This window comes from Anser brachyrhynchus (genome assembly GCF_964034855.1).
Source record: "Anser brachyrhynchus genome assembly, chromosome: 2".
Classification (NCBI taxonomy): Eukaryota; Metazoa; Chordata; class Aves; order Anseriformes; family Anatidae; genus Anser; species Anser brachyrhynchus.
In genome coordinates, this window is record NC_137695.1 from 45,114,293 (window position 1) to 45,258,471 (window position 144,179).

Sequence of the window (144,179 nt, forward strand, 5' to 3'; positions counted from 1 at the left end):
CTCAACAGGCTGCAGAGACAACCTGCTGGGTGTTTGGTGAGACAGAAGTCTCAGCTGGAGAAGGACACCAATGCAAACTGGTCCTCTGAAGGGATAGCCACGTCTGCGGTGGGAGATGCCCAGCACCACAGAAATGTCATGCTAACAAAATCCTCCCTGATGCAGCAAAACCACAGGACTTCAGTAAGAAGGGAAACTATCTTGACAAAATCTCCTGCAATCATTTGCTTTGTCTCACAAGAGAATTGTTTTCATTCAAAGCAGCTTTACAATGAGAGAAGTAAAACAATCGGTAACAGGAGAAAAGCCAGATTTTGAATTTATTTGCCCAAAGATGAGCAGAAATTCAACTTCAGGCGGTTCCCACTGTACACTTGTATACAAGGGATAAAAATTAGGCTCCAGGTACAGCCTGCACAGTAAAACCCAGCATTTTTCCTTTGAAATCTGACGTAATGTTTGGCAAGATTTTCAAACTGGTTGCTGAAGTCACACCTGCAAGTGCCTGCAGTACTGTGAGCGGAGCAGATGCACTCACAAGCCAAACCGACTACAGCCAGCTGCATGCCGTGACTGTGCCCACTGGCATCTGTTTGCAAAAGCTCTCTCCCCCTTTTCACATCTCCAGATTTCATGCATGTCAAATTGTTAGCATTTTTATTTTTAAATAGATCCCATATGTTTTGCCCCTACAAGAGTTAGATGGGACTCGAGAAGCTCATCACGGTCCGTCTGCACAAACCTGGGTCCCAGGAGGTCCACGCGAAAGCCAAGGCAGAGATTCACATCCTCCTCTTCCCAGTGTATGATCAGGAGGGGGGAGCTGCACGGCTTTCCTTTCCCTGTACACCTTCCTCCACCCCAAATGGCACAGACCAAATGGCAGAGACATCGCAGGACTACACTGAGGGTGAAGCAGCCAGGGAGAGCTCCAGGCTGCCTCAGGAAGGGCCCCAAACTCACTTTGGCACTGGCCCGAGCTCAAAAACAAGGCAGGTGGATACATGCACAGACACGGGCACTTTAACAGCTCATCGCTCCTAAATGACTGCACGTGCTATTTGCAGAAACATGTGAAAACAGAACTGCAAAATGAATGATGGATATTCCCCTGGTCAGAACGCTGTGGGCCAGTGGCTGTTCTGTCGGAGAGGGCAGGGTGGGAGGCCAGGTTTGCACAGGATTTCATGGCCCCTGCTTTGTAGGGAAAGAAGAAGCGCAGCAACACCACAGCACATTGTAAAAGTGTTTGCATTCATTTGCATGAACGTGAAATCTCTGCGGACCCCCCCCCGGACCTTGCACACTGCATCAAGAAGCTACCATCAGCTGCAACTCTCTCGGTACCATTTCCACAAAATACTAATTGCAGAGCGCATCCTGCTAGGGCTCCGTGGGGAGGAGGAGAGAAAAGCCGTGGGGAGGACTGCACAAGTGGCTCATTTGCATCGGTTGCCCTTATTATTCCTCCAAGTTCTTTCTTTTTCTTGGGTATTAATTAAAGCTCATGCAGTGACAGGGAGGGAGGCACACTGAATGACTGCCACATGCTTCGGCAGGTTTAACTCATCCCACTACAAAACCTTTTTTCCAGATCCCTAAATCCTATGTAGGATATGAGAATGCTGAGGAATAAACTGTGTCTAGGGATAAAAACATGATGGGAGAAAAAACACGTTTTCGTTGTACAAATAACCCCGCTGATCTCCCCCTGGGACAATGCACAAACCGCAGCGTGCATCCAGAGCTTTCCCCTGCACCCAGCCCTTGGGAGCCTCCCAAATACGAGGCGTGCTGCTGACTGCCTACTGTGCGCAGGTTTTGTGTCTGCAGCAAAGGGAAACAATGGCTCCCAATTGTTTGGGGCTTCTGACAGGTTAACACGGGGCTCGCATCAGCTGCTCTCACAGCCCTGGCACTGGTTTACCCTCAAAAAGCAGGGTTTTTTTTAACACCCTGCTCTCTGTGAGGTCTTGAACCAGCAGAAGTGTAAAATGTAGCACAACCATCAGAGCCCTGAAGGCTTCTCTCAAATTCTGACAGGAAAAGTCCTTCTACCCACCTCCATTTTTTGTGTTTTTTATTTTTTGTCAGTTGGGAACATGGTTTCAAGCCAAGGTCTGCTTCAGTGCCCAAGCATTCTATGTATGCACTGCCATGTATGTACCTCATGGATGTACCTCAGTGGGAAAGGTGCAGTTATGAGGCCGCACCTCGAGCACTGTGTTCAGCTTTGGGCCCCTCACTACAGGAAGGACATTGAGGCCCTGGAGCATGTCCAGAGAAGGGCTACGAAGCTGGTGAAGGGCCTGGAACACAAGTCCTGTGAGGAGCGGCTGAGGGAACTGGGGTTGTTTAGTCTGGAGAGGAGGAGGCTCAGGGGAGACCTTATTGCTCTCTGCAACTGCCTGAAAGGAAGGTGTGGGGAACTGGGGGTCAGCCTCTTCTTGCAGATAACCAGTGATAGGACTAGAGTGGATGGCCTCAAGTTGCATAAGAGGAGGTTCAAGTTGGAAGTCAGGTGACATTTCTTCTCAGAAAGAGCAGTAGGGCATTGGGACGGGTTGCCCAGGGAGGTGGTGGAGTCACCGTCTCTGGGGGTGTTGTTGGAAAGGTTAGACCTGGTGTTTAGGGACATGGTTTAGTGTGCGGCATTGGTAGAATGATGGTTGGACCAGATGATCTTTCTTTTTCAACCTTCATGATTCTATGATAGGCTTGCAAAGCTTTCCCTCCAGGCCTAGCTCCCTTTTCTCCTGTACTGCCTCGCCATCAGCGCAGCCACACTGCTAATGAGTTGCACCCAGTCACAACCTACACTGCACCACCTCCTGGTGCTGTGGTGAGAAGATACAGAAAATTCAGAGGCTAATTCCTAGTGAGCATGAGCTCTGTATTTATATGCTTGGATCAGCCAGGAAAACTTAGTTGTTGTGATGGTAGGCTTCAGAGTTAACATTCCCTCTTTAAAGTGTTTTGCATGCTAGGGAGGCCTAATTTCTATGAGCTGCTCAGTGCTCTGCATTAGATGTTGATGATCTCAGAGCAGACAATGCACATTTGGGTGCTCTATCAATAATAATTTTAAGAAAGCTTTTAAGAAAAAGAAAGTTTTAATAAAAATTATTAAAAGCTTAAATTCGTTTAAACGTTTGGGGTGTCTTTAACGCTCTGTTGGGAGATGAGGTTTATATTTTCCAGCTAGTTTAAAACTAAAGCTTACTGTTACTCTCATGGGGAAAAAACATTGTCCCACACCCTCAGTGTTGGCCCTTCCAGTTCAGCTCTGCCATCCGTCACCCTTATGAATAGCTGACAGGCTAAACATGATGTTTCCAAGCTGCCGTGGGCTGTGCTGGGGAAGAAATGGGTTTCAGAAGTGCAAATTGATCGACTCATTCAATTAATTAAAAATTAAACACTATAAATCTGGGGTTTACTTCAATAGCATTAGAATTAGCAGTATGTTATATCTGGAATAGGCAAGATCAACTTATACCATGCACAACAAAAATCTACTCCTGCCACTGCTCCTTCACTCTAGAGCAGGCTCAATATTCATTACATACTATAAAAAATGGAAACCTCAATAGGCCTCATTTGAAAATGCATTCTTGAGTGATTAAATCCTTAGAATTGCAAGTGGCAGTGTTTTAAATTGATTTTCCCTCTGTATGTTTGACTGTAATTTTGCTAACTGTGCATAAATCCAGCCATAAGCTCAGGGACAGCCTCCTCATTTGTCAGTCATCTCACTTTGTAACATTTGCGCTTAGATTTGAATAGCATTAAAAAGCATGCAAGATTTAGGATAAAACAGTTTCTCCTCGTTCAAAATATATATGCTACTTGAATAAAAAAAATCATAGAAATTGTTGTTGAAACTAGGTGTTGGGAAAATAGAATTTTTGTACAGAATTTCAGAAGTTTCAATAACTTTAAAAGTGTTATGAAAGGCTGGTGGTTTGTTGTGTTGTTTTTTTTTTTTTTTAATTTTTTTGGAAGATCATTTTGAGATTAAAAAGTGTAAATTGCTACATGCATCACTACAATTCCTACGCCAGATTTTCAGTTTAGAAAATGATGCCAATGCTGGCTCACAAGCAACAGCTCAGAGCAAAACCGAAGGGGTTGTTCAGCGAGCACTGGCGTGTGGGGAACCTGCCATCCTCCAGGGGCATTCCCCGAGGCAGAAGGACCATGGGATGGATGAAGCCAGGAGGCTCACAGCAAGCTCCTCCAGCGGGACGCATGCTGTCCCACCGCTGCACTCACATGGCAGCCTTTTCTGAAGGATGGGCATCACAGCCATCTCTGCCTATTTTCTTGAATCTAGTAGAAAATTAGTAACTTTGAAACCCCTTTGCATTCTGTCATCTCTGGTTGAAATCAGCATTCCTGATGCTACTGGCAGAAAAGAGGCAGGCTTCTCCATGCAGAGTTCAGAGTTGTGTAAGCATTTCCCTGGGGATAGCGGACTAAAAGCAGACTCCAAAACGTATTTTCAAAAGACACGTTCAGCTACCAGCTGTCCTAAGGAGCGAGACTGAAGAAGCCTTGCTTTGCCATCCTACAACCTAGGTCACAAATGAACACTATGGCTCTCTCTGGCCCTAAAATACTTCACAGAATCATAATCACAGTATGGTTTGGGTTGGAAGGGACCTTGAAGATCACCCAGTTCCAAACCCCTGCCATGGGCAGGGACACTTCTCACCAGACCAGGTTGCCCAAAGCCCCATCCAGCCTGGCCTTGCACACCTTCAGGGACGGGGCATCCACAGCTTCTCTGGGCAGCCTGTGCCAGTGCCTCACCACCCTCTGAGTGAAGATATTTTTTTTCTTTCTGATATCTAATCTAAATCTACCCTCTTTTAGTTCATTATTCCTTGTCTCATCACTACACTCCCTGGGATAAGTCCCTCCTCAGCTGTCCTGTAGCCCCCTTTAGGTACTGGAAGACCACTATAAGATCTCCCTGGAGCCTCCTCTTCTCCTGGCTGAACAACCCCAACCCCCTCAGCCTGCCCATATAGGAGAGAAGCTCCAGCTCTCATCATCCTTGTGCCCTCCTCTGGACTTGTTCTATCAAGTCCGTGTCCTTCTTGTGCTGGGGCCCCAGAGCTGAACGCAGGGCTCCAAGTGTACTTATCCCTATTTAATCCTACTTAGGGGAAAAAAAATAAATGGAAAACTGACGGACAGGAAGGATCAGAACCTCACTTTTAATTCAACGCATTTAATGACGAATTATAATTTCCCGACACCTCCCACAAGCTACTCCTGCAGCGCACCCCCCCCCCCCCCCAACAAGCACCGCCCCAAGATGGCGGCGCCCCCTCCCCTGCCAGCCCACCGTCGACGTCACCCCCGCGCCACCCCTCCCCGCCGGCCGACGGCCGCCGTGACGCCAGCACGGCGCGCGGGCGGGCAGCCAATAGCGGGGCCGGGCTGCCCTGAAGTGGGCGTGGCTACCGCGAAAAGTAGGCGTGGTTAAGGGAAAGTGGGCGTGGCTACGGCGGAAACGGGCGTGGTCGAGGCGCGGGGGGCGCGTCCCGCGGCGCGATGGAGGCGCTGTACTTCGCGTACGGCAGCAACCTGCTGCGGGAGCGCCTGCTGCTCGGCACCGCCGCCGCGCCCTGCGGCACCGCGCGGCTGCAGGTGCGGGAGGGGACCCGGAGCCGGACCCCGGGCCTCGGAACGGCGCGGGGGAGGAGGAGAAGGGCCCGTCCGGGTGCCCGGGGAGGGGTGGGTGGGGTCGTCATGGGGTTTTGGGGTTGTTTCGGGGGTTTTAGTTGGAGCCGGAGCCTTCCTGCGCCCTGGCTGTGCCGCTTCCCTCCTGCCAGCTATCTAACGTCAGTATGTCAGCCTGGCTTTGACGGGCAGCAGTACCTGCCCGTGGTCTGGGTTTGATAAGGGCCCGGAACCCCGAGCGTGTGGCCGTCAGGGTGTTGGTGAACGGCTGGAACGGCCCCTGGGGGAGCGTCACCCTTAGGATGCCCCTCGAGGGCTTCTTGGGGGTTGTGGGAGGGAGCTGGGGTTGTTCAGCCTGGAGAAGAGGAGGCTCAGGGGAGACCTCATCGCACTCTACAGGTACCTTAAAGGAGGCTGTAAAGAGGTGGGGGTTGGTCTATTCTCCCACGTGCCTGGTGACAGGACGAGGGGGAATGGGCTAAAGTTGTGCCAGGGGTGGTTTAGGCTGGATGTTAGGAAGAACTTCTTTACTGAAAGGGTTGTTAGGCATTGGAATGGGCTGCCCAGGGAAGTGGTTGAGTCACCATCCCTGGAGGTCTTTAAAAGACGTTTAGATGTAGAGCTTAGTGATATGGTTTGTGGAGGTCTTGTTAGTGTTAGGTCAGAGGTTGGACTCGGTGATCTTGGAGGTCTCTTCCAACCTAGGTGATTCTGTGATTCTCCTGGCAAGAAATGATCTGTGTTAGACAGCATATGAACAAGTTCCAAAAACATGTAATGAATAAGCTCCTTACCATCTCCCAGACGGATCAGTAAGCCCCCTAGAGCCAGCTATTCTCTGTCCTGGCTGGCAGCTGAGGCCTGATCCTGTCAAGCCCAAGGCACTTTCAGACACTGCTGGCACATCAAATGCACCGCGTGCCCAGCAGGATCGGACACAAAAGATGTGGAAAGCGCTTGGCCTCAAATGGAGGAAAAAACCCAACCCAGTGCTTCAGCTTTCTTGCTGGGTTTCACGTGACTTTTGGGGTTCTCACAAGGAAGCTGCTGGAGAGCTCTCGGTCAGCCGCTGGCTTTTCTGTCAGACGTCTGGCGGTTTGCGACGTGCCTGCTGATGCCAGGGGGCTCCGGTCGGCTGCTTCAAGCTGGAAAATTGCTGGTAGTTGGCACTGAGGATGTGTGCAAAGGGTCAGATTGATTTCTAAGCTGCTCTAGGAGCATGTTGTCTTAATAACATGAAAAGAGGCTGCAAAGCCTCCGTTTTTTGTAAGCCTCCAGTTGCTCAATTTCTGCAGCCTTTTCCCATATGTGTTAGGGCACGTTACAAGAAGGTAACATCTCCGAAAGCAAATATATTAATATATACAGGCATGTATTTCAAATCAAAGTTTTCTTACAGCTTAAAAAGGGGGTGAACAGAAGTAAGCAAAGCCGTGAGCTTGTCTAGTTGTTTTTGTTGGGTTTTTTTGTTTGTTTTTGTTTTTTATAATAACTTCTGCCTTTGCCAGTTTTTTGGTTTGTTGTTGTTATCGATCAGGTAGTCTTCCTTAAGGCTTTTTTCTTCCCCTTCTCTATGGCTAGTGAAAGGTGTACAAATTGGAAGGGAAACTGGGCCTCTCTGAAGTCGGATATGAAATTATACTGGAAAAAATGCAAGAACGAGTTATTGTATTTTGCCTATATGATAATATTTGGTATTGCTTACAGGAAAAAGAAATACTTGATTTTTAAAGCAATGTTTTGACTTGCAGCACTTGAATAAGCTTACTCAAAGAGGCATATACCCTGACTTAAAAATACCCAAAAGTGTTCTGGTTGAGTGTTGAGATGCCATGTAACACTGGAAAATACACAGGATGGTATCATATGCCTGGGCACTTCTGTTAGCACGTGAGGAAAAAAATTACTGTTTTGGAGGCTTATCATTACTATTTTCCTGGACCCAGCACGGTAGCATTTATGTCTTATAACAGCACCAAAAGTTGTGAAGGAATGGGCACCAGGTAGGCATGTCTTTTGAGGAACGAGAAGAAGGCAGTAGTCAGTCCCCTCCTTCATGGCACACCTCAGACGGTGTTAGCTAACCTTTAGGTGGATGCAGGCCTCTGCAGACCAAGACTTCTACCAACACAGCTCTGCCAGACCTCTCTTCCCTTTGTCCCAAGGCTACAGTTTCTCTTGGGGGGGCGGAAGAGGCTGACATCAGCCCCGCATGAGCTGAAGCTGGATCAGATCCAGCCTATGTGAGTGTGAGTTCTTCCTTCCATGGCTCCAGCTGACTTCTTGTAGGCTCTGCTTTAGGTGCCCCCTTCTTGTCAAGAATAGCCAACAGCCCTTATCGTAAGTGGAAATTGATTTTTCTGCATTGGTTTCATTTGCAGGATTTTAAGCTCGATTTTGGCCATCATCAAGGCAGGACAAGTCCCGTCTGGCATGGAGGTACAGCTACCATTGTTCAGAGCCCTGGAGACGAAGTATGGGGACTAGTGTGGAAAATGAACACTAGCAATTTAAGTTCACTGGATAAGTAGGTGACTTAACTTTGCTGTCTTCTGTTACTTTAGAGAGCAATTCAAAAGTAGTAGTGTTGTTTGTTTGTTTGCTTTTTGTAAAAGGCAGTGTGGAAGCTTTTGCTGGGATCAAGACGACACTTTGGATTTTAATATGTGAATTCCCCTCTATAGTACATTTATTGGCTTCTAAAATATTTGAGTTTAAAATTGCCTTGTTTTCAAGCAAAAGCTAATTTAGTGGTTTCTTTTTTTGCCTTTTGTAATGACAGCAGAATCATAGGCTATCCCAAGTTGGAAGGAATCCACAAGGATCATCGAGTCCAACTCCTGGCTCCACACAGGACTACTTATTAATTCTGATAATCTAGGTTGGGTTTCTCTTGTAGATTACAAGACTTGCACAGTACCTAATTCTCAAGCAATACTCTCTAGTCTTGCAAGCTAGCTGCCCTTTCTTAGTCATCTTTCTTCCATTGCTGAATCGATGAATAAGGAGTAGCACTTGCTTTTAGAAACTTATTTTTGGGTATGAAAGCAGTTAGCACAAAAAGTACTGGAATATGTTTTGCTTTAATTATTTTTCTGTAAGTCATTTAACCATGAAGATCAGTGTTGTGTCCTGAATTCTGTCATGTTAAATGTATAGGTTTAATTGCACAGTTTGCTTGAAAGATGTAAGATGCCTGTTACCCATGCATCAGTTACTGGCCATGAAAGGAATCTATGTCCTTTGTAGGCAAGAGGGAGTTGAAGATGGAATTTATGTCCCAATAGAAGTTAACGTCCACACTCAAGCAGGAAAGGTTCTGACCTGTCGAAGCTACCAGATGAAGGACTATGTCCGTGGTCCCCCTTCTCCTCAGTATAAAAAGGTAGGCGTTGCTTCTGGAGAGAAAGAACAGAAATACATAATGCAGTACTTCTGTCCTGTTTAATAAGTACCTTATTTACAGTAGATAAAAGGCATGAGTAATTCTAATGTCAAGGTGTAACATAATCCTTGTGCAATCTTCTAGTGTGACGATGCTTACTGAGGACTGCTAGCTCTTAAAGAACGACTAAATCAGTTTTATTTTCTGCTTTAGTTCTGCTTTACATGAAGCCTCTATTTAACTCATGAATTAGTTATGACTGACACCAGAATTTCTGAAGGATGTCAGCTCCTTTCCATATATGCAGCAACTCTCTGTTTGGGAATGAAAAATTAATGCACTCCACACAAAGTACAGAGGGAAGCTTCTGTGGGGAGAATACAGCACCTGGCTTGTAGTCCCAAGGACGCAGGTTATTCCTATTGCCTTATAAGTTATCTTACTATCTTCTAATGCACGAGTCCATCTGCCTCTTTTCACCAGATGCATCATCAGTAGATCACAGGATTTCTAGCACCACTGTAGGGCACTGCAGGGTCCTCACTTCATGGCTGGTGAGGCAGAAGTGTTTCAACACTGCAACTCACTGACTCTGCAGAGACACAGTACCCAGTCACAGAGCAGGCCTGACCTGCTTAGCCTGTGAGATCTGATGCGGGACTAGCCTCAGGTGGCATGACTGCATGTCTGGAATTGTGAATTGTCTGCAGTTGCTAGCAACTGCAGACAGACATCGCTGTAACACGTAGACTTTTCCTACCAAAAGCAAAGAAACAGGGCTTGAGCCTATGAAATCCCATGTTCCTCTCTCAGCTCCCACAAATCAGCTTCCAGGAGCACAGCGAAGGCCTGCTGCTGCAGGATTTCTTAAGAGAAAGCTTGATTAGAAAGCAGGTGTTGCTGCTTTACAAGCCTCCCCCTTCCTTTCCTGCTTCCTGTCAAAACAGATCTTTAGGGCTTTTCAAGGAATTAATATGTGGAATCTGCTGCTGCATGTGAGCTCTCACTAGTATGCTGTGAGAGCAGACTTCCAATATTGGCAACTTTATCTAGTTAAACATTCTCTCCTGCTGTTGCCAGGGTTGGTTTGTAGTTCTCTTTTTCTCCCCCCACCCTGCCCTGGCTTATTTGTTTAACCGAAGTTAACCAGACAAGAGGTCTAAAAATTTAGTACAGGTGACTGCATCTGCACACAGCGAGCTACATCCATCTACTGCAAGGTACTTTTTGTGGCAAAGTTTATCCCTTCCAGACACCACATCCTTGGATTTCCTGGTTGTTGAATGTGTGAAAGAATACTTAACACTGGTGTCAGCTTTTAAAGTCTCTGTATTTATCTTTCTTCATTTCTATTTGGCAACTTGCTAGTGCCTCTTTCAAGCCTTGGCTCCTACAGCCTCCTCTTTTCCTCCCCCTGTCACTTAGGTTCTCTTGCACTAAAACTTGAGGGTTTTTGGTATGTAGAAGGAAAGCTGCAGTAACAAACTCCAAGGAATCTGTTTTCCCTAAGCTAAGTATCTGTTTCTATTACTCCTATAACCTCTTTAGGTATTCACTGTTGTGCTTTGGATTTGATCTGAATGACTGAATTAACAGGTTAATCATGTCTTGGGCACTTTGGTAGCATTTCAAAATCTTAGGGGTCTCCCTTGGTGGTACCTGTTTTTCTCTTGGTCCTTTCTGTATGACTAAATGTTTGGAGGGATCTCTCCCTCCTAACATTATTGACTTTTTTTTCCCCTTTTGACTATAGGTTATCTGCATGGGTGCCAAACAGAACGGCTTGCCAACTGAGTATCAAAAGAAATTAGAAGCTATTGAAACTAATAACTATGCAGGACCAGTGCCAATCTTTGAAGAAATTGAAGCTGCTGTTAAAGCAAGTAAAACAAATTTTGCATAGAATACCTCTGCACTTGCTTGGCCATTCACCTTGATTTAGATCCTTCTCTTCACTGTGCTGATCAGCGGTTTCTTTATTTTTCAAGAAAAGATGAGTTTGCTGTGCATCTACAGTAAGCTGTTAGACATAATTTGCCATCTGAAGACAAACTGACATTGATAACATCTTCACTTTGTATTAGTATAGCTTAATTTACAAATATGCAAAAGCTTCAGCATGTACTTATCTTTCTGTACTTATCTTTCTGTAACTCTCATGGAGCTCCGCACAAAAACTTATGCTACGTGTCCTGTTTACAGACTTTTTTAAAAGAAAAAGGCCATCTTCATAGGTTTTGGCATCTGTTATCTTCTAAGGAATAAGGGCTGCAGGATCAGGCCCTTTGTTCTTAAGTTACCAAGAATTTCAAAGACTTACTAGAGTGTAAGGTAGACTCAACTCTAAAGCAATACTAAACTTTTTTCTTTGATGCTGCTTGTAATGGTCTTAAAGCCCAACCTGTCCGAAGCTGTGGGGTTCACATTTACATGGTTAAAAATATTCCTCTTCTATTAACTATCTCCATGTTTTGAAGCGTTAGCCTGAAAGGCAGCTCACGCCTGAAGATTGCATTCAGTAAAGAATTTTATTCAAAGTGGAACAGCCTCCCTCTTTCTATGTCTAATAATCAACATAGGTGAACTAGTTAAGTACAACCAACAGATTTTAAATAAATCATTTTAGATATTTGAGGTTTTAAAAATTACTTTAACTGTCTTGTTACTTATCTAGGACTTTTTCTAAAGTCCAGAGAAATCAGCAAGACTTATGTGAATCCATCTTAGCACGTGTCATGGTTTTGTCTGTTAAATCACAGATTAACAGACTTTGCCTTTTTTTCCACAGCTGTGACAATTTCCTACAAAACTGGAAACACTTGTAAGGTTTACAGTACTTAACCAATCTTTACGGTACTTGGCAACCCCTATAGTTAGTCTTAGGGGACAGGGAAAAACACAACCTGGAAGATGTGAAACAACTGAACCTTGTCGTATTTTCTGTACTGTAAGATATACTCAGTGTCACTGTGTGACTGCTTAGATGGAGAAATGAAAAAATAGTAAACTTACCATGTCTTCTCTGCTTATTTTGTTTTCTGTAAACTTCTGCCAGGGGTGTATAGTTGCTGTCCTGATGTCGTATGACTGTTGCTGGAGTTGAGCACCACAACTCCAGAGAAAAACATGATACTTTCTGTATTAACACTGTCTGGTCTGAGATTGGGGTAAATAAAATTGCAATTACCAAACCTCTCCCGTGCCTACTCAATGCATGATTCAATAATACGTGTCACTTATATAAGCTGGAGCTGACGATGTGGAACTGTAACTTACAATTTCATTCTCTTTGCACTTTTAATGAGTGAAATTGCAGTATACAGGTTAAAAGTGTGTGAACACAAGCGGCTCAGCTCCTCGATGCCACAACTGCTTATTTTGCTTTGTCCTCACCAGGCTCCTTGGGCGCTTTTGAGGGGGTATTTTACTGTTGCAAGAAGCAAAGGGAAAGTAAACACCTGGAGGGAGCTGATGAGGGATACTTTATGCCTGATGCTGAGGAAAAGAGGGGAAGCCCGGGGGGCGGTGAAGGCCTCCTCCCTCTCTGAGGTGCCGGCAGGAGGCACGGCGGTGGCTGTGAGGGAGAAGCAGCCTCCGGCCATGGCTGTGCGGGGAGGAGCCGCTTCTGGCCGGGGAGGGGGCACCGTGTGCGGGGCGGGAGCGGGCCGGGGGCGGGGGAAGCACCGCTCCTCCCTGCCTGCCCTCCGTCCCGTCTCGCCGCGGTGAGTGCAGGGGACGGGGCGGCCGGGACGGATCGCGAAGGGGGCGCCGCGCCGCCGGCGGCATCGCTCCCTCCCCGCGCCCCCTGTGGGGGCGGCCGCCATGTCGCGGCGGGAGGGGTGGGCGGCGGGGCAGGGGTCGCAGCCGGGAGGGGGTTTAAGGGCAGAAATCGGAGTTACTGCTGCAAGACTGTGAGGCGTCCCAGGGCCGTGTTGTGGCTTGCCTGGGGGGAGCGGGCTGCGAGCCCTCGTCCTGAGGGCAGCGCGGCGGGAGGATGCCTTCACGGCGTCGCTCGCCTCGGCGGGGCACGGCCCCGCCTCGCCTGGTCCTTGAGCGAGGGGGGAAATAAGTAGAAAAACGTTTACTTGTCGCAAAGCTGCCCGAAGAGCCGTTTGTGTGCGCTGACTCACGCAGGAGTCATTTAGGCCTCGGTGCCTAATTTTGCCAATTGACGCAAAAATTAGCCAAAAACGAGCGGGAGAGGTGGGAGCTGTTCACCGCAGCACGCGGGGCTGGCGCTTCGTGGCTGTGGCGAGGGCATGGCGGGAGGGTGGTGGTGGTCTTCCACGCCCGCACCTTGCTGTCGGAGCACTGAACAGTGCCTGACCACGACCTCTGAGCAGCCCACACACAAGATCCCGTCCTGCCGGAGTGATGGATGCACAGGCACGACGGAGCAGAGATCTTCAGTGGGTGCAGTGCCCGTAACCAGCCCGGCTTGCTGCTGACAACTGCAACAAGTCTTGGGGAGTAGAAGTAGGAGAGTCGTGAGGTTCAGCCAGTTACACCTTCTGTTACAGACCTCACTGCAAGTTGAACGCGAAAACAGCAAATAATAGTAGAAAAGCAGTTCAAGTTTTTAAATATATTAGTAAATTGTTCCCCTTCTCCTCCACTGAAAAAAAAATATATATATATCTCCAAGATTTCTCTGACTGAAGGCTATTCCTTTGCTTTTTAATCGTGGCTCCTTCTTATTTATTAAATGTTTTCCTGAAGCCTACCATAAAGCAGTTATCAGGGAGCCACATAAAATCTTTTTGACAAGGACTTGGTAACAGGGACTCCAAGCCTGGTAGGTAAAGCTCCATTTGTTTAAAAGTGTGCTATTGGGAAATACAGCAGCAAAACCTGTGAAGGATATGAATATTTCTTTAAAAGCTTCTGCCTTTTAAGCAAAAGCTTGTCAGGTTACCAGATGGAGGTAGAAATTATTTCTTACGTGTTCTTTATTACCTGTTGCTCTTCAAACAGCTGGAGATGGCAACAAAAGCTTCCACTAATAGTCAAAGGGTAAAGAGGGGGGGAAAATCACTGAAAGGTGCTGATCTCAGTGACCCCAGAGCAGTGCAAAACCACAAGAATTATAATGGATTTACACCACTGTGATGTTGATGTATGGCTCCCAGGACATTTATTGATATTCTGTAGCATTGGTTATGATAGTTACAAAGAGATTATAAATGGGAGTATGATTAATGTGTTTTAATTCATAGATACAGAATATCATTTTAAGATCAGTACAGGGACTCTGCAACCTCTGGAAATGCACCATTTGTGCTATAAAAATAAAGGGTAGTTTTTCTTACCTCTGGGAAATAAATAAATTGCATCGCTTCTAATCAAAACATGCAGACTTTTCATGTAGTGTATGTGCCCATTTGCTTCTAACATCTGCACGTTTTTACTGTTCTTGTACTGCGTAAAATTGTTAAAGTTCTTTTAAAGGTGAGGTGACAATCAGAAACAACTCTGAAATTAATGCTGTGTGGAAATAAGTTCTTGGTTATTTGCTGTGTTCGAAAAAGTTGTAGCACACATGAAATAAGATGTGGATAAGCAGTCTGTTTTCTGTTTCTCCCAGTGGTAGCAAATACTTGAGTTTGGACTGGCCTGACTGAGCCAAGATTACTGTTATTAATGAAAAAGCATGTCAGGATCTCCAGTTCTCCCTTTGCTTTAATGACCCTGCAGTGGGATGGTGAGCACTGTAAGATAGCTTTTCTCAGGAGGCAAATCTGACCTGAAGACACAAAGGGCTCAGATTTTCTTGTGAAAGGGGGCACTATTTTCATAGAGACACCTGCTAAGAGTAATTGCGCTTTGAATACTACAAAATAGTCATTTGATAACTACAGAAGAAACTTGCTATCGACTGAGTTTTCAGCTCTTCAGAAATATACTTGTCTGGTCTTAAATTTGCTGCCTCGAAGGACAGCTTTTAATTAATTTGTTTCTTGTGTTGGCTTTGCTGCTTCTTCCTACACAATCTCATTGGGAGCAATGAGCTCAATGAAGAGTTAATCCTTTAGTTTACCCAAATGTGGAATTCTTTTTCGCTATTCTTTAAGACCCTTCAGCCCCTTTATCTACAGCGTTTACATTTAGTAAGACCTTTTTGTGATAAATGTTGGTGCTACCAGTAAAACAGAATACTCTTCGCTGCCAGAGGACTTGCGGCATTGGAAATTGAACAGGCACAGCAGTTTTGTTAGAAGGAAAGCAGGCAATCTTAGTGAAAAGAGGATATGAGAAGGGCAGGGCCAGGAAATATAACTATATATGCTTGTGCAATGCCGAGAGTTTAAATAGAGGGAAGTCAGAAGAGCCAGTAAATAAAGTGCCAATACCTTCTCTCGGAAGCTATCAGCACTGCTGCAGGTTATTGACATAGATTACATAAAACTTTGCTGTAAGCACTGGTACTTTTGCTGTACCTCTTACTATGACGAATTTCATTTCCCTTTTTCATTTCCTTCTTTATTCCTGGCCTGATCCCCATCTTGCTTCCTCTTTGTTACTCTCAGTTTTGCAGGCTTGTGATAAGGATCCCTTGCTAGTGTTGCTATTGCTTCTAACATCCCTTCAGTCCCCACTGATGCTTCATTTGGCCAAGACTGTCTTCTGTCTCATTTGCCTTTGCAGTTGATGGGTTGATCACTCTGCTCTCTGGCTCCTTTTAATTCCTGATAGTCTGTTTTCTGTCCTCTTCGCTTGGCTGAAGCTGTTCTCCTCAAAGAGACTAACTTAATTTCCACTATGGCATCATTGGCAGCCTCTTGAGTAAACCTTTATTTTTTCTTTTTCCCATCAGGAACAAGAAGGCCATTCTGTTCCCAGATACGAAGCTTTGCCCCATGTGTGTCTGTCTCCTTGTCTCCCCATACCAGGCTCCTGCTTTGCCCTGGTATCACTGTCCTTGCCTCTCTCCCATCCTCCTTAGGTGGTCTGCTGATTCAGGTACTTGTTAGAGCTGGCAAATCTTTCAATTTCTCCCCACGTATATGCCCTTTGTACAAACCTCAGTGCTCATGTTCAGCTGTTGCTGTTAGAATCTGTGTTAGATCTCTCTTTATTGTAACTTAGTGATACCCTAACAAGGATTGTAAGAAGCTCAGGGTGGCTTTTAGGAATGATTTTATTCATTAGGCCTTTCAGAAATGGAATGGCTGTTAAATGAGGCAGTGGTTCTCAACCGAGGATGTTTTCAGACGTTGGTCGGTGCACGGAGGTGTCCCCATATTAATGTACGCCTCAGCCTTTTCTTCCAGCATCCCTATGACTGATGCACAGGAATTGGACCCAGCAGCTGGAGTGCCTGAGATAAGAAAGAAAACACTATACACGCTCCATGGACTAGCAAGTGATTGCTTTCAACATACATTTCTAAGCCACATAAGCGTTTCCCTTTAAACATGCTAGCTGTGTAAGCTAGCATTATAAAACTAACAGAACCTTGTAAGAGGAGACTCAGTATGTTGTAACCCTGTGATCCATCACTCAAAGAGGCCATTGTAAAGCACCGTGGAAGCTGGGACTCTTTCCAGAAAGAGATGACAGACTTGCAGATAAGTCTGATACCTCATAATGTCAACACGTTGGTCTCCTGCTTCAAAAAACCTGAAGCTAGCAAAGCAGAATTGTGTATGTCCGAATCCTATGGACAGTTTTTCTGAAAGAATAAGCACATTCCCACACTGGCAAGGACTTGTAGGTGCTGCTGCACCTAAAAGTGCTACTGTAAAACATTTTTGTGTTTGCTTTAGTCTGGGTAGGACCTGAAGTTTCCTCATGTAGCACTTTGTTACAAACATGCAGGTACGTGCCTTGCTGTTAACTGCATGTGCCAGGAGATAGGTCTGTTCCAACACCACTTCAGGCACTCAGCTCTTCATCTGGCGTGACATTTTCTTTGTCTGGGGATGGTGGAAATTTTCCATTTTCTTTATTGAAAGATACTGGTGAAAGTTACTGTTTTCTCCAATACTGTCTTTTTTTTTTTTTTTTAATCTTGAACTTAATATTCCTACAGAAAATATCAGTGAGTACGTCATCATGCGCGGATTTAATATTGCCAGCTCTAGCTTCCCTGTTCTGCCTTTGTGCTTTTTCTCCCTTTCTCCCCTGATGCTTGCCTTCACCGTAAATACTTTTCTGATTCCTCTCCACTGTCTTGCAATTCACTCTATGTGAAAGGGAATGTGCTCTCTCATGCAGCATACCAATGCCAACCTCTTCTAATAGCAACCATGTTCTTTACTGACGTAGACTCACTCAAATGAGGGGCAGGCATATTTGAGACCGTCTGATCTTTCCATATTTTCCATGTTCTTGTCTTTTTGCTGGTTTTTTTTTTTTTTCCTTACTTTCTTTGTAGATGGGACTGAAAGAGTAAAGAAAATATTTCTATTTATTTTGTACCCGTGGCAGCACTTGGTTCAGTGTTACAGGTTCCTGGATGTTTGCCTCAGTCCTCACAAACTAGGAAGAAAACGTGCATTAGGATAACGTGGTCCTAGAGCAACCAAAGCCAGCAGGAAATGTTGGGTAGGTGCAGTGTCCTGAGAGAAAAGTGTTAGTGTTTCTGTTGCCTGTGTTTTAAAGGTGACTCTATCTCTTTAACTGAAAGCTTGCAAAAGCTTTAGAGGAAATGATGTTTTCAACATTGTTTGGTCTTCATGATAGAGTTCATTTCTGAAATGTGTTTTCTTAAACAAAGGGATGTGCCAGCATGGCTTCTAGGAAGCTGAGTGACTCAGAAGTCAGCCACTCGATCTGGTGGGTCATGTGCATGGTGCAATGAAAGGCTGATTTGTCTGAATAGATGCAGTCACTCACTCGTGGTAAGAAAGCCAGCTCACTTGGTCACATCGCGTTTGGTTGAAAGAGTTCTGCAGTTTTGGAGTTGGCTGCGATCCCGAACGGTTGTGCCGGGGATTTGCCTGCTCTCAGCCTCTGGGGGGCTCATCTGTGCAGGTCAGCAACCACGCGTTACAACCTCTTGAAATCGGAGGAGCTAGGCTGTTTGGTGCTGAAACGTGGTGTTTTACACCGCATCTTTCCCCAGCACCAAGGAGGAGAAGCTACGCTGATGCAGACTGCAGCTTCTGGTATGGAACCCCACAGAAGTGAGGTCGTGCCAGTAGCAGCTCACCTGGACGGATCTGGGACCTGGAAGAAGGCCTCGGCTGTTCCTTGTCAGGGGGGTGCTGGGGACCATTCGGAAAGTTTGCCAGCGCCATCCTGGGAAATCATGGGAATTCTGAAACCGCGAAGCTGGCACCTTTACAGAGTCGTCGAGGAAGGACTTTGTGCTTTGTTTTTGTCGATATGTCTATAATCAGCATCTAAGAACGTTCTTCCAAATATCCCTTGACCTGCTGAAGCAGCAGTACTTTTTCCTCTGTTACTGAAATTCCTAGAAATTCCTGTCAATCGTGCAAATTCTCATTGTCTGCGTGGAGATCGTTTGGTCGTGATCTTGCAAAGTATCTCCTTTTTGCAAGGGAAATTGTGTGTACAAGGTCCATGGCTAAACAGTAGCTAAATGGACTGCCTCTCAAACCTGCCCTGAAGCTGAACGCTTCTCCTTCCTTTAGCTAGGACTGTCAGAGAGTTCACAAGGCCTCACTTAGGAGGACAGTTCCCCTACTAGCAAAATTTTACACAGAGACTTTTGTTGTAACCGAAAACAAAGGGAGTTGCTACTATAAATTAATTCTTCCTACAGAATTAATTGCTATGAAATATAATTTTATTCCCTTTATTTCCTTGTCGAGCTGTGTTTGGACAGATGCCCTGCTTTGTCTATTGAAACACGAAAAGCTAATAAAAATATTCAATTATGCACGAAGAACAGGCAGTTAACAAAGCAGATGCAAGTGTTGTTGTTTGAGGCAAGCTGCAGTGAAGTATTTATATTACAGGGGAGATTGCCTGCAGTAGTTAATTTTTTTTTTCCAAAAACTGAACAAATGATTGGAAGTACGTGAGGAAGATATTAGGTTGGGTTTTTTGGATAAAATTGTCAGTGGTGTTTTGCAGAAGATGTAGTTATTCTTTGATGGCTACTTGAGGGATGTATCTGCCCAGGATAACGTTTAAATTGAGGCTCTTTGCAATTACTTTTACAGGCTCAGTAACGTGAAGGAGAGATCGCCTGTTTCCTTGAAGCTAACCCCAAGCTGACACTTCACTACAGACAAACAGTTTGTCAAAGATGAGGCTAGACGGAGCAGCTTCTTGCTGTCTCAACTATGGAAGGCCAACTCTGTGCTAACTTGGAGATTTCTGTGGAAAAACCTCCAGGAACAAGCCCTCCGTCCTTCATTGCTTTGCTGAAGATATACCGAGAGCTTCTGGTCAGTAAAATCCGAAACACGCAGTGTTTGATTGACAACTTGATTAACAATGAGTACTTCTCTACCGAGGACGCCGAGATTGTTGTTCAATTTCCAACTCAAGCAGATAAGGTATTATTTTTATTTCACTAGCCAACTTGAACGTTCTGTTACTTTCAACTTTACTGTTGGGTTTTATGGGCTTGATGTCTTTCCCAGTCTTTGTTATTTTGGAGACTCCCCACCCCATTCCTTCTGGACAAGCATATCTACCACATCTCTTTCCAGCACTGCTGGCACTGCTTGTAAGCCTGATGGCAGCTGCAAAAGCGAGCAGGTTGATAATTGCTGCTCTGTGTCCCCAGCTGCAGCTTTGTCCTCAGATACGGAGGTGACCACAGTGGCCGTCAGAGTGTAGCTTGCTGCACACAAGCCTTCATTATAATGTAGAGTATTGCAAGAAAAATCTACTTCAGGACGCCATGGGACAGATCAGCCTGCTCTACAGGAGGAGATGGAAATTAAATATTATTTTAGAAGCTCATCATTGCGTGTTGTCCACGTGCATACCCTCCCTTCTCTTTAAAGACTTATGGACATTGTAAACGTTTGTCTGTAAAATTGATACATCCTGGCACGTTGGGGTTTGGAATTCATCTGTGGGCATCAGTAGCAAAAATTAATTTCTGTTCTTTTGATAGGAGAAGATCATCAGATGTGCACAGTTGCTCTTTGCATCGTGACCCAAAACAAGCTCTTCATTCCCTGACCAGTCATGCAGCTTCAGAATAGTATCACAACTAGGGGCAGGCAAACCATAAAGAATTCAGAGACCTTGGACTTAACTAACAGTGCAGATTTTCATAAAATAATCATTCTTGCTGGCGAGCTGAAACGCTAACACAGTGCTCACTGTGTGTAAGGTCAAAGCTGAATAAATGCACACTGTACGATCATCTCCATTTCTTTTTGTTCAGCATAATATACATGATTGTTGTAACAAAGCTGAGGGGGAGGCCGTGCATCAGGACTCTAAGCAGAGACAGGGAGCAGGCCACAATAGTAAGTGAACTGGACTCTGTGGGAGCCTGTCTGGAAGGGTTAAAATTGTTTTTCAGAGCATACAAATTGTCAAAAAAATGCCGTGCTTTTGCTGTGTCCCTGTAACTCACCCTGCTTTATGCTCACAGGAGGCCATAGGCTCTAGAAACCCTTTGCTTTAGAACTGAATTCTTGATTCATTCTCAGCAAGAAGAGGATCCAGACATTCAAATTGGGCCCCGAAATGATTGCTCTGTCCTGAGGAGGATTCGGTACTGGGGTTGCCTTGTACTGGTTGCACAGAGATCAGGCTCTGGTTTGCCTTTGGAAGGATTCGCCTTGAGCTGCTCCAGACACTGTTTGGTAGCCATTAGTTTCAATAATAGTTGCAGGCAATAAGTAAATTGTACAGAGATAGCTTGCTGTATTGGCTTGCTGTGTTAAAAGAAAGAATTGTAGGTTTTTTGGATCTGCATTAAGATCCAGAGAGAGTTTCTGCCTGCCCTACTGTGGATCTAGCAGGATCCAGAGGTAAATCTAGATGTGAGTGGAATATATACCAATCAGAGGAATGAATTTAGGTCACTGAGAAAACCCCTCCATCTTTTTTGTTTTAACCAGCCTGGGATTTAAAATATACTCAGCCAGGCTGAGCTAATCCTTCAGATTCCCTATTGAGGAGAAGTATTTATCCACGTTGGTTTTTTTAGCATATGATTTAGCTACAAGTCAGGACCTTAATCTGCAGAGCTGACTTTCTTGCAACATCCAAATACAAGCAGTAAGTGAGGTTTTTGATGGTTGAAATTCAGAGCTAGATTTTGAATTCAAGTTCTTTAAGCACCAGTTTTGATTTTAGTATCCTGTTCCAGTCCAAAAGGGATCCTAAAACAGTCCAGCAATGTAACAGTTATCACTATGCATCAATGATATTTCACGTGTTGTTTCTTCAGGTTCGCAAAATCCTAGACTTGGTTCAAAGCAAGGGAGAAGAAGTTTCAGAATATTTCATCCGTGTCCTACAGAAAGTCACTGATGCTTACTATGAACTTCAGCCTTGGCTGGATGAAATAGGTTACGAGCCTTCAGAGAATATTTGTAGCAGACCTGTGGTAAACACAGATCCAGGTAAGGCCATGCATCTATATCCCTTTCGTTAAACCTGCCCCACTGTGTAGGAAGCTCTAACCAGGTGATGGGAGAATAAGAGAGTCTAGGAAGGCATAGCCAGAGAAAATACATGTGAACGTGCTGTGTTTGCTACTAGTGGTAGCCAAAGAATTAAAAGGCACACCATATAATGCAACAGTCATGTTGATTTAATGCCATGTTTTGGTAAAGTCAAGCTCTTTCTCTATTTGTTTGTGGATATATAGCATGATGGCATATCCACCTTGTGCCACCTACGGTTTATTAGCACCACTGTCTTGTTTTGGCAATGGAATAGCCAGTGTGCCATGGTGAGGGCAGTCAGCAATGAGGCAGGCTGCCCAGAGAGGCTGTGGAGTGTCTGTCCTTGGGGTTTTCAAGATCCCATTAGATAAAGCCATGAATAACCTTATCTCATCTCCTAGAAGGTCCTCTTCTGAGCAGGAGGTTGGACTTAAGACATCCCAGAGTCCCTTCCAACCTGAATTATTCTATGATCCTAAATGATGCCTTAGACTTAAAGTCAGACTTAAAGTATAGCAGGAATACCTGTTTTGCTCTTGAGAGGTTTTTTCGTACTATATAAATATACAAGCATTACTTTGCCTCCATCAGAAGTAAAGCTTCTGTTGCAATAAAAACCCAATGCAACATTGCACAATAACTAGGACTTTCATTTTCTGTGTCAGCCTAAAAAAGATCTTTTGAGATGCCTGCTTCTAAAGGACATGCTTTCTATTTGCAATAATAAAAATTACCAAACAAGTTAGGAAAGAATGACCACCTGCCTGATAGAAGTAACAGGTAGAATATAAATAGAGTAAAAAGGCAGATGCCAAAACTAATCTGTGACCAAAACCCCCTGTCTTCGCAGAGACAAATCTTTAACAAAGGTTCAAGGGCTTGACTTAGAGTCTCAGCTAAAGTTGGAAGCCTCCTAATGCATTGCAGTGTCTTGGAGCCAGTACTGGTTTTCAGGAGACGGTGACTTACACGTTACCTCTTTCATCAGCAATTTCATTAGCAAATCTCTGATTTTTCCAAGAGACTAATGATGGCGGCCCAAAGCCATAGAAGTAATCTGCCAAAGAACTGATTTTACAGAAGAATTATTTTAACTTATTGCCCCTCACAGTTCCCACGGAGGTGAGCCATCATATGCAACAGGCTTTTTAATAACACTTCACTGTCTTTTTAGTTAGCAGGTATTGCCAGAAACTCAGACATGAGCTGGGACGAGACTCCAAGTTTGTTATGTCGTATGCTCAGAGGGAAGAGATGCTGCTTGAAGAAACTTACTCTAACAGTATTATGGAGATGGTCAGTTTCACCAATGAGAGCCTAGGTGAAGTGTGTCAATTAGAAGCCCTTTTTGATGATGCAGTTGGGCTAATTAATGAGGATGGAGAGACTATTTATGTCTTCGGCGATGCGGGAATTGGAAAATCTATCTTGCTGCAGAAGATACAAAGCCTGTGGGCCAGAAAACAGTTGGATATAGGGGCCAAATTTTTCTTCCGTTTCCGATGTAGAATGTTTAGTTGCTTTAAGGAAGATGAAGCCGTATGTTTGAAAGACTTGCTCTTCAAATATAATTGCTACCCAGACCAGGACCCCGCAGAGGTGTTCCATCACATCTTGCAATTCCCTCATACGGTTCTTTTCACGTTTGATGGCTTTGATGAGATCTATTCCAACTTTGATCTCAGTAGTGTTCCTGAGATGTGTTCACCCGATGAACCCATCCACCCCCTGGTGCTGCTGGTAAGCCTACTCAGAGGAAAGCTTCTTAAGGGATCCAAGAAAATTCTTACAGCACGGACAGGAACTGAGATCCAAAGAAACATCATTAGAAAGAAGGTGTTGCTCCGTGGTTTCTCCAGCAGTAACCTGAAGGAATACACTGCCATGTTTTTCAAAGATGAGGGGCAACGAACACTGGTATTGAACCAGCTGGAAGCTAACCCCAATCTCTGCAGTTTGTGCTCAGTGCCTTTATTTTGTTGGATTATCTTTAAATGCTACGAACACTTCCATTCCATGTATGACAGCCACGAACTTCCAGACTGTTCTGTTACGTTGACAGATGTGTTTCTGCTAATGGTTGAAGTCCATCTGAACCGGTCTCTGAAAACAAGTTTGCTGAAGAACAACACCAGGAGTCAAGCAGAGATGTTCAAAGCAAGAAAGGAAACCCTTCTAGCCTTGGGTAAAATTGCATACAGAGGGATGGGGAACTCCTTCTTTATCTTCGAGCAGGAGGAGGTCACAGCAGCAAACATCTCTGAAGAAGATTTGCAATTGGGTTTTCTCAGGACAGTTAAAGGTTATACTGGCTTTGACAGTCAGTCCACTTATGAGTTCTTGCACTTAACCCTTCAGTCTTTTTTCACAGCTTTGTTCGTGGTTATTGAAGAGAGAGTAGGCACCAAGGAGTTACTTCAGTTTTTCAATGAATGCTCTTCCACTGAGACTGCCCAGCCTACTTGCCTTCACATCCCTTGGTTGAAGAAACACCTGGCAGGGGAGGATCCTTTCCGAAACAACGAACACTTCCATTTTACCAACCTTTTCCTTTGTGGCCTGCTTTCCAGATCCAAGCAGAAGCTCTTCAGGCACTTAGTTTTGCCTGCAGTCATTAAGAGGAAGAGAAAGACACTCATCACATACCTTGGGGAGAGCATGAAATCCCACCTGAAGGGCCTCACTCGGTCCAGGCTCCTCAACTACAATCAGATTCAGGTGCAGCCAAATTTTGTTTGGATGCTGAGGTGCCTTTATGAGACTCAAAGCGAGAAAGTGGGGAAGCTGGCTGCCAAACGCATGCACGCCAATTACATCAAGCTGACATACTGCAATGCCTACTCTGCTGACTGCAGTGCCATTTCCTTTGTCGTGCACCACTTCCAGAAGCGCCTGGCTCTGGATTTGGACAACAACAACATCAATGACTATGGAATAAAACAGCTGCTGCCCTGTTTCAGCAAGCTTGCCGTGATCAGGTAGGAGTTTGTATGAGCTGGTTCCTGCTTAGGCTTGGTTTATTCCACTAACAGCGGGGCTAGAGGAGGTGATCTTGAAAGCGGAGAAACATGAAAATTCTCACTGCTGCTGGAAATTAAAGTGCAGTTGGCCTTGAAAGCAGAAATCAAACCCTGGAAATAGCCTCATGCAGCATGATTTGGATTGGAGGTTTGACTACCCCCAACTCTGCCACTTTCAGGTCTTATGAAATATTTGTTCAGTCAGCCACAGGAGCAGGGGCAAGTGAATTTGGAAACTCGAACAGAAAAGGTGGTAAGAAGGCCTTAGAAGCCAGGACTGTTTAAGCCTGTTAGTTAGCTCTATCACAAACTTTTTTTCTCAAAAGCGGATTTTTATGGGAGAAAGTGCTTAGGGGAGAAGAAAGGAAACAGAAATTCTTCCTCCTATATCTGAAGATTGTCTGAGCCTGTCTCTGCCCTTGGACATACAGGGTGAGAGAGAATCTGCCATTCACAGTAACCCATGATCAAATGCTGTGAATGTCTTGCTTTTACGTCCTGCCAAGATGTCTGGCTTTCACAGAATAAAAGCTGACATGTAGTACTTTATGAAAGGATGTAGCTCAAGTGTTAGTTGTGGTATTTCCCTGAGGTGATGTGGAGGGAGGACATGAGCTGGTGTGATCGGGGCAAACTAATTCCACCTCTAACATCACAGGCCACATTGTTCCACCTGCTGAGGTTGTGTAATGTAGCCATGCCTTATTTGGCCAAATATTCAGGTGCAGAAAAACAGGAACTTCAAGTATTTATTTTTTGAAGTTCCTTCAGCCTCATGAGATTTTTATATTTTTTTAATGAATGGATCTATTACTCTTGATTGGCTTTGCTCTGCCTTTTTTTTTTCCCCTTCTATAAGTCTTCTAGAACTAGATCAAAGCAATTGATGCTCGGTGTCTCCAGTAGGCTGCGAATCAGCTGACCTCCCAAAAGAAAGCAATAGGGAAACTTAGGGAAAAAAGCGTAAGTCTGCAAAACAAAACAAAGAAGAAAAGGACAGTCTTATGTTCTTTGTCCGTGTCACACAATCATGCCCTGCACAGTGGGAGCTTAACGCTGTCTGCAGCACCTCAGCAGACTGTTAGGCACCCACCTTGTCTTTGTGGATTTTTCTCATGTTAGGACTTTTCCTGTCCTACAGAACTTGGTCATTAGAAGTGAAAGGTTTCCAAGAGCTTAATGATCCCTTTCAAAGAATCAGTCTGCTCTGATGTGGGGAAATGCCATCCTGATTTCTCCTTTGTGCGAGTGTGTTTCAAAGTGACCACGTTACCAACCAGCAAGAGCCCAGGAGGCTGCTGGCGATAGGAGCTCTCAGCTTCAGAGTTTGTGTAGAAACTAAAGCTGGTCAAAATGTTTTCACTGGGACAGTTCTCCTTAGAAAATGTGATTTGTCAGAATTGGAATGTTTCACAGGAACCTGTCCAGTTAGCCACAGTGAAAAAGCTTCAGTTGTTTTTGTTTTGTTTTGTTTTGTTTAAAAAAAAAAAAAAGTATTTTCATTCCGTGAGTGACTGACATTGATTTGTTTTGAGTGTAATTGGGACAATAAATTGGAAACATCTAGCATACCTACGGGACTGCAGTTCCATTTCCTGGCCAGAGCTTTTCACAACCTTTATTCAGTGGAGCCTCAAAGTGTTGTGCCTTTCAAGACGTCTGGCTTTAACTAGGTACCCAGAGAGAAGGTTGCAAGAGTGCTCTGGAAAGCTTGTTTTTGCTAGCATCAAGTGGAATTTCTGCAATCACTAAGCACGGGAAGAAGATGAGGTGTTTGTCTCTGGTTTCTGACTTACCACATTTTATGGTTTTCAGGCCTATGGACAGCTTCCAGAACACTGCCTTGGTGTTTGGGGGCTTTTTGTTTTCTTTTGTTTTTGAAGTGAACCATATAAAAATGAGCTCACATTTCCCTTAATTGCTTTTAATACGTGGTATAAGAACCTATTGAAATGTCAGAGGGAACTGCACAGACCTCCAGTCATTCCTTAACTCATGGGGGATGAACACTTGTAATCTCTATTGATTCTAACTCTCTTTTCTTTCCTTTCATCCCAGGCTCAGTGTAAATCAAATCACAGATCATGGAGTAAGGATATTATATGAAGAACTCTCCAAGTACAAAATTGTGACTTTCTTGGGGTACGTACCAACTGGGAGCAAAGCACTAGGTATTGATACTGGAAAATAAAACTGCAGTGCTGATAGTGCTGACACAGCATAGGTGGGGGGGAACCAAAGACACCTCCTTTTTTAACATATAAAGTAACATTTTTTAAAAACTTTAATTCTTAATCAAGTTAAAGCTGGTAGGCATGTTAGCTCTGGCTTCCCACTCTTGGTTAAGAGGCTACATAAAAATGACTTTTAGAGAAGTGAGCGTGAATACCAAGAATGACCTCCTTCTTCCAGTGCCTTACTGTAAGTACATCTGCTCAGGTATCTGATCTTCACTAATATTTGCAAGGGGATTTTATGACATTTTAAAAAATGAAAATACATTCTTCTGGTGTTTTCTTTTTCTTCAGACTTATGCGGTGTTATTTCTGTACTGACACAGGAATAAAGGGAAGATTTGTTTGCTTGAGGAGACCATGCATTAAAAAAATTGTACAAATATTTTCCCATGATTTACAGCCTGGTCTCTTGTATTTTATATCTAGACCTTCACAATATTAACGGCATATCAAAATAGAAATACAAGCAATTGTGCATGTGTACAGAGCCGTACAAAAAAGATAGATGCTCTGTGTGCTTTATAAAACATCCAGGTTGTAAATATTAAAGTAACAGCAGGAATAACCTATTTTTGCCAATGTGATTTTTCTTTAAGCTTATACAACAATCAAATCACTGATGTTGGAGCCAAATATGTTGCGAAACTCATTGAAGAATGCTCAAGCCTTGAATATGTTAAGTAAGTTGGGCTTTTTTTTTCCTTTATACTTATACAGTATCATAATTAAGGTAAAGCAACTTGAAAAGGGAGGTAGAGTGAAAAAAGGCAAAAATTTTGTTTCAACTAACATATAACTTCGATTGCATTTATGTATTTTTTACAGTAGTCTAGCAGTGAATGGCAGCAGGTGAAACTCTTGAATCCACAGTCTTTAGTAAAGATTGCATTGCATTATCAGTGGAATATGGTAGTAGGCAAAAGGGGAGAGCACGAGACCTACTCTTTACTTAAATCCAGTTTGAACACTCGAGTGAGGCTTAAGTGGTGCACGAACCTTGCTGGCCCTTGCAGTGGGTGAATTCACTTGCATTTAGCACCAGGCTTCTTTATATCCAGCCTTTTATGGGCCGTTGGGGTCATGCTGTGCTAGTGTCATACCTCAACACTGGAATTACCCAAATTCACTCGGTAAGTTGTTTCCTTTAATTCCTGGAACTTCTCCACATAACTGTCTGGCCATGCACAACACTGATTTGACATAAAGGTAAATCATTAACCAATGGTTTAATTATGACCACAGCAGAAAATGAAGGTAACTACAGCAATGCCAGCTGCTGGTATGAAGGTAGCAACCCACAGCCAGGGATTGTTGGGTTCTAGGCGTTGTTCTGCCACTAACTGGCTATGAAACCCCACACAGGCCACATACTTCCCACTCAAAATATTTGCAGAATTTTGAAGCCCAAGAGCTCTCCAGTTCTCTCACTGCTTTAACAGAGTGATTTGTTTACTTAATCGTCTAACTTCCACCAAAAAACCTGTTGGAAGACAGTTTCTGTCAGGCTACCTCGTAAGCCCAGAGATTGTTTTGGGATAGAATACATATTCGTGTGCCTGAAGTCAGTCAAACAAACCAGTTTTAATTTATGTAAATTCAGTGGCTTGAGGGGTTTGGAGGGTTGGTTTGTTCTTTACAGTAATGTATATGCAATCGAGACTTGCCTCTTTCTTGGACTGCAGCCATGTGATACTCCCACACAGGCCAAGAAAAGGAAAGGTGTTCCAATAGCACCAGCCACTGACCAGTGCTGCATTGGCCTGTGCCACCACCCGTAGCCTGTGCTCGGAACAGAAAGACCTGAAATTATTAGTCTGTGCTTATCTGCTGCAGTCTCCTCTCGAGCTACACTACCAAGAAATGCTCTGCTCCCTCTGGCATCATGCTGCATGTAATTCATGTACTCTGCAGCAACAACTGATATTATGAGTTAGATTAAAAACCAGGCAGGGAGCCTTGTCTTGGGGATCAGTTCCTAAGCCTCATTTCTGACACACGGAGCACCAAAATCAAGACTCTACCCAGTAATGCATCTTACTAGGAGGGCCAACACACAAAATATGTCTTCATTTAATCGAAGGTCAAATGCCTGCAGTATTTTTTACTCCAGGTTAATCTTTGATAACTGTAACTAGCCTCCAGAGTTAATTAGCCTTAAATGCTTGTATTGCTTCATGAGCTGGTGTTCTAATAGCTGTACTGTTGTAAGCGATGTACCTCATCAATTCATGTGTTTTGTGCAGAATAGGAGCAAACAAAATAACTAGCGAAGGAGGGAAGTGCCTCGCCCAGGCCATCCAGAAGAGCAAGACAATGTTTGAAATTGGGTAAGTTCAGTGCTTAGGAGGAATGCTCAGGGCTTGGTCTTGGCAAGGCATTTGTAAATCCCTTAGGATTTCTTCTTTCATTCTTACCTTCCCTCCTTCTCCCATTTCCTCTCCCCCTCCAGCTGTAGACCAAACTGGTGAAGAAGCACAGCCACATTTTCTACTCGGGGCAAACAGGGGCTGCTTTATTGTTCTCCAGTTCACACAATGATTTTCTTCCTGTTCTGTTGAAACCTTAAAGGAGAGACAAACTAAGAAGACAGAATGTAATGATAGCTATTTCCTTTGCAGCACTGTAGCTGTTGTAGAAATATTTAGTCATTAAAAAACAAAACAAAAGAAAGAATGGTTTTATGACTATTGGCGATGTACCTAGTTATTGAGTGTCAAGGTTAAGATTGTCAAACATTCTGTGTCAAGTCCTGATAAATTTGTGAGCTCTGAGAATAAAAAGGAACTCCTCATCATCCTTATGTCCTGGACTTGAGAGCCTCCTGTTATTGGAAGGAGATCTCAATGTACTCCAAAGCTTTGATCCCTGTCCTCTTTCTTAGAAGAGATGCTAGACTTGACGGGTTGATTTTTTCCCTCTGGCAAATCCCAGTTTTTCTTTTCACTCTGCAGGAAAATGTTCTTCTTAGAGTCTAATACTCAAATACATGGAATTAAAACTTTTGTTTGGCCATCATGAATACCACAGTAACGAATATGAAAATCAGGTTTGAACAATCAGATTTTGGCCTTTATTTTTGTTGTTCTACAACGTTTCACAAGTATAGTTAACAGCAAGCACACTGCTGTTGTCATGCAGATGGGTCTGCTGTGCCTTTGTGCTTGCTGTAATTTCAATGAAAGACTTCTGTTTTCTCCTTTGGAGGAAATAGTCACTCCACAAGGATTTATGATAGCTTGGATAGCCATGTTTAAGCAGGTATATTCAGCATTTATGTGACAAACTGCATTGGGTCTGAAGGACAAGGAAATTCTAGGGAACTTACTGGAAGTGGCTGTGTTTAGATACCACAAAACTCAATTGATTTTAAGAGCTGCCAACCAATTACCCATCAAGCTGAGTGTAGCTCTGAGTCATCAAGGCATGAGCTCTGTAGAAAAAATTGTAACTCAGCAGAGACTCTTTCAAGCCTTAGAATACGTGGTGAATTGTCAAAGCCGTTGGTCTGCGTGGAAAGGATTTGACCAGATGTTGCTACTTAATGTTGATCAGATCTGTGCAGCTTGTACCACATCACCTCTTCTTGGCGCTTTGTGTTATCAAGGGTTGCTTTTCCATCAGAAATACCGTTCCTTAGAAGTATGTGGGAGAGTCCCAGGGTCATACAGTGCCTGTGAGATTTTGATCCCTCTCTTGGCAGCTGATGAGAGAGGAGATACCACTTGGGTATAACACTGAAGGAACTGTAACCATTTTACCATATTGCTCTGAAGGAAAGGGGGAGCTTATCGAGCAGTTCACTTCAGAAAGTCACCCCTTTGGGTACGGGTCACTGTGCAGCTGTGCGTGCAGGGAATCCTTCCCAAGGCCCGTACTTTGAGCTGTGTAACAACCAGTCCATGCCCAACAGGTAACAGGAAAACTGCAGCAGGGGTACCTACAGCAAATGCTGAGCAGGGAAATGAAGGGATTTAGGACTTTGTGTATTTGTCACAGCAGCTCACTGTACAGATCGCAAGACTCCTTCACCCCACAAGGGTACAGGGCTGCAGAGGGTTTGCCCAGCACAGCAAGACGATCCCAAAAGCATTCGCACTGCAGCAGGCTGTCTCCTAGAGCTGCTTCTGTGCTGTGGCCTTAGGGTACTGGTGAGTCAGAGAGGCTGATGGCGTGGTGTGCAGGGAGTGGAACATGCCTGGCTCGGTGGGGATGGTTCGTGCCAGGTTTCTTGCAAGCCTCAAAGCCTGGGAAGTATTGGTGGGGGGAGGGAAAGGGAGAGAAAAAGAGAGAATGCGATGCTGAGGGGCAGCAGGGCAACACACCTGATATCTCCTGCTTTCCTGTCTTCACTAGGATGTGGGGTAATCAAGTTGGAGACGAAGGCGCAAAGGCGTTCGCAGAGGCCCTGAGGAACCACCCCACGTTAACGAACGTGAGGTAAAACCCCAGCTGAGCCTGGCAGCTCGACATAGCGCTGACTTTCCCACCGCGCTTCGAAGCAGTGACTCTTTCCACCACTCGTTAGCTTGGGACGCCATCTGGTATCGTGGTCTTCACTTCGTACCTAACAGGTGCCGGGTGCAAGCAAGAGGCCAGGTTGTTTGAATCGAAAAGCCCCGTGCAGCCATAAAGCAAGTTAAAAATGTTGCAGGGCTGGCATCCTTTCCTCTCTCTGCACCTCCTCTCCTCATGCCGCAGAGTTACTGGCATTTGTGAAGGCACATGGTCAGTGGGTGCCATTTTGATCTGGGAGCGTTAGCAGAAGGATACACAAGCTGTTGCAGAACCAGGCTCCAAGGGAGCTCGGTGTTAACAGTTGCTGTGGTGAAGATACAGCAGTTCTTACCAAAGTAAGTCTTAGACAATCCACTGTTTGGGTAGGGACTGCGGTGTTTTTAATTCAGGTTCAGCCTGTAATCCAGTGGAGCTGCAACACCACAAAGTCAGTGGCAATGAGATGTGGATCTCACTGGAGTTCAGTAATTAATCTCAAACTAGCCTTCTGGAAGCCCTAGTGTGGGTGAAGTTGGCAGCACAGCAGGGAGAAGCCAGCAGTGTACAGACAGCCCCTCCCCTGCCTGTCTTTCAGATCCCAGCTGGGGATTTCAAGGTGCGTATTGTGGCTGCTGCTGCTGTTTTGGAGTCCCTCCACACAGCTGGAGCACTGGGATCGTGGTGATCCTTTCAATTTGTCTCCCAGTTCCACTGGCCTCTCTGGTGAGGGAACAGATGAGGTTTCTTGGTTTCCCCACAAGGTGGCACATGGCACCGTTTTCTTCACAAATACAGCGCTCGGGGAGTTTGGGGATCTCTTGGGAGCTTATTGCTGCCACTTCAGATCCAGGGATTTCAGAGCTGGTGGCTTGTCCTCCTTTCTGTCAGCTTATAGCTGGGCTTAAAAAATTAAAAGCTGAGCAGGTGCAGTGACCTAGATATATTTAAACTTAAAAGCTATCTGAAATAGCCATCTCCCCCTAATTGCAGAATCCATCTAGATGCATCAGACTTGAAAGCAAACAGTTTGAACCTGAATCAGAGCTGGCTTACACCTGGGATTCTCAGACGGGAACAAATATGCTGATGAATGTGCTTGCAAAAATAAGGAGGGGTAACTGCAAGCTACAGCCACGTTTTGCTGGCACCTGTGCAGGGTGAATCTTCAGCTCTGCAGTGTACTTGCACTGGGGCTCACTTCTTATATTCCACCGGTTAATCTTGGTTCATGATTTAAATGCACAGCTAGCACCAGCTCAATATGGTAGCTTTATGCAAAGGTTAAGAGAAGATAGTTCCTGCTACATCAGCTTACTTCAGCATATTTGCCATTTTTAGGCTCAGTCATGAGGGACTGACAGTATACAGTCCCAGCGGAAGTTATCAGGGGCTCATGCTAGCACATATTCGTGCCATTGCCCCGCTTCATCCCCTTTCTGCCTTTTTTTTTTTCGAGGCCTTGCACTGTTTTCAAGCTCTGGCCTAGCTTCTGAGGATGGAAATGCTTTTTGAACTCGCAAAGCCTGAAGCATAAGTTTTAACTGGATGATTTTGCCAATGTCTATTCAAAGAACGAAGGGCAGACTAAGAAATGTTTGTGGTTTGTAATGGAAAGCATGCATTTACAAGCTCATCTCTCCCTGCACAACAGAAGGTATTGTGTTTAAGAGTCAAAACACACCACTTAAAGGAAAAAGTGCCCAGTTTGTACAGGGGGTTGGGATGACAAATGCATGTACAAACCTGTGTGCTGCTGAGCACAACTCTCTCCTTGCTAAAAGCCACAGCTCTCAAAATCATCGGCTGCATCTCTGCTGTCAGTCCCTAGAGTGAGTTTGCAGTCACCGACAGCAAACCTTGTGGCCTGTATGACAGACCTGCGATCAGGCAGCAGCCTGTGATCTGTTCTCCCGTGTAAAATTGACAAAGACCTGCTGGTTTGCAAAGTGTGTGAGCTTTGGAGCAGCCAAATACTGAACTGGACCACTGAGACACAGATCGTCCAGGATACTCATTAGTGTTTGCCAGTGGCAGGGTCAAGTAATGCTGGCTGTCTCTTAAGCCTTTGTGTCTGTTTACTTCACAGTCTCGCATTCAATGGCATCACGTCAGAGGGAGGCAAAAGTATTGCTGAAGCCATGCAGCAAAACAACTCCGTGAAAATATTCTGGTAATCAGTGGTGTGCTCTGCTTCTCCTCTTCCTTCTCCAGAGAAAGCTGCAGCCTAGTTTTACTTCCTCTGATCCCATCTGCTCCTCCTCCTCTCCCTTCTCCCATCCCCTGTATCTCACTACCCTTTGGAAGAACGTGGATATGAGTAGCAGATCAGCTTTCCCGCCTGGAGGAGCATTGCTACACATAGAGTGTTTCTGTGGGAAGCTCGGTGTGTGATGTGGACTCCTTACATTCCCGTCGGTCTTGGTGTAGTGGTTTGGGATACCCCACTATTTGCATCGAATGTGCTCAGGTGAAGCCAGTCGTAGCTTTGCTGCAGTCCTGTGTTGACAGGGGAGCAGACCATACGTTTCACACAGTGGCTTAGGAACTTTTTACAGCTGCAGACCTCAAGCCCATGTCCAGTGAGAGTGCAGAGGGCTATGGGGAGGTTTGAGTTTCCTGACAATCGCTTGCATTACTCAATGCTGTTCACAGACCCTTTGACAGAGTCTTGTCCAGCCAACTTCCTCTGGCAACTGAAACTGTGCATGCTGGGTTCTGTGTGTCACTGGGTAACTTCAGAAAGATTGGTTGGGTTTTGAGTTATGGGAGCAGAAGCCTCTTGTTAGTGTCTCTGCAGACTGCTGCCTGAAAGCAGTGATTTAACCCATCTGCCTCTGGTTTTGTCATGTCCAGTATTGAGTTTGGGCTTCTCAGTTCCCCTTGTGGCTACCTGCAGTTCTGGTCTGTGCTTATTTCTACTCTCTCCACCTTCCTTTCACCATCTTCTCTCAATTCTTCATCCTCACAGGTTTTGTATCTCTTCAGTGCTGTCACTGCCTCTCCACCTTTTTCCACCACAGCTCACGTACTTTTTATTCACCTTAACATCATGAGAAAATATCATTAGATAGATCGTTGCTCCAAGAAATGATGTGATATTCTTGTCCCTTTTACCCCAGGGCTTCTCTTTAGCATGTCTGTGTGTCCAGACTTCAGAAATTGCTCGGGGCAGGAACAGCACACACCCCTTTGGCTGTCTAAAGCTAAGTCTCAGACGAGCTGGAAAAGAAGGGGGATGAAAAATAACGATAACATCTTAAGTCAACGTTTTCTCTCCCACTTAGGTTGACAAAAAATGAGCTGGATGATGAGGCAGCAATGAGTTTTGCAGAGATGCTGAAGGTCAACAAGAAACTGGTGCACTTATGGTGAGTTACATTCCACAGAGGCACAGGCTCTTTGGCAGTCACTGCATTAAAGCTTCACCTTCCAAGTCTATGTAGGTCACAGTAAGCTTTCTGTGCATGGTCTGGATGCAGCTGACTGGTTGTAGACAGTTTTAATAGAAAGTTAATAAAGCTGTGTCTAGCATCTAGAAACTGCTTTCCTACAGGGAAAAGTTTAAGCTATTTGTGTGTCCTGGTAAGTTTCGAACTACCAGCTGATTTCATTTATCTTTAGCAGAACATTACTGGCCTCCAACATAAGTTTCAGAAATCTACAAGCAGATAACTAGAATAAAATAACATTATTGTAACTCTTGCTATTTTGTCATCACTGTCAAAGTAGCCAGCTCAACTCTTACTCCTCCACCAAGAAGCTACATGACAGACACTTACACCTCCCATTTGCCTGATGTTTTCTTGTAGACGCTTTCACTGAGGGAAGACACTCAACCATGAGACACAAACTTCCAGGAAAGCAGAGGTTATGGTTTCTAGCAATCGCAAAGAGACTTGTTAAACTTCTAAAAAAACACAGCATTGGCTGTCCTAATCCAGAGGTTCACAGGAATTTGTCCATGAATGGGGTTGGGCAGATGTGGGCTGTGAAACAAACAGCCATCTATTCATCCCAAGTGGCCAAGAAAATGTAATAAACAGAGTCCCTTTACAGCTTATATAAAATCTTTGCTAGCCACCCTTTAGCATTCCTTATATTAATCATAGTTCATGCCCCTTAGGAAGCGTGCTGATTGTCAGAGGGGCTGAGTGCTTGAAGTCTGTTGTGAAAGCAGTAGAAGTCCTGCTGCCCATCACCCTGAAAATAAAAGGGGGGGGCGGGAAGGGCTGGATTTCTTTGCGCACAGCTGCAGATACGCTTCACTGGACGGTTCGGTTTGAGTCATGATAAAATTTTCCAAAGCAGACACAGTAGTGTAGTACAGTGGCTCAGTGTTGTCAAAGGGTTTCTGCTTGTAGGCAAATTTATCTCCTACCTTATTGGTTATATCAATGAATACCTCCAAAAGGTGGTGACCTATATAGATGGTTGCACTTGAGGCAGGATTAAGTGTTTTTCCAGCAGCTGAAAGAACCTAGTGGATCCCTTTGTGTTTTGATTCATTTACAAAGTGCAGGAAGCCCTTTAATGGGAACATCTCCCTGCTTCCGTCCTTCCCTCCATCCCTAAGAGATCATTCAGTTCCTTCTGATTTTCAGCCTCATGAATCTGGGGGATTCATTCAGGTAGCCACATGAAGTAGTACAGCTATGGGGCACACCACGATAGACTGAAAGGCGAGTAGTGAATTAGGACAGGATGATGAGTAGTTTTATACTCGTGTAGGTGAGGGGGCTTTGTTCATTTTTAGTTAGGGTTATGACCTGTTGGTAGTTAGTAAGGATTACCTACTGCTTCTTCATCTGTGCTGCTCGAAGATCTTTTGTACTTTTTCCCTTAATTTCAGATTTAGCATACTTCATATCTGCTAAGAAGACTTCACCTGTTCATACCAGAGCATAATGCAATGCGTAAGGATCTTGCTGGTCTGATAAACAAGACAGGAGGATTAGGCAAGCTCTGGATCATAGCTGCTAAAACACTGGGCCTACACAGATTTTGTACTCAGAATCTTCTGTACATAACTTAAAAATGCTGCTCACAGTGTTCTTAATAAGAACACAGAGCTAAGTAAGAAGTTAGAGTCCAAATCTCACAATCCTTTACCAGTGCCAGAATTCTCAGCAGCAGTCAGCTCTGTCAGCTCAGTACCTACAGAGTGCAGCCACATGCAGGCTTAAAAGGAAGTGATTGATGCTCCGGGCTCTGGTTCTGAAAGTGCATCTGTGGGGCATTTGACCAATGCTGGGTACCATCCTCCTGGATGGAAATCACAACTGCCTTCCTGTGGCAAAACTGACAGCTTTGCTCCGTGATGTCAAGCTGAGCTTAGGTTGTGCAGGTGGTGTGAAATAGTTTGCATGCAAGTTTGATATGAAGTGCTTTCTTTTCAGGCTTATCCAGAATCAAATTACAGCCAAAGGGGTGAAGTACCTCAGCGAAGCTCTCAAGGAGAACACGGCTATTAAAGAAGTCTGGTAAAGATCCTCTCCTCAAAGGCTCACTTTGTAAACTTTCTTTCCCTTCAAAAACACATCTGGCATTAACTTTCCAGCCTTAAAAAAATTAAAAAATCAGGCAAGTTTATGTGAGGCAGGGGCTGTAGATCCAGCGGCAGGTTTCAAAGAGGTAAAAAGCCTCTGTCATTGAAACACTTCCCTGCATGTTATGAATGTCAAAAAGTTTTGTGAGTTCCCATCTGTCTGTATCACCGACTCACTGAATGCATGTGTTTGCAGAATTAGGGGCTAAATTTCTAGACAAGTTTGCTTTTCATGATTTTTTTTTCAAACTTCTTAATGTGTTCATGCTTCTCAGGAGTTAAATCCCAACAAGCAGGAGATGGTTACATTTAATTAGCATTACTAATTTGGTTCATATAATTTGTGCTAGGATTCTTCTTCGGGCAGTGCTCCAGACACCTGAAAAGTGCTAAGCTACAAGGAGATTAACTTTTTTGTAAGATTTGCTTGTTTTGGATTAGGTAGGCATCACCCAGTCACGCGTGCGCATTATAAGGCATAAAGCCAAATACCACATTCCTTCCCTCACCTCAGGGAGCTCGGGAGTCAATAGAGTGGTGCTGGTTTTAGCACTGCTGCTCCTGTATTATTGAACCTGAAATTTATTTTTAAAAATACGTATTTGTTTTAGTGAAAGGACACTGGATTCTTGCTTGGAAAGACAATGACTCACTATCTGACTAGTGGCTTCCCTGGAGATGTGGAAAAGATGCTTTTTTTTCAAAGGCCAGCGTCAGCTGTCATCTACAAAGGAGGCCTCAATTCCCACTTGAGTCATTCTGAATTTTCAAACCGAAGTCTGTCTTTTGATTCTTGCCTGGATTTTGAGAGGTGTTTGTTAACCCTAATATTTTCATAGATCTCGGTGGTTTAATGGTATTCATCATTTCTGAACGCTGCACTTAGCAGGCTGCTTATTTTCAGGGGCATAAATATCAGCGTAGCTAGATTCAAAAATGTTGCCCTAAGTCATTTCAGATTAATAATGTCTGAGTACTTACAGGTTTTCTTCCTTTGTTGTCATGGAAGACACAAAAGGCTGTGAAGACAATATAAATTTCTTTTCTGAATGTTAAGAACCTTTGTCAGCTCTGTGCTGCTTTTCATAACAGTCCTGTCAACCTGACATTCTGCTCCGAGCAGCGTAGGGTTCTTGTACCCTGATGCTTATGGCCAAGACTTCTCAAAATGAACACACAGAAATCGACCCCCAGTTCTGTCAGCCTTCAGAAGCAATGCAGAAATGCAAGCAGATGGGTATCCAGCATGCGGGCGCAATCAATTTAATGAAATTTAGGTGTTCTGTTTTTCTTTCTGAAGAAGTAGCCTTGCTCCCTGTGTGTGCAGTGGGAGCAGCAGTGCTGCAGCCTGCCCGTTTGAGGCTGTTCCCAAGCGCGCACCCTTGGGAAGCTCACAGCTCACACAGCATCGCCGAGTTTTGATTTCTGCTCCAAAACCTTGGAAAAACAGAAGATGGGCACAATCACTGCCTCTCTTTCACATCCCTTTTATTTTCCCTCTCCAACAGTTTGAACGGGAACCTGATAAGCCAAGAAGAAGCCAAAGCTTTTGAAAATGAAGAGCGGATCATTTGCTTCTGAGTGAGGACTTTGCCATTTTGACAAGGTTCGTGTTACAAAGACTGCTCCTAAACTCAGACTACAGAGTTTATAAAGGCATAAACCAGCAGTACTTGTGGCAGGAGAGAGAGACGTGATTAGCTGTGTTTTTATGAGCAAGCTGCCCTCCCTCGGCTCCATCCCTTACCCTGCTCGCTATTCTTAATCCTTTCGGTGAGTGGGAAGTTGCCTTGGTAAATAATTCATGTCTGTATGGTGCTTTGAAGATGAAACGCAAAGTGCTAACAGACCAAATCCAGGAGCAGGTATATGGATTTGGGTAACTGAGTTTAGATTTATTCTGTACACTGATGTAAATAATCTCTAACTTATTTATACACACGCGTACACGAGAAGGGGTGCAAGATGCCCGGACTCCACAAGCTCACAGTATTATCTGCTTCATAACTGAAAACGATGGTCTTACTGGAAACAGAAACTGGCTGTAACAGTTGCATGGAACCGATGCTATCAGCGTGAATCCTTTTCTCCTGCCTAGAAATGAGGCCTTCATTTTCCCACTGGAAAACAGTAGTTGTAGGCACCATATTTTCTTTTTTTTTTTTTGATAAATGGATACGTGAGATTCAGATTACCTTCAATAATCTTTTTTTTTTCCCTATTGAAACCAATACATGTTCTTTTACACAAGCAGAAAACCTTACTACCATCACTGTAGAATCATAACACTGGCAGTGAAACACTTTTGCTTAAAATTTCCTGAGGGCTGCATAGAAACTGCCGCCTCCTGCTTTCACAGTATTTGTTCTGGGGAGAGGGTCTGGAGATAAATGTGAAAAATTAATTAGCAGGCTGTTCATTGCCTTGGCTCTTGGCCTAGACACTGTGCTGGTGGCAATACACCAATATGAAGTTGCCTAGCTTCAGGGGGGGAGAAAGGACAATTGAAAATCAATTGCGTCAAGTGGAAATCCCTTCTCCCAGCAACATGTAAGCACAAAAAAGCACTGAGATTTGCTTGGAAACCTTTTATCCTATGCGTCAACTAGTGCTAAGCACAAGGCAAGGTGCACATAGCAATGATAAGGACCAGCAAGAAAACACTATCCCCTTCCAAAGTAATTATCATTTAGAGAATGTTACTTTAGAAAGCCTTAAAAGAAACCAGTTTACAGAGAAGCAGGGTGCTTGATATTTATTTTTTGGTGCATATTAGGCATTCTTCATAAGGGGAAATCTCAAATTCTACCTTACACTGCTTACAAAGAGCCGAAAATGGAAAAGCACGATCCAGCTTCCTTCCTTCTGCCATGCTGTTGTCCCCCTAAAACTTTGAGAAATGATTCTGCAGTTGCTGACTAAGCCACAAAACTTCTTGACTAACCAAAAATAGGCTTTCTCTGTAGGTTTTCTCCTTTTCCTGCTTGGTAGCAGACCTTTACCAGTTCTCAGTTCTGTCTGCTCTTTCCAGCTCCCTAACATTTTACAATACTCATAAAGCTTTTCACAAAATAAGCAGTTTAAAGAAAAAAAAAAGATTAAAAACAACCTAGTAATTATTTTTCAGTGACTTTTCCTCCCTGCCCATGCTATCAGCACTGATTTTTTTTAGAGGGAGGCAGGCAGATGAAGCTTTCAGACTCTGCCAGAGGAAAGTCAGTGAATGATTTCCGCACCTGAGCCATTTGTTTACTGAAGCAAAAGGGCACAGTTACATATGAGCTGGATTTCAGTTGCAAAAACATCTGCCAAAACAAGGCCTTTAAAGCCTTCTCAGTCACTTCAACAAATCAGACACCTGTGCGCCTCGTCAAAATCTTGTTCATGGTTTATCTTACGAAGGGAGGAGACACCGGGGCGAGAAGGGCCTTCCCCAGAGCTGTCACTTGCCTGTGTTGGCAGAGTGCTCCCAGTTTGCTCTAATCATTGAATTATTTGCTTGTTTCCCGTGCCAGTCACACCCCCTTGGTTTCAGGGAAGATTTCAGGTTGCGAGAGTTCTGGGCTGGCCCGAAGGTCTGGGTCCAGCTGAGTCTGGCTCTGACAACCAAGAGGTTTCCCAGCACTCTGCTCCCAAGTTGCATCACAGCTCTGGGATGCTGGGGCTGGCGAAACTGCTCGGGGGCTGCTTGAGTGTCCTCCTTCGTTGGCACAGCACTTTGGGCTGCATTTCTTTCTTTGTAGTCTTACCAGACTACTTGCAGGGAGCTTCTGATCAACACCTTTGCGGTTTGCAGCGAGAGCCATGTTTACTGGAACACAGACACAACTGTAACTTTTTTAAGACCTGCTTGTAATTTGTGAAGACGTTCTCTGTATGCAGCATTATGTTTTTTCTACTTGTCTGCTGTGATAATAAACAGCTTTTTAAAGAACTCCAACAGGCTGCCTGCAAGTTCTTTGGCTTTGCTGAAGCAGTGTCAAGCAGACGCTTGGCTAGCTCAAGACAGAAACGTGACAGCCTAGTTCTGGCTGCCGAAGCCAGCGAAGAGCTGTCACAGCTGGAGAAGGGTGCTCACAAGGGACCGCTGAGGCAGCGAGTGCAGCCCGGTCACAGCACTGAAGGAAACCTCAAGCGACTCGGGTACGTACAGCAGCTCTGCTGCCAGGCCTGCTGCAGGAGCCCGCTGTGCTCCACGCACTGCTGGGGTGAACTCCTGCTGGTGGGAGCGTGCACCACGCGTGTTTGGCCGGTGCGAGCGGCGTGCCAGCACTGGCAGCGATGGGATAATACAGCAGCCCTTGAGAGATCCGTTGCAACGCCGTGGTTTCACACTCTGGTCACACACCGCCAGCGCTTTGGGAAAGGATGAGTCGCTGAGTTTCGTGTGCTAGCTGGGTGCTAGAACTGTGTCTCCAGCCATCAGAAGCCATGCTGAGATGGCTCCCATCGCCCTGGCACCGTGCTTGCACGCCAGGTGTTCTGGTGGCTGGTCCCTGAGCACACGCGAGGGTTTGCTGTGCGCTGGCAGCACAGGGCTGCAGAGCGTGTGGGGGGGGCCCTGGCAGCCCAGCAGAGCTGCTCGCTTGCTCGGCCATGCGTGGAGCCACGGACTTCTCAACTGATAAAAACAGTTCTTAGAAGCAAAAAGCGGCAGCTGCGCATGAAAGAGTTGAGTCTTGCTTCAGAAGGTAGAAACAGAATACCAGGACCGAGCTGGAAGAAAACGGAGGCCAGGCTGGGAGCTGCCTTGTGCACTCCAGGACTCAGATGTGCCACGCAGCAGAGCCCTCACACACAGCCCTTCCTGCCAGCCCCTAGGGGCCTGAAGGCGAACAGAGGGATGGTTTTTGTGCGAGCTGAGCACCACCGGCCAGCTGTGTGCAGTGCAGATGAGCCTGGAGTCAGGCATCTTCATGGAGAACGGTGCCCACAATGTGGCCACTTCCATCAGCGCAGAGGAGTGACCGCAGCCAGGACCAAACCAGCCCTTGCACAGAGCCTGTCCCTCTCTGCGGGCTGGCTCTTGTGCAGAAGAGCACCAGAGCTCAAGCCCTAGCAAACCCTTTGCAAACAACTAAATTACGCCCCGCCGCTTGCGTCCTGGGCTTCAGCCTGCACACAGGAGGCAGCAACTTAATCAGCTGCGAAAGCCTCGTGAGCCGCAGACTTGGAGCTCGTGGACTGGCGCAAATGAAGCTGTCAAGTGTTCATGCCCCCGCTACCTGCCAGCCTCTTTAATCCTGAATTTAGCAGATGTGAATCCTGGCACGGGTAACTTGAAGAGGTTTCCTCCTAACAAGCCACCGGTCCGCTGGGGCAGAGGAGGAGACCCCACTGCAGCATGGCCCCGTGGTGGGACTTTCTGGTCGGCGACGGAGCCAGTCCGGGGCAGACAGAGACTTTGTTCCTTTCCTTTTCCTAGCATTTGAAGCCTGCTTAAAGAATCAGCGAGGAAGGGAGGGGAGGAGACAAATGTCTTGGTTAAAATTTAAACGCATGTTCAGACAAAGAAATCTGTAGCCAGGGTGAAAAGGAAAAGCAGGGCAGGAGCCTGACACAGAGCGTGACTCAAAATGCAGGGGGCTGAGCCCGGAGAGGCACCAAGCACCTGCAGCTCCCACCGCGCTCAGCTGAGGGCCCTTCCCCGGGCTTTTAACGTCTGCCTCCCCTATTCTCTCGCCTTTACGAGGAGTGAGTCATCTTGCGTCAACCGACGATGGGCTTCATACAATTATTTATTTATGTCAAACCCTCCTCCCTGCCCCCACGCGTCCCTGATCTCATCCCCCTCAGAAAACAGACGCTTTATTAAGTGAGGCCTGGAAAACCCTGTCCCGCTCAGCTTCTGCGAGGGCTGCCCGTTGTCCGGGCGTGAGCAGGGTCCTGCTGCGGACGTGGGCACCTTTCTGGACGTGGGCACCTCTCCCGCCAGGGGGCACAGGGCCAGGTCCGTGACCGAGCTGCTGGAGGAGCACGCGGGGCTCCAGCCTGCACCCGCTTGGGCACGGACATGGCTCCTCACAGGTAGTGCTGGAAGGAGCACGAGGCCCTTCAGCTCAGGGCACTGAGAAGCCCAGGGGAGAGAAAACATCCCTGTTTAGCTCCAGCTGCTGAAGGAGACCCTCCCTGCTCCCTCCTTGCTCCTTGGCCACGAGTTTTGCTCCCCTTGCTGCTTCAAGGGACACCACATCCAGAAGCAAATGCTGGCCATGCCCGTGTCAGGCCCCGCACACACACAGTGGCTCACAGCAGAGCCGTGAGGTGAATGCGATACCAACTGGCTCCACAGATCTATGTTTCACACCCCAAATCCCGCACCTACTGAAACGGACTCATTTCCAGCGGATTTTCCTGACGCGAGGCCAAGCCCGGCGCTAACTAATTAGCGACTGCTCCCATAATACAGCTCCCATTTCACATGCCCAAGACAGAGGAGGAAAACGTATGAATTACTGGCAGTGAAGGAGAATTCAGGCTTCCCAGAAGGCAATCAGGAGAAAAAAAAAAAAAAGAAAGTTACACTAGGAAGAGATAGGAACATGTTCCTTAGTAACTACATCCAACTGTCTTGCTGCGGACTCAATTCACGCATTAAACCCCTCATCTCCCAAGGAGAGAGCTGCAAGCGTTGTAAACTCTTGCCAGGCTTTAACAAGGGGCTGAGCGACCCCAGCCGCTCCAGAAGGATGCTCTCACAGGCAGAGCAAAGCAAGGAAGGACAGCCAGCCTCGGAAACATCTTGCCACCATGCTGATGGCCCGGCTGGGAGCAGCACCCGCTGGGTTGAGCTGACACGCGGCCATATGAAGGTGCTTCCTGCCTGCGGAGCAAACTCCTTTCGTTTTCACCACCCACACATGTAACGCGCTCCGGTTCTGCTCAGAGCACCCACAGCTCGTTCCCTGACTGGGACTGAGGGAGAATCCAACGCCTCCCCCAGCAGCTCCTCTGCCTCGGGCTCGCTGCTTTCCAGCGGGGGCCACAGGTCCCCGGAGACGTGGAGTAATGACGGGGTCGGGCCTTCAGCGCCCGCAGCTGCCCACCCACCGCACGCGGCGCCGGAGGCAACGCCGACGAGTTGGGTAGCTGCGGTCCCCTTTGGAGGCAATGAGAAAAAAGAGGGGGAGCAGTTTCATGTGTGCTTTGTGTTGGTTTTGAGTTGTGTTGTTTTTTAAGCTGCCCACATGAATTTTCCATCTCCAGACCTGGCTGGTCTTGAAGGCCTCCATGTCTGCGAAGAATTGCCGCAGGAGACATCAGCCGGCAGGCCGCCAGCTCTGAGCTAGCAGGATGAGGGCCTGCCCTGCAGCAGGCCCCACGAGGGGCAGAGGGGCTCTGACAGCCTTAAGGCTGGCCCCGGGGGTCGAGATCCCCACCTGCAGGGCCTCAGACAGACAGGAGAGCCCGCTGCCCTTCGAGCTGGGTCTACACGTTTCTCTTCCTCCATTTTCGGTTTGGCCTGTAGCACAGACCCATGGCAGCTCTGCCCCGCCACGGCACTGCCTCATCCAATACTTTACAACCAAAATCACCTGGAAGTGTGAAGAAAACTGTGCTTCAAAAGATTTATTACATATATTTGTACATATTTTACATGAATGGAATGTTAACATACAACCTAAAAATCAATAAAAAAATATTTTCATTCATGATTATGTACTGGCAGACCATTGAAAAGAGTACCTCAGAACAACTTAAGTCAACTTGCAATCATACTGCTCAATTAAAAAAAAAATAATACAAACACGTTTTACATTAGACATTGCAAATTACATTCCGATTTCTGCTCAGGGTAATGAAGGAAGACATCTTGTCCATTACCACTGCACGTACGTGTGGCATCCCAGGAGCTAGCACCGCGCTCTGTGGGCAGGGTTAGCTCTGTGGGGAGAGGCGCAGGGAAGGGGGAACACAGACTGCACTCTCTAGCAGCAGGTACGCCTGCCAAATGGTAAGGGAGAGCTAGAATGAGACTCTCAGTCAAGTAAGAAGGTGAATGCTGGATCACCGCAGCTTTTAAAATTAAGCAGTTCCTTAAAGCAACCCCCCGGCAGCTGAGCCACCTCCTTTCTTCCTTGAAAGTTGGAGTACTTTGGCAATATCAGCTGGAAGAGAAATTCTGACTGTGCAGCAATGAATACTTCAGCTTCATCTTAATACATACAGGAAGATCACAGAATCTCTAGGTCTCTTCCTGTTAGCATTTCACACCTTGGGAGCTCGTGACCAGTTATGTGGAGAAGTGTTTACTATTACGTGTAACAAATTAGCAAAGAAAAGGGCAGACTTGAGGGAAAAACAAGAGGAACAGGATTCAGCAACAGATTATGTACTTGCAACATTGGGTTACTTACATTTGAAACTCTGCCAGTATCGAGCAAATCCTACTTATCATTGCAAAATCTTTGCCAAAGCACACTCAAGGGCAAAAGTCTCTCAAACAAACATAAATAGATTAAAAGCTGCCAGAAGGATCGGCAGCTAGCTGGCTTGCTGCCTTCCAGTTATTGTACTCTGGCAACCTATTAGATCAATGCCAGAGCCACGTCCAACCTTTTCCAGGTGCAGGATATTCCCGCAACGCTTTATCTGAGCAAGTCTTCAGCAACTGGTAACGCTGTACAACGAGGTCATTTTATGGTTTGCCCCATCATCAGCTCTGACGCATTTAAGTAAGAAATTACGTTCCAGAACACTATACAGTGGGCTGGGCAGCCAAGCAGACTGGGTAGGGCAGCACTCAGAAGATAACCAAATGCAACTTGAGAGAGTCAAGACTGTTTTTTTGTTTTTTGTTCCCACCCAGTAGGCTAAAAGATCTTCAGTTTGATTTTAGAAACAAGTTAATTAATATTGGAGAAACATCGCATTAGTTTTACATTTAGGAAACAAACACTGGACACAGTTCTGTTTCTCTCACAGATTATTTTGAGTGACACAAGGTTAAGTGGTACAAGCTGATGATGCTGCTAAAGGAAAAAAAAATGTTTGGCTGGTTTGTAGCAAAACTCATAACAAGCCCTCCTCTTTCAACCACAGTCTCTTACTTTAATTTTGCTGGTGCCAATTGAAAGGATTTCCAATGGGGATATGGCCGTAAAATGTAGCACGCCTTCAGCTACAAACAAGGGAAGAAATTTATACTAAAATGGCTTTTAAGCTTGGCGGGGTGGAAAGTGAATTAGAAAATGCAACGCTCATCAAGAACTAAGACAGTCCTCCACTGGCAAAGTGAGCTGGAAGATCCCATGGTGGCATTTCTGCATTCCCCGGTGTATGGGAGTCTCTCAGCAGGAAACTCCCAACCGTACATACAGAATTAGCAGATACAAAACTACAATACCAAACTTGTGCACAAGTGTTCTCTTTCAATGTGACAAAGCAGCTAAAATTCACAAACTCGGAGATGTCATGGCCTGCATCAAAACCAACATACGCTTTGTTGCTGTCTCCTTAGAGATGTTAGTAGCATTCGAGTGCCACGTTCCCTTGTTTTGGTGGAACACAGAAGACACGCAGTAAGTTTCTGAAGCCCTCGAATGGAAAAGGTGGTGCACCAAAAGCAGCCATAAACACATCTCATGTATTAGGCATTACACGTCTATAAGCACCAGCACAAAGATCCACATTTCTGAATAAAAATGATCTTTCTCGCTTTTGCTGGGAGTCAGTTTTACCAGCTCTCCAGTCTTTCAGCAAAGACTTAATTAAAAAGCCAGTGCTCCTAGCATTAGGAACTAGGACAGATATATAAACCTGGAGATTGTTTAAGTCATAAAAACCCCTTTACATCATAAAGGGGGGGAGCAGGGAGAGAAAATAAAGGTCACAAGTACCCACCCACATCTTTGTACATTACTTACACATTTTCCATTTCAATATACTGCAGTACACTTACCCTGGAATATGAAAATTAAATTGATTACAAATAAGACCATCTGTTTTACGCTTTATTCTTCCCAAAAATAAAATACCACAAATTTGCAGTGTGCTTCATATTTTTTCCTTTTCCCACTGAACTCACCACCTAACAAACATGTCGAAAGAAAACTAGCTAACTACTTCCAAAGGAAAACGATATTAGAGACAGCGATTTATAAGAGACAGGGCAATCAGTGCCCTGCGCTGACAGTAGCACGGCTCTCTTGGCATTGTATGGAGGGCAGTTATGTACAAACCAAATCACAGCCACCTCCACTACGAACTTCCGAACACAAGTTGCCACTCAAGATACACGGGTATGTGACGAGCTCAGAAAAACCTCACATTTCAAGACAGTGTTGAGTCTACTCTTCCCCTTCCGGCAAGCAGCATGTTTATGGCAGACCTGAGTATGGGAATCGTTTCACACCCTTACGTACTTGGGGAAGATATAGGCCAGATGACAGAAAATACTCCGAAACAGCACAGAATTGGCAATCTCAATATATTTACAGGCAAAGAAGCATATCGCACCGTAATTTTAGTTATTGCTTCTCGTGGACAAGTGTGGGATTCCTTGACTGAGACACAGGACTTGTTTGGTGTTTATTTCCCCCTTCTGAAGCACAATGACTCAGGACCACTGCGAGGATGTTTTTAAAACGAAGGTGTTGCCTGTTATTTCAGCTACATCTACAGCATGGTTGTCTCCAGCTGGCCAACGCAGCTGGTGACAAAGCTTACGAAGGCGAATATCCACAGGCATTTTCAAACCCAAGCATCAGTCTCATGCTTCCAGGGTCATTCCTGGCTTGGTCTATATTACAAGTTTTGATAGAAGAAAACCTACCTTAGCCTTTCAGAAGAAATTTATAAATACCAAGAATGCAAAACCAGCATCTAGGGCCGGCCTCGTATCAGTTCCTCAAACAAACCAAAGTAGTGCAGCTCTGATGGAAGCAGGAGCAGACTGCTGCCTGCAAAACCACGCATCGACGCGACAGCTACTGGCATGCTGTTCAAACACCGGCCCGACGTGCAGGACAGCAGTGAGAGCTGCTGGATCTTTACACCACCTACTTGCATCTGAACACAGGAAACCCAGGTGCCCAAAACAGCAGTAAATGAACTAGAAATATGAACTACCAAAACCAAGCTTAAGTTGTAAACAGATTTATAATATTTATCTACTTAATCCCCCAGCCAAAGACTATCTATGACCTTGGAGCACAGGACACCAACACGCTAACCTACCCGCTTTACATATTACAGGTGAGTTTCTGTAGGCGTGAAGCCAACAGCAAACATCGAATCAACGTGAATGCGAAAGCCTTCCTTTCAGAAGACAGCGGGAATTTAAAACATTGGAAAAGTGGGCCTGCAGGCAACACCACTGCTCGAGTACTACAGGTGCTGTAATCCCTCCTACCCCCCAGCCCCTATGACAATACAAGGCAACACAAATGGTTCTCGGCTAAAAAGGAATCTGTACAGGGAACTACTGTACACGTGATGTGACTACAGAATTGAAAGTGTGACAAAATGGTTCTGCTCCCACTGAAAAAGAGAATACAGCAGGGCCCCACAGCTACAGGTTCAGCTGAAACCAGTGATGCAAGCCCAAAAATGTAGAAACTGCACCGTCAATTACGAAAATTATCTAGTTTGGACTCCTTTAGATTTGCAGCATAACAATGGCATTTTACAGTGCAACATTTGGGGAAAACTGTTACCCAGGAAAGAACTGCTCTGCAAGCAAGACAGGAGAGTCTAGTAACATGCACTGCACTTGTTCTCCTGGATAGCAGCAGTTGCTCCTGCTCTTTGCCCCTTTTGATATGAATCACAGTAGCAACAGAGAGAAATATGTATTTAAACAAAAGAAGAACAGCAGAATTATGTATGTACAAGAAAAATGTTTGAAGTGTGCAAATTTATTTTCGCTACTGAAACCCACTAAAACTGCTGTCAGGAATAAATATTCATAAACTCTTCCCTGTACTGTGAAATTCAGATACTACTAGGATTAATTCTTGATATAAAAAGTACTCTTCTAAGCCCTGATATCTGTTCCAGTTTTTTGTCTTCTTTTTTTTTTCTTTTTTTGAACTGTAATACCTTATGGGAACTAATACTTAACCACAGTTTTACTTGGTGTACCCCCCAGAGACAACCGGTGTTTCATGGAGCCCTGGTTATACTAATATAATACAGTAAAATAATAATAAATTAAACAAATGCAGGTGCCTTTAAAAAAAGAACGAAAAACCACACTGTCAAATGCTAGCCTCCACATGAAGAGACCAATGATTTAGATGCAAAGTACTACAAATCCTGCCATCAGATAAAACATTCAAACAAGGAAACAAAGAAAAACTTGCACATACGTGTTTTAAAAATTAAACACAATTCCCACCTTGATGTTATCTCACCCATGCCTATTAAAAAAAAAAAAAAACACTCTTGCTGTGCCCACATTTGTAGTTATTCATTTCCACCTCAGGAGGCAGCCTGGAGATGAGAGTAGTACAATAAAATAATTACCTGAAACATTTTTAAAAAAATACCCGTTAAACAAATTACCTTAACTGGCAGCACTTAAAATTGGTAATTCTTCTTTTTTCCTATTTAAAAAAAAAGTTGCATAGCTGTAAGATTTTGCTTTGCTGCATTTTTTTTTGTTTTGTTTTTACTCACAAGCAGTAAAAGAGAAGTTTTAGTTACTTAAATAGCAATACAATGTGCAGATTTCAACAATCCCTATAGCTTGATCAATATAAATTAGTTACCTGTCCCAGTTTTACTCTTTGGACTGCATTGTGACAAAGGTTTAGTTACAAAATTTTGAAATATAGTATTCCTATGCAGAGAAGTTTGTTTTCTGTTCTTGTAAAAGTGAAGAACATAAAACAGGGTGTGAATTCAGTAAATAAGGTCACACTGTTAGATTACATTTAATTTGCCATTTACTCTTCTTCAGCCAACGAGAAGGTGAAAACGTCCCCATTTAAAAATGGGGCCACCCTCCTGCAAGGGTCTCAGATAGCACGTATCGAACGTCTCGGCTTCCACTTGAGGCAGCAGGAAACGTGTCCAATAACCCGCTTCTTCACAGAACCAGAAGTTAGGCTGAAATTAGGAACTTTGGCCTTCGATACAAAAGAGTGTCAATAATGTCTGTGGGGAGTAGATTGTTACAGAATGTGCAGCATTTTCAAAATCCCTGTGTGTCCTTTGCATGAGTGTTTGGTATACTGAGCACTACTGGTGTCCGCAATGCTTTTTCCATGTCACTGTCCATCTTTGCCTTTTTCAGCCACAAAGAACAGTTAAGTCTCAAGCCAGGCACGCTGTGTTCAGCAAGGGAACCGCAGATCTCCTATGTTTTCTGATCAGTGGAAGCAGCTGTTGAAAAAGCAGAAGACAAAGTGTCAGCATTTCAGCTACTTCAATATATAATACACAGAAACAGCATGAACACAAACACTGCGTTTTCCTTCCCCTTTTTCCTAAAACCCCCAATTATCACCATCTCTGCTGTGAAAAAACAAGGGTTTAACAAGAGACTACACATCCATGAACATTTGAAGAGACAAACGTGCTCATAAGCGGCATGTGGGCTTCTTTCACCATTCATTTGTTGGGTGCAGCGCAGGAAATGTGTTTATCAATTTCAGCTAACATAGGCCCTGAGGTTAAAGTAATCATCCCTGTAGCAGGATATCTTCCCTCATGTTTTCTCTGCTACCCCTTCAACAATCATACCACTGCAATGTGACCTGCAACACAGACTCGTGAAGCAAGGTGAAACAAGTGAACAGATAAATGCCAGCAATGAGGTCTTCAGACTTTTTTTTCCCCTAAATCTCTAGCAGAACAACAAAAACAAACCTTAACTTGCCGACCAGAATTTCAGATATCCATTCCTTTAAGAATTGTGATGTGTGTCGGTGTTTTGCAATGCTTGGGGGCAATAGTTTAATGCAAGATAAAGATTTAGAACTAGTCAACTGAAAGAATAAACCTATCCTTTAAACCTTTGACACTGATTACAGATCTGAAATGATTAACACCAAACATAAGCTGGAAAAATGTGAACCTCTGTGGGATGGGATAGATGGGAACATGTTAACTTTAAAAAAACAACAAAAAAAAACATTCTGGAATGCATTAAAATGAAAGTGGTTTTGAAAATACCTAATTTCAACTTTTTTTTTCTTTTATGATTCCAAAAGCTTTCTGTCAGAAATAAATGCCAGTACTTGTGGAACAATCCAAAATTAAACGATTGTATTATTTTGATCTTGTTTCATTTCCACAGAAAAAGTACTCTTTAAAAGTTAATGCTAAAACTTCACTGGCACTGACTTGCCACTTTCCAGTACTAAAAACGAAATACACCATTTCAGACCACACCATACAAGGATGCAGAAACCTTTTACATATTGTAATATACGTCATTACTTACTGATTAACGTTGCTGTTCTGAGACACAGTAGCAAATTCACAAATTAAGAAAATAGCATCGAGAGTTATTTCAGATAATCAAAATATTTGTTGTTGAAATGTACATGTCTGAAAAGAAATATTACCTAAAAACATGAATCTTCTCTTAATCTGATGGATGCTCAGGGCAAGATCTATTTACTTCAAACCATTCATCTATGCAGCTGTTGGATGCAAGACAAAAATGAAAACGATTGACATGAAAATCCCAGTAACAGCAGTAAGAAATGCATATAAATAGGTATTTCATAATTTCCACAAATAGTTGGATTTTATATTAACAAAGAATTACATGTATCTACACACATCCACGTACACACTCAACATCTTCATATATTCACAAACAAAGAATATATTTCAACATTCCTTGAAAACATAATAACCCGAAACCACAGTTGTATTTGGATATTAAACACTGTTGAACAGCTAAATATCTTAAGTGTTAAAATCTGCTAGGGAAGTATTTTACCAATTACTTAGCCAGCTGTCCAAAACTTTATTTTTCAATTCTCCAAATTTCCCAAACATTTTGGATTTGGCAACTTAAATAAGAAACTCTTTAGATTTAACTGGAAACCCAACTTTCTTTTATCTAGCTAATTATTTATTTTTGGGGAAACGTACATTTCCTTTTGAAATTATGAATTTGATGTGCAGAATTGCATTGACAAAACATTTGAGCAAGCACTTGTGACTTATCCTGCAGAGGATGCCTATGGCTAGAAGGTCTCTGGCAAGGTGCCCACCTCATGGCAGGACTCCTCTGTGCCCAGAATGGGTCCCACTGTCCACGCTCAGCCCAGGCTAACGGTGCCACGGGTGGCTGGTTCTCTTCTCCCCAGAACAGACAGGGCAATGCTGCTGGGCTGTTTGTGTTGGCCCAGCAGCCAAACCACCCTGTGTGCAGTAGGGAGTTCGTGTGTTCCCATGGCAAGTGGGTGAAGGTCAGCAGGGCAGGCGGTGTCAGACCTCCTGCTGCACCTTCCCTGGGGTCACTGCCAGCTTTGTGCGTCAGGTGGTGCACGCAGAGATGAGGGGAAGCCCAAAGTGAATGTCGCATGCCACAACTGGTAAAGGTGTGACCAGGCTGCTTTCTGAGGCCAACTTCAGGAGCTGGCAGATGGTCAGGGATCCAGCTGGACAGACCACTGCAGGTACTTCCTTGCCTGAAACCCACAGAAAACCATGGGGAGCAGAAGAGTGTCTGGGATCACAGTGAGTCACTGATGTGTCCCGTGGGACTATCTGGAATGGATATCCAGCCTCAACCTCTTGCTTCTTTCTGAAACGCATACATGGCTCAGATGATGGCTTGTGGGCTTCCATCAGTCAGACATTGGGATGAGTTGCCCAGGGAGGTGGTGGAGACACCATCCCTGGGGGTGTTAAAGGAAAGGCTGGACATGGTGCTTAGGGACATCGTTTAGTGGGTGACATTGGTGGTAGGGGGATGGTTGGACCAGGTGATCTTGCAGGTCTTTTCCAACCTTAATGATTCTAAGGCTATTGTCTTACATCATTCATTGACATCTTACTTGCTGTAGTTACAGACATTTGTGAAAATAAGTACGAAACAGGCTTAAAATGTGCTCCCTCTCCCGCCTTCTAGCATTTGACAAAACTGTTATAACATAAACACACACAACCTAAGCTAAACAGCTACGATGTGCACTCCTTCCCCACACAGGTGATTTCACCTTATTTCTTTTTTCCTGTGGACTTTTCATGAAAGTGACAGAAGACTACAGTAGGAGAAGATGACTTCAAATACACTGGTGGAAATTACACTAGGGGAAATGCAGAAAGATGGTATTTAAAATTCTTCTTTAGGGTTGTTACTGTTCATTTTTTGTTTGTTTGAAGTGTAAAAGGCAATTAGGTTTTAGTGAAGTTACCCCATAAATGCAACCTTCTGGAATTCTGTCTACATCGTGAGGAATACTTGCCCTTTATGATATATGCAGAGGCAAGGCAGCCGTGCTATAGTATCTCCTTGCTGCAGCTCTTCCAGGCATATTGCACACTCCCCAGTATCTTTACTCAGCACATCCTCTGAAAAAAGAGCACAAGATTGAACAGTTAAAAAGCAGACTACAACAAGGAAAGTGTTCTCTATTCATAATATCAAGGACAGCTACAGAAGATACTTCTTAACCTGCAGAAAGCCCTCTCAAGGTGAGGTTCATTCACACATGCCAGGTGACAGAAGATTCCTAACGGGAGACATCTTAACAGCTCAAATTAAAGTATAGTTATGATTCAGTTTCTTGCCTAAACACTGCTGTAGCTCAAAATGAAGTCCTGTAGGAAGACAACCACATGGAGAAGAGGGGTAGCTATCATCAACAGCCAGTAATTCTTTGGTGTTTATACTCTCTCAGCAGATGCACAACCCACCACACAGATTGCTCTGATCTGAACTGGGAAACCTGAGCTCCGAACCACACAGCTGCTGCATACACAAGCTGTGCTGCTGACCCCAAGAGCCAAGCCCTGGAAGAAGTTGGTGCCATCATCCAGATGGCACCTAGTGCCTCCAGGGCTCTGAGGATTCATTCTGGGTGGGTTTTGCTCAGCTGTCCCCTCCTCTCCATGTTCAGTTGTCACTACAGAAGTTAAGTCCAAGCTCAAAAATAACGTTTCTCTGGGCGAGACACTGACGTTAATTTACTGGGTACAGATTTTATTAATTTCCTCCCTCTAAACACAGCCTGTCATTTGCTTTCTTCTACTATCCTACTCTTCTCTCTTCCATATATCTGGCTTTCTCTAACTTTTACCAGCCTCTCCAGTACTCTTATTTCACGTCTTCCGCCTCCCCTTCTCACATCGCATCAGCATGTTCTACTACATCCCATCTACCTTTTCCTCAATGTAATTATCTGACTGTTGGCAATAGGAATGAAAGTTTTCCATCAGGGAAAGATCAGTGCTGAAAACCCTAAATTCCAGGCGATATTCATTTCTTGCAGCATTACCAAGTCCCAAAAGAAATGAGGAAAAAGTAAGTTACTAGGAATGCACAAGAGTTGGCTTTCAAACAGAAGTTTCTGGGAAAATATTTTTAATAAAAACCTTCTCTCTTGGACACTGCTCTCAGCCAGAAGGCGGGATGCACAATTCAGCCTTAGCACAACACAAACCAGGAGGTCACATAAGGCCCAGTTTGCCAGAAGCAGGTTAAGAGCATTGGTTAGAAGCGACCTCACGCAGCGCACTGTTACCAAAAGGGGACCACGCAGCAACCAAGCAATCTCTGGCAGATCAGAACAGTGCACACTTGGCAAAGTAAGGACCGTGTGTTTGAATTCCTGCAGCTTCTGGGGAAAAGTTTCCCCTTTGTAACCAAAAGGAGTCTAAAGGGACTGTTTGTGGAGACTGTGATTCCCTGGTACAACCAAGAAACCATCATCTTTAAGGTATGCTCTCTAGTGTCTCCAATACTTGTCACTGTGACTTTCCAAGCAGACAGAAAATGACGAACATACAGCTAAAGAGCCATCGCTGCCAGAACAAGTGAAATGAAGATGCATGAAATCGTGTCTACCTTGTTTCTCCAGGAACTGTAGCGCACTGTCTTGCAGGTGCTTGGGTTTCTAAAAGGGTACTTGTTTCAGTCTCTGCTATATTCATTGGTTATGCTAAAAATGCAGTATAATGCCACGTGTGTGGCATCTTCATGGGGATATGTGAAGAATATCTAACGTGAGACGAAATGTTATAAAGAAAAAATACCCCCTCAAAACATAATACACACACCACAGTGAAGAAAATTTAAAAATGTATTTTACACATGGTAATATTATTTGTAGGCATTGTTTTAAGAAATTGCTTCTTTTTTTCTATCAGAAGTTGTAAGCATCCATGAACCAAAGAAGAAAAGCAATTTAAAACAATGCAAAAGCTCTTAAAAACTCATCTGTTCTTACAAAATCCTGACACTAAGAACCTGCCCTGAAGAAGGTGCTATGGATAAATACTTTCTTGTCTATTTTTTTTTTTTGTATGAAAAGATATGAAAACATCTGACACCAGGAGACAAAGACTGTACAGACAGTATTGTCCTGGTACAGAGATATTAATCTTTGCCCGAGGCTCTCAGACACTACCCTCTTAGACTGCCTGTTTGTTCAAATACTTTGCCAAAAGTCCTATAAGCACATCTACTCTTCCTACAGCTGGGTTACAGGAAGAAGTGCCATAAATAATTCAAGCACTTACCATATACGCAGAGCTCACTTAATAAAAATCATTTTTTCCAGAGTTACTTTATCAGCAATTGGTGCCCAAAACAAAATGGCACTAAGACACCTCCAGTGAATTAAACCTCAGGCTCCTTTCCTCAGCGCTCTCAAGAGGGAGGCATTTAGACAAGCTTTGATGACAAAAATTAAAATGCTGTCCAGTAATAATAAAATTTATAACAGAAAACATTCCTGTGAACTGCTTTTACACCACTCTCTATTGTATGTGTCTGGCTTAACATGTGCTCCCCAGACTTCACAATGTTTGGGTCAGACCTCCTGCCGAGCATTTTGAGAAGATTCTGCACCTTTTGGCTAGCACCAGGACGAGATGCCAATTTAAACATTTTTATCTCCCACCATCCCTGGCCTAAGTGTCTGAGAGTCCTTTTCTTTCCTCCAGTCCTCCCATACTCTCCCCAGATGCCATTAGTCTCCCTCTTGCCAGTACTGGCCCTACTGAGCAAGCCCCAGGCAAACACCTTGACCCCCTCCCTGGCTTCAGCCCTGACTTTCCCGCTGGGATGCTGCTGTTGGGTGCACACCACGCTTGACGCAGTCATGCCAGGAGGAGCTGGTGTAAACGTTGAATGTGGCTTTGGAAACCCAGCATGGTTCTGTCACAGCTGGAGTAGGTGGGAAAGGTTTTGTTAATAGGTTTCAATGGCCTTCTTCCTCTTAAACACCACCGAGTTAGCACTGTGCACTTCTTGTGTCACCTTGTAGATCCTGTCAGGCTCTCACACAAGAGGAAAAGTAAGTACTGAAGAAATAGGCACAAAATACCCAACTGTTATGAATGCCCGAGTGCAACTTGGCACTGCCCGCCAACAGAGTCCAACCGATGCAACTACTCTACAACTGGCCACACATGGAGAGTGGCAACACCAATACCGAATTGTTCAAGGACATGCCACACTTTTAGACTGACTCCATTTTCACAATTTGATGTGATTCAGATCACCAGTCCCAGATAAACAGGAGGGGAAAAATAAACTGTTTGACCTGGACCCAGTCAGGCTTTCTTCTGTACTTGTTTCATACAGCCCTGTCCTGTACAAACACTGGCTTACACCAGATTGAAGTCACTTTGGGGGCCATTTACCACTGACTTTTAAATGCATCTGTTATGGAAAAATGTGTAAATGATTTCACATAGACCCACTGCAGTCTGAACAACTTTTTTGTTTTCATAATTTCTTGTAGTGCAGTGATTCATCAGATGCATATTATTCATTTTACCTTTTTTTTTTTTTTAGGAGAAAAAAAGAGAAAGGAGAAAAAAGAGAAAGGAGAAAAAAAGAGAAAGGAGAAAAAAAGAGAAAGGCGAAAAAAAGAACAGTTTGAGATCTCACCAATGTTATGGTTAAAACGTTCATATCAGTGTATTACCTAAATGGAAGTGGGAAGAGGAAATGAGCAGAAGCCACATTTTTCCATTTCGCCCACACATGCATACATACACAAACACTCACCACACCCCCACATCCATCTGCCTCACACCAAACAGGAGGTAAACACTCCTCCACCTTCCCAGCTATTGCAACAAGCACTCACTAGCCCAAGACCGGTGTCAAAGATGAAATCTGGCAAAAGAGCAGAGTATTTCCCTCCTGTGTCTGCTCAAATACTTCTTTCTCCACTATCCCTGCTTAATAGGACTAGTATTTTAACTTTCGGTTGTCAGTAATTTTTCCTTCCAGAATCCTACTTTTATCTTTACTGACAGATAATTTTTATTCCACTTGAGCATTTGTAGCTAGATACGCAGTAATCTAAAATACAATCATCCTGGCAACTTTGTACATAAATTTGATTAAAAACATTTTCTAGAACTTTTGAAAAATATATCTAAAAATTAAAATCTAAAAAGCCACCAGCTCAGCCATGGTTAAAATTATAGGCAATGCCCATGATGAAATAGTCTGTCTTTAAACTGGGGACTGCAAAAGCACATGCAATACATACCCCATGCATGAAATCATTTAAATGTGTGCTACCGCTTTCTGTTTCTCTTTTTAAAATGCAGATAGAAGTAGCCCTAGACTCAGGAAACCCTGAGTCAAATCATGAAGGCTGTGCTTGGGGAGATATAACCTTGCAGCTGCAGTATTTTGTTTTTCTCTAGACATTCAGTGGAACACAAATTAGAAAGACCTTCAATCTAAGTGTGATTTTATTTTTTATTTTTTAAATATCAACAGTTTTTTCCAAACACTTATAAGCTTAAATTTCTGTGGAAGTTGCCACCACAGGTAGCTTAACAGTGAAGAGAACACTAAAGCACACCCTATCATGAATATGACTGAAACTGTTTGGAATACACCTTCTGAACAGTATCTTAGCAGCATTAAAACTGGCAAAATAAGAGCCTTAAGGGGTTTAAAAACCTTGGTGAAACTTCATTAAACTGCATATTACCATATATGTTACACATTCATTCATTTTTTGTTACTGATCACTAAAACTCTTTCAGTTAAGTATTAGAGACTTGTTTTGTGGTTTTTTTTTTAAAGGTAAACAATACATCAAGCTCTAGACATCTAGAATCCAACATTTATTTGCACAAATTTCATTAATTCTTTCACATTGCAGAATTTATTCTACACTTTTACTAACGTTGCCTTCTGGGAAGATCCAAAGTATTTCCTTATACAGTTACAAAACCAAGCAGACCAACTGAACCTACGCTTTCCACAGGTAACTATTTGGTAGCCAGCAAGTAGGTGTATGGGATTAACACACTGTTAGATCACGTTATTGACTTCATTTTTATTTTTATTTATTTTATTGACTCCCACCTGCATCTATTTCCCCCCCACACACACACTCTTTCCAGCTGCACTGGCAGCCAAGAGGGCCCGCCATGTCCTGGGGTGTGTCAGGCACGGCACTGTGTGCAGTGTGGGGCACCACGATATAAGAAGGACATCAAACTATTAGAGAGTGTCCAAAGGAGGGCTATAAAGATGGTGGAAGGTCTAGAGGACAAGATGTATGAGGAGTGGCTGAGGCCCCTTGGTTTGTTCAGCCCAGAGCAGAGCAGGCTGAGGGGAGGCCTCATGGCGGCCTGCAGCTCCCTCACGAGGGGAGCGGAGGGGCAGGCGCTGAGCTCTGCTCTCTGGGGACAGCGACAGGACCCGAGGGGACGGCATGGGGCTGGGACAGGGGAGGGTCAGGCTGGGTGTGAGGGAAAGGTTCTGCACCCGAAGGGTGGTCAGGCACTGCAACAGGCTCCTCATGGCACTGGTCACAGTACCGAGCCTGTCAGAGTTCAAGAAGTTCAAGAAGGACAACGCTCTGAGACCTAGGGTTTGGTTTTTAGGTGGTCCCGTGTGGAGCCAGGAGTTGGACTTGACGATCCTTGTGGGTCCCTTCCAACTCAGGATATTCTGTGATTCTATTTACTACTACGTTTTTCTCCTCTGCACACCCATTTCCCCCAAAACATCATTCTTTCTAGGCCTACTTTTTCTACTTTCCTGCCTTATCACCCCACATCATCTCATCTCATTTATAGTTACAATGCAGACACTGGAGAAAGGAGATGAAGATTAACATAATTAGCCACCATCAGGTACAAACACAATGGACAGCCTTCTTATTCAGGGTTAATATCCTTGTGAGAAGTGAGCACAGGAATGGAAGGGAAAGGGGCCATTGTGCAGGGCACGCTTCTCTCAGGGAGCTCAGGAACTATCCTTACAACATCATACTGACTGCAGGCAAAAGCCTTCTCTCCTGGTCCATCCTCAGCACTAGGAAAGAAAGCAGCTTCTTTGAAATGCTGCCCTTGCTTCGGTACTGGGGCTGGACAAGAGGAACATCTTTGGTTCAGCATTCTCCAGCTGGGGATCATTCTTGAATGACCAGGTCAGCCCTCTGCTGCAGAGCTCAAAAACGGAGGCAGAAAGACTCTGAAGGACAGCTGATTCTTTACTGCTCAGTGGGCCCTAAGTAGCAGGGGGAAGATCATTCAGTTGTCACTGCAAAAGATGCTGATTTTCTCCCTCCAAGCTTCCCAAGCTATAGGTTCTGAGAGCAGACTTAGCGAGGCATAGCTGAATATGTTGGCTTGGCTCACCGATGAAGCTGTACTCTGCAGCTAGAAATTACGCTTTGCCCTGCCCTCAGCAAGGAACGAACCTTCTGAAGAAACAGTGGGTTCTTGACCAGAAACAATTCTTATTTGTCTCTGTAGCTCAAATAATAAAAGGTATGATTTTTGAAGTCTAGTGCTTTTACTAGAGCCTCAGCTAAGTGATTTTCAACATTTACAACAGCAGAAAGCTGAGTGCAGGGTAGTTCAGAATTCAGCTTTATTGAGTAACTTTAATTCAAGTTCCTTCTTATTCTGCTGAAAGAAAAACCCACTAATATCCAAGTGCTACTCAACCATGTACACATTGCCACTTTCCATGCATTTCCAACAAACACAGCTTCAAACACAATTGCACAACTTGCACTGTAATACTCTGAACTTAACCAATCTGAAAACACCTTCCCCACGACAATGTACAAAAACAAAACCTCTCCTAAAACCAACCAGCTACAGAAAATGTGACACTTCCTCAAATACCAACAAAGCATTTGGTGAATTGTGTGTGTGTGTTGGGGGGAGATGATTGGCATCTTCCTCTTCTTTGCTTGCAACGTGGCAGCCTGTTATAATTTCCTATTCAAAGTCCAAATATTATCCTTGTTCTCTCTTTCCCTCTCATGTTCTCAGTGCTGGTCCAAGACTGAGATATCTGTACACGAATAGATACCCGTCATGAAAGGCTTCCTGCACAAATACTGCCTACAGTCTTTGGCTCTCCTCTCTCCTTAAACACAAGCACAGCACCAAGGGAGCAGACAAAACGAAGAAAGTGAAAGTCATAAGAAAAATATTTGCAATGGAATATGGCCTAATTTGCAATACCTGCATCACAAACACCTAGAGAGAAGTGGCTGTAGAAGTTTCATTGCTTCTCAGCTAAAGCCCAAATTTTAAGAACTGAATTTAGATTTTTGTGCAACAGTCTCAACCTTCAGAAGCCAGTTCTCAGAAATAACTAGATGTTTCCTGTTCAGTCAGATAAGGATCGGGTGTGTCTGGTAGTGAAAAAATATTCACTTTGTATCGAATAAAGATGAAAACAGGAATAGTAGTGATAGACATCCTTTCTATTCAACTCACTCCCCAGAAAAGTCTATAGTTCTGGCTACCTTGATACAATTCTAAGCAGGTAAACTAAAGAAAAAAAAAGAGGAGAGGTATTTGTGCACTGAGAAAAGCAGTTCTTTGGTGAAGTAGTTTACCTCAGTGGCCACAATGGAAATCTATCTACAACTTCAAGAGATGTGGTCTCAATACAAACTACCGTACCGCACAAAAACCCTTCAAGTCACAAGTAATATGGCTTTCATACAACATCGAATTAACATATGTTTGCATCCCAGGACTCATGATGCAGAGCTAGGCTTTGAAAAAAGGCCAAGCAGTCTGGGAAATAAAGCTCCTCAACTCCAAACAACTACATCATAGCCACTCACTCCTAAGCTATGATGATCAGTGTACCAACTTTCTCAAACCACATTCATGCTTTTGGTAGAGAGTATTGGGGTGAAATAGATAATCACACAAGTTAAATTTTATTAGCCTGATTGGACATGAAATGCCTTGTGCTCCTGTCTTGAGATTTATTGCCAGAGTGACTCTGCGTTTCCACAGTGATTCAAGATTTGCTCTGGAGACAGTGGAGACAATTATCTGATTGACTCTGAAAGATCTGCTTAATCTATAGTCTTTCCAACTTCTATTTAATCAGTCTGCTTGCAGTTTGACGTCCTTGAACATTAAATCATCTCAGGATAGCTAAACAACCTTCTCCTCTTGTGCAGATTTCTAATGACAAGTTCTGTTCACCACATTTGTAAGTACTGTGTCTTTACGCTTTCAAATTTTTGTCTAGATACAGGTACCTATTCACAGTAGAACCACAAACAGTGTTGTCTTCCAGAGTGTGATGTGAAGAGACTTTGTGCCAAACTTACCCATCCTATACCATCTCCATTACAAATGAACTGGTGCATACTTATGTTTTGAGTGACTGAAGGGGTAACTTCTTGAACAGTGTTCCTTGGGGTGCTGTGTCTGTCCCAGGGCTTCCCCCTCCTTTCAGAAACACTATTCTTGAGAGATAAAAATAATTCTAAATATTTCTCACCAGTAGGGGATTGAGTAAAAAAGTCTTGAACATAGCAGTAACAAACTAGTGCCCCACAGTACAACTACATCATGAATGCTGTACCCAAGCACTCACCGGTTTGAAACAAAAACTTCTTTATGGCAGCTCATGGAACAAAGAAGCTGCCTTTAGGCTGTTTTCTTTTTTTTTTTTTCTTTTTTTTTTTTTTTTTAATTTTAAACCACATGACCTCTCCAGCTAGAAGTTATTAATCTTGTATAGGTCTTGTCAGGAGTTAAATCAAAAGTAGCATGTAAAGGGGCAAACCCACAAGAAATGAAAAAGAAGCAGAATAGGACTCCTCAGGAAACAGCGTGAAGAACTATCACTGGAGTATACCCCCTCCTTCGCTCCACTGCATAAGAATGATTTACACTTCTCAAGGCTGAGTTTACCATCAAAGAGGATCATATACCACAAACAAGCTACAAAAAGGAGTGGTTGAGTAAGTGGCCAGAGGCAACCAGCACGTACTGCTGACAGACAAAGAGTCTGCAGCAGTTAGAAAGGATTCTTATATAGCTGGGAGTTACTTGGGATGAATTAAACTTACAGATGTGGGCAAGAAAGAGCATCACCGCGAAATCCACACATGCAGATCTTTTATCATTTTTATTCTTTGGTACACAATGCTTCTTATCTTTGAGGAATAAATCAAAGAAAAATATTTAAGGGCTACTTATACATCCTTGACTATTTTGTACCAGCACTAAGTAACTGCTGACAGGGGCAAAATGAATTTAGGTCTGTTGAGAACTAGGGATTGCAATCCAGAGGTCAAGTCCAAAAAGGCCTGAACCGTATGGTTCCAGCTAGAGCAAGAGGCAAGAAATGCGAGAAAATTCGGTAGTGTAGTTTGCTTTGTGCAAAGATAACTTATTTAGCAAAGTTAATAAAAAACAAACAAAAAACCACCACAACCAACCAGGCATAAAACCCAGAGCAGTAGGGAAGCATCTACAGAAGCATCTTCTTGTAGAAAGTCATGTGGAAATTAGATACAATGAGGAAAAGATACCACTGTGGTCAGGAGGAGGGGGAATAATTCCTTTCATGCAGAGACAGTTCCCTGCAAATAGTTTTATGGTCAGAAGGAAGACTTAACTATGATGCTGGAGTCTGTTAAAGCAAACAACTTTGCCAAATCAAGAATGGACATTATTGCCAAGAAGGCTCACAAAGACCGGGAGAGGGAAACAGAGCGTGGATATAGCAAAATAGGTACTACAGAAGTTGACTGTCTCTCATCAAACTGAAGGAAAGGTCTGAAATGGCAAAGATCTGGCAAATGCAAGATGTTGATGTGACTGTACAAAAGGATCCCCACCAAGGCTAGGAAATCCCTCTTGCTTTGGCAGCTTTTAAAAGTGACTTTAAAAAGACCTTTGGCAGCTTTTAAAAGTGACTTTAAAAAGACTTTAAGCTTATTTTTCCCCAGCATAAAGGAGACTAAAATGACTACAGAAGTGAGTTTTTCCAAACAGTGAGGTTCCAACCATTCATTGTCACTGAAACTATGGTCAGAAGCCAGATAAAAAAAAAAAAAAAAAGAAAGAAAAAAGAAAATCATTACAAAGCAATTTGGAAGTTTCATTCTAGTAATGATCTGCAAGAAAATGAGAGCGTTGATGGGGACCTGCTGGCTTAATGAAAGGTATCTATGAGAATTCTCATTTACCACAACATAGGTAAAGCAGGCAGATTAGAAACCTTTATAGAAGGAAAGGGTATGAGAATAGTTTCTCTGAAGAGCAGAGAGAATGGAGCCCAGTTGTAGTTAGCTGTCCTTTTACTCTGGGCAACATGGGCTACTTTAATGGTGACTTGTTTTGAAGTTGACTGTAGGATTTGATTCAGTGTTTTGTTCACTTTGTTCTTTTTCGGGTTCTTATTCCAGTCTTCCTACAGATGCCCTGATCACACTGAATTTTCTCAGCTCTTTTCTCCAGTCCTTTAACAGTGGCCAAATAACTGACTCATTTCTTTGCAAGCTTGGAATGGCGTTTGGTTTGATCTGATGCAAAATGAATGCACAGGGAGCACTAAGGAAGATGGCATGAAGGATGAAACCGTAAGCCAAAGATCAAAACAAGAAGAGGGGAGAAAAAACAGGCATGTCTGACTAAGATGCTATTCTTAGGGAGGATACGATGCGTTACTGAGCACCACACGATGAAAATGCTGGTGCCAAAACTCAGCATGCATAAATTCTGGTTTATTAACCCTAGTGCCAGGTGCTACATCAACAGGGTGCTGTGCCCAGCAGGACCTAGATCAGTCTCCTCCAAGCAAAAATTGCATGTCTGGTGTCAGTGCGCACACAGGACAGGGATGTAATCACTGCATAATTTTCACTTGTTTTCCTTCCCTGTTCACAGCAGACAGACTGCTTTTTACGAGCTATTCCTATTTTAAATGTAATTAGCTTTGCTACAAAGATGGATCCCAGAACACATCTGAATGCAAGAAGTTCTGATAACATCAAATATTGAGTCAGTTTTCAAAGTTATCTCAATTTTTCTGCTCTACACTAACCCATAATCCAGTATAACAATTTATTCCAGCAAGCATAGAGAATATGGTGTTTCTGGTGCTAACAAATACCCACGGGATTTTACTATCCCAGTAAGTTACAGAGTATGTGGGCGTTTAGTTCCAACAACCTTCCTTTACTTTTCTAAAGCGAACAGCATCAACTTCTAGATCCTAGTAATTAAGTCAAATAAAAGAAACAATTTCAGTGTTCATCAATCATGATCATTCCTAATAATAACACAAGACGATTAACCCAGGAGATGGATTTAAAAAAAGAAGTCCCCAAAGACAATTCTCCAACATTTGTTCAGCTTTACACACACAATCTGGCAGTGTACTTCTACAACCGTATTAAAGTTTTATTTCTCTCCTCCTTTTTAAATCTACAGGCTATCAAAGCTATTGGACACCGTTATGACAACACGGTGTTTCAGCTAATAAAGCCATAGATCAAAACAGACTTGCTTAGAACAGGAGGGAAAAAGATAAAAACGTTAATCAAACGATTCCTTCCCCCCCATCTCCCCTCCCCCAAACAAATGAGCATTGTTTATGGTCTAAAAATTATCACTGAATCCTACATTATTGCTTAGTCACATGAAGGTTATCCATTACCTAACACTATACACAAAGGCTACCTAGACTTTGCACAAGAAAACAGGGGATGAGGAAAGTGGTAGAATTGATTGAAGTTTGATATGGCTTTGAATTTCAGATAGTCATTGGGGTAGGGTTAAAATGGAAGCCGTCTAAGGTGTTTATGAGGCAACTTTAACAAGGTTTCATAACTGTTAATGTAGCTCACCACTAAACCTAAGTGAAGTTTTTCCTGTGCGGTAGAATTCAGGGTTACTTTGCAGCTGCAAAAATCTGTGGCCACAGAAGAGACGGTTACACAGACTTCAGAGAGCAAGGAGGTTCCTCCAGGGAGGACGTGCTGTAGCCTACCATGTGCTAGCCTTTGCAGCTTGGTAGCTCTGTCAGTATACAACCAATCAGTCACTGTCAATAGACAATTTACAAGCTGGTCTAGAATCACTGGATTTTGCTACAAATACCTAACTCTGGTAAATTTTTCTCTGTTAAGTTAAGCAGTGACAATCATCCCCAACTTAGACGTGAGAGTACTCTACCACACTGTGTTTTCATTCAGCTTATTTTGAAAGAGCTAGGCTTGCTCTACCACTGAACTCCCCTGCAAAAATTGTACGAACTTCCTTTATTATTAAGGTCTTGAGTCTGCAAGTCAGAAGTGCAACACTATTTAAATAATTAAAGGGTAGCAAGTTTTAAAGCAAGATTTTAATCTGAAGGAAAAACAAAAATAACAATAACAACGACAAACCAAACCAAACCAACCAAACAAACAAACCCAAAACCAAAGAAACCTTACAAGTGGTATTTCAGGCTATATTTTCAATTGATCTGCCCTTGGGGCAGTTTCTGAGCAAGAGGGAATGCTGCTTATTGCTTTGTATTTCCTTAGGAAAAAAAAATCCTGATCTGCAAGTCATCTGTCCTAGTTCCCGCAAAACAGAATGGAATTTTGGGAAGGAAACACCATGAAATTCCAGCAAAGATCACTCAGTGAGATGCTGTTTGGCATTTATTTTTTAAAAAACTAAGATTTCAAGTCAAGTACATTTTATTTCAAATTTCAGCCAATGAAACATACTCTCTAAGGTTAGGAAAAGATGTGTGTTTTCAAGTGTATGGTTTCTGCAGAGCAGCTACAGAAAATATGTCAGTTTGCTACTAACAAACAAGTAAAATCTCAAGGTTTTAGAGGCATCAGACTTAAAGGCTGCAGAATTACTATTCAAAACTAGGAACATTATTTTCCCTGAAGCTAAATTCCCAGCAGTCACAAGACTGCAGCAGTTGCAGACACGATTTATGACATCCTCCGAATGACCTCTCAAAGCTAAAGACTGATTAAGTGTAAGACACGGAAGGTAGCTCCTATCTGCCCGGATCACATGATGCAGAGTCACAGCACCGTGAGCATTTGCTATTGAGCTAACAAAACTGCTCCTCGGCTTTCTGCTGCATGCAGCACCGCACTGCCATTATGTAACAGAAGCACAATGACATACAGAACATAGCGAGTCCTAACCTGATCTGAATCGCTCCTTTCTTCACCTGCACCTGTTCTTTGCAGCACCAGTTCACAGGTGTATCTGTAATTTTCTAGGACAAGAACTGTCATTTGACTTCAGCAGCACTGTCAGTACCAAAGCAAGACAACAGCAGCATCTGAGATTAGAAGTAGCTTGTAAGGAAAAGAAACAACTTGAGCTATTCAGCACATGAATGATTCTATTTTCTCTACTTCTTTCAGAAACAATCAGGCTTGTTCGACAGTTGTCAAAAGCTTTACTGTATTTATCCAGTGCTGCACAGAAAATATTCCCATGGCACATGTATGCATTTATGTAAGGGCGATTCCAACGTACTGAGAAAAAAAGTGTTGTCTCACCCTCAGGAGCTGAAGTAAGCATGAGGTGACATTATAGCTGGGTTGGCCAAGAGTGATTTATGATGGCTGTCGCAGGAAGTACTGTCTGGTGGCTTTAGGCCTGGCTCAAGGGCAAGTATGCAGAGAATCAGCCACCAAAGCACCCTTCTCTCCAAAGGTTCATTAAAAAGAGCCAGTCCTATTCACAACAAATCAGGGAAAAGTTTAAAAGATGAATGGATGTGATGTCCGATGTCCCAAAGTTTTATACTCCTAGGTAGGATGCAAACACGTTAACTCGAATTCCATCACAGCAAGAAAATTTAGCATAATCTGTTGAGCATCCCCAAACCGCACCATGAAAATTAGCTGTCATAGCTGCTTTACAAACCTATGCTTCCCTTTCTCTTACATGAAGAGTAAGGTAATGAGCAACGTTGGTATCTTAAGCCGCCGACACCACTAAGCCTCCAAGATTGTATCTTACCAAGATAAATGGGGCCAGTTTGCAGCTCTGAGAAGTGTTCCAGACATTTGGGGCCCTTTTCTCTCAGTTACACTATGTTCCCATTTCACAAGCTTTCTTCACAGCCACACCATTAGAGATATACAACTTACTTTTTTTCCTGGTAGCAAAGGGTTGACAGTTTGTGGGTGTGGAGGAAAGATTAGAGACTGCAGCCTCTGAAAATGCTCCAACTCCACACTATCATGGACTGACCCAATTCATCCACTGACTGAGGCTCAAATGGGGTCACAGAAGCAAGTCCCACCTCCTTTAGGAGGTAGGCCCACATTGCAGCTTGAGTGTGGCTTTACTTAGTGACATTTCTCACCACTACTCTTCAAAACGAACAACCTTCTCCCCAACAAAACTTAGCTGTAACAGGCTGGTTTTGCAGTGCCGGTTTTCCATGAGACACCAAAAACTGCTGAAAGAGATTTGGTGTGGTTGGAAGGAAATACAGCTTTCCTGAATACAAGGGAGGAAGAGCTAGAGTTGCCTATTCTTCTTGTCAGTCTGGTTTGAATGAGTAGCTACCCACGGCCTACACTGGTGAAAATCAGTGGAAGTTCTCTCCTTGCAGAAACGTTAAAGAATTCCTAAAGGGAGGAAGAGCGAACTAGTCAATATACTTTAATCAAGTTCTTCAAACGCAGTTTCCCTCCCTGAAACTGTGACAATGATTTGCAAGACAGACCATGAAAAGTCTGAGTTGACGTCGTACCAATTCACAGAATAACAGCTGTGCAAATGTCTGAGATTAAACTTTTATTTACAGTAGCAATGTTCCTCTACTGGCACATTAAACAAAATCTCCAAGTTCAACAGATGTTCATCAGTTCAAGTTATTTTTAAGAAATACATTAGAAAACAGTTTTAAAGCATTAAGGAAACTGAATGAACCTCCTACATAATCTGGAGGGTTTTCATGGGTACACAAGATCAAAATAGGAGGAAATGTCACCATTTTAGCTGCAGGCCCATGCTAAGTGTCTGTTTACATGTTAAATTATCCTGCAGAGTATGCTCTTCCCCTGTCACACAGCACCCCTGAGGACAGACTGCAGAACCACCTAGGGCAGAGCAAGAAGCTAGAATCTCTTGGTCGAGAATCTTGTTAGACTCCAAAATGGGAGAACTGAAAATTTCTAAGAAGAATTCTGTATCTCATATGAAGTGGAATGAAAGAACTGCTTTGCCTTGGTATTATTTTGTACTGCTTTGCTGAAAGTCTAGTCCTATTAAAGGATGAGGACAAGGAGGAAGGCTTAAGCTTTTCCTGGCAGACTGGCAAGATGCCCTTTTGCAAGGTCTTTTAGGGTATGGTCTCAGGAATCCTGGCAGAGACGTGAACTTGAAATTAATAATTCTCTTCATTTTCTTCAGACTGAAGTTTTGAGTCAAGACAGGTGACGGCATCGGCCCTGCTGAGTAAAACACCACCCTCCCCTTTTTCATGCACAGAAGTGACCACGGAAATTAAGTCACTGCAGTGGGGAGAACTACCAGCATCACAGATCTCAGTGGTCCAGATGCCAGGCTGTGGTGCGCTTCCCCTCCACTGAGCAATATAAACTAAGTTCTGACAAAAGTAACTTGACCCAAAGATTTCAAAACAGCCACAAATCAACTAAGCTTACAACTTATGCTGGAAAAAGAACAGGTCAGTCCCATTCACAAAGAACGTTTCAAAAATATTTTTGTTTAGTCCTTTAGGTCCTTTATGCATCAAAATGCATATGCTATAGTTGTCATTTAGATTTTGAGAACTTCTACAGCAGGATTATTGCTCAGACAGATGCCATTTCATGATTCTGAAACTCGCACACAGGCCTCAGTTTCACCAAACACGCAGTACGACCACTTCTCTTTTTGAACTGATTTAGAATTAACAGAGTATTTATACCCTCGTGACAAAACCCTGCTTTGCTTCCTTGCTAATCTAAATCAGAGCACTGCTGGAGCTTGAGCACTGCTGCGGTTCAAGTCACCTTGAGTTCGGTTAGACGGCACCAAAATATTTGGCTGGCTGTGCCTGGTACTGGATTCAAACACCCTTAAAGACAAAGTATGTTGTTGAACAAGAAAAGCACGTCGAGTTTCACTCTTGTCTTCCTTCCAGTACACCTACCTTCATTTTCAATGTTTTCTGTAACAGTTTTGCCACGTACTAATCTTCCACTCAAAACAGAGCTGAATAAACTTTAAAAGTAAAACCGTACATGTAATCAGTGCTGTATATGATGCCTGACCCCCTGCTCTTTTTTGGTGTGAGGGCTCAAAATTTCACTTATGGTAATTAAAAAAAATTTGCGAAGTGGTTACCTTGAGGAAGGAAAAATCCTCTAACAGTTCACACGCTGGCTGCAAGATATATTATTCTCTCTCTGAAATTAGACTAGCAAAAGTTTTTCTCCAGGAAACGAACCTCGGTAAATATGTTGGCCGCTAACCAGACCCACTGCTGTATTTGAATTAGAGGCAGGGCGGCCTGAGCGAGAGCAGCCCTGATGTCAAAGCAGCGCTACCCCTGAGCGCGCAGCTTCCAGGAGGCCCGTTCAGAAAGTTTCCAGCAGGACGACGCTCCGACGCGAAGTGCTGACTTGCTGAAACCCAAAATATTCCGCAGGAATGTGCTACTTCAATCAAAACTTTTGAGAGAGGAGAGGCCGGCTCGCGGAGCCAGCCAAGCAGTGCAGTGAGCCGACTGGCTCTCCCCGGCTCCACGGGGTCACTGGCTTCCCCAGCTGGCTGGCCGCCAGGCTGCTGGGCCCTGCTGTCAGAGAGGCCCTTCAATAATAATAATAAAGTCTTACAAAGTGTTCCGAGAGGCAAACAAAGGCATTTCGAGAAGACAAACAGAATTACTTCAGACACAACCAGCTGCAAGGTTTCTTCAAAAGGAACTGGTGGCATTAGTTGCAAGCCCTCTAAAACTAGTTTGCCTTAAGTCCCAAGCAGCCCTCTCACCCGTGTCTTCTCAGGTCTTTTTAAACATCTTCCAATGAAAAAAATGCATCAATACTGTAAAAACACAAACTGAACAATAATTGCATTCAAAGCCTAAATTTCGCCAGGTAAGCCTGATCACCTGCTGTTCAGCAGTTGGTATTTATGTAGACCAACCCAACAGCAAGGAGGCCAAGGCAAGTTGCTTCCAAAGCACCGAGCCTTGCTTGAGAGAAGGGCTCTGCCTGGCCAAAACACACCGCGGCTCTGTGAGCAGCATCACTGGGGGAGTCAGCTCCCAGTGGGCCCTGTGTGCAGCTCGCCACTGCAAATTGGAAAGACCTGGTGCCAGGGGCCTCACCGAACACGCTGAAGATAATGAATGGGATTGGCATGGCTATAGAATATTTTATAAGTGGTTTTCAAAAAACAACCGAAAACCCGGTCAACTACCAAGAAACACGCTTTCTCCACAAAACTGGCTTTCAGCAACCTGTGGCTAGCAAGTGCACAGGACCTATTTGGGCTTCTTGGCAACTCAGCAAGTAACAGTATGAAGGGTGTCCTTAATGGCTAAAAAAAGCAAGACTATGTAAGACAGTAACAGTAAACACCACGATGTTTTTGCGCAATTCAGTTCATTTAAACAGCTATTGTATCAAAATGACTATATACTGGTTCATGGCTGAGCACCACAAGTAGTTCAAGAGATACTTGGAACAAAGTTCCACAGAAAAAAGAAAGAGCTCTTTTTACAGGCCCAACTGAGTAAGCAATGAGATCTCTGTTGGAGGCAAGTCACATGATTTTATAAAGAATAAGGCTAATAAAACGTACTGATTTATTTCTATGAAAATCAGCACAACTTGCAGCATAGAACTGGGACAAATTGGTGACCAGTCCCTTTCAGAAAACACGTGTAAATCAGACAGCTGCCACAGACTGCAGTTCACTGGTCCTTCCTTCTGCCCAAACACAGTTCAGAAAGCAATTAGACATTGCCTGTGAGGACTTCTGTAAACAAACAAACAAAACTTTCTAATCACAACTCAGTCTTACACCATTTTTCTGGGGAAGTCTGTATGCCTTAGACTCGCATTGAAAAGAAAGAATGCTTGTCTTCTCAGAATCACACAATATGTACAGTTTGCTCCCTGACATTTCCTAGAAAGATCTAATCTTCAAACATTTACAGTATCACAAGGAAACATATCCAAAACAGAATTAGATATATACACAGTTCAGTCCAACCACCTAACTTTTAAACATCTCACCGCTTGCAAGTCGAAAGTTCCCTTCAACTACTTGCAACATAAATATATATAGAGAAAAAGCAGGTAAAAGAATATCAGGAGTTCAAGAGGTATCAAGAGTTGACAGCAGCATCTTTTTTTTCTCTAAAGCAAAACTTGAGATGCCCTTATAGCTTACTGATCTTCTCGTCATTTTGCAAACAGCAAAAATACAGGAAAAATGTATGCATCTAGACATCTGTGTGCAATTCTGGGCCTGTAATTACAGCAGCATTTAGTCAAGTTATCGATCTGCTAGTTAATCCTTGTTCATTAGCCTCATTAAATGTATCACAATCATACTACAAAGTAACTATTAAGTGGTACACAACGCTGAAGCCATATCCTCAATTTCTTCGTGCTGCAGTAACTTAAGTAACCAACTATATTCTCTAATTTAAGATTTAGTCCACAACTCCAGGAGCTAACCAACTGCAGTCAGAAGGATTAATGCACACTTCTATTAAGGTTTTATGAGAATGAGACCATAATTCCAGGTAAGTGTGTCTCTCAAACCAATTTCTGCAATTTAGTAGTTTTCTCCTTTCAAGCTTATATAACCACTTCCTAGAACAAGCATCCGAGGCTCTGTATGCTGTAGACACGCTCCTAATTTGACAAATTACATGATTCAGGTAATACCTTATATTGCATTGTCCACAACTGCTTTTGTCGTGCTGCAAATTATCAAGAGAGTGGCTTCATGGGCCACACAGAGGTTTTTATTTGTGCTCATTTACAGGGAAGTTTTGTGTTGTTTTTTTTTTGCTTAAGGGACTGTGCAAAACTAATGAGATGGCCCAAAAGAGCTCCAATTAACAACGTACCAGCTGGGAGAGACAATGCAGGGAAAAAAAGTTTGAATATGGCACCACTGTGATACAAATGAACATCACAAACACCACCGAGAGGTTATGTGATTGCTTTTTCCTTGAAAAAAAGTAAGTCAGCTGAATGTGCTCGTACATACATATAGGAAGCAGCAGGAGCAAAGGATCTCAGTCTGTCAGCTTGTAATTTGTGCACATCCCATCAGCTGGATTACAGCCAGAGCTTGCTCTCTGCCAGCTTGCCACCTTCTGCTCCACCCAAACTGATCCCAAGTGCTTCACTTCTCCCTGACTCGGCTGACTAGCCCGCTTCTCTCTTATGCTCAACAGCTCACAGTACACAGAACCCTAAAAACCTACCTTGGAAACTGCTCAGTCCTAATTTAAAAGACAAAAATAAAACAAAATTACCAGAATAAAAAGAAACAAAACCCCTCTGCTAGATAAAGTCAACTTTCTCAAATATACGGTGCAACACCAGGAGAAAAAAAAATATTTATTTTACCTGAGTACTGTGCTTTGAAATGGATTTCACAACTGCAAGTATATGATTTCAAATTATTTTCGCAATTAATGCTGTTCCTGTAACCCTGATGCCTTATTGCTATCCAGACAAAGAATAAGATGGGCCCTATCATCCTTCAAGACCTCTCCCAAGACAAAATCCAGCATAGAATACCATAACAGAAGGGAGACGGAGGTCAAAGACTCCATAACACTATCAGTTATTTAGACATTAAATTAAGTTGGAAGGGACCTCTGGAGGTCTTCTGGTCCAGCCCCTCATTCAAAGCTGGACCAACTTAGACTAAGTTGCTCAGGGCCTTGCCTAGTCAGTTTCTGATGAGATTGCACAGCCTCTCTGGGCACTTGCTACTGTGTTGGACCATCCTCATTATGAGGACTTTCTACCTTACATTGAATCTGAATTATCCTTGCTGCAACTTGTGACCATTGCGTCTCAGCTTTTTGCTGTGCACCTCCAAAATGAGTATGGCTCCCTCTCAATTTCCTTCTAACCATGTTCTGCTCTCACATAGAGCTGAGTGTTAGCCTAAGCCACAGTGCTAGAAAGGTTTGATCCCCAAAGTGGCAAAAGTTCTGTTTGTCTTGCATCATAGGCTGCTTACAAGGAGAGCTTAGTGGCATGGGAACACAAAGCTACCACAGGTCCCATTTGACATTGGGAAAAGTATAAGTAAACCCACAAAAACTGAAGGTTTGAAGACCTATATATCTACCAGTCCTTATGCATATCACGTAAGCAATAGGCAGTTCCTCAGCTCCTTCAAGAAAGGGCCACTTTTTTGACTAAGTTATAAGTACATGGTGCAGCAATAACAGTTCTTAAAATGTTCCCAGAAGGAGACTTGAATGATCTTTCTGATCACTCAGTGCCATAGATAAGAGGTTGTTTAAGCTACACATATCTCAAGTGGACACTAACTGGACAAGGACTAGCATATGACCTTGTGATCAGAAACAGAATAAAGCATACTCAGATAAGGATAATTTTACACTTGCGGTATAAGTCAACAGCATAAATTATACTGGCATACGGTGTTAAAAAAAAAAAAAAAGACCAAGTTCTTAAAAATTATTTTGAAAAAATTTACTACAAGCCAAAAAAACCCACGCCACTTCTGAGTCCACTGGATTAGTTACCTGAATAGCTTACTAAATAAATAATTATTATCACTCTAATGTTTAAAATGAAGAAATTATCAGCTTACTTCTTTCTTACCATTGTAGGTTATCCTTGGTTTCGTCAAACACATCACAAGATGTAAATCCATTTCATCAGAAGATACAAATTTTGAACATACAGGGCACTTGAATCCTATGAAAAACAAAAACATGTAAGCGTGAGTACACTTGACCATGTAGCAAATATTCACATTTAAGCCAAAACACTATTCTCCACACATTCAAAGCAAAAAAAAATAAAAAAAAAATCTGGCAGCTTTTCAGTTTTGACCTGACTTTTCTTACATGAATATAATTCTCTTGATTTCAAAAGACCTCAGAATGAACCATTGTTTCTGCAGATGGATCTGTTGCCAAGTGTAAACGTGTCACCACCTCTGGAATGTAAAGTTTCACAACAACTTCAAGAGCAGTTTAAGACAGGAGAAAGAGGATAACATGACTCTACCAAAACAGAAATTAGAAATGTAGGGAGCATGTAATCATTAAAATCTGAACCTGGGCAGGAACTCTGAATTAACAGCATCACTTTTACCAGGAATAGCGTTGAAAATTTAACAAAGGATCTCAGTTTTACACCTCATCAGGCAAGCTGCAGCATCCTTCACCAGTCTGGGGCACCGGGACAACATTAACTCAAGGGTGTCACCTCACCTACTGAATCACTAATATTTCCTGTAGCACCGAATTTGTTTGACTTTTCTCATCCTAGCCAAGCATGACCTTGTTTAGCTAGTGAGGTCACAGCCTGAGGCAACGCGGGATAAGGAATAATTAAGACAGTCTGGATTGTGATGCAACTGCATAATAGTCCATGACAAAACTACTTAATACTTTAATTTATGTCATTACCATGTCTTCCAGTTAAGAAGACAAGATTGGCCGGACAAGTTTTAAGATCCACAGAAAAGTCTGAGTGGTAGACTGATTTTGATCTGCTGAGTAATTAACGTGCAAGTGAGAGACAAAAAGCCACCCAACAGGGATCTTGATGTAGAAGAGCTGTTAAGAAGTATGCCTACAGGACAACACAGAGCAAAAATATCTACATAAAAATATTCAAAATCTGTGCTCAATGCCAACTCCTTAGTTGGCACTGCAGGAAAGTAATGACACAGGCGTGTATAAGTGGACATTGCATCTCTAGTATGAACATCCCAGCCTGCTCCCATAGTCTTTACTTTGTTGCCCCTTGCTTTTGTACCTCCAGCCTCAGGAGCCCACGATGAACTGAGTCAGCCAAGGATATCGAGTGATTCGATGTTGCACTTTCAAGTTACTGATGCCTGAGAATTTTGATCTTTTCTGGTAATTATTATCCAGATGTAGATCAAGCAACCAACCCGAAGCATTAGCACTTGAAGAAATGCACTGAATTTATCAAGGCAAGAGTTGTTGTTTTTTTTTGGTGCAGCTAATAGGAAGCAAGTCAAACCAGGCAACTGGTAGCACACATGGGGAACTCGGAGCAGCAACCGAACATGTACGCTGGAAACCACTTCCTGAGATAAAGTACAGCTCTGATTCTTCCCGTTTTAGCTACAAGTGCTTCATATCTGCTTGTTCTTGTTTCAGTGTTGCACTTTATTTTAAATATTGCTCCTCTCTCTTTTTTTGCTATCCCTCCCCAAACCCACATATTTACAAGTAACAGTTACACCCACAGGTTAATGAGCACAAAACAACCAAACATGTATTTTGAAAAACAGGTTGGGAGGATTAATTTACTTGGAGAAGGCTCTGTCAGTGACCCTTCAGCCACTGCTCTCTTTCCCCCAGGCTGCATCTCAACATGACTAAAATCTAAAATCTAAATTAGTATCTTAGTCCTCCAAACACCCCAAACCACCCGAAGCTGTTTCGTTATGGTTTTCTTCAAAAACTGACCTAAGGGTAAGTTCTCTCTCAGCCATTATCAGCCAAATGCAGCTGATTACTCTTAAGTCTAATCACAGTCAAAAAGCCTACTAATACCCATGCCTTATTCTCATTTATATGCTCCTGCTAGGCACAACTGACAACATATTCTGATGTAAAAAGGCACGTAACTTCCTTATATGCTGCAGACCAGTCCTGCCATGCCAGAAGGGAGTGTTTGCATTACAGCAAGTTAGCAATTATGTTCATGGCTAGTTAAGCACTGGGACAGTCATTAACAAGTTGCCTCTGCTTTCTGGACAGAACTCTTCAAGCTATTCCGCAGGGTCACCAACGCATCTAATTGGCAGTGACAGGGGGCAGGGAATAAAACACCACTAGTTTTTAGAACCACTTCTAAAGTTAACAGTGGTATTAAAAGGGGACCTATCCCAGGAATGCGGGGAGGGAAGACTTGAATCCAAATGAAACAGTAGGGAGAAATTCTGTATATAGTAATAATAATAGCAGCAGCCCTCATCAGTGCAAGCAACAAAAGGCTTTTCCTTAAAACCATGCCCAAGGATAGACAGCTATGAAAAATCTTTATTGGTTATCCCACCAGAGTACTCAGCTGAATGTGCTTATATTACCATGTGCCTGTCCTTAAGTCTTATAAACTGCCCAGATTTTGACAATATAGTACCTTGTGACTTATCCAATGTCAAGGAGGAGCTGAAGGTAACAGGTAAGCAAATACAAATATCCTCCTGACACAGCAAGTCTGGAAGATGACTGCTATAGCTGTATTCAACATGCAGAACAATACCTCACTTACACCTAACACTTAACTAAGACTTATGGACCAATTTAGCAGCCAGTGGTAAAGGTTTCTTTGTGGAAAAAGATGTTTTTCCACTGACCAGCATCAGCTGAGTGTCAGAGACTAGCATTACAGCAGAAAAAGTGCCTTGAACTCTCTACACCTGAAACATTTTTCAAAGGCAAGTGAAATCCCACTTCTCATTTCTTCCCAGTGTTGTGCTGCAATAACCAGCTCCTGGATTTACCCATCTTCCTCAACAGATGCACCGTGCATGTTTTGTGTGAAGGATGTTAACATTTCCAACTCCTTTAGCAACCCCAAGGAACAAATTATTTTGAATGTAGACGCTATTTTCAGGTGTATTTTAAAAGATAAGTGAAATTCCAACACTGTCAACAATTTGGTGTTTTCCTTACCTCAAATCAGAAGGCAATAGTTTCATGACCCAGTTTACAATTAAGCGCTCTGCAAGAACAAAGACTCTATTGTACCACTGTCCAGTAGGCTAACAACGTCTATAGCCCATGTTTGTTTTTACCACCAGTTTCAAGGAACAATTCTGATAAACTTTAAGAAAGTTTCACATGACTTCAACAATCAGCAACAGGTCAAAAATAACTTGTTCTCTACTTGACTTGTTTCACTGGGTTTCGTGGATAAACACTGTATTCACAGTCATCCGGATGACAAAATAGAAGTAGTCATCGGATGAGGTGGCATCAGGTTAAGTGTCCTGTAAAAACTTCCAAATGCTATCTACAAAAAGATAGCACAACAGATGACCTACAGTTCTAGACAAAAATGCAACTCTTATGAAGTTGCTGATTTCTCAGCATCCCTTATCCTCATCCAAGATAAGCAACTATCACTTCTGTATTAGGGTCACCACACAGTTGCAAAGCTGTCCTTCCTTCTCACATTGCAGAGAGGACATTGCCTGTGATAAAAAAGCATGAGCCACCTCTCATCCCAACCTCAATCACCTCTCAATCCCAATCTGTAGAGCAGGAAGGAATTGAGCACCAGATCTGAGCAAGCACAGACATCTAGCTGACTTCTGCAAGTGCAGGCTTAAGAGAAACCAGAGACAAATTCTTACAGACTCCCATCATCTAGTTTCACAATCCTGAGTACAATACCGAAAGTAACGTATTACTTAAACCAAACCCACAATCCTGGAAAGAAGTGCAGTTACAAGAAAAGAGACAGAACAGAAAGAAACAGAAAGTTACAGTGAAGCAACTTAAAAATTCCAAGATGGCAGAGAAAGTTTGAAATAACGAAACCTGTAAAAGTAGCAGGAATTCACTATTCAGAAGTGAATTCTCTCTCTCATTCTCTCTTGAATGTATCACTTTGTTCAGACTGCCATCTTTTGCAAACAAACCTACAGTTATCCAAGAAATCCTATTGTTTCCCATATCCACGTACAGAATTTGCAACTTCAATCTCTGGCAGGCTTGGAAACCATCCACAGGGACAGGTTGGTGAGTGGCCACTCACATTATCCATACCAGCTTCAACCTTTTATTGGTATTTTATTGTGGTTGCCTTCCTTTGCAAACAGACTACTTAGCAAAGCAAACAAAATCTCAAATCCATCCAATAAATAACACAAACTCCTGGACCGCTACAATTTTTTGCAAAAACATTTTGGTATTATTCTGGAATACCTTTGGGGTGGTCCTTTTGGTCAATGTTAATGTCAGTAGTACTAATGACAAGAACATCACCAAAATCAAACTAAAAGTATAATGAAACTAACTGTCCTTTAAAAAGAAATATTGAATGCAGTCAAGTTTTTGTATGCTTGTGTTTTCAATTAAGACAGATAAATCCATCTCCGTTTACGTTTAAGCAAGTTGTAAGCAAAGAGAAAGCTTTACATACACACAATTTTGCAAAATGTATTTGGCAATTAAGAAGCCTGACAAATGTTACTTACATACTTGCACTTGTTCTTCAGCATTCAGAGAAATAAGTATAGACAATCTGGAAGCACAGCATCCAGTAAATATGACGGTATGCAGGGTGGAATGCAAGAGTATTGTCACAAATAATGCCTGCGTAATGATGCTAAAACAGACCTATCAAACAAAATGCCCTTCCCCAATAAACAGGAAAGACTTTGCTGAGAAACATGGTTAGAAAGGATGTCAAGAGGTAACTGAGTTCATCCCACACAGGGCAACTGGGTAAATGTACTTAGAGGATTTAATCTGCCCTTAAAAATCAACTAGTGAAACACTTTACAACTATCCTAGCCAACCTGCAATGCTGATCAGCCAGTCCTAGAGAGAAAATCTTCCCTTCTCTCTAATTTGGCAGCTTTCACTTACCAAAAAAGGTTTATTACTTCTTATGTGTTCAGTGGACATTGAAAACAGTTGGTAACTGTCGTTTGCGTAAAAAAAAAAAAAAGCATGCTCACACTAGAAAATGCACCCTTCGTCTTTTTCCACTAGACTGCACAAAACCAGTTACTCTAATCTTTCCTTACAGGCTCTGGTATCTAAAACTTTTATTCCTATAGCTGTCTTCTGGACTCTGTCCAACATTTAAGTATTGGATTGACAAAAATTGGGCAGAGCTTTCAGGCCAAACCTTCAGAAGTCCTAAGCAGAAATGCATGGTTACCTATCATATTGTTCTGTTACATCAGGCGTTGAGAGGAGGATATATCCTTTACAGGCGTACACACACTCACCCTGTAAACAAACCACCAGACTGCTGTCCCATTCCACTCACAACAACCCCTACACCCTCAGCAGAACCGTTACTAGCCACGTCCCATTTTGCAGTGGTGCGTTTCATTTCCCCTCACGTTTAGTACCTCTCATTTGTCCTTTTTAACCCATTTTGAACATTTTTCTAATATGTCAAAACTAATGATGAATGCCAGTTTTGCTTCCAGATCTTACAAGTCTGGCACTAGATTCCATTTTTAAAGTGTCTCCCAAGAGGATTAAAAATGAACCCAACGTAGACCACTGCGATACTCCACTTGAATTGCTCTCTTAGAACAGGAACGGGATTTTTCTAAACTATTTCTGCATTCACCTACTTTTTTTTTTAATCTAGACTATATTCTCTAAGTCTGCTGATGCAAATATCAAACAAATAGCATCAATGTTTTATGTTTATGTACAATGCATCGGCTTCTTCAACTTCTTCCTTTTATATTTAACTCTGTAAAGGACTATGAAGCAAGATTGTAAGAACAGCAGAAAAATAGATGGAAAGAATTCAGATTCTTGCTGAAGTAACAGTCCTGGTCAAGTTAAATTTTTGTCACACTCTTCTTCTGTAATCTAATTTGTAACGCTTAAAGAAAAAAAAAAAAAAGAGCTCCAGTCAAGACCACATGTCAGAGTTATTTGGCCACAGAATTCCCTCTTCTCTTCTCCTCAGCCAGCTGAAATGGAAAGACAGAATGAGTAATTCCTTAAACAAAAACCATGAAGCTTTGTACATGAAAGCACATTGCTTTACCAAAGCTAACATCTTACCTGGCAACTTTACCCTTACCATCAAAGGGAATAAGATTAATTCATACTAATTTAAGAACAGAGAATTGGCATTTTTTAACTGTCTTCAAGAAGTAGAATGTTTATAAAATAAAGAGAAGAAGAAAGAAAAAGTATTACCAGTTCCCAAGGAACCCTCTAAATGAAAATTTCTAAATGCTGTAGCTCCCAATACAAGTGGCTACTTGGAGACAGTTTTTCGTTTTATGTAGAGACTTGTTTTTATTATGGGAGAAAAGATACATCTAGTTGTTTGGCTTTCATCCTTCCTTACACTGTCAGTGGCCTGAGCTGAGAAAACCCAGCACCATCTGGAAAGACCTCTGGAGATGAAAATAAAGAAAGATGTACCTCCTTCAATTTGAGAGGGAATAGGAAATCATATACTAACAAAGACAACAACATAAAAATACCAAACTCTGTCATTTTACAAAACTTGACCAGATTAAGCATAAATAGTTTCTTCTTCTCAGTACTTGATTTTGCGCTCCTAAACTATAGTGGTTTCTTCACCCCTTTTGTGCCATAAAACTGAAATAAATACACTTGTGAATTCCTTGATGAGAACAAGGGATCTTCTCTTATATATATATATATATATATATATATATTATTTTTTTTATTTAAAGCTCACACAGCACTCACAGGAAAGAGAAGAATAAATGAAATGGAGAAAAAAAAATAAGACTGAAATTTATTTCAGTTAAGGATAAACTCACAGGAGACCGTAGAATAATTTGAGAAGATGTGTTTGGATAATACTTCCTTCAGCTCCTAAGCAAAAGCTGAAGAAAGACAATCTCACTACGTAACTTCTTTAACTCCCTTCATCTTGTTAACTGGGTGAGATCTTCAACAGCAATCACTGAAAAATAACGCAGTACAGAACGAAGAGCAGGAATTGAACAAGATATTTTCTTATTCACGAGTAAAGCCTTTATCAACTGCACAACTTCAGGTGTCTAATACCAATGTAAAACACATGATAATGACTATAATCGACAGCTGTGCACTTTTAGAAACTGAAGAGCAATAAATACAGCCACGAAAGTAGAGGTGGGGGGAAAGCCCCATGCTAAAATACCTTGAAAACCAGAAGATAAGATTGTAGGTGGGAGAGACTTGTAGAAAGGGTGATTTTCTCTCTTAATACAAAAATAAGAACAGCTGTTACTAGAGTAACAGCTTTTCAGGAGCGATATTTTAGATCAAAGCTAGCACGAAGCACAAGTAGAAAAGACCTTCTTAGCTCCACTTGTGTGTAGGGGGTGTGTGGTCGGGTGTTATCCTCCCAGCCCACCATCTGTAGGGATCTGTAGTCAATATAGACGACAGACTGCTCAAACCTCCTTCATCTGAACTCCTCCTGAGTCTATGCATTTTCAAATTTACAAGCACAGTGACATGACCAATTTTTAAAGTGACTTTTACAGTATCAGTTGTCTATTTAACTTATTATTAATTGCTTTTCAGACCTGTCAATTTCCCTACCACAGATCCATACCACAAGTTTCTCAGTGGAAGAGAAGCAGCTTAAGAAATACAAGCATGAACATAAACTTGTGTTGGAAGTTGCTTTCAGTAGATCTAAAGGTAAGAGCAAGCCTCAGCTGTCTTGGGGAAAAAAAAAAAAAAAGAAAAAAGGCTCCACATGGACTCTAGATCCAAATGATTTCAAAAAATTTAGCCTTCTGTGTATGATGAATGCTAGAAATCACAGAAATCATGCCAGAAAGCATGGTCAATGATTTTGGGCACAAATGTATTTAATTTGCACATTGTAGGCAGGATTAACTTGGCAAAAAAGCTTAGTTTTTCCATTACCAAATGATGCCAAATAACTCACTGCAAGTCAGCTTGGAGGTCTGAAAACTTCATGCAAATGAAATAACTTCAAACGCTTACTTGGTAGATATTAACATATTCCTATAATTTTTTCCTACCTCACCTACCACAGTTTAAGTGCAGAGTATTCTTTTTTTCTCATTCCTATTCTCTCCTAAACCTAGGTCTTGGGGTTTTTGTTTGTTTTCTTCCTTCATTTTCCTACACCCTCACTTTTCTCTCGTTCTGTGGAGCCATATTTTTCTCAAACACCCAAAAAAGGTCTCTTCCCATTCATCACTTCACAATGGGAGGTGGAGAAGACAGGCAGGATAACAGTGTCCCACTGTTCTACTGAAGTAGGCTCTTCTGGAGTGACTGAGTAATTTGGCAAGACAGCTACTTATTCTTATGTAGAAGGAACCAGTTTGTTTACACCACCACCACCCTTCTCCAGTGTCCATAAAGTCAGTACTTTGACAAATCCAGCAGAATTAAAGAAAATGCTTTCAACAGAAATCACATAACTTAAAAGGAAGTATAGGAAGAGCTGCTCCAAGATCAGAAGAAAGAATGAAGTCCTACTTTTTGAAAATGCACAGACATAAATATCTTGAAAACTCGCACTGTACAATGCAACAAATCTGATTAAAATTACATGAAGCATGATAGTAAGAGAGGGGAGGGTGGCTGTATCATGCTGAGAGTATATTTAATGCGAGCTAAAAGGAAAGAGGTGTGATGAGAAAATGGCTGAATAATGGTTGACAAGGATGACTAAACCGAACACGTGAAGACAGAGCACCTTGTCAGACGCAGAGAAGTCTTCTGAGCAAACTAGCCAAAATGCATATAAGGTCTTATGAAAAAAAGAAATGGGAGAGACAAAGTAAACACTGCACTTGAAACGCAGCAGACGGGAACAAGGGAGCAAGCCCCAGGAGAAGGCAGCATCTTAGAAGACAGCACAGATATGGATGCTGCTTGACAGCATGCAGAAGACAAAGTCTCTTGGAGAATCTGAAAACTAGAATTCTACTACACAAACAAGGCGATAATGGAGACCTGAGAAAGCACAGCATTTACAGACAACTGGTCTGCTGTCTACAAAGTTTTTACCAAAGTAAGTGAGGGTAAAAGGAAAAAAAAACGTCCTCACTAAGGCAAAACTTTGTAAGGTCTGGTTTAGTTGAAATACTTACCAGTAACCTACTTGTTCCTGCAGAAATAGAGGTAGCAGTGACAAAGAAAAAAGGGGAAAACCAATCAATGACAAAAAAGTCAGTACAAAGTATTAAAGAGTACAACTGGGAAGAATATATGTAAATAAAAAGTTAAATTATTATATGGGATGTTCTCAGGAGTTTCAATATTAACTTTTTAAAAGATGTCTTATTTTAACAGCATCATTAAATTATATATCAAAAGTAGTTACGGTTGCATTTATCATTCAATGTATCAGAGTTAAACGTAATAAAAGCTCAGTTTCAAGAGAGTCAAGGATAATCATTTCACAGCACACTTGTTTTCTCATTTTTTTCATCCCATTTTTTAATCATACATACAAAAATTTTTATTAACTAGCACAACAGCAGACTTTTCTACATTATTATATTCTTTACTTTCCCTTTTGAGCTCTCAAAATAGCAATCCTCCACAAAAGGTGCCATTTTCTTAAATCTGCAGGGAAACTAACCTATGGATATTCATTGACTTGAAACCAGTGAAAGTCAAGCATGTTTGCTTTTGTTTTTTCCAAACAGAATAAAGGTATGATTTACTAATGAGGACTGAACTTAGTAGAAAGGCCTGGGCTGAAAAAAATCATTCACCTTCAGCACAAAGGAATTTTGCTTTAGGAATAGCTTACTAAAAGTGTTGATGTGTTCACTTATCATAAAGTTGCCTTCTGGGTTCTAAATGGAAAATTCAGCTTGGAGAAGTTCACTCTTCATTGACTGCTTTAGTCTTCCAACTTGGAAAATATGTACCTTAGTATATAAACAATTACAGAAACTAGAATGTAGGTTTATAAGGAGACAGCTTTTTAACAGAATCATTAAAAAGAATCTTTCAAAACAGGGAGAAGACCAAGGGTTAGGAAAAGCCATAATTTCAGAAAGGTGTATATTGGAATTAGATTGTTAAATCTCTCAGGATTAACATCATTTAACTGTTAAACATGAATTCTGAACAAATTTTAATAAAATGAGAGCAGGTTCTTAAGTTGGAATGATATTTTATTTAAGTTTTATAATTACTAATTCTGTAAAAGCTCTTATTTCTAAGACAGAACCGTTTAATAATATCTGGGGAAACAGCAAAGTGAAGAAAGCATGCAAAATGACTAATAGGAGCAACAGTAGAGAGGATACATAACTGCTTCAGAAAAAGACAGAACTGAACCCATAAACAAATAACTCCCCTAACCAAGTTTTCTCAACTGCTGTCTGTGAAAGCTAAGGAAAATCAAGCTGGTGACTTGCATGCTGTAAACATGTCAGTCATGACAGATCTGCCTACATTTCCAGATTTTTACCTTCAAGAGAGTACATAACTGCAATATTCTGCAAAATCTTACTCACGGAACATCCATGAATCGCAAGCCAACCGTAAAATCCCATGTCACATCACTCCTACCTCAGCAACCAAGTCAGCAATGTAATTCTCACTCTTTTCACGTGAAAGATACCGCTGTTTGAACAAACTCTTAGGAAATATTTTGCGCACTACTTGAACTTCAAATGATCATTGTAGAGAATGCTACTGATCATTTTCTGTTTTTCTTGAGTTATAACTGCTGCATTGGTCTATCAGTCAAAATCATCTGTTCAGAAATTCGCTCACAGATACTTACTTCAAACAGCTACCCTTAGAGCAGAAACATCTCGTTTACATTAACCAGATCATGCTGAGGAGGTGCACATATTCATGCATGCACACACACACACAATAGACTGTAATTGGAACAAATTAATTCAAATGACAGATGTTTTGACTTTTCAGCAGTTTAAATAACGACATATTAACTATAATGCTTTTATTTATCCAATTATGGCTTCTGTTTATTACAGTATATGCTTTCAGTGCTTTATTTATCCGTAACACCACTGAAGGTAAGAGAAGTTGTAACTAACGAGTATGGCTTGGTCTCCACCGTTCATATAAAATCACGATCTATCAACTGATACATATAAGCATTATACATTAAAAAAAGACACAGTCTTGAGTTTGAATACTGAGATGACATGAAACTACAAGATGTCAATAAGTTATATTTTTATGTAAAAAGGTATTTTTCTTCTATTTTAAAACAACGGAATAAAGACCAGTCATAGTTAGCATTCATGTTCCTGGAAAGCCCTTATAAGAGCAGGGTCATAGCGTGCCAAGTGCTGCAAGTATGTTTGTTTGCATATGTGCATTAGTCCCTCCTCTGAAGGGCCTACACTCTAAAAAGAGGAGGAAAAGCAGTGGTACAAAGGGAGCGATGTCTTCATTATACACTCCAGAAAGGCAGTAAAACTTGCCTGAGCTTACACAGCAGGCCAGGCAATTCTCGTAAGTCTCTAGGCATTACCTTATATAAAAATGCCTAGCTGCCCACAATGACATTGAGACAAGGGTAGCAGAAAGAGTAACTCATGACATAAATCAGCACTGCCTCACCACATCAGATTACCTTCTTAACCGGAGCCTTACCTAATGAGGTAGCAAGGCTCTACCACAGATCCCTAAAACCAGAGACGAAGCAGCTAGATCAAAATGCTCCAAAAAATCTGGTTTTGAAAGAAGAAAAGAGCTCTTTAGGCCAGCAGACAGAATGGCAGTCTGAGTTTGCCTGCCTCTCAGCTCTTTGAGGCGTTCAGCCCTTCACCTCACTTTTGTCTCTTGGCAGCATCATCTCCTCTGCTCTTGCTGTCCCCTCCTGCCATGGACGTCACCTCGCGTGGCTCTGCACACCTCCCCAGGGACACTGGGGCAGCCTGCTGCATGCCGCTGCATTCACTGGGCTGCCAACAGCACCTAAAGCAAAGTGGAGATGGATAGGGCCGAAACAGCAGCTAGTGGGCAAAGACCATTAAGGTAAAATAAACACATTACACAGAGCAAAACCAAAATGGCAACAAGAACAAAACAACCAACCAAAAGAAAAAGACTGGGGGCTTCTAGCAGAAAAGACAGGAGGATGAAGAAAGCACACTAAATGTGTGGTATATACATACTTCAGCAGCAAACAACTTTAAAGAAAAAATCTTCCATAATGCATGCTAACTAACCCAGTATATACTCCTGCTCAAACAACTAGAATTTCATTTCCTTCCAATTCCTGCTTTTCTAAAGGGTAAGGCACTCATTAAAAATAATTTATGAATCTTTCATCACTACTTAGACATCTAAAGTCTGGAGGTAAGAAACACTACTAATAACCTAATGCCAAAATGATTAATTAGAGAGACAGATTTACTTCCATTTTCTCATTGTAGCCTTTCACTCTAGGTTGAAAAAAAAATATATAACTTCCCAAAATCTTCTGTGAAACAAACAGCAGTTCTCAAAAATGTTTTCAGTAAAAAAAGCCATCCTCCAAGCCAAAAAGAATTTGTACCCTTAAATATTTGGCTACAAACCAGGTTTTGAGAACTGCGAAGAATTAACATTACTTATAGGCATTTTTCCATTTCAGATTAGATTGCCTCCTTCAACTAAGGGGTGCATTAGTCTCTTAGAGAGACTTCTCGTTCAGCAGACAGAAGACGCACTTTCAGCATCTTACAAAACAAAAACCTCCATGATGCCCTTGATGGATAACTATCTCACTCTTAAACCTTATTATCAGTTTTCCAAAAGGCGTTCTTATTCTGGGCTTTAAGAGGAGAGGTCAAAGTAACTGTTTTCCCACATGAACATCTGCCTGAATCCACTCCTTACCTTGCAGAAGCCCTCGTAAGGCAAGCCCACTGTACATAGGTGAGTACAATAACAGCAACTTTGAGAAATTTCACAGCATGGCCACCAACAAATTTAGCCAACCATCAGCTATTTAACTCTGGTAACAAAACAGACTTGTTCCAGTTCTTCCATAGTAAACTCTATCTGTGTTTAGGCACAGGCATGTAAAGAACAGTTGGTGCCTCCAGGTTGGTTTTTGTTGTTGTTGCTGTTGTTTTATAAAGAAACTTGTTTGTTGTTTTTAATTTATTTTGCCTTTAACTAGCATTTTCAGGAACACCTACCAAAAGCTCCAGCAGGAAGCCTAACATTCCTGTCAATCATTACAAAAGCACACACTGTCTCTAGCAGAGGTCTTGCTGTACCTGTCCTTTACAGCAGTTGTATCCAATCAAAAATCAGTAAACCAGGAGATCTGCCAATTAAAGAAACCTACTTCTGTTCTTTTTTCTTTCTTTCTTTATTTTTTTTTCTTGAGAAGAAGCAATATTGAGTACAATTCCTGGCACTGTGTGGTAAGAATACCCTTTAAACTTATTTTTTTGCTTTCTAGAACTGTGTAGACATTGTACCATTCATTCTATTAATCCTATAATCTACAACAGCAGTTTCTGTTTTGGAAGACATCTCCCCAGGGCAGTATGCAGGCTACAGAAGACTAACAGCTGCCTAATCTTTCAGGGAGATCCTCCAGCTCAAGGCTGAAGAGTAAGTGAATGCTAGACTTGTTCTGTTAACAAAAGGCCTTAGTCCGACATGCTGTCTGTCTGGTACTTTCCACAGAACATGGTAGGACAGATTGAAATTCTGCTCTTGGTGTAAAACCAGTCCTTCGCTAAAAGTGTATGAATGCTGCCCACAAAAAACCAGATGCAGTTGGAAGGGCTGTATCACACACATGGGAATATAAATATTTACACACAAGCATATGTTTTTGGGTAGAAGTCAAGTTAAGGAAGGGAGTTCACAGCACTTAACATCTATACAGTGACCTTCAGAAAGAAAAATAAAAACTTCAACTCATTCATCCAGTTTCTACGTGCAACAAAACTCATACAAGTTGCACTATATATATCTTGAAACAGACTAATCCTGGTAGACTATCATTTAGTTACTCTAGAAACATACAATGGCAACATTTCAAGGGTAAAAAAAGTTCATTTAAGCCCTTCAGAAAAAAAAAAAAAATCAAACGTTTCAGATGTGTTTATGTCAATTCAGCACATTACTCTACCTACAACATAGGTGGGATCATAAATCCTGAAGTATGTTTTTGTTGCTCTTGACCCAGCTTGGTATCTCATAAAGCTGAGGGTAGTACAATCCAGCAAAATAAGATAGCAAGCCTTTTGGAATAAATTCAAAGTACTAAAAGAACAATACAGTCTTCTAATCTATTAATATTCTGGCAAGAGCATGTACACACAAGTCTGACTCTTTAAGACCAATTTACACAAAAATTCTGATCTAAAATGTATTAATATGAAGCTACAAAGCTTTTTTTTTTAATAGACAAACTGTTCGTACACAAGCAATTTATAAAAGTACCAATTATGATAACATTTATTATCAATCTCTGTTCCCTCGGGGACAGTTTTACAGAAAGAACTTGAAAAACAAAGCCAGGAAAACAGCCTCCTATAAAACTACTAGTCTTTGTCTTGCACTGGCTAGTCTGTTAAAGCAAGTTTTAAATTTATTGAAATGTAAATGTAGATGGTGGGTTCCATATGTGTCGTTCTCCCTCCCCATCCAAGCAAATATTAGCAGTGTTTCATTCCCTATTCAATCTTCATACATTTCTTTAGCTACTCAGGGAACAAACTGAGTGTCTTTTACCAAACCTAAGGAATCACAATACCAGAGAAATAAATTTTAGAATGTGACTTCATTAAAAACCTTGAACTCATAAATAAAATCAAGTTATATATGATCCCTCCAATGAAGTTAGTTTAAGGGAAAAAAATAATAATCCCACAAGTGGAAGGCACCTCCAGCAACTGTACAATAGCTTGCCTCAGTTCCCAGACACATGGCAGCGGCCCAACCTAAATAAAGCAGAGTTAGCCATAAGTTAAAGACAACTGATTTGGAAACACAGCTTTTCCAGGACAATGAGGAAACTCTAATACTAATTTTGTTTAATGATGGTATTTCCACGTTTCATTTAGAAGTTGAAATGCATGCATTCCAATGATTGAAATAGCAAAAACAAGGTTCTTTCTTCTCCCCCTGAAATTCACTCTGTTTTTTCTCATGGGAAAAGAGTGAGTAAGAAATGCACGTGGCTTCCTTATTTATCTGTTTACTAGTAAACTGAGTAAAGGTGCCAATGCTCTTACAGAAGCTAGTGGAATGGTTTGGTAATATACCGAAAGCTCCGCAGCATAAAAAGGAAATAATATTTACTTTAGGATTCCCACCCCTAAGGAAAATCCAGCAACACGTTTGTAAAAAGATAACAGTAAGTGGGGGGAAAAAAAGCATGTATTATCTTAAATAAACTGCACTTAACAATAGGGCAAAAAATGTTCAATCCACATAGCTCTCTGCAGGCAGGGTCATAAAGAGAAAGGAAAAAGGTCACTGAAGTATTTACAAACCCTGTTTTCACACATGAATCAGAGTATTACTGTGTTTTCCGTCTCTGCCTTGAAAGCTATTAAGTGAAATTAAATATTTACATGTTTTGTTCTTTTCCCCCTACGCAAAAGATGGATCTTATCTTGTTACCTCAGCACCGCCGGACGCAAAACTATCTTTTTTTTTTTTTTTTTTTCACAAGTAAATATTTCAGAACCCCAGCTTGTAGGTTTTCACTTCTCGTCAAGAAAAACTAACGTTATTTCAAAAGGCTAACCTTTGGCGAGCCTCCTGCTGCTCAAGCCTTCTTCCTAACCCTAACTCCCAACGTATGCGGTTGGCGGTCCTCAGAACCCCTCCGGCTGCGCCTGCGCTCAGCAAATGGCTGCTGCTGAGGTGAGGGCCCCCCAGCACCCTCCCGCTGGTGGGGTCCCGCTGAGCTGTCCGGGTATGGGTGCTGAACGGCTGCCGGCTCCGGCCCTGCCCCAAGGCCCTTGAGGGCCCAAGGCCATGGATGAGCTCTCCGTGCCAGCCCCCCGCCACTAAGCGCGGCCCCACAGCGAGGACACCAAGGGCTGGATGGACACTGAAGTACATCTTCTGCAGGCCCTTTCAGAACCAAGCCCTTTCAGTGGGCTTTATGCTTGGTCTTTAGGCAATGTTCATCACTTAAAGAAGCAAAGACGTTACTTTCCGTTTGCACAAAGGATGATGAGACGTATAGGGGCATAAAGCCACTGCAAACCGCCTCCATTTACAGGGTCAACTTGCACACGCAGTCACGGCTGTACTTCTGTGGGAAGTCCTCACAGACCCATCAGATGCTTTGAGTTTTATGACACAACCACAGCTAGCTCCCATGTTCGTACAGGAAGAAACGGCTTTGAGTTTACCAGCTAGCACAAACAGTAATGCCACACAACTCTCTAAGCACGTTTATTTTTAACAAATTCTGCTATCCATCAATCCTCCTGAATCTGGCTAGGCAGACAGTCAGTCAGTGACAGAAACTGCAGCTTAAGTGTTTCAACACAGTTACTTGGTTGTTAATTGTCTGCCTCATTACCATCCTGGTCCTTCTTTGTCAGACATCTAGCAAATGAGAGCTTCTACAAGCCTAGTACAAAGAAATTTAATTTAAAAATAAAAATGAGATACTAAAATGAGATATCTACCAGCTTTCAGTTACATTTCAAGACTCTATACACTGTTGAAATTATATCTAATAGCTAGAAAGAGTCAAGTATAATTACACAGGAAAAAAGAGCCCTTGACATTAGTAATTAAGAGAACTATGCTAATAAAAATGCACCAATTTGCAATTGATGCATTCAAAATTGGGAACCGGTAGTGAAACGGTAGGAGGAACTTGCTTATTATGGCAAGTTTTCCAATGGTAACATTAACTGTCAAACTGAAACACGCAAGTAATGAGGTGGCTTTCCATTAAGAAATGAGCAAACAATAGATGAACATTATCTGCTCAGAACGGACTAAACCTAGCCAATCCTGAATTGCAGTACTGGGAAGCAACTGTTAACCTCAAGGTGTCTTCAAGTGCTATGATCATCAACAAAGAGACCTTCATCCACACATTATCATCACTTCAATCTATTCCTGTAACCCCTTTCATGTAATGTTTTAGGGAAAAAGACATTATATGTCTACTAACCTAAAAACAATCATGAAAATTCATCTACGACATTGAAAGGCCTGTTGTTTTCCAGTACACCATGAAAAAGGAAAACGCGGTGTTTAAGTACTGTATAAAACAGGAACAGACTGTAGAGCTGACAAAATATCTTTCCTCTATTCTTATCCCTCCACTGACAAGTACTTATGGGGATATTCCTAAACCTCACTTGGAGGGTCCATTTTTTATACAGTTCATTGGCTTTCAGAGTTAGAAAGGCAACACTAAAATTAGCTTACAATTTAGAAGTTTATAGAAAGGGACTAGAAATGTCTTAATTTAAAGGGGTGAACACTGAGATTACAAAATATTTCCTTTCACGTAAGCAGAAGGAAGATTTCTTGTCAGTTACATATGACAATTCCTGACAAATGGGATTACGCTCTTCAAGGCAGATTTGTGAGTAAACCCAAAATTTTGCACGTGCAAGACTCACAGACTTAATTACAGCTGTCCTCACAGTGTTTTAGATGTTCAAGTATCTTAAAAGCATTATGCCTAGTATATTTATCATCACTGACTGAAAGAAAACAAAGCTAAATATTTTAGAGAGAAAATACAACAACAGGGAAAATGTGAGAAAAACAAGGTACTGACTTGATGCTTTCCTTTCCCTCCTAATTCTGCATCAAATTAAAAACATGACTGAAATTGACTTACAACTGTGTCATTTAGTAAATTTGTACATTTGGAAAGCATAAACAGAAAACTGATAGGACTAAGATTTCATATGTTGACATTTGAATTCCAAGCCTTAATGACTTGTACTGTATGTACACACACGTACCCAGTTTGATCTCTGATGAAGCAAGTTTAATCAAAATAATTTTTAATTGTGTGCACTTCAAAATATTGCTAACAAAAAGGAAATGTTACATGGCAATTTTTAAGTTAGGGGGAATGCAAGTTAGAAAAACTGAAGATAAGAAAATACCAAAAAATTGATACCCTAAAATAATTTCATCAAAATGACCTCTCTTCTTCTTGACGTAAAAATTAAGGATTTTAGTATATTTCTCTTCAGCGTTTCTCCCCCATTAAAACTAGGGGTACAGATTAAAAGAAAACATATATATATAAAATACTCCAAATTATTTCTTTCTACAGGGGAAAAAAAAGTTCTGAACTAATACACTTTCTTCTTTCCTTTTTTTCTTTTCTTTTTCTTTTAAACAGAGGAACATTTTAAAGTCTGGCTAAATTAGTATTTCTGCAGATTTATTTTTTTGTTCCCAACAGCACTTCCGTATTGGTGTTTAAGGTAGACGACTCATCCGCACAGAAAACTGCAATTGGGCAGAAAAAAGGAAATGAAAAAGGGGAGGCTCTCAATAAGCTATACACATATGGCTTTAGTGTGTTAAGGACCACAGTTTAAGAAATTAGAAAACAACTGTATTAGCATGCTTACAGCTGTGCACCCTGATTCCCCCTAAAAAACAGTAATATAATGAACACCACCATTCCACACAGGCTTCTTCCTCCTCTTCTCTCTTGCTTACAGATTTGGTGTACTTTTACAGGATTTCCTTTGAAGCTAACGTTTTCTGTGGGGCTTATGTTTTTCACTCAATTTCATTCTGAATCTTTGTAGATTTAGTCAGGCCAGCCGCATTTGATACAAACATTTGATGTTAACATAATTCAAAGACTGTTTGCATGCTACGGCTAACAAAGTTTTAGAATTAAGAACAGGCTACTACAGGACACAGCTGTTAAACAGCTGAGAAAGTCCAAATCCATGAGGGGACAATGAAGAAAAATAAGAGACCTTAGCGATGCATCTTTTAGAATTAGTATAGCTTTGCAGCACTTACTCTCAGAACATTTTACAAACATCACAGTTAAACCAAGTAGAGACATTTTACTACTTGCAGGCATTTAAAAGCCTTCCTCATGTTGACAAATTATGTATCACTTTTGCTTGTCTAACCTGCAAGCAAAGGGAAGAACCCGAATATCCCTAAATTTATACCATCTCATGTGGACCAGAATACCTTCAGGTTTCCCATTCCCAGCTTTTTATATCAGCGCTGCAGCTAGAGTAATTTCCAGTATTAAAAGGCAGCTACATTAGCCCAGCACCCTGCTTCTCAGCATAGCTAGGAAGTCAGAAGCACCACCAAACCAACAACATGGCCACGAAGCTTTTCAGACTTGAAAAGCCAACAACATTCAATGCCACATGCTATGCTGTCATTCAAAACCATGCTTACACCTGCCATTTTCATTAGTTAACTAATGAACTATTGTCACAATTGAGGAGATGGGAAAAATAAAATTATCTGTGGATAGTAAAATGCAAATGCCACCTCTCTAATACACTTTTTGCATACTGTTGGCTACTCCTAGCTTTGCTGTGGGGTGCATGTTCTGCACCAACAAAACATCATGATAAAGTATAAAATTTGTATGCCAATATTTTCATCAGTATGTTAAAATTCAGCCAAAATGGAGGTCAATATCATCAAACCACTATTAAAAATCAAGCAACAACAAGACATAAGCAAGTATTTTGCAGAGAAAGACTGCCACGTCTGTGACAACAAACACAAGGCAAGCCATACTGAACGCTTATGAAGACTGGTCAGAGTATAATTTTTTCCAAGTGTTGAGAAGAATCTGTAGGAAAGAACTTAGAGAAATTCATTCCTACTGACTCTTCTAGTGCTACTAAACGTGAGGATTGCAGCAGAGCCACTGGAAATGTTTTGTTCTGTCACTTAATAGAAAAAACAGTCAAATACTTGATGAGCTTTATAAACAATTCAGCCAGTAGTCAAAGTTACCTTGACCAAAGATTAAAGATGGCCAGTTCCTTAAAGAGAATCGATAGGGGGCAGAATTTAAAAACTAGAATGCTTTTGACAGACAACCACTCCAAGACCTTAGGTTTCATGACAGCATAAGCTTGCCTTATCTGTGTGGATAGGATCAATCTCAACAGTGCTGTCAGCCCAAGTGGTCTTCATAAAGCCTAGTTCCTAGTCCACTCTTCACAGATCAACAGCTTTCATGAACACATTAAACTGTTTAATGACAAGAAATGGTGTAACGCAAGCTTAAAACTCTTTTGAACATTTCTGAAAGCAAAATGTTCAATCATTAAACACATTTAAAAAGTTGACTGCTAGCACGACAGACACCTGTAGATGAAAAGTCATAATATAGCCACCAAGCCCACTGGAAAGCCAAAATGAGAACGCTTGCCCTCTGGCTCCAAACGTGTTGATCATTTCCTTTTGACTCCATCAGCTGAATGCAACTGCATGCCTTACAAGTGGAGAGGCACAGCGGGGAGACAAAGGAGAGCCGAACACGTCATCTCCCGCACTTGCGTAACACAAACCCCAGTATTTGCTTTAGCCATCTTATTTCTTTGTTTGCAGCAGAACTAGCCCCACATTTGCAATGAACATTTCCTCCACTCCCTCGCTGCACGCAGTCACTGGATCTTGGACTTACCGAGCGCACAAAAGCCAGTTTATTTTAGCACGCACTTTATTATGCTAGCAATATAATCTGTATTTCCTCTAAACTGAAAGCTATTTCAGCATTATAGTTTCCTTCAAAAGCATTTTAAACACTTTGGCTTTTCACATCCATGATTACAAAGAAGCCCAGTTTCATCTGTCTTTGAAATATTATCAGTTACAAAACAGACAAATTCATGGATATGAGACATTTGGATATAAACTAATCCAAGGCTGAACTGAAGGAGAAACACAATTAAATCTCACTGAAGAGTAATACAGTTTGGTACTTAAAAAGCCAAGCAATTCCTGTACACTTGTCATCTAGTATCTAAATGTTAGGACAGCTGAATTAAATATTCAAAGGGAATTTCTTTGATAGCATGCAGTCCTTTTACATACGTGAATTTCATGCTGTTTTCATTGCCATGTGAGTCCAGGAATCATTTCTCATCAACCAGCAACAGCCTTATGGTTTTATTGCGATGGTGGAGTACATGCTTTTTTACATGACGCATTAAAAATATAGAAGTAGTTTTACAACTGCATTTTATTGTTTTGGAACTGTAATTCAATAATAATTTCATAGAGCTGTAACAAAAGGGTTAGGGTTTTTGTTGTTTTTTGGTTTGTTTTTAAAGTCAGACAAACAATCTACTTGGCATACATTTAATACTAACCTGAATATCGAAAGAAAACAAGTATCTATCCACACTGATCTGACGGCCTCTAACAACTATACCCATATGCAAATAACAGGGATAAGAAAGCTAACCCTAATCAACCACTGAGGTTGCAAAATCACAACACTGAGAAACGAAAGGAAAGGTGTAATGCACAACCCTATATTTGGACAGTTCACACCTAAACTCAGTAATACTGTTTTCAGCACTCTTCTTCAAAATCACCTCCGAAGATGAATCATGGTTATCCAGAGTAAGAGACTGCAGGAGCCCTGAGTCACTTGCTGCACATGCTTCATATCCAACATCCAGAATGCAGATGTGTGATTTTTACACTCATTCTTGGCAAAGAATAGCAAAACTCCCAAGAAAACAGCCAGCAAATCCTCAAGTATGGTATCTTATGCTACTTCAGTCATCCTTGATGGTGCAATTAAGACTGAGAAGAAAGAAGACGGCCCCTTGGTGAAAGCAGTTAAATGACCAGAGCGCTGCATTTTGTTACTGCCGCCAGTCTTTATACTCTGGAGATCCTCCACCACTACCTCTGAAATTTACTTAACTGACAATGCACTGCCCTGTCTGGTAGGGCCATAGGATCTTCTGAAGCCAGGCAGAATTCCCTTCCATGCCCATACTCAGGACTCAAGTAGGAGTGATGTTGTTTCAGTCCACAAGAAGTAAAAGTCATGATAGCCGCAGAAATCAGGATTCAAAGGTGGCATGATTTTCAGAGCACTGTACAGTGCCCTGCAGAGATTCTTGGCAGGGTGACAGTTTATTTTGTAAGTTTTCTGAAAGACTATCACCAGATTGGTCCAGTTTTCATCAAAAAATAAACTATTTTAAGATTCTCAAAATACTGTGTGTTCTAGGAGCGTGCACAAAGCACGTCAGGGCTGACTTCTCTTTTGCTGCACATGGAAAACTTTACCAGTTTTAAATTCCTTTCATGAAGGCCACAGCTATTAGTGTGCACTATGACACAGTTTTTATTTTAGGAGTACAGAAGAACTGCATTTAGGTTACGCTTGGCAAAATTCAGCACAAATCCATCCTTCAATTTTGTGTCAAATTCAATATCCTAAGACAGATGCACCTGTATTTTAATGAACCACAGCTCTCACCCTCGTCTTACACTGAGTTCTAATAGTTTCCAAAAATGTTGGTAATGCCTTAGCATTACTCAAGCAAATGTATATACACCTATACTTCAGGACAAAAAATCCAAGAGAATCATAACTAAAGCTTCATTTTTCTCCAGAGAATAGCCATTAGGCATGTTCAGGCAACGCGCTAGCACTGACATAGCAAAGAATGTAATCACCTAGCACTGATAATGCTCCAGATGCTCAGCTAACCTCTCACATCTAAAATCTCCACCTTCAGTTCTTAAAACAGTAATGAAATCACAGTATAAACCAACCTGACATAGGGACTAATTACGGCAGCCCGACTAGGAAGTGTTCTGGAACACCACTAGTTTCAAAACCCATTTAGAGCTGGTGTTGCTAAATAATTGCTTTATGTAAGTGACACTTTGTATGGAAAGCCAAATAAATTGTAACGGCTCATTTTTTCTTGCCATTATTCTTAGGTGAATTTATTATAAGTTACTAGAAGACATGCAAAGTGCATGCCAGATGAGACCTCTGTATTTATAGCACACTAAGTCAGTCAGCAAACAGAATCTCCTAAAAATATCCACAATGGTATGCAGCACACCCGCTCTTTGGGGACTGCTCAGTCTGCGGTGGTCTGATTTTCAGACAGAGCACACAAGGACGAAGAAAACACCCAGGTAGGTCAATTCCTGGAGAAGCATACGAGTAGCGGAGGCGATTCACATACAACACTATTAATTCTGTTTGGCAGGCAGTCAAACATCCCAAGCCCTACAAGACTTCCCTGCGTGCTTCCTGATCTCTCCAGGTCAATACGATGCAATTTACATGCAGGGAACAGAAGCACGCACCGAGGCTGAACAAGCCCCATTCCTACTGTGGCTTAGCCTCCCATTTTTGCAGGTGTCAGGAATTTGAAGCCTATCAAATAACAGGCACCAGAGAGCTCTGGATGCACACCGAGACATCCTTGTGAAAGTCACGATGACGATCATTTACAAAGAAAGGTGGCCTTGGGAACTCAGGCATTTGATTAGGAGATAACTAAGCAGAGAGTAGAAACCAAAATAATTTCTTGTATGCATATAAAATACTGCTCTGGTTTTACTCAGGTAATTTTTTTAATTTTTATTTTTTAAGTACAAATCATTTGTTTTTGATTTCTGAGGTGCATGCCTTTAAAGATATTCCAAAATAAAAACCCTTAGCAATCAGAGGTTTCTCTCTCCTCCTTTTCACAGGTTCAAGGACAACACATTCCATTACCACAGTAAACGAACACAATCTGTAGAAATGAACACAGGTCTCTCCTGAAACTAATCAAGCCATTAATGAGCATTAGACACATTGCAGAAAAATCTTGAAAATAATATATATTTGGTTCACGCATCTGCAAATAGCAGGGCAAACCTACCCAAAAACCTTGGTGATATTGTTCCAAACCCGAAAGTTTTGAGCAAGACTAAAACAGCAAATCAAGAACATTTACATGATGAACTTTTCCGTGAACAGCTAGCAAGAACAGGAGAGAATGTACTCAAGCAGACGGGTAGGCAATGTGTTTTAAAAATAGGTTTGAATTTTTAGCAGTGACAAAAGGCTTTCTTTACAAGACAAAGAAATGACTTGGAAGGTTGTTGGAGTGGAGTCTGCAATTACGTGAGAGAGCACAAGGAGAGACACGCTGTCAGGATATCACGGTTGGATTAGAAGAAATTAAAGAGGGAGGCCTTGTTTGAACTGGCACTCCAAAGGCTCAGTCAGGTGTTATCGCCGTCTTGATAGCCAAAAGAAATATTTATATATGGCATTACAATTAAGCCAGTTTCCCTTTCTTCAGATCATTAACTATTTAAGTTTCTTCCCTAAACGCAGAACTGCCATTCTTATTATTTGGCTTCTCCTAACACCTTTTGTTTACCAGGCAGGAGATCTCTCATCATCGCAGAGACCTGGCTCCATCTTCCTCTGAAGGAAACCGAAACAGGTCCCAAGGGCTTCACTAGAGCTGCTGGCAGATCCACACAGTGCTCCTTTATTTTTTTTAGCTCATTTGTCTGGACACGTAACATTTGAGACTAAAACCACTCTCTGAGCTGGGGCAAGTGGTGGCAGACCTTCTACTTCTTTTTTCTTGTCCCCCATCTGCTCCTTAGGAGCGTTTGTGCCTCTGCTGCTCACTATATATAAGCAGGAAAAACAGCAGAGCCCACTACATACGGAACAGTGAGACCCTGAAAAGGGATCAGACTCCCCAAACCCATCTGTCAGAAGAATTCTTCTGGAACTCCTTATCATTAGATTTATCCTTGGACTGCTTTCCTAGCACACTGAATTATTATTATTATTTTTTTTAACCTGCACTGTAGATAATGGGATGCTAATACGTTTCCAGAACCCTTCATCTGATTGAAACACCTTCAACAACTGCTAACAAGACTCTTCTCTTTCACTTTGGAGTCAGCTCATAGGTATAACTGAAAAGAAAATGAGGCACACATCTATCTCACAATCTGTGGTTGTTGTGAAGGTGCATGCATCTGTACAGACATGTTTCTATTTCTCCCAACTTGCAAACCGGTCTCAGTTTTAGCCTTCTTCTACAATCAGCAGAATTCAGCCAGCCTCTCATTGTTATTACTCTCATTTCCCAAAGTGGACAAACGTGGATGTGATTCTGTTTCACTGCTGCAGCCAAGTGAACAGAAAGAAATCAAAACAGCCTCTTAGTTTTCACTGTACTGCATCTTGGAAGACCTATGAACAGCAACAGCAAAACTATCTGAAAATGCACATGGGATTTTTTTTGTGTTTACAACTGCAAACAGCAGTGTTACCATATCTCTAAAAAAAACTAGAGTTTGTATAGAAAAGCAGTAACTTCTATTAGACTAAAACCTTACAATCTTTCCTCATTCTGAATGGTTGGGAAGTAATTTAAAGAAGTGTATCGTGTACTGAGTATCTGCTGGCCTTCCTCAAACATTAAAAAACAGGGTGAAACTGAAACAGCAAGTGTCACTGCTTCTAACATGATACACACACACACAGATGGAGGAGGATATCCCCAATAGTCTCATAGTAAAGCATGCTTCCCAACACTTTTCCCAAGTCAGGGGGGCAAAGATGTCAGAGCTACAACTTTGGCTAGCAAAACAGGAACGGCACTGAAATCTGAAGTGTTTAAGAGTTTCACACTCGTGGTTTCGCAAAGCAACAGTACTTGCGAGACACTGGGAGAGAAGGGCAAGGAAGTGACCAGAAGATATTTGATTCCCCAAAAAAGGTGTGAGAAAGATGAAAGGAAGCTTCTTCCATAGCAAGCAGAATTCATTCATCGCCTCCACCGGCTATTGTTGCAGTCAAACACTACTATAAAACACATACAAGATACTACCCATACAGCATTACATACATTCAGTGGCTAGCAATGAATCCTGCACTGTAAGATACTTCATGAAATAGCCTGATCATTAGTTGGCTTGAGAAGAATGCAACAAACTTCTTTCCCCTAATAAAGTTGTAGAGAAGCAACCTAATGTCTGAATTATTACTCCAAGTCTTGAAGCAGGCCTGAAAGATGTCAACAGTTGTATCCGACAACACTGTATTTAAAATCTGTCTCTATATACATCACACAAAATTGGATATGATTGTATGTAAGATAATATGAGATTTTGTATAAGACTTCTCTGCTCAATCAACCTTAATGAAGAACTGATGTGGCAAATTTTAAAAACACGGTATGCAACATTTCTGCTACAGTTGGATTCTTACATATTTGTTTCTAAGAGAAATCACAAAGAAGTAGGTCTTTATTCTTGCCTTCTCGCAATGTCCTCAAGAAGCAATTTAAATTTGAACACTGTAAGTATATTTCTAGCAGGTGATTTCACCAACAATTCTCCCTGTTGTGACCACCCAGAAATAGGATCACGAACATAAAGGGGGCTCTAAGGAGCTGCCAGTATTTCAAGTGACAGAAGTAACACATCAGCGGTTACTCAAAACAAAGAAAATTCTGAAAGATGGTCCAGTTTGCGCCAATCATGGCACATATTGTTGACAAAAAGAGGCTACATTACAACTACGGCAGTAGCTTTGCTGTAGTAGTGACAGTCTATGAAGAAATACTGCCTAAAAACAGAGTGGAAAAACGAAATTAACTGTGGATCCCAAGGCCGACTCTTTTACAGGCTGTTCTTAGAGAAGTCAGCATGTTTACTTTGGGGCAGGGAGAGAGGGGAAGTCCCATCCACGGAGGACCAGAGCAGGAAGCTACTGGTCACAACTCTACAGTTATCACCCTAAAGGAAGCTGGAACTCGGCGCCGTGTCCCAAGACAGCGCTTGGACATCATGCGCAGGCCTGGCCCCTATGTCTGGGAGCACCGTACGGTCTTAATGAACTTGGCCCTCACTCTGTTTACTGCCTTCAGCCTCCCCCAGGAGTGCTCGCCACACAGTTAGCTATGTTACATGGGTTTCTTTTGTTTTTATTCTGCGAGGCCAAGGCCTCAATTTGTCAGCAAACTGAACTCGGAGTTAACACATAAGGTGCATGGCCGTATTTCCTCCGTTACACTTTGATCCTAAGGATGACAAGCCTGAGGCCTGCCAGGACCCCTAGGCCCTTAGAGCCAGGAGAGGCTGCCCTAACTACAACTAGATAGACTACTATGAGTAGGTAGGCTCCTACCGAAGGAACAGAGCAGCTAACTCATCCTATTTTCTGATACGTTAACGTACCGCATCATAATACCTTCTAGTACATTAATGGCACATTAATAAGCATAGTATAGGCTTCAGTGTGCTACATTACAGAATTAATATTTATACATTACTTCTGTATGCAAAGCTGCTCAGTAAAAGTGACAATAGAATGTAATTCACTAATGGCAAATTAATTACAGTAATCTAACTAATGTAACGCCCACGCATCACTGATTGATGAAGTCAAGCAGTATGCCTAAAAACACAAAGAGCCAAAGATTCAGTTCAACTTATTAAGGTTACTCTTGCTCTTCTTTAATTTGAATAGAATTGTTGTGCTAATTCTCAAAACTAATTGAGGTAGTTTTCAAGACAAAAAGGAACAATTCAGTCAATTTGCAAGTTACAACACAAGGGAGGGAACTTCAAGCATGCATTTAATACACAAGTTAAATGCCAGATACCACACCTAGACAAGCTTGAGCTAGTTACCATCAGGACAAAAACAATCCTTGAAGTTATTTTTCATCGTGCTGATGCTACCAATTTATGATTTTCAGTGGGGCTACTCATTCCAAGCACTAGTTGTTATGAGGAATCTAGAAGACACAAAGCATGCAACTATATCAGGATGCCTACATTCAACGTGATGTGGAGTTGTATCACTGATATTACAGAACATTTAAATTGAAGGGAAAAAAGTGTTTCAAGTGAGGTTTTTTTCCACAAGTATTGCAGTATTATGATTAAACAGCTACTCATCCTGATAGGAAATACTAAGATTTTTAGAACACAAAACTAGACGATTTACGATCATCTCATGACCACCAAAGGACGATGCATTTTAACACTTGCTATCCAAAACCCCAACATATGGCATTCCTTATTTATTAGTGAGTAGATGAAGAACATGCGCCTCTCCTGGTGCTTTTCCTGCACCAACAGAAGCAACAAGCTCTGCATCATCTCAGCCCATATCCTTTTTAACATTCCAATTTCAGAGATTTGTGAAAGACAAAATATGCTGTACATACAAACTGTGCTGTATGTACATATGCTGTACGTACAGCAATTAACACATTATGACCTGTCATAGAAAAGCATAATCAAGTTCAGAGTTACCCTGAAGAGACCCTCCTGCTTCTGAACAGTTTCCTAGATTGCTGCTCCTTGTGTGTGCACTCACATTTAATCCAGTCCCTCCTTGCAGCAAGTTGGGTTGTGAGACAACAGTTAAGCAGGGAGAAAAAATGAAGTTTTTCCTCTGAGCAACAACTGCCTACACGTTTTAATGATTCCCTTGTGCTTAGTACAAATTGCACAAGTCAGTGATAGGGCATCCTTTCATCACTGAAAGAAACGCGTGTACCTTCTTCCCGCAAGCTATGGCGATGGTATAGCGAGTACCCCTGCAACAAAGCACTACTATTCGACAGCTTGGTACTATGAGAACAGTTGTTTTCTCTCTTAAGGGCAAATACTCCTTTATTATGATAGGGCTTGACAGCTCTCTGTTATGTCCAAGCAGTGCGCTGGGAGGAGACAGTTTCAGACCTAGGAAATAACAGCTCTGATGTCTCCAGGTCAGCACACCAGCGATGGATGGTGGCAGGCACGTGACAGCAGCCCTGCGCTCCCCGCAAGGCTCGGACCGAAGGTGCTCCAGCCTTGGCTACCAACAGGTCGTGTTACGGCAGAGACGAAAACCCAGTCTGCTACAGACAGTATTCACAAATCCATTAATTGGAATACAACAATGGGGGAATTACACATTAACCCCCCACCTTCCAAAAATAAAGCTTTTTTTTTTTTTGAGGCTGGTTGGTATTTAGACAGGTTATAACGCATATCTTCTCTGATATGCATTAGATTTATGGAAAGAGTGAATCCATTAAAAAGAGGTCACCTTGGACCTTAACGTTTGACTTGTATGAACAATAACCTTTAAATAAGCAGTACCGAAAGCAGTCAGCAACTTCCGTGCAGGTTTTTAACTTCAAGGTAAAGAACCCAGGTGGTGAAACGCAAGCCTTCCACCAGCGCTATTCATCTAAACATCGCAGGAAAGACAAAAAGACCGCTACAACTCGCTCTGGGTTTAGTGTGAGTCTTTAGAGGGCCTCTGCTTTTTGGTGAATTCAGAGCGGCTTCGCCTCCTGCCTCGACACCACGCGGTCCCGTCTCTGCAGGCGGCTCTTCGGAGCCGCGGACAGCTCTGCTGCCCAGCCGCTCTCCTCTTTTAGAGGGGGGGAAATAAATGCAGAAACTTTTTGAACTTCTCTTTTCCCTCGCCTTCCTCAGGGCCGAGAACTCCAAAAGAGGAACGAGCTGATACCAACCGGTGCCTAGAGAGTGTTCGGGGCCGGTTTGAGAATAAACGGCGGAGGCACATGATCCAATTAAACTCTAATTATGTAAGTAGCAGGCAAGAGTATTTACACAGGCACCGATTAAAGCCCCGAGCCGCCGGCCAGGCAGGCTGCGCTTCCCCCCCCCAGCCCCGCTTCCCCCCGCCCCGTGCCCTTACCTCCGAACAGGTGCGGCGAGAGGTGCGCGGGCAGCGAGCCGATGACGAGCCGGGGCCCCCCGGAGCCACCACCGGAGCCACCACCGGAGCCTCCTCCGCCGCCACCACCGCCACCCCCGGGGGCCCGCTCCCGGCCGCCCTCCTCCGGGGTGCTGCTGACCGAGTCCTGCGAGCCGTAGGGGCCGCTGCTGTGGGGGATGCTGAAGGCGGACTGCGCGGCGCGGGCCCCCGCGGCGGTGGCGGCGCCTCCCAGGGACCGGCTGCGGGGCGCCGACCCCGCGGCTCCCCCCGAGGCCGCCGCTGCCGCCGCCGAGCCGCCGGGAGCGGCGTGAGGAGCCGCGGGCGCCGCCAGGTGCGCGGACCGCCCGCCGCCGCCCGCCGCCCGCCCGCCGGTGCCGTTAGCGCCGCCGCCGCCGCCGCTGGAGGAGGAGGAGGAGGGCAGGTCCCCGCCCGAGTACGCCCGGGTGCGGCCGTTGGCGGCGGTCGGGCTGCTCTGCTTCGCCCCCATGGTCCCGCCGCTGCCCTTCGCCGCCGCCGCCGCCTTCCCGGGGGCGCTGGGAGTCCGGCCCCGGCGGGGGCGCTGCGAGGCGCGGGGAGGGGAGAGGGCGAGCTCGGCGGCTCGGCGCGGAGAGGGGAGAGCCGCCCGCCGCGATCCGGCTCAGCGGGCGGCCCCGGCGCGGCCGCTGCTCGCGGCTCCGCGGCGCCACCATGAGCTGCTCGGCACGGCGCTGGCTCCCCCAGAGCGGCGGCACGGCCCCGCCGCCGGTGCTGCTGCTGCTGTCGCTGCCGTCCCCGCTGCCGCTACCGCCGCCATCCTCCGCCGCCGAGCTCTGAGGGGGGCACCGGCGGCAGCAGCGCCGGCCCCGAGGCCGCCCGCCCAGCGCCGTGTGCCTGTGGCGAGGGAGGCGGGACGGGGCGGGCACGGCGGCGCAGCCGCTCCTCCGCCGTGTGTCGCCATGCTGGGGGCGGCACCGGGCGGCGGGACGGGCACGGCGGCGGGGACGGAGCCCGGGGGCCGGCTCCACGCGCCGGGACTCTGCTGCCCTCAGCAGCCGCCGCCTCACGCACCCCGAAGCCCTCCCCCCCCCCGCCAAGGGGCCGCGGCCGGCTGAGGAAAACTCCCCTTGTTATCCCTAAGAGCTGTGCCCGGGCAGGGACTGACCCCAAGTGCTGGCCCTGTGAATTGTTCCCCTGGGGGTAACAGGCTCCGTTTGCTCACCGCGGAACAATTCGAGGCAAAATGTTGCTTTGTTCTTCACCGGTACGTGATGCTGAGCGTCGTGTGCCTTGAATGCGTACAAGCGTGATTCCTGCCACCAGTCGTCCGGGGTGAGCTGCTTGTTTTTACGGGTTGCTGCCTGCCGTCAGGTGCGGTATGCCGCCGCGGAGCAGTGCTACACACCACCCCGGGACTCGGCCCCGCAGTCTCGGTAGCGTTTCCAGCTGCGTTCACGCCGACATCACCACGGCACGGCACCCATGGTATTTTACAATTAACACAGCAAAAGAGATCAGCACCTTAATTCATATACAAAGCATTACTCTGCTGCTTCTGAGAACGCTCGCTCTCAGACGCGAATAGGCGCAGAGGCCTCCCTTTTCCCCCTCCTTTCCCCATCTCCATTACAGCTGCGTGCAGCTGGACCTGGTGCTTAGGGACATGGTTTAGTGGGTGACACTGGTAGTAGGGTGATGGTTGGACCAGCTGATCTTGGAGGTCTTTTCAAACCTTAATGATTCTATGGTTCTATGATTTATTTATTTATTTTGACATTACTGCAGCTCACAGTTCAGTTTGCAAGAGGTACCACCGCTTGGGATGGAGGAGGAGGTTACCAACACTAACTACTCATTCCAGCACCAGTTTCCTGGATGGCTGAGCCACTTTGTGAGTAATCCGAACCCTGTTTAGAAGATCCTGCTGTAAACTGTTGCTGGTTTCAGTACAAGGCAGCAATTCCACAGCTGTCTCATGAACAGATTGTTCCCCGACAGAGCTGGGGTCGATAATGTGCTGTCCCATGCTATGCCATCCCTGCTTGTGAATGATGAGCTGCAGTCTCTGCTAGCAGGGGCAGATACCCCAAGGTAGACCAAGCATGGACACTTTCTAGCTCAGTTTCCTAAAGAAAAAAAAGAAAGTGTGGTCGTGCTATCTGCTATACCGCTAGCTCCTTTTGAAACCCTTGGACAGCTTGAGCCAAATCTCTCAGAGATGCCAACGGTATAGGAAGCAACCAGTCATTCAGAAGCTACCTTCTGCATGACAGAGGTCCTATTAATGTTCCCACAGAAGGAAAAGCTACAATAGGAGTAGTTGCTTGATCCCAAGAATCCAGATGGGGAAAGGATGTTGCCGCTGTGACTGATAATTTCTGCCACTCACAGAATGCTCATTGCATGTTTAGCCCTATTGGAGAAGGTTTAGAGGACAATGTGCTAATAGATTCATGGAGTTCTTAAAATTCCCACTAGTGAGTAGTAGTGAAGCTGGCTGGTAGGATAAACAGCATTTTGAAAATACTGCATTGCTAGACAGTACCACAGTACCGTCTGTAATTTCCTTACAGTGATTCTAAGAGTTGAGCAGGTATTAAATACAGATTTTGTTTGGCTATGACTAACCTTTTATTCAGTTTAGAATTAAATAGTAAAGCCTATGGGGGGAAAAAAAGCCCTCAAGATATCCAAAGAGTTATTCAGTGTTACAGTCAGCAAATTACCTTTAACAGCACAGAATATTTCATAGAAGAGAAGTCAGCTGCAGAAAGCAAGTCACAACAGCAGGACAGCTCTGTCTCCTTCTCAGAGAGCAGGGATATTCCCACTCAGATGTGATTTTCTTTCTTTTCTTCCATTGGCTTCCATGCATTTCAGGCATTTAAGTTTAACATTTGCAGATCTCTCACTATCAAGTGTGAATCTAAACAGGATACTTACCTCAGAGAATGCCTACATCTTTAGAAAAGCGATGTGGCATGCTTCTGAGCCAGCTTTCTCCCCTCCATCCTTCCTGGTCCCTCTTATAAATGATTGAATAGAATTTCTTCTGCCTATGGAAAGTTGCTCTCTATAGCCAATAGTACAGTTAGGTTTTCAAACTAATGTTTCTTCTAACAAATGACTCTACAAGCACTAAGTCCTGTAGAGGCAAGTACCTGGCACTGTAGCTTCCACGCATTTGTTCATTAATATGCTCCAGAAGTAGTTTGCATAAAATTTTCAATTTCCTACCCAGCACAGAAAATAATCATTGGCAAGAGAAAACAGTGCAAAGAGAAAGCAGAACATATTGCTGCTGACCAAATTTCCATAGATCTCTGGGACTCAGCGGAAAGTACATAGTTGTATGAAAATTAACTTCCACGGGCCTACGTGGATGAATGCTGTTATTATTCCTGTAGAAACATATCTAGGGAATCTTATTCATAATTAAATAAGCATGAAATAGGAACTAACCTTGTTCCTTGTCCAGGATACTGGAAAAAATACTGGTTTAGACAGGCAAATACACTTGCTGTTCTTTGTTGTAAGCTGTATACCTCCATTTTAGTTCTGGTTACATTACCTTGTCTATCAGCAAGTGAAAATAATAAGCTTGTTTCTTCACCAGTTTCCTTAAAAATACCAAGTGGCAGGTGTGCCCTAAGAACACAAAATTGGCTATAAGCTCATAACATTGCACATCTTGGAAACTGTGCTGATAAATGGAACAGGGTCTGAATTTTGGTTAACGCTGAGCTGTGCTGATGGATCATCCTCCCTCTCCCCTCCTGCTCACTTCTTCGGTGGCTTTTACAGGGTGACTACAATAGCTTTTCAAGCAAAGTTTCGTCTCTGGCAAAAGCATCTGACCCTGGACTGAAAAAGTCAGCCAGAAGTTCAAACTGTGCTCAGAGTTAATCAGGTAGTCCTTTTTGAAGGACAGTGGCTGAAAAAACAATAGCAAATACTCATAACATAGAGTTTAATTTTCTAGTAACTAAGATTCACTCCTAGTAGCGCATGGGGAAACTAGATTTGCTGTTCAGGTACTGAACTAGGGGTGCATGCTGTGGTTGGAAAAGATCAGTGAGGTTTTTATATTACTGTACGTTTCAGGTGTTTAAAATAAATCGCACTGCACAACACCTCTCCACAGATACTGAAAGTAATATTCAGTTGCTCACACAGAAAGCAAAACAGAACTGTTTCATCCCTCTCAAATACGAATTTTGTAAAATTCACATGCCTTGCACCTGCAGGTTGTCTAAGCCATCCGGCTGACCAAACTGTCCTCAGGTATGTTCACACCTCTATGCTAAAGGAAAAAGGCCCTGTATTGTCCCTGGCAGTACAACTATGAATTACACATAAACCTATTGTAGGCATCTTTTTATGATGCATTTTGATATCAGTGTGTCTCCAGCTGGTAGCTGGTATCCTGAGATATGTAGCAGACCTTACTATTCAATATCTTAGATTTTTATTTGCACTGAATAACACTTTGTTCATGTTGGTTTTAATCCTGCAAAATTTATGCACATGCTTACACTGGTGCAGTAAAAACAGTCCTGCACTACGCTGTCATCGGTCTTCGCAAAATAATAATAAAAAAAATGAGCAGCTCTGAAAGTCTTTCCAGGTTTGGGTCCTAAAATTATTCTGGAAATGTGTGGTTACTTATGGTTTTAATGTGAGGAAGTTTATCCTTGTTTTATAGAGATTCTGCTTAGAACCTTCTGCTTTTTGTTTGAAGTTTATGCTTTTCTGAAGTTTATGTTACACCATAAACAATATGCTGTATTTTGTACACTGGAGTCACCCATGCGGAAAGATAATGTTCACAAAAAAGGATAACCTAGTCTTAAAAATAAATTAACATTTTTCCTTAACTTACAGATTGACCATTTTGTACAGGAAGAAATATGTGGAAATAATTTACCTGAAGAAATGGCAATTTGTGCTGTGCATTCCACTACATCTGCTATGAAGCAGTACGATAAGAAATACACTTTAGTCTAACAGTTCTAATGGGTAAGTGTATTCACCATAATAATTTCTAAGCTGTTCTACATTCAGAGTTGGATTATTGTAGCCAGTGAGTACCACAGTATTCACCAAGGCCAAATGCCATTCACATGAATTTGCCATTTGAGTGCATAATCAGGCAGTAACTCGTTCTCTAATAAACTGCATTAGTTCTATGTGTTAGTTTGTTGGTTTTTTTTGTTACCATCTTTGCACACAGTATCCCATTCTATATACTTCCTGACCTTTCATACATCTAGAGCCCCCCCAGTGCTATCTTTCTTCAAAAGCTACAGCACAGACCTCTTTTATTATGTGCTCAAGGAATAACTAAAGACAAATAGTGGCTTAGACCATGCCCATGCCTACACTAAAGGCATTTGCACCAATTCATAAATGAAGTGACATCAATCTGTGTTTATTTGGGCAAGGCGTTAATACACAGATCTGTGGGTATGGGAGTATGGGGGTGGATTAGTTGACCTATAAAGGTCCCATCCAGCTGATTTTTCTGTTTCTGTGATTTCTAAGAAGAGGGGGTGGAGGACAAACTAACAGATGGGAAGTATGTTTACTCTCTCTTGTTTTCAGATCTCGTATATCAGTGCCCAGCGATGCCAGCTGAATGTGGATTTGGGGGGGAGGAGTGTTGATGGCTTCAGCCCTCTTTATTTCTGCAGAGGGAAATAATATGAGTCTTTCAAAGTTTATTCCTCAATGACATTGTTTTGTCTTGCAGTTCGGAGTGCTAGACCATGAATCCCTTCTGCACCTAGAGAGGCATTTGTCTTTACAAAAAGCTCTATCTGAACAATTCATGACGGTTAATAAAGAAAGCACTTCGAGTCCTGACACACTGAATATTACACAGGTAAATCAGTCTTCAGAAGCTGATTGCAGACAAGTTCTTTCACAGGATACATCTTTCATTAGTGGTACTAATTGCTTGAGTGCTAGACATCTACCGAAAGAGATGAGTAAAAGGAAAACAGAGTTACAGAAACAATAACAAAATGACATATGTAGGAATGACAGCAGGTGGTAGAGCCATGTGACATTAGATTTGCCAAGTACAATTTGTATTCTCTCAGGTTCTGTATTTTCTGCCAAATATTACCTTAAATTCTCAGAATCCAGGAGAAAAAAATACTTTTGTGTTCATTTTTGCACGGCATGTGGTAATATTTTCAATTGATAGTTTTAAGTATTGTTCTTTTAATATATTATATCTTCCTACTTACAGTCTGCTACTGATAAGCCTAATAACAAGAAACAAAAACATACCAGGTAGCTATTCAAAGGGCTTTTAAGCACAGCTGCTTGGGCAGTCATGCTTGCACTGCAGTGACTTCTTGCAACAAGTCAAAGGGACAGTAGCGACTTCTAAGTATAATAATAGCAAGGTGCACTAGTATATGTATCAAGGTAATGCTTCATTAATGAGTGCACTGTGAAGAATATAAAAGCACGTAACTGGATTTTTCTGAAGGCCATACTGACTTGGGAGGAATGTCAAAGCGCTCCACTTCCCATTATGTGCCAGAAGCGTTTTCTGCCTAGGCTTCTGTGCATCATGCCTGGTGTAAACCAGGCACGAGGGTGGTGTAAAAGGCTCCATCTGTTGTGCTGGCTCCAATCCACTTGGCAGAAGACAGAACCCATGAAAACAAGAGATGAGAAAAGGGAATTGTGAACCCACTTCCTCCTCTCCCCACTCTATCTGTCCCTGGTATGTTCTTCTCTAGGAGCAGGAGGAGCAGTGTCCTTGCTCTTGATAGCTTAAAAAAAAAATTAGGGGAGTTGGGGTGCTTCATGCATCTTGCTCAGCCCTGTGGTAACAGCACAGGGGCCATTCATGGTTTGGATTTGGAGGTTTACATTTCTTAAAGAAGCAAAATGTTTTCTAAAGAGTGAAAAAAAAACAAGAGTCATTTTACCACTTTGGGAACCAAGCATACACTTCCTGGTTGGTTGCTGTGCTCGTAGCTGGTTTCGTTTCTGTATTGAGAAAATGCCAGGCAAATAATAAATCAGGTTCAAGTTCAAACAGTGCTTGTAACAGTTTGTTGTAGCAAAACATTTCTAGATGATGAAATGTTCTAGGCAATGGGACTGCATGGACTCAGTCTCATCAGGAGGTTCTCATTGAGATGAGTACTGCTAGTTACAGGATTAGCCACCTGTGTAGAGCACGTGTACACCCTTAGCAGGGTCACAATTTACCAAGAGAATTCAGAACCTTTTCTTTGTCCCCATTACTTCCTAAGCAAAGCTTTTTCTCCAGAGTCATGGTAGCTCCTCTTTAACTCGCATGCGACATGATCACAAAATGAAGAGGCCCCCTTTACAGCCATATGAACCCATACCAAGGACAGACAGCTCTACACATTTCTTGTGAAGGTCAAACAGGAAAGGAAAGACCTGCTTGGTTGGAAGCACATCACGAGGCTGGGGAGAGACTCGGTTTCACTCTGAATAGCAATTCTTCCTCTCTTGTGAATGGAAAAAATGCAGAGCAATCTGGTATCGTATGTCCACACTGACATCTAGTGCTGAAAAAATTGCACTAGCCAGTGGGGAAGCAAAGAGGCAAAAAGGTGTTGGACTGGAATGAAAATTTTTAAAATATAGCAAAGCATCGCTTCTGCTTTATGAAAGTGACTGCCAGTGGGTGGCCCTCCCAGTGGGAAGGAGGTGTCCTGGCTCCATGAACCTGGGTGCTGTGGAGGCACCCCTTGGAGAAGCATCCCTTGGAGAAGCCCACAGCCAGATGCTCCATGTGGCAACCCCTTGGTGTCCCTGCAAACCTCCCTTCAGGACGCGAGGAATCACAAGTCCGTTTTGCAGCCACTGGCACTGTGGGATTTAGCAGAGCAGTGCTGCCAACGGCCCAGTAATCTCGATTTTTTCAAATGAAGCCTTCACAGGTATAAAATGTTCTTACTTTCCAATCCAAGAAGAGAATTCAATTCCCTGGTAAATCAGAAAGCGTATCTCCCTCTCTAAGCTTTTTCTAGAGAAAGGGATCATTTGCTTAACAGTGGCTTTTAGTCGTTAATGTTCTCTTACCTCCCATTTCAATACGAAACATTCTTGTTGCTTTCCCACATGCATACAAAATTGCCCTTTGTAATATTTTGCTTTAAGGGCAGGCAGAGACTGAAAAACAAAATATTTGTGATTTTTCATTGTGATTTCTATCTACCGTGGGGAGGTAACAAGCAATAATAATGTACAGAATAATGAGTATTTTTCAATGTCAGCTGCCAGCATACTTCTTTTCCTGTCACCAGGGAAATTGTGAGATTAAAACCAAGTGCTCTGTGTGCTTCAGAAGTGATATATGCATGTCAGCGTTGGATAAATCATCAAAGGAGAAGAGCAAAAAGGACAGATCCAAAACCGCTGAGATCAATGGACTTTTTTTTTTTTTTTTTTTTGTCCTCCATTGAATCCCATGAGCTTTGGACCAGGTCCCAGGGGAATGTCAGAGCTCTGCCAGCCCCACTGAGACGCTGCCGTCCAAACGCCGGCGTGCTGCTTGGCAAGCCCCAGCAGCAAGGTTCAGCAGCGGCTGGCAGATGCGTGCTCCACAGAGGGAATCCTCTTGTTCATAAACTGAATTTCCCAGCGGGACCCAGCACAGTGCGCTTCTTGTTTCTCTGCGTGGAGGCGAAGTGGGTCCTGACCTACCAGGCCCTGCTGCTCATGATGACATCCTTGTCCTCCAGAAGCCCTGTGCTGGGCTCTGGCACACTGGCAAGCTATCTCCTGCCGTTTGGTGCCACCTGAGAATACCTATTACCTCCTCTTCCCTCACAGCACAGCAAGCGGCAAATGGCAGGATTTAGCCCTGAGTGCTTTGTGAGTGTGCAAGCCTCAGGAAGAAATATGGCTTTTATCCTGTCTGTAGCACCCTTCCCATCCTTAGAGTCAGAAAGCCCAAGTATTAAGGTGCAATTTCCTCTTTTAATTTTGAAGTTCTTTATTTTTTCTTGAATGATAATCACAAAGAAATAAGCATATTGCAACATCTAGGCTGCATTTTTTTCCCATCTCTTGTAATCAACAACCATATGCAGATTTTAAAAAACATTTCAGATTCTTGTGTCTGGGATGGACAGATTGGGATGAGCAGGGAGGATTGGCAGGCCCAATTAGACAATGAGTAGCATAAGTAGCTGTCAAAAATAAGGATAGAGCAGGAGAAAGCATGTGGCATCTCTCACTAGATAAGCTGTAATGATTGGCATGTTCAGTCAGAAACATTCTTTTTTCTGATTTAATGGGGGCTTAGAGTAGTCTATAGACGAATTGTCTCACAGCTGAGACCATGCAAATCAAGCATTAAAAAAGTAGGGTTAGAGTCTGGTGTCAGTTTAAATTCCATTAATATCAGTGGAATCAGGCCAAATTTATACACCCAAATTTATAGGGTGCAAAACTTGGCCCATATTTATTATTAGAAGCAAAAGCATGCAAAACTGCATCACATGTTGAGTATCTTCTTGTAACAAAAAGTAATACCAGAGGGAGAGAGAGAAGGAGGTAGAGAAGGAGAAGGGGAAGGGGATGGAGAAGAAGGAAAAGAACGAGAAGGAGAAGGAAAGAGAGAAAGGGAAGGGGAAAGGGAAAGAAAAAAAAAGTAGGAACTTAAGAAAACTCTCTGTTGAAATTTAAAAACATGCACAAAAAATTTAGATCTATAGTAGTAACATTGAATTAAAACACTTCAACATTGGTGTCATCGTATCATGTCTTGTCCACCCTTTCCCTTGCAACGTTCAGGATGGCCAAAAGGACATTAACAGATTAAAGGTGACCAGGTTGCAGATTATATTTGGTGCAGCGATGGAACATCCAGAATAAATATATTCAGCTGCCATTAGTTCCTAAGCTTTTGGGAACGTTGCAGCATGTAACAAAAGCAATGCCTTTTTGGGTATGAAACCGGGCAGTAATGGATATAATCCCAGCTAGGAGCACTGACTTGCTTTGGACTACTTGTATGAAATCTGAGTTACGTTTTGGGGAGCAGTGGGTTAGGCTGAGTGGCAATAATTTGGTGTCATGTAATTAATATTAAATTCACACCAGTGGTGTGAGCGCCGGCTGCCGCTCAGGGAGGCCTGTGGGACCACCGCCGAGGCACAGCCTGTCCTCTTATTTACTCAGTGGCTCAGGGCTCTTACAAATCCCCCGGCTGGGGTGCAGGAACAGCTCTTGTAAAGGAGTTGCTGCTCTTGTAGGCTGTTTTACAAACAGTTGCTACCCGTGAGCGGGGAGTGACAGGATTTTGGCAGCGTATGGCCTCCTGCGGTAGCAGCTTAAGCCGAGGTGGCTGACACAGCCACCAGCCCTGCCGGGTCATGCTGCCCTTGTCCTAGGAGCTGGCACCCTTGCCTGGAGCTGCCAGAGGGATATGGAAAGCTCAAAAAATGCGACTGAAGCAAAGAGGAGGCCAGTCGTGAGCAGTGGCACTGCAGGAGTTGCTGCCTGTCCCGTAACCCAGTCCTCTAGGAGACAGGGTGCAGTGGAGAGCCGTGAGCAGCCCAGCTTTCATCCAGTGCCGCCTGCGTGCTCGCATCCCGTTCTTCAGATTTGGCTACGAACAGCTCCCAGCTCCAGCTGGCCATCCTCAGAGACAAAGGAAAATGTAAATGCAGGAGGGCAGTTATGGAGAGCAGTGCTTTAGTCTGCGGTAGTGAAGGAAAATAATGCTTTAGAAAATTCACAAAACCAAAAAAAATAAAACACCTTGAATAGAAGAACCTTGTGGGGTTTTTTTTGTTTGTTTTTCTTTCTTTCTTTCCTTCTTCCTTCCTTTCTTTCTTTTTTCTTTTCTTTTCTTTTCTTTTCTTTTCTTTTCTTTTCTTTTCTTTTCTTTTCTTTTCTTTTCTTTTCTTTTCTTTTCTTTTCTTTTCTTTTCTTTTCTTTTCTTTTCTTTTCTTTTCTTTTCTTTTCTTTTCTTTTCTTTTCTTTTCTTTTCTTTTCTTTTCTTTTCTTTTCTTTTCTTTTCTTTTCTTTTCTTTTCTTTTTCTTTTCTTTTTTCTTTTCTCTTCTCTTCTCTTCTCTTCTCTTCTCTTCTCTTCTCTTCTCTTCTCTTCTCTTCTCTTCTCTTCTCTTCTCTTCTCTTCTCTTCTCTTCTCTTCTCTTCTCTTCTCTTCTCTTCTCTTCTCTTCTCTTCTCTTCTCTTCTCTTCTCTTCTCTTCTCTCCTCTCCTCTCCTCTCCTCTCCTCTCCTCTCCTCTCCTCTCCTCTCCTCTCCCTCTCCTCTCCTCTCCTCTCCTCTCCTCTCCTCTCCTCTCCTCTCTCCCTCTCCTCTCCCTCTCCTCTACTCTCCTCTCCTCTCCTCTCCTCTCCTCTCCTCTCCTCTCCTCTCCTCCTCCTCTCCTCTCCTCTCCTCTCCTCCTCTCCTCTCCTCTCCTCTCTCTCCTCTCCTCTCCTCTCCTCTCCTCTCTCTCCTTTCGGCAACTTCCTCCTTATATTTTGAGTAATTGTCCTTTCCTCTTATCTGAAAATGACTGTTTCCAGAATCCTTCCAGGCTTCGTATTTCAATTAAAACAACACTTTATCGTCTGATAGTTTGCTCTGTCCAACAAAATCCCATTGCGGTTGTCATAAACGGTAACTCACCTGAACTGATGTGCCTCTGCTCCTAGCACTCGAACAGTCTCTTTGATTCAGGTTCCTATTTACAATGGGAGATTGAAGGAAAGATCTTATTACACTTCTGTTTTTATAAAAGGCTTTGTGCAAAGGCAATTGAAAAAGTATAAACCGAATAAGGGATGCTAAAAACTAAAAAAAAAAAGTGTGTTGTTGAATCCAAAAATTTTCACATCAAGAATTCTTTCCCAGTGGAAGAAGCTGGAAAGAGGGTGCAGTGCTTGGAGAGAAAACTAGACATGAGATCATGAAGGAAGCTTGTCCTTGGTTTTGCAGCTATCTGAGTCTTTGATTGCTTGTTGCATTCTTAGTAGTCCTCCCTTTTCTTGATCAGTTCCTCCCTTTCCTCTTCTACCTTTTATCATCTTGTCAGGTTAAAAACACATTATGAATTGTAAAGAAGCTCAAAGGGCAAGTTAATAAGAACCTTAATATGCATGGAAGGGTCAATACATTTTATACTGGATCCCGATGAGAAGAAGAGCTTTGGAAAATACAGAACTCTTACAGAAGTTATCCAAACAAATGCCATTTACACAACGAACAAACACACACACACACACAAACGTTACTGATGCTAGGCTGCTAAGCAGAACCATGAATCCCACAGCATGCAATAAGCATTGCTGCAAAAATACCCCGTAAGTTCACATACAGCAGGATATATCTTAAAAAACGAAGTCCCCAAAATACTTTATTATGTAGGGATTGTAGTGGCTAAGGAAGCCTCTTTTGAGTTCACCTGTGGATTTATAGTTATGACCTATACTTGAGTACAATAGATAAATATTTTGTCAATCAGCAGCTGACATAAAAGTAAATATGTTTGACTGTTAATGCTGCTGGTCACAATTAATCACAAGATCTCAGGAATCAGATACTACAGCACCTACTGTTTTTCATTAACATCACTGCGCGGTGCATATTACGGGCTTTCTCAGGTAGGGAATTAATTCTTATTAAAATGTCTTGCAGGCATCAAAAACTGAGGTAATGAGACAGGAATAAGCGGGAGCCCAGAGGCAAACTGGGGGCTTTTATATAGAACAGCTTCTTAAAAATCAATTGACGGAAACTCACAAGAAAGGAGAAGTATGCCAAATGGAAACATCTTTGCCTGCTGCCAGAATAGAGCCTTTCACCCCATTTTTAAGAGGTAGGGTGAGATATTGTTAAGGTTGATCAGTCCCAAAGGCAGACAGCAAAGAATTTTCTCTCTCTCTCTCTCTCTTTGTTAACTGAGTTGATTGCCAGCTCAGACTGTTGGTGGAAGTTTAATTATCAGCCCTGTTGTTTTCATTATAAACTGCTCTTCCTTGGGGTTTTATTATTTCTTTTCTTAAGGCCTTTCTATGCATGGTTTGATCATGGAAACAGCAGAACCAGATTGATGGAGAAACAGATTTAGTCAGACTGGTGCTGAAATTGTGTTTAAAAAAGCCTGAGTTACCTATTCACCTCTTTTGTAACACACATGCTAAAAATCCTGCCATATTTACCAGAGTCCAACATAACTGGAAGCACATCAATAGTCTTTGCAGAAAAGTACTCACTGAGACACCTTTCTAGGAGGCCTATGATTAATCCAGAATCTGTTAATGAGGCTCCAGCCTAGCACATGTCCAATGGGCAGGTCAATTGGTCGACATTTGCTGAATTATATCCCAAATTTTGATTATTACAGAGCATATAAAATCTTTTCCTCATCCTCCTCTTCCAGATCTGGGATATACTAACCTCCCAGTTCTACTGGTTAGTAAAGGTCTGAAAGCACAGCTGATGTTGCGAGACTTAGATATGTTTTACATACCAGCAAACGGATATATCTCAGAAGTGAGAACCTGAAAAAACAGACAACAGACTTTGGTAAACAATATTGCCTTATACTGATTTTTGAAGAAAAGTGAAGGTTTTTGTTGCCACGAACCAAAGAGGATTGAGAAGGGGTGGTTAGCTCCTCTTCTTCTCCACAGCAGGCAGCATTTCTGAAGTCCTTCTAGAGTCCTTGTCATCAAAGTGTCTGTTAGCTACCTCTTCAGGCGTTTAGAGGGTTACATTACATATTTTAGAAGGTGTAATTATACAGCAGTAAACCCAACATGTTATGTGGCTATTTGTGTAGGCAGACATTGCATAATGCTTCCAGAAAACTTCCCCATGGTGGCAAGAAACGAGTGGGAACTTACTAACCAAGTTTTACAAGGCCAAAGACAGCCACTCTTTGTGTTTGCCCCTCAGGATGTATCTTCCCTGCCCAAGCAGCCGCAGTCACGCTGCGGAGCTGCATCCTGGTGTCACCATCCATCTCCATCCCAGCCACTTCCCCATGAAAGAGCAGTGACGAACGGAAGTAGAAGAGTTTGTGTTGTTTTTTGTAGAGCTGCCAACCATATATATATATATACATATATATATATAGTTATAGTTATAGTTATATCCCACAAACTTCACCATTATACTAATCCAATCTGCTCTGTGATCCCTTTCCAATAAGCCACAGGCCCATAACTAGGAGGGCCCACCACTCTAAGTGGTTGCCCTGCAAAATAGTTCTCCATAGTTTACCACTGGGACTGCAGATAGCACAAGGATTTCAGGTTATAACCCAGCCCACTCCAGCATGAAGGAAATGCTCAGATGAGGTGGTTCAAATCTGTAGACAAAGCAGAGATTGGGGCATAGCACCCAGTTAAGAGCATGAGCGAATCCTCAGGGAAGGCTGCCCTTTGAGTCACACGTAGGCAGACAAATGGGGGGTCATCTTCAGTCCCCTGTTGTAATCTGTCTTCTTGTCACAACCGAGCTGCTTGCTGATATCCTACCCTGCAAATATGTCTGTCATGCCCCAGGCAATGCCCCAATCTCGGGCGAAATCTATAAACCATTTGCAGATACTGAATGAATCCATTTTAGAGTACGGGGATATGCGTTATCCAGCCTGTCCAGTATGAATTTTAACTGGTGTGTAAGCAACCTGCAGTCATTGTTCTGCGTGGTATTTACGAGTGTTTTTTAAAGATACCGCCTCTGCCTGGAGCTGCATGTTTGGGGTGTTCCTTCATCTTTTGGTAATGCACCCCAACCGGGGGGCCCTTTCTGCCAGCTCCCAACCCAGTCCTGCTCCTTGGGGTGGCCGAGGAAGGCCCACAGCCCCTGGAGAGCAGAGGGAGGATGAGGACGAAGAGACCCTCCATACCTATTCAGGGAGAAATCTGCATCTGAAAGTGCCTGCTGGAGATGGGCAAGGCGCCAAGCAGCAGGGAGAAGGGCCAAGCTATAGAATATGAACGAGGGCACACTGTTATATTTTTCTGTCTTTAAGTCAGTGTTATCTGTTAAAAAAAAAAATAGGAAGGGAAAGAAATGAAACAAACACATGGAACCGCTTCATTTGGCAGCAAGACAGAGTTTATATTCATATCTAAGGCAGTACAACATCCCTTCTCTCCCACAGACCTGCTGCCTCTGTGACTCTTCTCCTCCTCCCTCGTAATCCCACAGCCATGCCCCTGTTCCACCTCTCCCTCTTTAATCCACCACAGAGCCTCCACCAGCAGGTAAGTAGGCTGGATCTGCAATTGCCCTGGGAAGCAACAGTCCAGGCAGTGTTTTCTGAGCATGTAGGTGACCTAAGTGCTTGTTTTCAGGGATCACTGCCTTTATGGCAGTGTAGGTTGCACTGTTGAAATGCCCTGCTTCCTCCAGGAGACCCTGGTAGCCTTCAGGTCCCCGTGTTTAGCTGAAGGTATGTCAAAACTCTCAGCTCACCTCATAAAAGAAACAGAGAAGCATCTCAGCAGCAGGCTACAACAGCAGTAAAGTTCGTTGGCATTCATGCTCACAGAGGACAAGCTGCTGCGGGAGCCTGGGAAATGTGTAGAAACAGCATGCCCAGCCTGTGTCAGTGGGTGCAATGGACTAGACCCCTGTGGTCTTCCTCCTCTGCTCCTCTTTCAGTAGCTAGACTGATAGACAGCAGCCTTTCTTATGGAAAATAAATAAATAATAATAATAATAATAAAAAGAATCTCAGAGTAAAAGTTCTACTGGCAAAGACAATCTTCCCCCAGCAGCCCATAAGATATGCTTCGCTCTAAACCAGATTTTCAGCACGGTGGGAGGAAAGCTTCAGGCCCCTTGGTGCAAGTTTGATAACAGGATGTGATTCACATGCCAGTGGACCTGGGCTGAGAATTTGGTGTCTGAATCTAAGCTTCCCAAGTGCCAGAAGCATTCCAGCTGGGGCTCATCCAGGATTAATCTGCAAAGACTAAGAAAAAAGGAGCAATGATTGACATGGTAATACAGCATCTCCCATGCAAAATGCACTCACCCCCTCCAGCATTTTCATAACCAAATACACACCTTGTTTTGCACTATAAAGATCATGGGAATGAGATGTGATAATGAGACATAACGAGATGCATGTATGAGACAAGCTGTGGACAGGCAGTGAACATAAAAAGAGAAGTGTACATGTGCTCACAGGGAAAAAGTGGCAGATAGACATTTTCTTCTAATCTAGCAACAATAATCATGATAATAATTAAGTTTTGTTTTCATTTTCCATCCCCTGCTCACCTCTATGTATGTTGAGAAATACACAATACTATAAATGTGTAAGAAAAAGGTAAACTTTCTATTCAGCTTCTTATAACTAGACTCCGGTAAGCTCTGTCAAAAATGTCTATTAAGATCCACATAAATCATTAGACAAGTATACTTTAACTGGCTTCCTGCCCCTTGTGTTCTGCCTTTTTTTCTTTATTAGCAAAGACAAAGTGGCATGGAAAGCCTACAAGCGTGCATTTTACAGAGAATTTTGGAAATTACCAATTTGGAATTCACTGGCACACCTAGTACTGAAAACTGCATTCACCTTATCAGGAATCAGAAGCAATGCCAGACCTGCATCTATTTACAACACTTACAAAATGAATATAAGCATGCTTCAGATCAGAAAGGATTTGGAGACATTGTTTGGCAAATATTTCCAAATGATAAACAATAGAGGAAAAATAAAACTCTCTGGACAGTGTACCAGCAGGAAAAGAGGCAATATTTGTTTACTACACTCTCTTCTACTTATTGACATATTGCAACTAATCAGCATGAGAGGCAAGAAGAAGCTGTAATGTCCTTGTCTTTTTGGAGCGTTTCCAATACTAATTGCACCAGAGAAGGGTTCCGGGTGGGAATTCTCCTCCTTTTCCAGTTATTGCTTAGAGGAACTCCGAGTGTGCACAAAGCATTACAGGTTTTCTGACCTTTTGCAGTAATATTTTGGCCTTTTGACTTTTGTAAGGCCATGGATCCACAGCAATGACCCTTTAGCTGAAAGCCTGTTGCTAGCTGAACCACTGGTAGCAGATGCACGGAGAGATTTCCCTTGGGAGAGAACATCAAGGCAGCCCAACAGCAGCAGTGGCAAGGATGAGTGATGTTCATTGCCACTGCAAGTCTTGGGTATAAATGTCCCTAAGACGTCACTGACTTATGGCTGAGGTTGAGAAGAGTGTGAGTGTTGTAGCACAGGCTGTGTTCCCATGCTCTCATCGCATAAAAATGTCACTGAGTGATCATCTACATTGGGCAGAGTGTCACTGCCTACGCTGTGGCACGGAGCTCCTGGGCAGGGCGTGCTGGGGGTGGGTGAAGGCAGCTGGAAACAAACACGCCACGATGACCAGTGTTCATTGATTCTTCTCCTAGTAATGTTCTGCACAAGTGGAAGTTCCCTCTGTCTGAAGCAGAAATTGTTAATGTATGACGAGAGCTGCGCAAACACTAAAATGTGGGCATGATTCATTCCTGCGCATGGAAGCAAACCCCTGGCGTAATGGAAGGAAGTTATTCCCTCTCCCTATGGTGTCAGGGAGGTCTCTATAACTGGCTTTGGGGATTTCTAGTCCATTTTTGCTCCTTATTTGAAAGAAAACATATTCTTTGATCCCCATAGTGCTACCTTGCAGGAGCAGTTGTGCCGGCTGTGCACCTTCTTTAGGACGGAGAAATGTGGCTGCCTTATGACACCGCAGTCACCCCCTAGGCAAATTTTTCCTCTTAGCAATCCTGCCAGATGCGATCTTTTGGCCCTTTATGCCTTAGGGTGCAAGGAAATTACTGGTGGGACATAAACAATGAGGGGAATTTCACTAGCAGAAACACCAGCCGGCTTACCTTTGTTACTTTTCACTCATGCCTGGATCGTCTTGCAGCAGTTTCTATGACAACAGAAAAATTATTTCTTAACATAAATTAAGTTTGTCAGACTTATGCTTGTGCACAGCACTTGCTGAAGGCTAAATAAGCAAATCTGAGACCAAAAGCAGATAAACTGATATGCTCTATAAAAATGGAGCTCTGGTACAGAAAAGATCCCATGCTTTCCTAGAGAAATTTGAGTATTGAATTTTGGTTCTTCTTTTATATTTTGAGAAAGAAAAGCACAAGAAAAGCAAATATCATGAATTAATACAGTGATCTTTTAAATGCAGAGACTTTGTGACTGATCGCCTCTGTCTCTAAGAAAAGAAGTGCAAGTATTCAGTGCATAAACAACACAGGGAAAGGAAAAAATTCATACAAGCTTCTCCTTAGGAAATGTAAAGGAGTTTGTGAAAATCATTTTCTGGGCCTGTTTGATACATGGTAAACTATAACAGTTTTTGGTAACCTGGTCATTCGAGTGCAAAATCTTAAGTTTACCTTTTGTTTATATGTTTATTCTCTTCTCTGTCTTCTGGCATCTTTTTATTAGACTCTAGAAATATAGTTATCATTTGCAGGTTGGAAGGGTTATTTTGCTAACACCTCATCCCTACTATATGTGTTTCTTCTGTGTAATTATGAGTTTTTTTATAAAGGTACTCATTTATTTACAGAGTGATGTGTGGTAGCATTCCATAACTATTTAGTCTATAAGAATCATAACTTTTAGTTACGACAAAACCCTTTCAGAAGTTTAGTGCAATTTTGCAGCTCTGATACAGCTATTGGGTTTATGTTGTGGGTTGCTCTTGTTAATCCAAAGCAGCTGGTTAATAGGCTGTTTTAGTTAAACTGTCTCTGATATTAGGGGTATCCTGTGCATCCTGTGGAGAGAGCAATCTCCATGCCTGGCTATGGAGGATGGGCTGTGGCATGGATCTAAGCAAACATATTGCCTTCTGTCCATACCACAACTCCTGCTAGTCTCCAAGGGAGCTTTATACAATGAGAAAAGGCAAAATATCAGCTTTTGCTGCAGCAGGTAATACATTGTTTGTTATTCTTTCACTCTGTTAGTGCTCAATTCAACAGAACTCAGTGGGAGTGATTTCACTTCCCTCCCCATCTTCCTATCTCTGTTTCTGCTCCACTTCCTCCTTGGCATCTTTCCTCTCTCCATTCTCCTCCTTCCAGCAATTCAAAACTCAGCCTCAACTGCATATTGGCTTCATTTCTATTCAACTCCATCTGCTAAAATGTATTCATGTATTATGTATCAAATGTTGACATTTATAATGGTGTCAATAGGGTTTTGAGTCAAAACCTGAATGGAAACAAGCAGTTTGAACAGCTTACCTCTTTCACCAGTATCGTTTAAGGCTGTTTTCAGACACAAGTAAGGAAGCACCACACAGTTGGGTCCTACTGGAATGATTTTCTGAACAACCATGATGGATAGGTGCCTTTTTTTTTCTTTTTTTCTTTTTTTCTTTTTTAATCAGAAATATAAATTCCAAAGAGTATGGTGGATCCATGTAGTTAACTCATAAAACAAGTGGACCCAGTGTTTCAAGGATTATGCATCAAAGTAAACATATGCAACTGTGGTGCAGTTAAAGTGTAGGTCTTTTGAAACATCCACGTGCATGACTGGGAGTGGGGCTGTGTGCTTAAAGCTGCAAGTCCACAGCAAATTTAATATGATCTAATGTAAGGGTGCCGTCCTCCTTTCCTTAGATGCACTCTCCCATTCTTACCTTCATTGACATTTACCTGATCTTACAATAAGCCAGTTAAGGGAGAGAAACTTAGCAACTAATTTTATGGAAAAATAAGGAAGCGTTTCCTTCCAATTTTGCTCTCTGAACCAACTCACTGCAGGATTAAAAGGAACACCAATGTGAGGGAGAACAGGAAAGTCCAGCCAGCAGTGGAGTGGGACAGGTAGTCCAGAGGTAGCAGCAACTGAGATCAGCTTAAACTCTTACCAAACTGCAGCTTTTGAGATTTTGAGAATCTCAGGCATGACTTTGACGTATCCATAAAAGCACCATAAGTCTGTCAAACTTCCTTCAGAAGTATTGTGGCATTAGGGACGCTTAAATTTACAGCTCTGTTTTGGATTTCTTGTCTTCAACGTATTGCTTGCTGCTGTTTCTCCAAGCTCTTTGCTGTGCACCATACGTTAATTTTAGTAGAGGTCTCAGACATATTTTGTCAGCTCTGGATATCTTCAGAGTAAGATGAATTTCTCCCACTGTACAGATTTATTTGATTTATTTTTATGGGATGCCCATAGCTGGCTATTTGGATCTGAACTACATATACACTAGAATAATTTGATTGCCAGTTTCACAGGTCTTCCAATTACAAGACACTATATTCAGATGGAGGCAAAACATGAAATAGGATCAAGGCACAGGACCAGCCAATACTTATTTTTCCCAAAGGCACATTTTTCCTATTTCACCCAGTACAAAGTTCAGCACTTGGAAGGAAGGGAACAAAGAGTATCAGAAATCCTTAGAATTTATTTTCTCTAGGTAAAAAAAAAGAAAAAAAAAAGGAAAAAAAAAGAACAAAAAAAAAAAGAAAAAGAAAAGGAACTAGCTGAAATTCTACTCCTTTACTAACATTATGAAGTAAGTGAGAACTACACAAGATGATAGAGTAGTAAGTAAGTGGCAGAGTCTGGAAGGAAACAGAGGTGAAAAGAGGAAAAAACAATGGTTTTCTGAAGACTTCAGGCATTCAAAGCCCTGCACATATGCTGAGATAGGTGAACTATGTCCTCTTTACTCTCTGATCTTGGTCTGCGAATGATTCATGGCATCTAGTGACCAGCTATGCCAGCTTGCCAGTCAGTTACTAGGGAGTCACCGAAATCAATCACAGCTCTTTCTGCATCACACCCTTGTTTTCCCCTCATTCAGTTAATCTACAAACAGTGTATTTACAAGCAAGAGAGAAGCAGGAGCAAAATGGAGAAGGATTCTCTCTGTATGAGAGCTCTCTCCCACTGCCACCCCTGCTTTTGTGTTTAAATGTTTTCTTTTGTGCTTGGCTCTTGTAGCTCCTGATCTTTTGCAATATATCGCACTATCTCTAACAGTTGTACAAGCACAGACTGAGTCAAATGACACCCTCCAGGGGAGAAACAACTTGTCTTAAGATCAAAAGTTCTGCTTTGTTTGCTGTTAGAGGTCACCTGCCCTGCACATCACATTCACGATTTATTTTTGAGTATTTTTGATTTATTTCGAAGTGACTCCCTGTGCAGTGCCCTAACTTCTCTGGTCAGAGCAGCACCGAGAAGCTTTACCCTGATGCGTCTGCTTCTCACCATTCCTGTTTGCTAACCATCAGGTTATAGATACACACCAGAGCAATACATTTCTTCAGATGTCTCAAAGAGACAAATGTTCAGCAGTAGTTTTTGATACGTAGCACTTGTTAATACATTCTCTGTTCACTCAGCAGTATCTATAGGAAAAAGCAAACTTGCTCCTGCAGTGCTACGTGATGTGGGAGCCTTTTAAATATTGTCTGCCAATTCACTGCTCTGTATGGTGGCACTCTGGGCCTGGAGAGGGAGCTGTGATTGTTTCCATCCTCTTCACAGGGGTCAAGAGTTAGCCAAAAAGGGCAAGGTCAGTCAGGGAGCTGCAAACAGTGTGGATTGAAATTATCAGTAACTGACCTCTTTCCAAAAAGCTGCTGTACCTGAGGTGGAACACGGCATAGCCGCACCGATATGGCTCTATGTTGCAGGAACAACAAATGGTCTCTGGCAGAAGAGATCAGCTCTCAGGGTCCTGTCTTAGATCACCTTCCTCTCACTCTGGAAATCATTAGTTGACAAGTTTTTCCTCAGCAGGTATTTTATCTCTGATGAAAGCCAAACTCTGTCTAAACTCAGTGCTTGAAGAAGCCAGAACCAGGTCCTAGTTGCATCTTTCCTTCTGTCCTGTCTTTCCAGAGTTGTGTGCAGCATCTCAGGGGCCATAAGAACAATGCCATGAAGGCCAACTAGTGCAGGCTTGTTAAAAGTTTGGATGTAGTTTGAGTGGGATGGGTGCCCTATGCTTAACTGGTTGAGGTAGATGGTTTTTATATGTTAGAAAAGCTTTGTCATGTTCCTTAGACCACAGAGCACAAGTGAGAAGGAGGAGCTAGTTGTTACCTATCAGAAGGGAAGGAAGGTAATCTGACGTAATTTCCCATCAGAATCTAACGCCCTCTATCACGGCAAATATTAATTCTTAGGTACTCCCACGGACATCAGTGGGATCACTTGTGGAGCAGGTTGCCATTCATTCTGGGGGTGGAAGGCTATAACCTAGCATTTTATTAACCCCGAAGTCCAAAGCCTGAAAGTCCACAGGCCAAAGCCACTGAGTCTTGAAAGGGTTGGGCAGCCCTAAGTCAGAGAGAAGTGAGGGTGGAGAGCAAGCCCAGGAGGTTTCCTGGAGTTCTGCATCTTGGTCTTCAGGAACAACCTCCTGTAGCTACCCAGTCAAATGAGCTAATTTCATCCCTCGTTAGAGCAGCACAGGCCTTGGTGGGATGGACTGGTCTACAAGCATCGCTGGGAGGCTGCTGTCTGTATCAGTCACAAGAGTTTCAGTTTGAACACCTTGTTCTGGTACATCCATGATTTTTTATAGCCTATGGTCTGATCCTGAGGTGCCATCATAGGATGTTATGTGTTTGTCTTATAACAGAGACAAAGTCCTTTTTTTCAGGAGGTGAATTCAGAAGTGTAGCCAGCCTACATGTGACTCACAGGAAGGAGTGTATTATTTAGTTTTCCTTTATTTTTTATAACCACTGGAACCCATTAAAGCTGTGAAGCTGCACAAATGTTTGCTAAGCTAGACTTGTATTCTTTTAACCCATACTGCACCTGCAAGCACAGTACAACACTGCATAATAGAAATCCGAGGGCGATGTATGAGGAAAGAGGTAATGTGTTGAAGATATTTCAAAAGGAATCAAAGGATGTATTCAGTCATAAAGCTAATATTTGGCAAGGGAAAAGCGAAATGTCTATAGACAACACAAAAGATGTTTTCAGAGGACAGCGAATGGAGAACGATATAAGAAGGCTGTGCCAGATGGCAGCGCCAACAAATGAGAAAATAAACTGTACCACTCACAGGAACTTCACACGGCCATGTGCAGCCTAGTGGGCTGTATTCTCAGCTGGTGTAGGCTGGGATAACTCCACCATAAAGTCAATGAGGCCAGCAAGTCCAGCTGAGGACTTGGAAGAAGATGCTTCTTTATGAAGCCTGTCTGTGGAAGCAGCACTTTGGTGCTTTCCACGCTGTTTGTTTTCCGCCCATAACACGCTGTCTAAGGGCCACAGTTGCCAACCCGTTTCTAATGCCTCCCATTTCAGCATCCTTGCCGTCACGCTCTGAGCTGACACGTGGGGAAGCACTGCAGTGAGCAGCCAACAGCACACCATGGGCCGAGACAAGCTGCCTGTGCTGGGCAACGCTAACAAAGGGCAAACAGTCGTCAATAGACTGCAGCCTTGAAAAGAGCCATCGGGGCTCGCCTGCGCTCCCCAGCACACACCCGAGGCCTGGCAGCACCAGAGGTGCCTGGGCAGCCGGCACTCGTAGCCAGATATTGCTCCTCATCTCCTCTGTGTACCAGCTGCTTCTGTTCCTCCGTTGTTTCCAGAGGAGGCAGGAATGAGCAATTGTGAATCTGTGCACATTCTGGCTAATCTGCTGTCCCATTACAGTCCCATTATATCCCTAGGACTGCCCTATGTCCAATGCAGCAGTGCAGGGCACTGTGTGCATTCACAGCCTGTGAGCAATTTCAATGGAATTGTGAAGCCTTTTACAGGAGAGAAATTGAAGGGATCTAAAAATTGTGTTCTGTAGCATACATAATGTATGGACCAATATACACATAAAACACATGACTTGCAGAATAACACCACTGCAAAGCACAAAGCCATTTGTAGGGAACCAGAGGACTCCTATGAGGTTTTGCATGTTTCTTTCATATTTTCCTTTGGCAGCATGAATTCAGGAGAAGAGTACACCACCTGATTTACTTTTCCCTCCAAATCATTGTCCTGGATCTCTGCAAGTCAGAAAACCTTCACAGTCGAGGTTTAGTAGCCATGACCAGCTACATCAGACCTCCAGGTAAATGGACAGAGGGCATCTTGTAGCAGCTTTGAAAGTTCACTGTTCTCAAAGGCAGTCACTCTGTTATTTCTCCTCTCAGATTGCATCTGGCATCTCTCAAGTATTTCTCTCAACTTTTTATCCACCATCAAATGCCCTTTAGCCCGGTAGACAACACCACATAAATCTGACAGTCAAATTATGGGTTAAGAGGAAGAGCCTGGAGGAAAAGGTAGGGGTTGAAGTAAGTACAGCACCAAACAGCTCATCTATTCATCAGCTGGTCTCAGGTATGCCTCCTGAGATGTTTGCTGAGTGACATGTTGCCTTTGGATTTGTCACCTATTCAGAATAGCCGTTTGTTCCTCTTTCAGTAAACAGGACTACTTTGGAACCAACTACTGGCTTTCTTGGTGACTTCCTGAACAGTTCCCTGCGCACTGAAATTCAGTAGCAAGGCATTGAGAATTAAAGCTTTGAGCCCATTATGTAGCTCCTCTCTAGATAGAAGATATCCTAATTTCTGAACAATGTAGATAGTTGCTAGGTTTTTTGGCATAGTGGGAATCTCTCTCAGGTCCTCCTCTCTCTGGGTTTAGGATCACGAATACGAAGGACCTGCTAGTTTCTCAAAATTTTTCTGCAGCTCCCTCAGACCTTTAAGATATGAGCTCACCAGGCATCTGTTCTCCAATCATAAGTCACTTGTTGCTGTAGGAAGGGCACTAATGAGTTGTTTTTCTAACTTGACAATGAAAAGAGACGCAGGGATAACCTATAAAGCTGTGGAGGTTTTTTTTTTCTGTGCTCTTTAGTGCAGCATAGGTGCCTATCCTGGGTGTCCTCTCCATCCTGACGATACCAGTTCGTGTTCATGCTGGAATGGTTAAAGCAGCACAGCTTGTGCATGCAAACACGTCCAAATTCAGGTAAAATGAATGCCCTCCTACATGACTCAATTTTCTTAGAACTTTACTCATAATCACCAGAGTCTACATCCAGCTTGGTCACTGTAACCTCCCCTTTGGTGTCTCAGCCTCTGCTTCTCAGGTACTGCATTTTTCAGTGGCAATGGACTGCCAGAAGCTGGAAGTTCTGGATCACAGCAGTCAAAACCTGCCTGTCTTTCCTCCCTTCAAACACAAGAGCTGTCAAACTTTATGTCTGGGATAGCATTTAAATTGATTTGCTGAACAGCTTTCACTTCTTATTTTTACATACATTTCTTTGCCTCGGTAGCCTGAAGAGCAGGTTTTGGCCACCAAGGCACAAAAGAAGCTGGTGGGACTGGGAGTGGAAGAGGCTGGTGTCTCACACGAGAAGTCAGGAGCATGTTAGGGACAAATCAAGTGCCTCAGAGGTAGGAAAGAGCTTTAACGAACCAGGGTCAGTAATTCTGATGGAACATGGATACGGTGAATTGGGAAAGGATGTTACCAGCATCAGAGCCAGATTTGCAAGGAATGCTTAGCTGCAAAACACTCAGGCTCCATTTGCCATTGAGAGAGACCCTTCACAGTGGGGAGGACCCTCAACAGATGATTTTTATCCATCCTAAAGACTACATCAGCCCATATTATTTGCAGGTTTGATCTTTATGGCCTAGTTTTCAGAGAGAGGGCTCTCTCCTCCAGCCCCAGTGGCTGTAACTATACTTTGGGGATTTACTCCCTGTAAATTCTTAACATTAATTGTCTTATTGATGACACAAGGGAAAAATATTACTGCTGCGTATGAGAGCTGCAGGTTGGACTCTTGAGGGTTAAGATTCTTCTGGCTAAGACGAGCTTCCCAATTTGGTCAGCCTCCAACAAACAGAAGACAAGCAGAGCACCAGCGTGCAACATACAATTACATTTCTGACAAATCACATCTTGCTATGCCATCTCTTCTTAAATCAGAACCAGTTTTCACTCTTATAATTTAATACAGTATGATATGAAGCCATGAATAGAAAACATTTTTTTTTTTTTAATTTTGACTAAAAATAGCTTTCCTTCCACAGTGAGCTCACGGCTTTGTACTTTATCTAACGGTCACTTGGCTCCCCCTTCACACATACATGTATTTTTGAAGAGGAGTCATAGAAATGAGATCTCTAAATTATTCATTTACTTTGTGTTTTATTTTAGTAGTTTCCTGTTATAACAGTCCTCGGAAGAGGAGCTGGCTTTCATGCAAATGCGCATTTTGCAGACACGGCACCTATTTTTGTATATACTTAAACATAGTCAAGTATATACTCCTACATCTCTCATTTGAAAAGCAGTAGCTTTTATGTTTGCTGAGGAAGAGTTTGATTTGCATAATTCTGTCACCATTTGGGTCGTGTTCGTTTCTGTGACTATAAATTTCGCAAAAATAATATATATGCATTCGTTGATCAGGCTTAACAGAAGTAAAAACTGGGCTCCATTGTTATTGAATCCGCTCCCAGGCCTGAGGCTGAGGGAAAAGCTCTACTTTAGCACTTTCCAGCCCTCTAGGGCAAGACAGAGGAGCTTCAAGTCTGCTATCTTCTGCTTTCCAAGGTTTTCTGTTTACTCTGGGAAGCAGACATCTGCTGGGAATGCTCTCCACAATTCCTGGTTAGCTGTCTGTCCCCTTCAGGCTCTATTTATCTCTTAAATCCCTTTATCCCCATTGCCAGTGTGATTGCCAGGTGTGATAATGATGTTTTCAGCCACTCATTGCAGGAGAACCTTGTGTTAATGAAATAAAAGGAAAGAAAGAGAAACTGGATTCTGCATTTTGGTGCCATGGAGCTGTAGTTCATTAGACATCATGTGCAAGGTTTAAGAAGCTCCATGAAATTGTCTTCTCTGATCCACCATTAACAAAAATCTTCTGCACAATGCAATTCAAATTATTCAGGCTAGTGGCATCATTCATACGGGTGAAGTTTATTATTTCTCTTTGTTTTCACATCTAGCAACAGCAACACTAGGCTTAAGTAATCCATCAACCACAACTCATGGCAGCTCAGTACCTTTTTTTTTTTTTATACTATATAATAGGTTAGGTCAGAATAAGGTAGCCAGAAATAGTTAGCATTTGTGGCAACTTTTGTTCTTTTCCCAAAGGGCACAGGAAACAAAATCCTTTATAAAATACATATTTTTAACAGGAAAAGCACACTCAGCCCCAGATAATTTGCATTTATTCCTATCTAGATCATGAGTTATGATACACTTACCTCTTGGCAATTCATCTATAATTAACAGGGTGCTTGAGTGCCTTTCTGTATACAATACAATCAGGTTTCTTGCCCCATCATGCATTGTCCATTTTTATACTTCCATAATACAATAGAAAACTGGACGTCCTGACAGGCAAGTGATCATGATACAGCAGTTTAAGTACAGGTTCTGTTTCATACTGAGCTGTACCTCTGGGACAGAGGTTCTCTGCCATCTCCGTCAAAACCCAAATCGCTCAAGGATGGTGAGAAGGGAATTCACATTCCTGGAGTTCAATCAAACGAGACCTGCTCATGCTGCCTCATTAGCCTGGCACTGGTGTGTGGGACCGTGTGCCACCACAGCCTGTGTTTGTTCAGGAGAGCTGTGACTGATTACTGAGAATGATGTGACTGATTACTCTGAAGGCCTGAAGAGACTTGCCAGGGGATTAACACTGGAGAACAGAAAATGCTCTTGGCACGAACAACCTCATTAGAATAGATTTATTTACGGAAAGAAGACAAATTTGAAGGTATCATTTATATTTCAAGGAAAATCTCTTTGTGATAGGTTCTTCAAGAGCACAACACATTTAACATATTTTCTCTGATAAGGATATTCGGGATCAATGCATTAAATGTTTAGGTGGTGCTGGTAAAAATGAAGAAGGATATTTGAAAAAAGAAATAAAAGAATTAAGAGTCACGGTTAGATTACACGTATGTAAGAAGCCATGTCTGTTGTCTCAAACAGCTGTAAAGTTGGTTAAAGAGATTCTGAGCTTGTCTGAAGGAGGATAAAATTTCAACAGACTTGCAGAGGTCTGAACCATCAGAGTGACATTAAAACACCTTGATTACACCTCGTCAGTTCAATGTCACTTTTCACAAAGCATTTTTTATGTTGTCTGCAAATCTCCTGAACAACCAGAATCAAGTGCTACTAGCCCATGATGACTGGAAAAAGAAGAAGAAAATCAAAGTACAGTGTCCTGTGTGGCTAACCAGAATAGCTAAAAAGACAATTAGCAAGTGGCAGAAATTCAGACATTGATTCCTTTGGCTCCTGGTCAAAGTGGAAAGAATGGGAGGAGATGCCCTGTTATTGCTGCACAGTAGCTTGTTTTTGTACTTCTCACTTGAAAGAGGAGATCTTGATCTTCAGGATAAACCTGATCCCCAAAGAGACCAACACAGAGGAGATAAGCCCTGAGCACTTAAAAAATCTAAACCCTGCAAGACAATTAAGATGATGTCTAATTTCACAACATTATGACAGAGCTAGTCTGTCAGCACCACCGCTATCGATATGTAAGTGCCAAAACAAGAGTCTGTTTCCATTCTGCTGAGCAACCTCTCACCACAGACATGGTCAGAAACTTCTCAGGAGGTTTCAGACCTAGTCAGAAACGTCTCAGGAGTTTTACAGCTGGCTCAGCAGCCTGAAGCTCCCTTGATTCCAGCAGGGAGTTCAGAAGTTGCTGAAGGAGCAGGTCCATTGAGATGTTAAAATTAGGAGCATGGGCCTCCTTTTTAAGGAAACCCTATTGAAACTTAATGGAACATCTGCATTTCAAAGGAAGGTCCCACCTAACATTAAGAAAATGTTACAGAGCATCGTGACCGAGCTCTAGAAATATCAGCGTTGTAACCTTAATTCTGCCCCTTTGTCTGCCCCAGTGCCAGCCTGGCAGTGCACATTTAAAGATAAGAAACTGTCTGAAAGGAAATCCTGGAAGGCCTACAGCTTCCATTAAGACATGTCTTGTGGCATTTCTCTCTGCATCTCTCAAGCCCGTCCCAACCAGCCTGACCCAACCCTCCAAAGCAGTCATCTTTCTCCTCCGATACCCTTCTCCTGTGGAGTCCCAGGGAGGGCAAATTCTGCTACTGCTTTGTGAACTCCCGAGATATTCTGAGAAAGACTTTTATCAAATTTACTCTTGGCTAAACATTATGCAGTTCAGGTAATTCCTGGAGGCTATGGGAGGTGGGAGTTTAGAGAGCAGCCATGCCTCTACTCCCATGAGACTAGATCTTTTTCCTGCTCTAACAGGCAGCAGGAATGTGACACAAATGTTCTTACGCTGTTTGTGTTGTGTTTCTAAACTGAGGCCAAGAACACTACAACTGTAAATTCATCAGCTCAATCGATGTTAACAGTAATTGCAAGAATAATTTCCATAGGTTCATTAAGAAATGTTTTTGCTTCAGATGACAGTAAACTGTAAATGTTGATATCAGTTGATTGTTCATTATTTTTTCATAATTTAATTCTTTTTATAACCAAGTTATAATTTTTGAAGAAAAAAAAATGCACTAGAAAAGTAGTTCCCCTGGTCTTAGTGGTAAATGTTTTGCTATATGGCTTACGACATTTGAATGTTGAATGTACTTACAGTCTAACTGAACAATAACAGCCTTAACAGAGGAACTATGCCCAGTTCCTGATCAACCATTAATAACTGTAGAGTTAACCAATATCTGAGCACTGTATCACAGAACACATGCTGTTTGACTCTTTCTAGTATTGCAGATTATAATTTACACCTTCCCAAATTAGTACAAAACCTTAGTTCAGCAGCGAAGAGTAACTTCATGCTCACATTTTGCACAGATTGTGAGAAACAGAAGCAACAAATCCGTAGACTGAAAGAAAAAAGGAAGGAAAAAATGGTTTCACATAGGTGCCTATCTCCATCAATTAAGCTATTCAAATCCAATTAACTTTTCCAGAGGGTGCTTTATCTTGTTACAGTTCTCAACTTAAACAATAAAACAAACAAACAACAAACACAAGCCCAGTCTTTTTTTCTCATTGTCACAATGAGTTAATGGCCTGCTCGCCAGAAAGCGAGCAGTGATGCTAATGTTTCTGGTCAGGCGTGCTCTTTGCCTTCATCTGAAGGGGAGGGAGCAGCTCTAATGTTCATTACAGACATTCATCACAGTCACAGGAGAATGGCAGGCCTTCACACCACAACAGCAATGACCCACGATGGTCCTCCTCTTCCAGCAGCAAGTACAACTGGAATACAGCTTGCCATTGTAGGCAATCATGAGCTTGGCTACTACATTTGAAGGAGCAGCCAGAGCAATGCTCTTGGCTCCAACAGCACTGCCCCTGTGCTGATAGTGTAGCACATTTGGGATGGTTTCCAGGACCCGGGCCCAACATTGATGGTTCCCACACAGGTCTGGACATGCGGAAGTGAAATGCTCCAACACACTCGCTTGTTTTGCCATTTGGACACTGCTGGAAGGACTTTGTTTCCTGTAAGCAGACTGAGATCATCTTTCCTCATTAACTAGGCCTTTGAATTGCTAGCCAAGTTGTCATGCCATGTGATAATATGCAAACATCAATGCCTAATCAGTTCTGACCAATAGCCAATTACCAAAGTAAGGACAGATCACACATCTTTAATTTTCTTTGCCAAAACATACCCAAAACTCATGTTCAATGCTACTTGGCTGTGTGAACGAATGCCAAGTCATTTAGTCAACACTGATACTGATTGGCAGCGGTAGGAGAAACGCCCAGACATTCCTGTTCATTTCTTGCCACCTTGCAGGGCTCTGATGGATGATTGCAATCCAAGAGAGGACTTGTAAAACTAGAAAGAGGGAGAAATAAAAGCCAGACATGCTGGAGAGCCCATGAGACCAGAGAACACGCTGTTCTGCCAGTGACTCAGAAGGAACCTCCTCCCTTAGGAGGCATAATATGTTTTTTGTTAGAGGGCAGGATTTATGATTAGGATTAATGAGAGACTTGACAGATATAAATAATAATATCACTGTTTGGGAACTTGCGTAGTCAAGAAAACCGATCCAAACAATCTGGCTGTGAGCGCTCATAAAAATTTATAGCCCCTGAACTGAAGCAATGTAGGACTTGGCGAGGTCGGTCTCTAAGCCTTTTGCCCATAGCAGGTGCAGAAGATGGAACACAGGTGGGACTCGGTAGTTGCCAGGGACAGAGGAAACAGAATTGGGTTCAAAACTGAACATCCCTGACAAAACTGAGAGAGAAAAAACAAATACGGCAAGTTGGTTTGAAAAGAGAGGAACTCAAAACACTTGCTAGTGACATCAAGAATGACAGCTTGACCGACTACTGCCCCTCTGGTCTCCGAGGCAAAGCCTTTGTATCTACAGTCATATATCACCATATCAGATTTTTCTGTAGAGCAAAATCCCATGTCATTTCCCTTCACTTTGTCCTGCCTTTCCACAGCTGGTGAAATTTCAACCTGTAAGGATAAACAGTGATGTAGAGATCAGGCCTCTGTAACCCTATTTTCCTTCAGTGCAGGAGACAGAAGGAACAGCATCGAAGACATTGGTATTTTATCAGGTGACCTACATGGAAGCTGGGAGTACAGCAGAGGGCATAGCTGGAGGCAGATGAGGGGAAATAGGACACAAATCTGTAGGAACTCAATACTCATTTGTTTTGCTGCTCATAGAGCAATGTAATTACTTGGGACGACACTTGTAATGAGCTTCAGCGCCAGGTTCTACCTAGTAGTGATGGAGAGAGGTAACAGCTGAATGTTTTTTACGACATTTCAATGGGTAAGTGTTTTTTGTTCCAAAGAAGTATGACAAGTATTATTATTATTAATGGGTGTTGTCATAATGCCCATTTCCTAAATGTATTGTAGCTAATTTTAACCAATACACCAACTCTTTGTGCATTCACATGAAAATACACCTGCGTGTAAGCAATGTGCTGAACTTGTAGAAGAGAATTTTAAATTTCTGAAAAAGTGGCTAACTGCTTCTCTTTAAGCATCATCTTCTCTCTTCAGGTTGGCTGCACCCTCTACCTCAAAAGCTATGGTCACAGATTTGTCTCTAAATGTCTGTGCCCAAAGTTTTCCACTTGCAGTTGTTAATTTTGACTGGCTAGCTCTACAGCATGATTTCAGAGTAACCTGAAAGCACGATATTGGACACTAGCTGTTCTTTGCCCCTAATTAACTAGCTGTAAAATTACGGCTCAGGAATCCCAGGGTTGTCCATTGTTGCTGAATGCATGTCCCAGTACTGCTGAGATCTTAATAATCAGGTTGTGACACTGAAGAAACTGTTGCAAGACTGTCTCAGTGTTAATGACAAGTCCATGCAGCACATACCCAGAATCCAGTCCTGGCAGCATTTGCAGGAGCTGGGTTAGGCAGCTACACAGAGTCCAGGATTAACATCCTGGGAGGAGAACAGAGATTGCAAGAGTCAGACATGCAGTCATCTTGTTTGAGTCCCGAATCCTTCATTCATTCCAAAGACAACTCTGTAGATGACTAAATGACAAGTTTGCTTCTGAAATGTGGAAATTACTGCTGATTTGAAGGAAGGGTACCAGGATCAATAAACTTGCCAACTGCTAGTTAGATGTCCTCTCAGGAAGACTGTACCACTGCCAGGGGGGATAACCCGCTTTTTCAATATTAGCAGTTAGGCTGAGCTCCTGGTGATGCTACAAAGATTGTCTCCTGAGCATGCAACAGTGCTCCAAGTCACCAGCAGGAGTTTCTGGGTGAGCTCTTCAGTGACCCTTGTAGTTTGATCACACCAGTTATGGTTGAACCATGTCACCATTTGTGACTTTCTTCTCCAGCTGGCTACTTTCTTCTCCTGGTGGCTTTCTTCTCCAGCTGGTCTACATCGATGCAACAAAGCAATCAGACACAATATTTCTCATCAAGTCACCAGTAGTACATCGGATGGGTGCTGAGCAGCCCGCGTGTGTTGTTCTTTGTCTATGTTCATGTTTTGCACCTTACAGTGGTCTAGCCAGTCAAGATGGGAGTCATCTCACCTGGCATCAGATGTCTCCGTCTGAGCTGGCCTTTATAATCAGAGAAGAGAAGTAGGTACTTGTAAGATGTGAGTCATCTACTCTCTTTTGGATGTCTGCATCGGGGTGAGATGACTCATATGCTTGACAATGACTACAAAGGGAATCCAACTGGCAAGCTTCTATAAAGACATTTATACTGTCATGTCTAAGGTTAGATGAGTACTTTTCTTAATAATTTGAGGTGTGTCACTGGCCCTGTCTCACCCCTGATCTGTCATTTCTAAATAAAACAATACATGTGCCCGGAGAATGACACGTCTAATTCCCACCTGCTTCCGCCCCTGTGAATGCGGAGATCTGGAATGAGTTCTCTGGGGTCAGCATGGGGATGTGGCATAAATGAGAGGACACCACTTCACAAGTCCAGACTTGAGACTGGGTAAGAAGAGTGGGACTCCAGTGTTGGTTTTATTCCGTGTAGGCAAATCTCTTGCTGCTGCTGCTGGGCTCCTAGAAAGCAGCAGCTGTAGGGACAGGGCTTGAGCTTGCATTTGAGAAGCAGGGTCAAAGCATGACATTTTGGGGGCCAAACTCCCCTTTCCCTCTATTCTTTCTCTCTTCCCTGCATAACCTGGGCTCCTTCCAAACACCTCAGTCCTTATCTCTTGCTAATCCCACTGCTGCAGCCTTGCAGCTTTCTCAGGCCAGCTGCGATGGCAGCATCTGCTGGTGTGAACCCTTTCTGCAGCACTCACCATCTTCTATCTTTGCCACCTACTTAACTGAGCACTATCAAACTGGAAATAGGCCAGTTTCAAATAAAGTTTTAAAAATACCTTATGGAAATGCCTTCTGACCCTGGCTTTTATCTTCTTTTGTTGTGTTTATGAACTCACGTCTCACTATTTTAAAAAAAAAAAATGTTTCTCCTTCCTTGTACTCTCAAAGAGCCAATGGGAGACCAAAGGACTGGACACGGCAAAGAGAAAAGCTAAGACACAACACAGATTCTGCCAGCTGTATGAAATAAATAAACTGAGTGCCCAAAGATTTTTTTAAAATCTTCTCTCTTTTATTTTTCATAAAAATTAATAGTTAATTATGACTTCAATGCATATTTCTCTAACAGAGTGATCTTTAGTGGGCAGTGTTCCTTTAAATTAGATTTTTCTAATCGAATAACTAACTTCATCAAGCAGCCAAAATCAATGCTTTGTATTAGACACGGACCCAAACCCATTAAGGCCTTATTATTCAAGCATGCACCTCCCTTCAGCTTTTATCTCCCCTCAAGGGTTTTCATAGTAAGGCAGGCTTTTGTGGTTGTTTTTTTCCTTTTTTTTTTTTTTTTAATTAGCCCTTCTGCCCTGGAGTCTTCTATTTGATTTTCCAGTATCCTGGGAAGTATTCTTTTTTTATTTTTTTTGACTACTCAATACTTGAATAGAAAATTTTTCCTCTTAGTTCTTTATTACCAGTGATAATAAAGCTTCACAAAAGACGTTGTGATAACGTAAGAGACAGAGAAGCACAAAAGCAAGGCAGCGCTTCAAAGGAGCACCAGCTCTCATTTTATGATCTTATTCGTCTAACGCACTCATGAAGCACAAGTGAGCAACCCGTGGGGGTGCAGCTCACACGTACACATTAAGTGGCAAGAAAGCCCTTCGGTTCAGCAGAGCTGCCAGCGCTGCCTGACACCCGCGTCCTTGAGCGTGTGAAGTTTTACAAGTGCCACCGCTGTATTTTTATTTTTCCTTAACGCCTTTCCATCTCGTATAGAGAAATGACCGCTTGCTTAGCTATTTCTGTGTGTAGTGGGGGAGCCAGGAGTCATTTCAGGAGGGGTACAGTTGTATCATGAGGAGCATCCCACACACTTCGTGCCCTCACATGTGTGCAGGTGCAGGCTGCGTAACCTGTGGCCAGCCAGCGACGGTGCAGCGCTGTGCCTGCCCAGGGGTATGCCTCCATGTCACAGGTACGGTGAGACTGCCATTTAATTAAGGTGGATGTGATCCATAGATTGGTTCATAGAATGGTTTGGGTCGGAAGGGACCCTAGAGATCATCTAATTCTAACCCTGAGCATAATATCCTATAATATGCTATATATTTAATAGTATAATTAAAGTGCACATAATGCGCATAATGATCAATAGGACAAGAAGTAATGGTTTTAAACAAAAAAAGGGTAGATTTAGATTAGATATTAGGAAGAAATTCTTCACTCAGAGGGTGGTGAGGCACTGGCACAGGCTGCCCAGAGAAGCTGTGGATGCCCCATCCCTGGAGGTGTTCAAGGCCAGGCTGGATGGGGCTTTGGGCAACCTGGGCTGGTGGGAGGTGTCCCTGCCCATGGCAGGGGGTTGGAACGAGGTCATCTGTAAGGCCCCTTCCAACCCAAGCCATTCTGTGATACTATGACTCTAATGTACATGTATCAAATATGTTTTTAATCATAGGTACAGATATCGTGCATTGTTCTGTCCACTTGAAATATTCTATACACCTGTCCAGTTTTATTACTGAGATAAGGGTCCAAGAGGCTATTCAAAGCCATGGGGTGTGGAAACTAAGATCCTAAAGCTTTCAGTAAGAGGGAATTTCAGGAGTATGTGGATGGGAACTGGGCACTTTGAAATGTTTTACTTTTTTTTTTTTTTTTTTAACTAGACATCACCATGTGAAGGAAACTCAGTGCAAATTGACAGCAAGTGGTCTGCGGGCATGTGAGGCAGCTCCAGAAATGAGTTTCAAAAGGAAATGGTCTTTCTCCTCCTTTTAGTGGAAGAAGAGCTCTGCAACCCAAAATTTAGCTATTTAAATGCCTATGAAAATTATCTCCTTCAGTGATCATTTGGCTATAAATCTCCAGCTAATGAGGTTGTCTTTCCATCTTAACCTGCGTCCTCCCAAGCCACAAAAATCCCCAAAGCCTGGAGACTTCAAGGTTGTGCTCAGTCTGGGGGAAAAACACAGTAACAGCAGATAAAACACAGAATACATTGAAAGTGTAATAGAATTGAAATGGCTGTCAGACAGAAAATTTTGCCTTGCTTTCTTGGTCCAATAGGGTTGTTTTCAAAGTTAATTGCTTCTTAGTGTAAGCTTGTCAGGAGCAAGCCTTAGACCAGGACTGAGGGCTTTGAATTTTGTAATAATTTTCATACTGATTCTGTAGGTTTTCATATTTAAATTGGATTCCCATAGAACTCCTGATCTTGATCCTGCCAGGGTGCTCCAGACAAAAGGAGACTTAGGGCAGAGCTTAGCACCTTCTTATCCCATGGCTTTGGAGACAGGCTTTCTTCAGAAGCATGGGAAGTAATTTCCACTACAGTTGTGTTTGCTTCTCTTCCTCCCATTTCTCTGGGATCTGTGCACTCTGGGGGAGCAGGCTGGCCCCAAAAGCAGATGTTTGGCTTTGCAGTACTCAACGCGTAATTATTTCCCTTGCAGCCCTCTGAAGGGGCTCTGGGAGTGAGGTCCATGGCTGGGTCGAGGAGTGTAGACTGTTTGCACTGTGCTTGAGCCTGCTATGGGGATGTCCATGCCTGCTGCTCAGGAGAAGGCCTGCCCATCTCCTCCTCGGATGAGAGTAGTCCATCTGGCACAGACACACATCACCCACAGGTTCGCCCCTCCAATCCCTTTCACAGCAAGAAGTCATCTGCAGCAAACCACTCTGCTCCTTGGCTTTCCCCCTCACTTCCTACCTGGCTCTCCACCTCTTGTAAACAGTGCTGGAGTTGAAAGTCCAGGGAAGAAATGTGAAACAGGCATTACCCAGAACTGGGAAGGATGTGTGTTACAGGAGATTGTAACTTATGTAGTGATAAGGTTTTCCTCTGCGGAGACTGTAAGTTTAACAATGCAAGGGATAATATAAACATGTTTTTTTCCTGATTACATCAAGAACTGGTTGATAGTTGCTGCAAAACCACTCTGTACGGGTGCTCGACTGTCACCCACAAGTGGGGACGCCATCTCAGCTTGTGACATGCTCTATCCTCAGGTGCAGGTATCCTTTTGTTCTCCATTTTTCCATGGATGTCAGGTTAGCAGTGGGTTTTGGCACGCTGCCTCATCTGGATGTGTTTGTGGTGAGCACCGTAGGCCAAGCCAGGCCAGCTCCTGCTCTCCCAGCAAGCAAATGGGGATCCACAGAGCAAGATGTCCCCGTCTGTTTGCTCCTGCCTTGTGCTGGAAGCACATGAACCCTCTGCCTGACAGCTTGTCTTCTCCTGTGAGTGCTCCCTGCCCTGGTCAAGTCAGCTGAAGGCTGCTTATTGTCAGAAATCATGTGTCTTTGCTGTCTGAGCAAGGACATGGGCATGCAGGTTTCACACAAACATGAGCCGGGGATTTCACGTGCTGCGTGTCCTGGAGCTGGCTGGCTGGGAACCTGATGAATATGCTGCTTGGTTAAGAGCATGCCAAATGTGCCAATTTGGTACTAAAAGCAAATACCTAGCTTTTATGAACGGCTTAGATCATTAGCACATCTAAAAGCACCTCAGGAAATCGGACTGCCTCGGGCCTTTAGTAGCCATCTAGTCTGTCCTCCTGCTCCAAGGCAGTATCAATTAGATGTAAACCATTTGTAACAGATGTCTGCCTTGTCTGCTCCTGGAAACCCCCAGTGACAGGGACTCAATAAGCACCCCGGGCAGTCCCATCCAGTGTCCCACAGTGCCTGGAGTTAGCAAACTTCCCCTACTTTCTGGTCTAAGCCTCGTTTGCGGCAAGTGAAGGTCACTGCTCCACAGAAGTGTGGCTGAAGGCTGCCATCCTAATTTATCTCAGTCGCCCATTTTCCTTTTTTGTGTCAAAAGCAGGGAAAAGAGGCAAGGATGCAAGCAATGGGGATGAAGAGAAAAGCCTGTGGGCTAACTGTAGGGTTTCTCAGTGTCAGAGCTGCAGCCAGTTTCCAAACCATCTCCCAGCATCCCATCCCAACCAGGAGCTTTCATTGTCTGCTCCTTACAAAACCAAAGCAAAACGCTCAAGCTTTTACATCCTTCAGAAGCCCACTAGGTGATGAAGGCTATACAGCACCACACTAAATCAGGACATCACTTGGAGGCACCCCTGGAGTCCTCCATGAGTGGTTTTATCCAGCCTGTGCTGGAGCAGTGTCCAGGAGAGGGTGGCAGAAGGGGGATGAGCATTCAGGGCCCTGAAAGCTCTGAGCATAATGCTCCTTTGTTACCTATTTCCACTTCTATTGAGAAGGCAGCTCTCTTTTTTTCTAATCTCTTCCAACACGGGGCATATTCCCCATCTGTTTCCCTCTCCAAGGAGTGGTCTGGTTAGGCAAGCTGCTCTCACCATCTCCTTGAAAGCCAAATCAGTTCCAAGTGAGAATGTCTGGGTTTGAAGAAAACCACCTCCTTTCTTTTTATATATATATATTTTTATTTGAGTGCCCTATTGTTTGCCAGGCTCTAACAACGCCTGCTCCCACGTGCGCAGCATCCACGTCTGGGAGGAAGGCGTACCCCGGGCGAGCAGCAGCGCCGAGCTGTCATCCCGGCGGCGGGGACACAAAGCAGCGGGAGGCACCGCTGTCAGGAGCGGAGGGGACGTGGAGCCCTGCAGCTGTCAGGCTCGCAGTGATGCTCCCTGCTCACGCACCTCCTGCCATCCGCTCTCATCAGGGATCGAGATATATTCCCCTCCCTCTGCTTGTCGCTGGGGAGCCGCTGGGAATGCTAATGCCGTACCCTGTCATCTCCAGCAAATTGCTCCCTCACATGAACAAGGAGCTCTGCTTTGAGCTGGGTTCAGCAGGAAGCTTCCCAGCACTAATTAGACAAGCTTTGGGTCTTGGTTTGGGTTTTGTCTTCCCATTACTTTTCATCCCCGGAAGGCCCATCTGCAGCAGCGAGCCGACTCCCAAAGCCCCAGCAGGGTAATTATTTATGAACGTGCCACCGAGACCAGGTTGCACTGAAAAATGATGAAGCCAAATGCTTGCCTCCTGTACCACATGGCCGTTGTGGCACATAGCTCTCCCTGCACACCAGGAGGATGGGACTCCGCCCTTGTTAAAATAGGTAGACCACCTAATTGCTTCCTCTGGGGAAAAAAAAACTACAGTGATCCCCATCCGCTCCCAGGTGCCAGCACTTTTGGGCAGGGCACAGAAGAGAGCGCAGGCAGCCCGTGTTGTTCATGTTCTAAAAAAGCAGGAGCTGTAGGCTTCTCTGCAGAGAGGACACAGGGAAGAGCTCACTGTGTTCACCCTGGGTCTTGGAGCACTGCTACCAGTACTTTGCCCTCTGGGGGGGGAGCTGGGACTGGTGAGAGGTGTGTCCAACCCAAACCTTTACATCCTAACACCCCAATATCCCAGATGCATGAAGTAGTGTAGCCACTGCCCTGCTAGACATGGCACAGCATTTTGAACGAGGAAGGGGCATGGACTCAGTAATTACCTTCTGTTGTGCAGTAAGTGCTGACAGCAGAGGCTTCAACATGTGATGGAGAGGTGTATTGTGAATCCACCACTGTTTTGTTATATGAACAGTGAATATTGCTCCCTGGGACTATAGTCTCCCCAGGTTAGGGTTCGAAGCAGCTCCTGTTCTGATGGCTGCACACAGCTTCTCTTCTCTCACTAAAATGAGAACTAACAAGGGCACTGCAGCCATTTCTGGTCCCTTGATAAATCTGTTCTTCTACAAATTTGGCTAATTGAGTTACACTGTGGGCAAAATCATCCACATGTGTTAGGTAAGGTATTCCACCACTTGATTGTATTTTATTAAAATAAATTTTTTATTAAAATAAAGTGAAATTTATTTGAATCTGCCTCTTGCTGGTTTCATTTAATGGCCTGTATATCCTTTACTGGAGGAGAAAATGAAAACCTTTTCCCATTCACCTCCTTAATATCATCATGACTTTATGGACCTTCAGTATCCCCCCATGTGTTTTCTCTTTTGCAGAGAGAAAAAGAGTCCCAGAAACATTTATCAGCATTAAGTTTTAGCTGCCGTTTTATTGCCCATTCCCTCTGCAACTCTTTGCATTTGGCTTTCACTTTACTGCAGCTGTTAACGTGAACCTTCAGAGCTGAAGAATCAGAAACTTAGCTCACATACATGGCAAGTGAGAGCGTTTTCTGTTGTCAAGCCACTTCAAAGCAGGAGGCCTGGGACCCATTTGACAATGTCCCCAAGGAGAGCTCAACCCATAACTCTCCTCAGCAGGAACTCCTGAGGATGTCAGAAGCCAAACCCTG

General features: G+C 43.0%; 3 protein-coding genes and 1 long non-coding RNA gene across 12 annotated transcripts; 3 read left to right on the forward strand and 1 right to left on the reverse strand.

Moving 5' to 3' along the window:
* The first annotated feature begins 5,504 nt into the window (after window positions 1–5,504).
* GGCT (gamma-glutamylcyclotransferase) lies at window positions 5,505–12,270 on the forward strand. The gene is made up of 4 exons (XM_080578317.1): window positions 5,505–5,661; window positions 8,076–8,221; window positions 8,944–9,079; window positions 10,833–12,270. Exons 1-4 carry the CDS (start codon window positions 5,566–5,568, stop codon window positions 10,980–10,982), a joined length of 528 nt encoding a protein of 175 aa, XP_080434443.1. The 5' UTR covers window positions 5,505–5,565; the 3' UTR covers window positions 10,983–12,270.
* Window positions 12,271–12,723: 453 nt separating this feature from the next.
* Window positions 12,724–50,260, forward strand: NOD1 (nucleotide binding oligomerization domain containing 1). 5 transcript variants are annotated; one of them, XM_080578313.1, is made up of 12 exons: window positions 12,724–12,801; window positions 19,213–19,551; window positions 21,414–21,588; window positions 22,808–24,611; window positions 26,712–26,795; window positions 27,487–27,570; window positions 29,134–29,217; window positions 31,244–31,327; window positions 33,471–33,554; window positions 34,669–34,752; window positions 36,781–36,864; window positions 38,438–50,260. In XM_080578313.1, the coding sequence occupies exons 2-12, from the start codon at window positions 19,336–19,338 to the stop codon at window positions 38,508–38,510; spliced, it is 2,856 nt and encodes a 951-aa protein (XP_080434439.1). In that variant the 5' UTR covers window positions 12,724–12,801; window positions 19,213–19,335; the 3' UTR covers window positions 38,511–50,260. The 5 variants fall into 5 exon arrangements, 3 of the variants coding, with proteins under 3 accessions (XP_080434439.1, XP_080434440.1, XP_080434441.1); XM_080578314.1 differs by lacking the exon at window positions 12,724–12,801 and adding an exon at window positions 16,094–17,626; XM_080578315.1 differs by lacking the exons at window positions 12,724–12,801; window positions 33,471–33,554 and adding an exon at window positions 17,510–17,626.
* On the reverse strand, window positions 44,484–104,782 carry ZNRF2 (zinc and ring finger 2). The gene is given in 6 exon segments (XM_080578316.1): window positions 44,484–50,258; window positions 51,446–51,523; window positions 53,306–53,411; window positions 74,150–74,245; window positions 103,895–104,426; window positions 104,428–104,782. Coding segments are annotated over 5 exon segments (969 nt in total). The 5' UTR covers window positions 104,605–104,782; the 3' UTR covers window positions 44,484–50,258; window positions 51,446–51,465.
* Window positions 104,783–104,861: 79 nt separating this feature from the next.
* Window positions 104,862–114,567, forward strand: LOC308188860. Of its 5 annotated transcripts, XR_013945815.1 has the most exons (5): window positions 104,961–105,155; window positions 105,677–105,782; window positions 108,776–108,910; window positions 109,644–109,775; window positions 112,198–114,567. It is a non-coding gene; the product is annotated as an uncharacterized lncRNA (long non-coding RNA). The 5 variants fall into 5 exon arrangements; XR_013945816.1 differs by lacking the exon at window positions 112,198–114,567 and having other exon boundaries at window positions 109,496–112,161; XR_013945817.1 differs by lacking the exon at window positions 112,198–114,567 and having other exon boundaries at window positions 109,644–112,161.
* The last annotated feature ends 29,612 nt before the right edge of the window (window positions 114,568–144,179 follow it).

Bases quoted from the DNA above. Each gene is read 5' to 3' on its own strand.
- GGCT (XM_080578317.1), top strand. From the start codon at position 5,566: ATGGAGGCGCTGTACTTCGCGTACGGCAGCAACCTGCTGCGGGAGCGC. The intron at 5,662-8,075 runs GTGCGGGAGGGG...TTTCATTTGCAG, and splicing joins GCGGCACCGCGCGGCTGCAG to GATTTTAAGCTCGATTTTGG. The intron at 8,222-8,943 runs GTAGGTGACTTA...TGTCCTTTGTAG, and splicing joins AATTTAAGTTCACTGGATAA to GCAAGAGGGAGTTGAAGATG.
- NOD1 (XM_080578313.1), top strand. From the start codon at position 19,336: ATGGAAGGCCAACTCTGTGCTAACTTGGAGATTTCTGTGGAAAAACCT. The intron at 26,796-27,486 runs GTACGTACCAAC...TTTTTCTTTAAG, and splicing joins AAAATTGTGACTTTCTTGGG to CTTATACAACAATCAAATCA. The intron at 33,555-34,668 runs GTAATCAGTGGT...TCTCCCACTTAG, and splicing joins AACTCCGTGAAAATATTCTG to GTTGACAAAAAATGAGCTGG.